This window comes from Carassius auratus, chromosome 1, assembly GCF_003368295.1.
Source record: "Carassius auratus strain Wakin chromosome 1, ASM336829v1, whole genome shotgun sequence".
NCBI classification, from domain to species: Eukaryota; Metazoa; Chordata; class Actinopteri; order Cypriniformes; family Cyprinidae; genus Carassius; species Carassius auratus.
This window is the reverse complement of record NC_039243.1, coordinates 18,152,386-18,275,471: the sequence shown is the minus strand read 5'-3', so window position 1 is coordinate 18,275,471 and position 123,086 is coordinate 18,152,386. Positions and strand designations below refer to the sequence as shown.

Genomic DNA, 123,086 nt, shown 5'->3' with positions numbered 1-123,086 from the left:
TTCAAAAGTTTGTGATTTGTGAATTTTAACATTTTGAATAATTTTATTCAGCAAGGATGCATTAAACTGATTAAAAGTGAACTTGATAACATTACAAAACACTTCAACTTTAAATACATGCTCTTCCTTTTTAACTTTTTATTTGTCAACGAATCCTGGAAAAAGTATCACAGTTTCCACAAAAAATTATTAAGCATCACAACCGTTTTCAATATAATAATAGGTGTTTTATAAGCCTCAAATCATGTAATCATGTGAAACTGAAGACTGGAATAATTATGCAGAAAATTCAGCTTTGGATTGCAATAAATAATTACATTTTAAATATATATTCAAATACAAAAAAAAAAAAAAAAGTTATTTTAAATTGTAATAATATTTCACAATATTATTGTTTTCATTACAGAATAAATAAATAAATAATAAAATCTTGCCAGCCCTAAACTTTTGGATGCCAGTGTACATGCTGGTCACTTGATCTCTCGTTGCCTAATTTAGTGATACTTGGTCAGAAGAAGGTGCAAAGTGGACCAGACATTATGCTGCTGGCTGGGGTATGCAAAACAAGAAAGAAAGCAAGAATTAATCACGATCATCATTTATTTTGAAACAGTTAAGAGCTATGGGAAGAAACAAATACTCCCAATTTGTACTTCAAATTTCCCTGTAGAGGAATGATTTAATGCATCTAGGTAATTATGTATGACATGATTTTCAATAAACATGAAGACCGATGCTCCAAGACTGAAGTCTTTGTGAGGGGGAATCATATCTGGAGCCCACATATGTCTGCGAGGTGGAGTGATTTCTTGCAGGAAGAAACTGAGATCGAGTTATCAGGGTTATGGTTCACCACTGAATTTACCTTCAATCTGAAACAGGCTATAAAAGTGATTTCAACCTTTTCTGTCAGGGCTTCTCATTTGTGGTAACTTTGGCTGAAATGTCTCATGTCCTGCCAGGACCAGGTAGGAGTACGTTTACGGTCAGAAGGATAAAGCCAGAGAGACACGGTCAACCTTTTTAGGGGATGTTTGCGCAAGATTTCTTTTAAACAAAATGAATATGTTTCCATGGAGTCCCTAGACAAACACAATCTTCAGTCTGAAAACTGTTGAGTCACATAGATTGGGCTGAATTCCTGTTCTAATGCCAGATGTTACTGCAATTAGTATATAATGGACAAAAACATCGTCCATATGTCTGAAATACACTATTCTCCCAGGATAATGTTTTACATTGTATTTTTGCAGTATGCATTTTAATGGTTTTTCTTATCTTTTCTTAAAAAAAAAATGAATTAGAGAAATTGCGACACTCAGCACATCGTTTGACAAACAGTTATGGATATTTAGGTCTTTCACCATTAAAGCAGATGGTAAAAAATCTTTACTTGTATCACAGAAAAATAGCATTTCTAGGATGCTTCCAAGTGCACTAATAAACTACATGGAATGTGTGCTGGAGCAGGGCTGGAACTAAACTCTGCAGGGCCGAGGGCCCTCCAGGAACTAAGTTTGACACACCTGTTCTTAACCATATAAAACAACCAACTGTTAAAACATTTGTTAAAAAAAAAGAAAAAAAAAAAAGAAGAAGAACTTAAAGGTCCCGTTCTTCATGATTCCATGTTTTAAACTTTAGTTAGTATGTAATGTTGTTGTTAGAGTATAAATAATATCTGTAAAATTCTAAAGCTCAAAGTTCAATGCCAAGCGAGATATTTTATTTAACAGAATTCGCCTACAAAAAACAACCCTTTTGGACTACAGCCCTCTAGTTCCTGCAGGAATGATGTCACTAAAACAGTTTTTTGACCAACCTCTACCCACATGAATACACAAAAAAGGGGGCATGGTCTTGTTGCGTTCTGACGGAGAAGAGGAAGAGCTGCGTTTGTGTTTGTGCCATGTCGTCGAAACACTGTTATTCTCATCTCGGAGTCCATCTTTGTTTGGGCTTCCCAGGTACTTAGAGATCGATGGTTACATTTTATGTTTAACTCAGTTCCCGAAAATTATAATCCACATGTAAAACTATGTGCAGCACATTTTGCTGAGGACAACTTCCTCAATCTCAATCAGTTTAATGCCGGATTTGCACAAAGATTATTCTTGAAAGATGGAGCAGTTCCCTCTTTGTCTGGAGAAGGCGTTGTTTATGGACCACAACCGGTAAGTGTATTTTATTATTTAAGTTGGTGCGTTTAACAGTTTGTAACTTATTACACAAAGGGCAATGCTGTTTAGCTTTGTTAACTAGATGTTAGGGCTGTGCAAAAAAACGAATGCGATTTTCATGCGCATCTCGTCAGGGATTATAAGTACATCTCCAGCAGTTTTCAAAACAAATCCTGCCCACTTGCTTCTCAAAACTAGTCCAATCGCGTTTCCAGGAGGGCAGCGTGCGCTCAGCTTCTGTCGAATCACAACACAGGAACCGCTGGCACAATCAGAACTTGTTACGTATTTCTGAAGGAGGGACTTTATAGAACAAGGAAGTAATCAGCCCGTTTTTATCACAGTGAAAACAGCAGTATACAGATAGGTGTTTTTTTACACGCGAAACAAGAACACATGTTATATTGCACACTGTAAACACAACCAAAGCTTAAAAAAGCATGGAAAACGGGACCTTTAAAACTAATTAAATTTATTAAGTTAGATTAAAGACATCCACGATGTCCAAAATAAATGCTGGTCTTTTAAAATTTCTATTCAATAAAAAAATCATTGAAAAAAAGAAGCAACACAACTGCTTTCAAACAAGGTAAATTGCTCTAAGAGAATGGCTGCTGATAATGGTTTGATTAAATTTCCTTGTGTAGTCCTTCCTTTCTCCTTCCTATCCGCCACTTATTCTTTCTCTCTTCCTCACTCCTCACCTTCACGTGAAAAGTGTTTCACATTCAAACACAAAATTCCGGTTTCCACATACTAATCTCATAGAACTCCACTTCACCTCATCTACTGTAGCTCATGTTCAGCTGACGAAGCTTTGACAACGTGCTGGATTCCACATAAACATGATGCTCCACTGAAACAGTTCCTGTTTACCGGGACATGTTATCCTCAGGGAAACTCAGTGACTCAGTGCTGCTGCTCAGGTAGACATGCGTGTGTGTTTGTTGACGGTGTGTGAATGGTAATGGTTGTCACTCATCAGTGTCTGTGACGTGCCTTCAGACTGTGCTTGTGTCTGGGGATTGTTGGTTCATTAATTTATCTTGGTTTCCATGTTATGATGTCTGGGAGAAATAATGAAGGCTTTCATAGGGGTCACTCAAGTCATCTGTAATGTCAACAATAAATCAAATAGCAGTCAAGTAACAATACCAAAAAACTTAAATGATACAAAGAAAATATTTATTTGTATGATTGTTCTTTAAAAGTCATGCAGGACTCCCAAACATGTCAACATATGCCAATGAAATAGTGCATGACCTGAAAATAGACTCATTTAACATTATTCCAGTGATGATTTTTTTTTTAAATGGGCAAAATTCCTTAGATGCAATATAAGTCATCACGAAAAATAGAAAAAAAAAGTAGTAAAGATCAACCATGGTTCTGCTCATTATACTATGGTTTTCGTTGAATCATAACATATACCATGGTATATGAATGTGGTAATCCACTGTTCTGCATTTACCCTTTCATTAGCATGTTTTTTTGTCCATCTGTTACAATCCATGAATACACCATGGTACCACCTCCACCTTGGGTTTTCACGGAGGGGCAATCAACACGAAGCTCATCCGACACTCAAGAACCCACTTCTTGTCTTTTACATGAACAGTTTGGAATGAGAAAAAAAGAAACAAAGCTGCATGTCACATAAAAGAAAATAGAGAGATTTCCACAAAATAAGACTAACACAAGTGAATAGTTTGTAACAACTGCAAATTTACAAACGATTGTGGAAAACCACAAGTGTAATAATTTCATGCAATATCTTAAATAACCAAATAACTCAGTTGTTCCTGTCTAGACTGTGGGCCGGGGGTCTGCTAGTCACACAGAGACAGACTCAACTATCAGCATGAAGTCTGTTTACTTTTGTAGCTTATTCTACACCAGCAAGACTGTTTGCCTAACATGTTAAAGTGACCAACCACATTTTTATATGCTATGTCTGTTCAGGTGTATGAAACAGGTTATGTTCAGTGGAAATCGTATAAAACAAAAAAGTCTACACAAACGCATCATAAATTGGTGTAGATCTATATTATCTGCATATGCAAAAGTAATAAGTACTGATTACTCCTCAGAAAGTCCGAGAAGACTTATACTAAAGCCATGAATCACTTTATCAACTATGCACACTGATATACTGTTGCTGGAACTAGGGGCAAAAAAATATTGCAAAATGTCAATTTCCATTCTAAGGTTTGTGCAAGAACTTTTTACCCAGCTCACTTTGGAAACTGGCAAAGCAGGGTGTTACTTGAACAAACAAACACACACACACACACACACACACACACACACACACACTCACACACACTACAGGTAGAGGGTGAGAGAGGTAGTGAAACAGGTGCTTCTACAAGACCCAAGAGGTGCTGTTTGCTAAGGTGTCTGACTGGTTTCTTTTTTACATCTCATGCGTCCACTAAAATGTCTGAATGACACTGTGGTTCTACAGTAGTTTTGTTCTCTACTGAACCCAGAGTAGTGAAATACTCTTTATATTTGCACAAAAATGCAATATCTTAACCAAACATATAAGCAAAAATGCTACTTGTAGCGGGTGGGATGGGATCACAGATAGCAGAGATAATCTAAATGTAGGATATGATATACTATAACATCAAATTTTTTAAAAGGTAGGAGGGTATGTTTCCCTTATCTACTGCTGTTGATGTCAAATGTTGTCATTTCAAATAAAAGTTTATCATCTGTACTGAGACATCTTATAGAATTATGCTAATGCTAATATGGCATGACACAGGTCTGTGCCTAATATGTGTTTTATGAGGTAGATGGGCCAAAACATAAAAAAATCAAGACAATTAGAAAATAAACATTCAATAAGTTTGCATATTCAAAACCCTAAAACTATGCAGTTCAGGGTTATATATTTTAGTGTTTGATTTGAAAGACATTTTTGTTTGCTTTCCTGTGATACCACTAGCTGAGAACAGAATTCTTTATATATACAGTATTTCTATAGTATTTATATATACAGTACACTCTGCTGTAAATTCAGAAATACTACTTTCTACTCGCCTTCTATATAATAGGGAAGTATACCATTTCAGATGCAGCCTTTGAGACCACTGGTTTAAATGTAATTTCAATAATGATTCAGAAAAATGAAGATAGTAAAGAGAAAGACATAATTTGTCTACAAAAACCGCTAACTGATGCAATAACTTTGGTTTCTACATGTGTTTCATGTGTCGAAATACTTTTCAGGGCCTATTTATTGTTTTTATATATATATATATATATATATATATATATATATATATATATATATATATATATATATATATATATATATATATATATATATATAGACAAAGTAATTAACTATACTGTATATAGTCATTTTCTGGGGCGTAGCAACCATTATAACTTTTAAAAATGTTTGTTCCCTCACGTTTTGAGTCAAGCATTCGAGTCCTCTCACACACATTTTTAGTTCATACACCCTCATTTTAATTTGCAATAGGAAATGAATTCCAGTGCAACATGAATTTCATCATTACAGTTCATCTTCTGGTTATCACAATGATAGTTGTTATGGTAAAAATTCATACCATAGGTGATGAGGCCTATTTTTCAAACAATTTTTATTAGTGACACAGTCTATCCTTGTTGTGCTTCCTGGTGACTGTGGTCTCTCTATTTGGCAATGGCCAGACATCCAGGTCCTTTTGCCCGAACTAGGCCACAGTTTCATGCCCAGTTGATGTTGATTTAGTGGGTGATGATAGTATGACCTGACCATCCGCTGGTAGTAATAGACTTCTCTGTTCTCCAAATGTACAGACAAACACACACAGGTTGGGTTAAAAGGCGCATGCCTAAAATAGGAAAAGCTGTCTGTGTTTTCTCTGCTAGCCAAGAGCAAAAATGTACCAAAAATCACCACATCCAACCAAAGGCAAGTTAATAAATGCTCTGTCTTTCTGCTAATGTTTTCTTACTTTATAATAATCCTTGTCATCTCAGGTAACCTGTTTTAGACAAAGTGTTTTGTATGTTCTAATACACAAAACATGTTTTAAGCTTAAATATTACAAATAAAAACATATTAGGGTTGTCAGAAAAGATTACAAGCTTTATGGCGAGATACAGTAAGATTACGATTATCCAGAAGTCTTACCTCATTAACTAGAAATGATAAGATCCAAAGAGCCACATCAAATGAGCCCGAGGAGATTGTTTTACAGCTGAGTAAGCTCAGCATTTCATCATTTATCTTCAGGACAATTACTTTCAAATGCAATTTCTATCTGAAGGTGACGTAACCCAACAGCTGTACATTTGTGTTGTCGACAACCTAGCACTTCAGCTCCCAGACTACGGATGAGATAACCAGCTTGATCCTAATCATAAGAACTTCAGTATGTTTATCTGCAGAACAAAGTTTAAAGGATAGTCATTTATTTAGACCTAATGCAGGAGCACTGAATCAGTCCAAGACTCATGAAACACTTTCTTCTTGTACTAAAACTTCAAAAAGCTCGTGTTCTCTGATAAATAGCCAGTCTTCATACAAGCCTAATTTGAAATAAGCAAATGTTAACTTATGGACCACACAAAATGCTTGAAAGTAAGGTTTAGACATCCAAATTTCTTCAAGCCAAAAACAAGAAACAATCTGTGCCAAGCACATGCTCGGCTGTGATTCATCTAAAAGTGGAAACAAGTACTTAGGGCAAATCAAGTAAAAGGACAGTCTCCTGGCATAAAGCTCATTTCTTAAGGGATCAGTGGCTCACTTTGCAACTCTTTAAATCACAGGTCACTCACAGCTCTAATCTTTGTGCTAACAACTCAAAACTTTTAACTCTTGAGCAAACAGCACCTAAACATGATTACATATGTGGGCCCTGTTTCGAGTTTATGCTTCTTCACAATAATCAAATGGCTACAACTGTCCTTTGAATATTACTTTGTCTATAAATTAATAACAAAACAGCCGAGCCTCTGCTAAATTACAGCTAACTGATGTTAAATAAGTTCCATTCAAGTGCTGTGTTTCAAATGTAAAACAAAACAAGAAAAACAGGCACTTGCAAATATATCGAGCAACTGTTTTCAACGTTGATATTAATAATAAATCTTCGTTGAGTTAGAGACTGGAGCAATGATTCAGTTTTGAATCATAAGAAACAAATTACAAACTATTATGAATCTTTTATTTATTTAAAACAAAATAGAAAACAGTTATATTAAATTATAACAATATTTGACAATATTATGTTTTTTTTTAAAATCAAAAATATATATGTTTATGTCAACATGTTTAACATTCATTTTAAAGGCAATTTATTTATTTATTGCAAACTAGAGATAAGAACATGGGACATTCTGGAACATTTATTGGTATACATTTATTACAAGTGAAGACAAAACATGCACAGTATTTTAGATCCTTGCAGTTGTTGTTATCCTCACATTCTAAGTCTTAATAAAATTCCCTTACAAATGAAGCAATCTCTGGGCATTATCAAAATTCTTTTTATTTTTTATTTTTTTTTTATTGTGAAATACCTTAGCCTTTATGGAGTGGAACAAATATTGCTAAAAACGTTGGGCCAGTAGTAGATGGTATCAGATAGTTTTACTTAAGTACCATATACATGCATCTACATGGTATTCAATCGTACATGTTTATGTGGAAAACCATGATGTTACCATCCTATATGTCATCTATAAGAAATTTATTACAATAGTATTAATTATACAATGCACTTTTTCTTACAGAACCTTGACTTGAATATTCTGTCTGGCACTGGTTTCTGGAGAATGTCAAATGTACATTCCATTGCGATTGCCCCATTATATTTTCACAGGTCACACTTAGTCTAGTGCATGCCTTGGAATTGCAATGTAGGCTGTTGTTGCAGAGCATATTTGTATTGAATGATAACTGCATCGCATGAGGGGCTCAGGCATGTTGAAAACAAAGCTTTTTACACAGGACACAGTATTTAACAATGGCCTGTCTTCTGGGTTCTGCTGGGTCCAGGATCTCACCATAGATTTGTCACAGTATTTTAGGAATCTAAACTGTCCAGATGTCTCACATTCAAACACTTCCAAAGTGAAGACAGTTATTGACCGCACCCTGGACTCTCCTTTTAACACAGGAACTCCAGAAGGACTAAAAAGGTGGAGTGCAAACATCAGTAAGCATGCTGGCTTTTGTTGAACTCTTAACTGAGGGGTAAAACTTTCTTTCATTTGGAATGGAGTCATTTCTGATGTGCTCTGCATGACTCACACTCAGTCTGTCTGTCGGAGGCGAGGACTTGGTGCTAATTGAGGTATTTCCCAGCAACCATAACTTCTGTTTTGGGCGGAAATAACTGCAGGGACTTGTTTGGCATTTTGCGTGAATACACTGCCAGAAAATGTATTTTACTGGAAATAACATAATTAAAACTGTTCAAAATCTCTGTGAGGTGCTTTAGAAAACTCACTGATGATAAATGTTATGGAAAAACAAGGCTGCCTGCGCTAGTTGTGAATATTCAGTTGGGAATTTTTCAAAAGCAGGCCAATTTCACAGATTGGTCAGGCTCATTCCCCATCCAATCACAGCACACCCCATCTCCAGAGTATTAATGCCGGCACCTGATCGTAATTCACTCACCCATCAGCCACCATACACAAGCACACACCTCAGTTTCTTTCACCGTCTGATCTTGTAACTAAACAATGGAAGCTACCTCTGGTCTAGTTAGTAGCACCGATTGTATTGACTTAACTGTCTATTTACCTACTCTCCCCTTCTCCAGCTAATATCTCCTCTGAAGTCATTCCAAGGAATGCTCCAGCATCTTCACTGAGCTGTTTGCCCCATTGTTTTACCAGTCATCCTTCCTATACTCCTGAGAGAGAGAAGAGATTGTCAATCACCCATTCCACCTCTGAGTTACTATAACATTTATGGATCTGCTCACCTGTTGACCTCCCCATTCTTCTCTGAGCTCACCTGTTTCAATAAACCATTTCAGTTCATACTGACCTTCTGTCTCCGAGTCTACTTGTTACAGCCAACTGGCTGTTATTAGAGTATTAGCAGATCTTCCACACTTTATTCTCTATGAGAAACTTTGTAATTGTCAACTTATTCTAATAACCATAATTTAACAGTCCTCTTTGAGAGTTAGTTGACATGTAGTTGAAAATTACTTGGTGTTAGTAGAATGTCTACAGTGGACTATCAAAATAAAGTGTAACAAAAAAAAGTCAAATGAATGTTTAAAAAATAAATAATTTGGAACACAACATTTCACTTACTCTTTCAACAAGTACAGGTGATTCGCAATGAATTAGAATGTCGTGAAAAAGTTCATTTCAGTAATTCAACTCAAATTGTGAAACTAATGTATTAATTTCAATGCAGACAGACTGAAGTAGTTTAAGTATATGGTTATTTTCATTGTGATGATTTAGGCTCACATTTAACAAAAACCCACCAAATCACAATCTCAACAAATTAGAATACTTCATAAGACCAAAAAAAAAAAAAAGTATTTAGTGAATTGTTGGCCTTCTGGACAGAATGTTAATTTACTGTAAATGTACTCAATACTTTGTAGGGGCTCCTTTTGCTTTAATTACTGCCTCAATTCAGCGTGGCATGGAGGTGATCAGTTTGTAGCACTGCTGAGGTGGCATGAAAGCCCAGGTTTCTTTGACAGTGACCTTCAGCTCATCTGCATTGTTTTGTCTCTTGTTTCTCATTTTCCTCTTGACAATATCCCATAGATTCTCTATGGGGTTCAGGTCCGGGGAGTTTGCTGACCAGTCAAGCACACCAACACCATGGTCACTTAACCAACTTTTGATGCTTTTGGCAGTGTGGGCAGGTGCCAAACACGGCTGAAAAATGAAATCAGCATCTTCAGAAAGCTGGTCAAAAGAAGGAAGCATGAAGTACTCCAAAATTTCTTGGTAAATGGGTGCAGTGACTTTGGTTTCCAAAAAACCGCCCCAAAAAATAAACACAATGGACCAACACCAGCAGATGTTATTGTACCCCTAATCATCATAGACTGTGGAAACTTAACACTGGACTTCAACTCTCTTAGTTGGTTGTGCATCTTTTTTTCTCCACACTTTTTCCTTCTACTCGACTTTCTGTTAACATGCTTGGATACAGCACTCGGTGAACAGCCAGCTTCTTTGGCAATGAATGTTTGTGGTTCCTTGTGAATAATGTCAATGATGGTCTTCTGGACAACTGTCAGATCAGCAGTCTTCCCCATGATGTAACCTAGTGAACCAAACTGAGAGACCATTTTGAAGGCTCAGGAAACCTTTGCAGATATTTTGAATTGATTAGTTGATTGGCATGTCTCCATATTCTAATTAGTTGAGATAGTAAATTGGTGGGTTTTTTGTTAAATGTGAGCCAAATCATCACAATTAAAAGAACCAAAGACTTAAATTCCTTCAGTATGTGTGCATTTATTTATTTAATACCCGAGTTTCACAATTTGAGTTTTCCACAACATTCTAATTAATTGAGAAGCACCTGTACATTAATAGGTGGTGACAAATGGCTGTCTTCTTAAGTGAGTAATGAATTCATCAATCTTCTGATTTCTTTCAAAAACACATTTATTTAGGAATTAATCCTTTGTGAGTGAGTCATTGAATCATTCATTTAACTGGTCCATTCAAAAACTCTGATTCCCTCAGGAACAATTCGACAAGTCTGTCTTTATGAGTGATTCATTTAATCATTCATTCATCTGATTTCATTCATCTCAACTTAGATTTGTTTATATATTTTTAAAAAAACAAGTCACTGTCTTGAGTGAGTGATTCATCAAATCATTCATTCAACCAATTTGCGCAGAATAAAACCCCCGAATTAATTCAAAAACAAAACAAATTACTGTCTTCATTTGGAACTACATTTCTTGAAGAAGCAAACATACACAAATTAACTAACAATATTGTCTCTTAAACATAAGTTAATCAATAATCTTTATTATTAAAATATGTAAAAAACAATATCAGACTCACAGTTGTTTTAGAATGGCTGCAATTAAGGTAATTGTTTATGATTACTCCCTATAATATAGAGCCCACAGGTGAGGTGTTGTGTGTATCACTCCCGCTTTCTAAAGGAATTGAGTCTTTACATAACCTAATAAGCAGACTAAGGGCAAACAAGTCTGGATTTGTTAGATGAAAGCCAAGAAAGAAAATAAATTTTTTCCGTCTCTTCATGGTTCAATATGTGTGCATACAGTGAGCGATGGTCAAACCTCAGACTGCGACAACATTGGGTAAGACTGTAAACCGGCAGGACAAGGCCGAACAAATAAGCCTGCCATTTAATGTGGTCATATGAAGCACAGTTTGTTTCCCCAAGCCAAACATGGAGCCAGAGATGAGACATGGGAAGTGCCACGAGACTTTCAGAAGGTGTGATCATTTCGGGTATGTTCAGTCAAATTACCCAGCAGAACATTTAACCATTGAATCTCATTTGTGACTATTTTTTCTTCCCCAAATGATTTCAGGGAAAACATCTGAGACCAATTCAATGCTAAATATTAATTTTTAATTCGAACACTTGTTTTTAAAGGAACACTCCACTATTTTTGAGAATATGCTCATTTCCCAACTCCCCTAGAGTTGAATAGTTGAGTTTTATAGTTTTCGAATCCATTCAGCCAATCTCCAAATCTGGCGGTAGCACTTTTAGCTTAGCTTAGATAATTGAATCTCATTAGATCAATAGCATCTCGCTCAAAAATGACAAAAGAGTTTCTATATTTTTCCTATTTAAAATTTAAACTAAATTTAAAATCACAACTAAAAAGGAACTTTGCTTTTTGATTATTACGCTGGAATGAGAGTATAGTTCCTAGCCTTATCAGCCAAAAAATCTAAACTTTTCATTTTCCATTTGTCTTAGTGCAGGATGTAACTACTAACGTTTTAAATAGGAAAAATATCTAAACGCTTTGGTCATTTTTGAGCGAGATGCTAATGGTTGGATCAGATTCAGTGATCTATGATAAGCTAAGCTAAAAGTGCTACCACCAGACCCGGAGATGTGCTGAATGGATTCTAAAAAGGGAATCCATAGGGAGATGGAAAATGAACCTATTTTCAAAAATAGTGGATTGTTCCTTTAAGGGAATATTCAAGAGAATTACACAGTTACATTACAAAACAGACTTTGAGGTGAGTGATTGGATACTAACAGAAAGGCTGTAGACTTAACATCAAATGCCATGTAAAGGTTTGTGCATGTAATGCATTGATTAAACCGCTTGCCACAATTCTAATCTATAAACAGTAACAGTGTTTTATTTACAAGCCATATTTCTCCCATGTTGAGCAAGTAGCTATTAGCAGCTCTATATTAATATTACAACAGAACTCTATTTTATATCCCCTTACCCTAACCTACCTCTAAAACTTTCTGCATTTTTAGATTTATAACCTTGTTTCCTCATGGAGACCATAGGGAATATCAGATAAACACACAAGCACACACATTGCAAATAAAACACTTTCTTTCAATGTGATATTGAATGGCCACAAGGATCCGTCCTAGGTCCCCTTCTATTTTCAATATATATGTTGCCCCTTGGTAATATTATTAGAAAATACGGAATTAGCTTCCACTGTTATGCTGATGATACTCAGCTATATATCTCAACGAGACCAGATGAAACTTCCCAATTATCTAAGCTAACAGAGTGTGTTAAAAATGTAAAAGATTGGATGACAAATAATTTTCTCCAATTAAATTCGGATAAGACAGAGATACTAATTATTGGACCAAAAAACACTACACAGAATCTTGTAGATTACAATCTGCAACTAGATGGATGTACAGTTACTTCCTCTACAGTCAGAAATCTGGGTGTTATATTAGACAGCAATTTGTCTTTTGAAAATCATATTTCCAATGTTACAAAAACTGCATTCTTCCATCTTAGAAACATTGCCAAGCTACGAAACATGTTATCTGTTTCTGATGCAGAAAAGCTAGTTCATGCATTCATGACCTCTAGACTGGACTATTGTAATGCACTTCTAGGTGGTTGTCCTGCTTCTTCAATAAACAAGCTACAGGTAGTCCAAAATGCAGCAGCTAGAGTCCTTACGAGGTCAAGAAAATATGATCATATTACCCCAATTTTACAGTCTCTGCACTGGCTACCTATTAAGTTCCGTATCAGTTACAAATTATCATTACTTACCTATAAGGCCCTAAATGGTTTAGCTCCAGCGTACCTAACTAGCCTTCTACCACGTTACAACCCATCACGAACCCTAAGGTCACAAAACGCTGGACTTTTGGTAGTTCCTAGTATAGCAAAGTCCACTAAAGGAGGTAGAGCTTTCTCACATTTGGCTCCCAAACTCTGGAATAGCCTTCCTGATAATGTTCGGGGTTCAGACACACTCTCTCTGTTTAAATCTAGATTAAAAACACATCTCTTTCGCCAAGCATTCGAATAATGTATCTTTTTAATTGTGAGTGTAGTTGCATCTGTTCAAAGTTGCATTTTTATTCATTAGCTTGGGTTAAACTAATTTTACTTTGTTGGATCAGCAGCTATGCTAATGATGTCTGTATTTTGTTTCTATGTTTCGCCACAGGATTTACATCCCGTGGTAACTAGGATTTAAACAAGCTCCAGTCTGGATCCAGAACACCTGAGAAGAGATGATGCTGACCCTCAGAGGACCTCATATGATGCTAACCTTGAATCAACAAACAGAACTAACAATTATTGCTAAATGTGTGACTGAATCATATAATAACTTAATTAATAATATTGATAGTTCATCGTCTAGCTGACTACGTCTTGTATTATTATTATTCTAATTATTTTTCTAAAATCCTGTCTAATGTGCACAAACTACTAGCTACTACTAAATATTGTAGAAACATAATTTTCTGTAAAGTTGCTTTGTAACGATTTATTTTGTAAAAAGCGCTATACAAATAAACTTGAATTGAATTTAATTGAATTGATATTGAATGGCCATATAAATGTATCATTGGGACATTTGTCCGAGTTATCTCAATGCCAAAAGTGTGCCGATTAATCTGATTTCAACCTTATATTTATGATACTTCTTTTTTATTATTACTTCAAGTACTTTTTTGGCTGTTATGTCTTGAAGAACAAAAAAATAAAAAATAAATAATTGAAATTGTATGTTTATTCGGTCCCTTCCTTCATGGTTAATTTCCTCTATGACAAAATCTATGATGTAGTCATACTAATTCCAAGTATGGGTCATCATACTTGGCCACGTCACTTCACTTCACTTAGTCAGGAAACATACTGAGGCAAAGATAGAACATCCATCAATTGTCCAATGGAATTGTCGCTTTTGGACAAAATATCTATAGTCCATAATCCATAATAACACTTTCTCTAGTGAAAAAGTTGTCTCATCTTAATTAGAAGAGAAATATGCACAGATCAAGCACCTTTTACAAGCGGAAACAATCAATACAAATATATTAATACATTGATGATTTATACACTTTTATGTGAGGACATAGGGGAGGAAACTTTCCACTGGTGGAAGCATTATTATGGATTACGGACTCATGTTTTGACCAGAAATGACTGTTTAAAATTAAAAATCCTTAATTATACATTTGTTCCATACAAGCACTAATGCTAATCCTAAAATGCTAACTGATGGACTGGAGTCATGCAGATTATTTGTGGATTATTGTGACGTTTTTATTAGATGTTTGGATGTGAAAGGGCAACAGGGGATGTAGTTTTACATAATGAACTTACATTATGTCCAGAAGAAAAAGTTTAAAGGTAAAATGCCTTACTGATTTTTTATCTTGCAAACATAGCATTTTACTTCACAAGATACTTGTGGATTATTGTGATTTATCCATTTTTATCAGTTGTTTGGACTCTCATTCTGATGGCACCCATTCACTGCAGAGGATCCATTGGTGAGCTAGTGAAGTGATTCTAAATTTCTCCAAATCCTTGACATTACATTTTCAGCATATATTGATTTTTGGGTGAACTATTCCTTTAATTCACAAAGAAACAAAGAAACCTTTGTTGAAGACTGTGGAATGCTCTTCCCCCTAATATAAGATCTGCACCGTCAGTTGATGTTTTTAAAACTCGTGTGAAAACGTATTTGTATTCTGTTTCTTTTAATTATTCATTATTAATTATTGTCATTTCATATTTTGTTTTTTGTTTTTGTTTTGATGTTTCCTTGCTTTTAGATGTACAGTCCTTTGGTCTACGTTGTAGTAGAAAGGGCTATATAAATAAACGAGATTGAACAAATGAACAAAGAAACCAAATATTAAAACCAAATTCAGTCATACTTTATGTGGCACCGAAACACATAAAACTCTTATATTAAAAATAATAACTATTATCATCTGATAATAAACTGCCATTTATGGTTTTTACCAAGACACTTCCTGTGAGGTCCCAAAGAGTCAGTAATTTTTTCCTCTGCATTTAACAAAATAACAACTTATGACAATGCATGCCAAGATATCCACCGGAACACGTGTTCGCACTGCGTATTTAGCCTTTATCTTTTCTATATTTATGTTTACAACAGTAGTATATTACTCATCCTACGCAACAGCATCATGATTAAACTGCAGCACAGGGCCTAAAACGTGCAACTCCGAGACAAAATTTGTACTTTGGTAAAAGGAATTTATGAGTGTTAATTATGGCGCCAAACTGCACAAAACTAATGTTAATTGCCAATACTAGCAGACACATCTTTCTCCACTTTGGGTCAAGTGATCTGTAATGATGGGATCCTGACATCCCTATTAGTCTTGTATGTTGTATTTTCTGTTTGAGCATATGGCTGATTTAAATTTGTTGCCATGTGCCCTTCTGTCTTGTTTTTTGTGAGCACATGGCTCCTGTCATGTTTGTTTTTGTTCGTTTGTGTATCATGTGCTCTTTTGTCAGCCTCGCATTCTGGCCCCGCCCCTTGTAGTATTGCCAGGGTCGACGTTTATTACAATTTGTATATTTTGAAAATGCAGTTGCAGGAGCATTACAGAGCCGGGGTTGTGTTTTTTGGTCGCAGTTTACTTTTATCTGTAGAAATTGGGATAATTTTCATTCCTTTTGAGTGGATTTTAAGTAGCCTTTGGAGTCCGTTTTGGGCTGAACATTTTTCTGGGACCTGGCAACCCCACACCCTTATTACCTCATTATTAGTTCATTTGCCCCACCAATTCTCCCTCCTTACCCGTCTTATTTCCTTTCCTATTTATCCTCCCTGTGTGTTCTGTCCTGTGCCAGTTCCTTGTTGGTGTTTCTCCCTCTTAGTTGTTTGCCTGTTCCAGTAGTGTTGGGAGAAACAAAACTTTTTGATTCAAAATGATTCATTTTTCCGAAGCGCTCGAAAGACCACGCACTGATGACACCTATCGGTCAAACCTGTGTAAATGCAACTAAAACCCAGCTCATCCCTGCATAAAAACACCTTTAACAAGCCAATTGCAGATGTTTCATTAAAAGTGTAACATATTTAATACAATTAACAAATCAAAATCTTTTATTTGTTTTGTAGACCGCTTGGGTAATCATAAGAGAATATTAACTAAATTCCTTTCTTTTACTTTCTTTAACAGATGTCATGTCTACATATGTTTACAACTGATTCGACATCAGGTAAAAACCACAAACACATTGAAAAAAATAAAGGCACAGAAGGAACACTTTTGTATACCTTAAGTGACCAACCTTTAAGGTACCAATATGGACATTTTCGATAAAAAGGTGTGACTTAAAAGGTACTGCCCCAGTTAACGCTTTTGTATCTTTGTTTGAAAGTGTATAATAAATGGAAAGTCGAAATGGAAATACAATAATTATATAAAAAGTCATAAATGCAACACTCATGACCTTTGGACTATTGGACTGCTTCAGTCTGGAATCAGGATGTCATAAAAAATGGCAATAAATCATCATAAAATCACAAAATCTTCAAAGAATTGCCCAGCCCAAAGGAACTATTCATTATTGTTAATAAGTGATTACTAGATATATGTGATGATGATGATTAATAGCTCAGATATCACTACTGATGACGTGAGCTGATGTCTTGCAGTTATAGTGCACAGTTTAAACTTGTCGCACACAACAAAACTTCGGAAATATCTAAGCATTCGATAAAGTATGAGTTGACGGTACAGTATACTATATATAAAATGTTCCCATCTTAACTAAACATTGTAAGGTGGCTGGGTAACAGATTTGTTTAAGTTTAATTAACTCATCTTATTTATTTAAAATAAATAGTTTTCTTGTTGGCATGGCTTTACCTGTTAAAACAAGACAACATCAGTTGACTGGACTACAAAATAAAACTTAAGTCATCCATTACTTTGACTTCTTTTTAAACGTTGACTCTTTATTTATTATGTCAAGTTAACAAATTTTAAGGCAAATATGTTTACTGAACAAATAAGGCTAATTCATGGATACTTTAATATTGGTTGCACTTTATTTTTCAGTATGTGTAATTACATGTACTTATAGTGTACTTACAGTGTATTTATCTAAGAAAGTTCTGGTAACACAAGGTAACTACATGGGGTAGGGGTAGGTTTAGGGTAGGTTCAGGGTTAGTACCTAGTTGTTACATAGTTATTGTAATTACTATAATAAGTAAATAGTATGTATATGGGGAACAGGACTGTAAAATAAAGTGCTACCTTAATATTTATTGACAATGCCCTGATTACAGCAAGTTGCGCTTTGTTAACAGCTCATTTTGTTGGAACAGATTTATGATAAGTTAGATGCTGAATAAATGTCTTTGGTTTAAATATTAACATCGGTTGAGGTGGTATCTCTGTCAGTTAGAAATCACTTTATAAGTCACTGTCAGGCTGCACTAGGTTCATGCTGCCAGGTTCAGCAAGCTTGGATAAGAAACCAACCATGAAGGGCTCAATAATGTGGGTTTTGTTGGTCTTGGCTCTGGTGGTCCAGGACAGGTAAGATGTCAGGGTTCTGACATTAACTTAATGGTCTCCTGAGTTTGAAAAACAAGTTTTGTTTTCTTGTTTTTCCATTAGATTCAATAAAGTATCTTAATTCATTACAGACTAGCTGGTGGATTGGAACACAAATCATATGACTACACAAAGTACCACACCATGGATGAGGTGAGATTATCCTGTACAAGCATACCACATTGATTGATTTATTGATTTGTTTGTTAATTTATTGACCTGATAAATCTCTCCATACAGATTTCAGCATGGATGAATCAGATTGAAAGGGAAAACCCGGATGTTGTTTCCAGTATGATATATGGGCAAACGTATGAAAACAGGAACATTTCATTACTAAAGGTACTGGTGTGTAGTGCCAAACTCCATTTGTTATCATAAACAATCTTCTCATTAAAAAAAAGGAAAATTTAAACACACAGCTGTCCATTAAGGAAATGCAGGAAGTTGCAAATGCTACAGTAAATTATTGCTAAATGCTAAATTAAATTGGAAAAGCAAAACAATAAATAAAATATAAATAAAATAATAATAATAATAAGAAGAAGAAGAAGAAGAAAAGTTAAGTCAAATGTATTTGTATAGTGCTTTTCACAACTTAGCTTTAAAGAAAATCATGATGTGAACGTTTATATATCATAGTTTTATTCATTTTTATTTACTATAGTTCACTTTTTTATTTTCAATTCAAGTAACCGAAATGGTTACTTATGGTTGTGGAATTGTAGTTTTAGTTAACTATAAACCCTGTTTTAAAAACTGTTCATATACACAAAAAGGAGCCATTAAATATAGCTTTTAATCATTGCATTAAACAAGATCAAATAAAACCACACAACCTATTTTCGATTACGTTTGCGCACCTTAATAAAATTTCTGAAGTGGTACAATGGGACAGTGATGGTGTCGAGTGTTAATATTAAAAGGTGCTTGAAATAATGCCATGGTATTACCATAGTACTTTCTTGGTCATTTGTTTGCATCTGACATGTAGATCGGCTTGAACAGCACCACAACCAAGAAAGCTGTTTGGATGGACTGTGGGATTCATGCCAGAGAATGGATCGCTCCAGCTTTCTGCCAGTATTTCGTTAAAGAGGTGAGTCTCTGCCACAGTAAAGTTATTATGAAGCATTTACTCATGATGACATACATCTTCAGTGTTATTCCCAGAAATATCACATCCATTATATATTACATGACAGGCCATTGTTTAGAATGTCCTGATCTGTAAATGCAATGCAGGAATCAGGAACTATTTATTTTCCTAAAAATGCTGTGTTATTTTCTCATACTCATGAATAGATAATAATGCTTTTGTATACAGGTGTAGGTGTATATAAGTTTCAACAAATATAAAGTTTAGATTTATATTTAAATTAAATACATTTGATCTAAAAAAATAAATAATAATAATAATAATTATGTAACTGCTTTTTATGCTCAAAAAAGATCCTGGGCTCCTACGAAAAAGACTCAAAGGTAAACGCATTGCTTAAAAACCTGGACTTTTACATCACCCCGGTGCTGAATATGGATGGATATATTTATTCCTGGATTGATGACACAGTGAGTTTCATCCTTTTGAATACTTCTATATGACACACATTCGATGAAGATAAAATATCTGCACAGTTTATATGTTTAGCATAGAAAATATATGTTGTATCTTTTAAAGACTCGACTTTGGAGGAAGTCCAGATCACCAGGCACTGGAAACTGTACATGTTTTGGCACAGACCTTAACCGCAACTTTTATGCTAACTGGGGCAGTAAGTATATTTTTTATTTCCATATATATACTGTATACACTGAACAAAATTATAACATAACACTTTTGTTTTTGCCCACATTTTTCATGAGCTGAACTCAAAGATCTAAGACTTTTTCTATGTACACAAAGGCCAATTTCTTTCAAATATTGTTCACAAATCTGTCTAAATCAGTGTTAGTGAGCACTTCTCCTTTGCCGAGATAATCCATTCACCTCACAAGAGTGGCATATAAAGATGCTGATTAGACAGCATAATTATTGACCGTGTGATATTTCAGTTTTTCTTTTTTTTCTTTTTTAAATGTGTAAAAATGTCAACAATTCTGTGTTTTCTGTCAATATGGGGTGCTGTGTGCACATTAATGAGGAAATGGCTGCAATATAACAAAGACTGAAAAATTTAAGGGGGTCTGAATACTTTCCACACCCACTGTATATATATATATATATATATATATGCAAAACAAACAATAAATATATACGAGCAAATAAACAAATAAAAATCCTGCAACTCAAAAATATAATATTTTATATTGACACTACCACCTTTAATATGCCACTAAATATTTGTAGATGCTATTTTTACATTTGTAAATGATTACAATTGCACTTCTTGTGCCAAGTGTTTAGCATCTGAGCAATTTAAATAAATTAGTTAAAATAACTAAGTTCTAATGAGAGATAAGGATTATAAACATGATTTAACAGATGACTTAGCAGCACTCAATGTACTATTTTAATCGTGACTTTCCCACAGTCCTACCCTTAAATTGGTCTTAAATTGCAGGCGTGCTTAAGCTGGCAGAGATGAACCTAATATTGTAGTGGTAACCAAATAAAAAGTTACAATGATACACATTTGCTGTGCTTTTGCAGAGTCAAGCATGATGTAGCAGTAATCATGAGTAGACATGCAATCAAGCAAAAGGAGCTAATAAAATAGGATTTTACAGTCCTCACATGATCATTTAATCCATCTGTCTTCTTTCACTAGTGGTCGGGATTTCCAGGGACTGCTGTTCAGAAATCTATAATGGTCCGAGTCCTCTGTCTGAATCAGAGGCCAAAGCCGTCACTGACTTTTTGGGAATGCATCAAAACCAACTGCTCTGTTATCTCACCATCCACTCGTATGGTCAGCTGATCCTTGTCCCCTATGGACACCCGAACATCTCAGCACCCAATTACGATGAACTGGTAAGTAGCAGAACCAATGCTTTTAGGATCTTTTAGGATTGGGACAAATGTGCACGTCTATCAATGTATTTGCAGATGGAAGTAGGTCTTGCTGCAGCTAAAGCCATCAAATCAGTTCACGGGAAGAGCTACAAAGTGGGCAGTTCCCCTGATGTGTTGTGTGAGTATGTTTATAACAGTATATACTCGCCTAATATGAAGACAGTCATTCTTAAGGCCTAGAAGGTTTTATTAATACAGTCGTCTCCACTCATGGTGGCTGCCATTTTTGCAATGCCATTGGTAAGCAAAACTTAATTTGTGTAATACTATATTTATGTCAATCTGCATCAGTATCAAGTAGAGATGCAAAATATGTTTATATTAGTTATTGCCTGATAATGGAGATTTTTCATTTATAAGCATTAGTCGATATTATATATTTAATTGTGCAAGATCATTTCTTTTTGTTTTTACATTTAGATTACTGTATTTTAGTGCAAACTCAAAGTTAATGATAAAAAAAATATATGTAAACACTGTTATAAAACTTGATTTTAGTTTTTAGTGTGTTATGTTAATTTAGAAAGGAAAAAAAAACTAGATTTTTAATATAGAGCACGTATTGGTTCATCACAACAGTATAATATTATGAAAATAGTTTATAGTTATAGTTATAGTATATATATATATATATATATATATATATATATATATATATATATATATATATATATATATATATATATATATATATATATATATATATATATATATACATATATATATATAAAACGTATATTAATGCAAGTTTATCACTTATGACAACACATTAATATACTTCACACTGTTCACAGATGCCAATTCTGGCTCATCTCGTGATTTTGCCAGACTCATAGGGATCCCATACTCCTTTACCTTTGAGTTACGAGATGAAGGGCAGCACGGCTTCCTTCTACCCGAAGATCAAATCCAGCCCACATGTGAAGAGGCTTATCAGGGTGCGATGTCCATCATAAACTACGTCCATGATAAGAATTTCAAAAGTGCAGCTATTACTGTTACAGCCACATTGTGGACAACACTGACAGCCTTATGGATCTCAAGCACTAATGTGATTTAGATCACTATATCTAAATGGATCTTTCTGTTCTGCCTAAACAAGAACAATGTAACGAAAACCGAATGGTTTGATATTTCACTGTCTAATGCATTCAAATTCAGACATTTGTACTGTAAGTGTCAACTATTATTATGTTTATTATTATTAAGGTTTATTGAATTTCATTGAAAATCATTTAACTATAATTGTTTAATTATTGAATAATTTTAATAAAAAAAATATTATATTAGTAAGAATCATGTTTCATGCATTTTCTGCATTTTGTAATATTGATTGCACTGTTCCATTTTGCCAGCTGGTGGCGGTATACACACAGATATCACTGAAGATGGTTGCATGCTTGTATAAACTGCTGTCAACATTAGCAACCTCAGATAACAAGATAAAACAATAAAGGTAGAACTAAAGAAAAGGGGACGTAGAACAGGGCTCCCAGGGAAGATCAGGCAACCCTTCCGCTAATGCACAGAAGCTAAACATTTCAGAGACATGAGGGATAAGATCTCCCGCTTAACGTCCTGAGGGGGCGTACACACCAAGACCTGTTCCAAGACTCACCGAAGCCCTCCTCTGTTTATCACTGACTGACTGGATGACAAAGAGAACAGAGATATGCCCTGTTTGTGATATTAACAATTCCCAGAGAGATCAAGATGATGGATACTGAGTACATACCTTTCTACTGAATTCATCCAAGGACTGAACCAGAGGTCAGGGGTCAACTTTATATATATATATCTCCTATGTGTATGTAACTTTTACCCTTAACAACTGAATCATGGTCCCACTATACCCTCATGTACTAGAACTCCCAGAGTTCTTCTAGTCATGCCATTGGTCCATCATGACAAAACAGTCCCTCTCGATCTCCATTCCTGCTCTACGGTGGCCCTATATGAGAAAGACAATCTCTGTTTGAAGGAGCAGTGCTGGCGAATAATGTTGTATGGAGCTTTACAGTACCAACAACGGCCATCCATCATAGCTGTGTGTTGTGACATGAAGGTAATATGATCGCCTACTGGGCTCCAGCCAAATCTGTGAAGAGGACGTTTGGAGTGGTGAAAATAGAAGTCAGACTTGACGTCTCGTGATAGACGAAAAGCTGGGCTTGAGGTTTTACTTCACTGATTGTTCGAGGGCTTTAGAAAGCATTGGACTGTTTTTGAAAATGACACTGGGGTTTATTTGCCCTTGGTCGGGTTTGTGCTGTAGATTAATGTTCAACATTAAGACGAAGTGTCAAAACATTCAGTACATGTCATTTGTCATGATGCATCTACAGGTCATGAGATTTCAATTTTGGGATCCTCTGAAACTAAACCTATTTATTACCTCATATGAGACCATCTTCTTTAAATCACCCCCTCAGGAACATATTATTACTCACAAGTTTCTCTTATCTCAGGAGATTTTACTTTTGTATCTACAATAATTTATCTGGAACTTAAAAAATGCCCAAAGTGTTGTTTGCTCTTAATTTAATCTCATTACTGTCTATGAGGAACACGTGAGAGTTTTTCTCCATTGTCCTTTCTGCTTTTGTCTTTGTGTAGCTCCTTCCACCTCTCAGTTTTTCCTGCCTCCTACAGTACAATATATTTATAAAATGTCATCTTCCCTACCAAATATCATCCCTCTTTGATAAATGTGCTTAATTTTTCTGATCAACGTATCATACAAGAAGTGCAAAGACATTTTGATGTTGGACTTCTTGCTTTTTTATGAAACCTTTGTGAGATGCTAATATGGGAAATCATACAGTAGATGATGCCTTATTATTGCAGTGCAACAGTTCGGAGCTGCCCACGTGCCATATACTCATCACCGCGACTAATGGGACAGTGACAGCCCTACCGCCCACCTCTGTTTCCATGACAACTGCCACCAGGACTGCTTTAACCAGATCTGAGGCGTGCTTCTGCCACTCTGAAACATTCTGCTTTCTGTCATGTTCTCCCGAAGATACTTTTGACTAGCCACTTTGTCAGATGATGGGGTCTATGATCACCCACCAGCTTATTCAGTTTGACTCTGCAAAATTCCTGTTAGCAGCTGATACAATAGCGGTAGCGCTGTATGGCAGACTGTAGGAAGCCACGTGCCCACCACGAAGAAAGAGAAACAACCAAATTAAACGGAAATCAAACAGAGATGGTCAGCTGTCAAATTAAAATTGAGCCTGATTTTTAGATATTACACACACACACACATATATATATATTATAATAGTAAATATCTTTCTCCAGGTATTCTTTTGTGTTTTAATATAGTATTTCAGAAGTAGGAGAGCAAAAGGATGTTTACTATCTCATTTTTTTTCAGCGGATGTTTGTTTGAGTCCCTGTGGCATCCAACAGATGACACATGACAACACCCCCCTAAAAAAAAAAAATGGATATTGAGAATATTTGTATAGTGGATTGTGCTTTTTATTGTTGGAGATGGCTGTTGTGTGTATTCCTGGCTCAGGGTGTGTGGGTTGTACAGAAAGGAATTGCATATGTGCAGTTTGCCTATCCTCTGAAAGATAAGGTTTTTAGGGAGACCAGAATTTGAATTTTACCACATTGTTGAATATCAGAATCAGAATGAGCATTTATTCGCCAAGTGTGCACAAACACACAAGAAATGTGTCTTCCATTGCTTGATTTATTACTAGATTTCACCCTGTGAAGCATGACAGATTTTCTGACTGTTTCCATCTTTTTGTTGTTGTTGTTGTTGCTCAGTTGTACTGTTCTAGATCTCCTTTGATCAACAGATATCTTGAGTCTTTAGTCTGTTTTGTGTGGATAGATTTACTTAACAAAAGCCTTTATCGCTTGGTCTTGATTCATAGGCAGCAGGAAGACTCTGAAAAATCTAATCTCCCTGAGCACATCCTGAGATTTCCATCTCACAACATCCCACACTTCAATACAGTATGTGCAGAGCCCGCAGTTTTCACTACCTGCTTTTTCATTCAGTCCACATGATGATGGATCTCCATGAAGGCAACTTCCTTGACTTTACAAACATGTAACACCAGTCAAAAGTTTTTCTAATGACACTATTTCTCACATTATCGCGTAATAGACTAGTCATTGTCAATGAAATTTCAAAGTATGTAATAATTTGGTTTGATTTTAAAAATAGATCAACATCTCCTTTATGAGCTGGAACTAAACTAAAATGCTATTTTGCTTCTTTTTTTTATTTATTCATATTTCTACTAGATGGTAAATCAATATATCAATCAATCTTCAAAGCTTCTGATTCAAATCCATATGACCACCAAATAAGATATTTCAAAAATTTCAACATTAACAAAAACAACAGAATAGCACCATAAAATTAGCCCATATAATATGTGTACTACCGTATTTTTCGGACTATAAGTCGCACCTGAGTATAAGTCGCATCAGTCCAAAAATAGGTCATGATGAGGAAAAAACATTTAGTTCGAACCAAGAACCAAAAAAAACATTACCGTCTTTAGCCGCGAGAGGGCGCTTTATGCTGCTCAGTGGTAGACTACAGGAGCAATGAGCAGCATAGAGCGCCCTCTCGCGGCTAAAGACGGTAATGTTTTTTTTTGGGTCTTGGTTTGAACTAAATGTTTTTCTTTTAATTTTTTTTAAAACATATTTTGATTTACTAATTGCATTTTCCTCTTCTTATTTTCATTTAAAAAAGTTGAATACCACATGCATTTTATTGCAAAAAAGGAACAGACCACAACATGTTACAATAGTACAGGCTTTATTTCAGCATTAAACTTCCTTTGCCAATCATTTTTTCTTTTTTTTCTTTTTTTATAATAAATTGTTGATGAAAACAGTTTTGACCTCATTTAGGCCCCCTACGTTGACTGCAACCTAACTGAAACAGACCCTTTCAAATTACTACAACCCCAATTCCAGAAAAGTTGAGATGCTTTGTAAAATGCAATAAAACCATGAATCTATGATTTGTTAATTCTCTTTAACTTTATTTAGTTGACAAAAATACAAAGAAAAGACCTCCAATGTTTTCCCTGACCAACTTCAATGTATTTTGTAAATATAAACAGATTTTGATTTTGATGGCTGCAACACACTGCAGAAAAGTTGGGACAGAGGCAAAATGAAAGTGAAAAGAGATAGAAAGAGACAGAATATCCAAGTTAAACTGTTTAAACAGTTCACAGTAAGCAGGTGGATTGGTAATAGGTGAGGGTGTCATGTTTGTCTATAGAAGGAGCATCTCAGTCTTTGCATGGCTCATCATTTTGGGCCAAATTTCATGAAAAGTGTCAAACAAATAAAAAATATTTTCTCAAAGCACAATCACAAAGAATTTAGGTCTTTTACTAACTACCATACAATAATATTCTGAAAAGAATCAGGAAGTATACGTGCATCAGTGCAAACGGCACGGGTGACATGCATATGTGTGAAGGTACCATTGACATGGAGACATATAATGGAATTGTACAGAGCACATCTTTCATGGGAAGTCCAAGACAATGCCAGGTCTCATTCTGCATGTGCTACAACAGCGTTCCTTACACACATGTGGATGTGACTGACTGTCCAGCGGATCTGTCACCTGTTGTATTCTCTCCTATTTAATGAGCTTGTCAAAATATCAATAGAACAAATAAAAACATAGTTATATTATGAAAATAATTATAAACTAAAATATGATTGTATACATAAAAAACATTATATATAAATATGTTATGATTTTATATTTTCATATATATTTGGGGTAAAATATTTCATTTAAAACTGTATTATGGGTCATTTTAGTATTACGATACCTTTTCAAGTATTTATAATAACCATTACTCTTGTTCTTGCATCTTGGAATTGTAGGACTTATTATTTGCTGAAAAAATCTCACTCTACATATATAACCATTTACCTCATAGCTAATCATTAACTACCCATGAAATAAAATCGTATTGTTTGTTTCGCAAACTTTATATCAAGCTTCTTCTTTTTTTTTTTTAAACAGTGCTTAGACTGAGATTTAAAGAGGGTTGCTGAGACGACCCCCTCTCCCCCCAAAATAATAATAAAAAAAATGTATAAATAAATAAATAAATCACTTTTTGATAAAATTTCCTCAGACCTCAGGTGCATGGAAATAATTCCATCCTTTGGATGTACAAGGACAGAGCAGAGGAAGTTCTGCTGGTGTGAATACCAGTAGAGCATGATGTGTTGTTACTGACACTCATTTGTTCAATATGCTGTTTTTCAAATATAAAAACCATGAACTGTTGATCTTAAATGTTTCAGTATCTGTTCTGATACACAACCAACCAGACCGAGGAGGTCTTTGGAGTGACCTTGCTAAGAAATAGCATCTGTTAAAATTAATATTTTGCAACTTGAAAGCCCTCCCTTACATCAGACACTGACATTAGACTTAATAACCATCTGGGAATGGAGGAGTACACTTGCATGCATATACTTCTCCATCATTTGTCAGGTTCTTCTCTCTGGAGATAAACTAGCTGTGTTCTCTTTGTATTTCTTAGTGCAGCCTCTTCAAACGCTGATCACCTATAAGCTTCAAGCATACAGGGCTGGGCTTTGATGGAAAGTCCGGCTTACTGAGAAAGAGTGAGAGCTCTGTGATCTTTCTCAGCAAGGCCCCATTGGAGAATTAGATTTCAGTCTGACAGGGAGGGAAAACAACATTTACGAAACAAAAGTTTAGAATAATTAGGGTGGAAAAGCAGAGCCTGTCAGCCGGTTTCCTGGTTCTCCACCACTCAGTCCAGCCTGCCGATCAAAGCCACACATCCAGATGCCCCTTGTGGAGTTTAAAGACAGATCTTCATTAATCAAGAATCAGCCAATAAAAGATTTTAGAATATTTGGGCAATTACTTAATTCCTGTCAAGAAAATCACTGATTTGTTATTTCTTTAAAATGGCTTTTAGAGACTCTACATTAGAAATGACTAATGTGCTAGTTAGAATTGTGATCTTGAGAGCAGTAAGAAACATGAGAAGGGCAAATTATATTTCTCTAGATCATGGTCTAAGCTTGACTGTACAGTATTTGAAGTGTACAGGCCATGTTCAGAGTCTGATGATGTCCATAAGGGCGACCCTGTTTCTTTGAAGTTCCAATGTCCTACATTTTATGCCGCTGTCCATTTAATACATTAATTTACAGTAATTAATTATAATAAAATGATTTTAAAAATGTTGTTTTATGTGTGTGTGTGTGTGTGTGTGTGTTTTCTTATTTATTAAGGTATAGATTTATTGAGCTCTTAAGTGAAGGCTGATTCTGTCTTTTACTGTTCCCAACGTGAACAGTGAAACATCCATTCAGAGTGGCAAAGGCAAATGCGACACACTATGAAGAAGACAGGAAATTGAGGTAGAGAAATAGTTGCAATTAAATGCAAAATATAACAAATAAATGCATGGATGCAATTGGGTGGTTGTATGAGTTGGAGGGGTTAAAGGGAACTTTAGGGGGTGGAACAGTATGACACTTCAAAGCTTTGATGTTATGAGCCCCTAAATGATGGCAACTGAAGTTCTGTGCTAATGGGAACCCATGTGGAGATGAGAGAAACTGTTACAGACATAGCTGAAGAGAGAGAGAGAGAGAGAGAGAGAGAGAGAGAGAGAGAGAGTTTGTATGCTTTGTATAGCTGAATGTGTTGATATTTATTGGAGTCAAAGGTTCTATTGATGGACTTATCTTGTTGTCAGTGGAGGTACATTATGTACTGGTCTGGTATTATACTGTAACTGCATGCATGTGAGTCTGTTGAGCAGTGCTAAAGTACTATCATTTATCAATCCTACATGCCCCTGCTCTTGTAACCTTAAAACTCGATACTCATCATAAAACATCAAACTCAGTCACCTTGAAATGTTCCTCATGGAGCCACCTGTGAATGTTCAACACCACATCAACACAATATGTTAACAATCCTTTATTAAATAATCATAATAACAATAATCATTGTCATAAAAAGCACATTTTCTGTACAAAGTGTCCAAAGAGAGACTGGAATTCTACCCAGTGCTGTGATTCTCAAGTATTTTGAGTGTTTAAGACAGAAGAACGCTCCAAAGCAGTCTTTTTCAGGTTCATAGCGAGGCTGGAACAGAATGACTCCAAGGCACTTGCAAAAGTCCAGGGGTCCAGTAGCAAGAGTCTTCAAGAAGATAAGTATCATATCCTCAAAACTCCATATCAAAGATCCCAGACTCTAATAACGTGTCGTCTTCAGCAAAGGCGTAGTGTGCTTTGGGTGCATTTATTTCCACCAACTCCAACAATGCATTTTTAAGCAGGTATGGAGAGTGGGGAATCCCATCTGAGCAAATAGGTAAAGATTTACAGTATCTGTATTCCACCTTTTTCCAGTCTTTGAAAACCACAGGGGAGCAGTTTTATAACCAAACCTGTCTCCTGTTAACATAAAGTCTAATCATGGAAACAAACTGAGTAAAAGACTGGGAATGAAACAGAGGATATAACTTCTGTATGGTGTACATGAATCCACTGGAGATCCTCAAGGCTCTGTGCTAAGCACTTACTGGTTTGCACATAACCTAAATGATCAATAAATGTTGATTTATTTTTTTATGGTGAGTAAATGTAACCCACTGAGTAAACCACTGACCACTGGTTTTGTAACACTCATCTATGCCTCTAAAAATTGATCTAAAGAAAATATATTAAATATGTCTGTATATGTTTTTTTTAATTGATCCCAATCTAAACTATTTTATCTCTCACGGACCTTTAAACATTCATTTTGATGTGTAAAACCCAAGAGCCAAGATAAACTGAAGATGATTCTGCAGGTGTCGATTTGAGTCTATTTTCGAAAATGATCTTTCATTTTTCAAAATACAAGCAGTGGACCTGAAGTTCTCTGAGCTAATAACTGTTGCATTCTTTAATGCCCAGAGTAAAAAAAAAAATAAAATAATAAAAATGTAAATTAATAAATAAAAATAACAGAAACTGTATTTCAAACCTATACCTTCATCTGTCAGCCTTTCAACCCATTTCACATTATTTAATACCTGTTTGCTAGCTCAAATCCCACACAATAGCTTGGCAGTCTTTGTCTCCCACTTACAGCAATCCATAGGTTGCACTGACAAAATCCTCAGTCGTTTCAAACAAGTGTTCCTTTTCTTTTTCTTTTTTTTTTTTAACAATCCACAAAACACACTGTGCCAAAAACTAAATCTAAGAACCCTTAATCTGTCTTACTTTTCCATTTCCAAGCTGTCAAGACTGACAATAGAAACAAACGGTTGGCTGAAAGCAATGGGTTGTAAACACTCAATAAGAATGACATATAATCTGGGCACCCTGGGCTACTAAACGTCTCTTTGAGGGAAAACAATTAAGCAAGATTAAACCCAAAGCCTTTAAAAACAATGCACAACAATCTAGGCCACAAAATGTACTTTTGGGAATAATGGGGGACAGAAGTTTGTGGCTTGAAAGTCCAGCAACAAATCATCCATTTTAAAAACTAGACTTCTTAGAAATCTAAGATGATATACTCTCCTCTTTTTGGAATAGCAGAACATTGATATGTATCAACATTTGTTTTGAGGCTGATCCCTGGAAAAGGTTTCGATCCTTGTGGCACAAAACTCTCCACTTTTGATGTAATCCAGTGAAAGACAAGGAAGTCCTTGGCAGCAGCATTAGAGCTGAATAAGCACAACTGCTTGGAAAATAAGCTCCAGGAAAAGTTCAGCCCAGGAGCTTTCCAGCTGAGGTGGACATGCATTCCAGGAATACTAAGAGATGAGGCTCGTCTCTTCAAAGAGTCAAATCGGGTTATTTAGAGGTCATTTTAGGATACTTGATACCTCCCCGTCTGTTTTACTCAAGCCTCGGAGCAGCAGCGCTGTTGGTTAAGCTTCACTTTGTGCTTAATCCCATCATACAGCTCGAAGTTGTAGTTCTCCAAAGTGTTAGACGAACGTGACGTCAAGCCTCCATATGAGCAGGTACAGTAAAGAAGGAGGCCGGCACACACAGCACCTAGAAGAACGCCCAGGGAGCTCATGACAATAATGGTCAGGAGGATGGGGTCCAGAGAGTACAGCCATGTGTTGTCCTTATCGTCTACGTGTGTCACCGGAGGTTCTGATGGCGTTTCGGCTGTGCTCCACTCTGGAAACTGGTAACCTACAACAACAAGAAAAAGGGAAAGCACATAAAGATGTGTATTAACAATCTCATGAACATACACTTTTGTTTTTAGACATGATGCCACGTTTATACAACAGTATTTTTGAAGGAGTGTGATCTAACTCCAAAAAAAGTGACGGTATCAGATGGTAGACTTACAAAAGGTACTGTGGTGATACCATGGTAATGTGGTGGCATTAGATGGTAATACCATAGTACTATGACATTTATTTTGCTTCTGAAATTCATGTACCATGTTTTTTTTTTTTTTATGGCGATCAGTGGTACTATTAAGGATGGGGTATATGTCAAATGTCACCTAACCAAATCCAGAATTCAGATCTCATCACATTCGATTGTCAGAAATTGTTAACAGCAGTATGATCTGATAGCGATATCTATGGTAATCAGCTAAACTAGCTAGCTGTTATTGTTGCCATTTTATTCAATTTTAATATCCTAAGTTTAGTGAAAAAAAAAAAAAAAAACACAGGATATTAAAACTAAGATCTCAATCCACTTATGTAACAGAAATCAGTTATGCTCATTTTCGATAAACACTCTGAAGGCATCTTGAGTAAAACAGCTCCATATTTAATGAAGCACATACAAAAGACCTGTTTTACAGAATACTGAAGTCTGTTGCACGTAAACCTCCATACCACAGTATTTACACGGCAAACGTTAAAATCACCATGGTAGGACCAACAAAAAGTACAATGGTATTATGAAGCCTTTATACAATGGTATTTTTTTTTTTTGGAGATAATACCATGGTACTTCAAAGTACTTTAAAGATCATGGTATACCATATATCTTGGTAACTTAATATAGTAATCAGTGGCATTACAGTATGTATTTGTAAGCATGTTTTGTTCAACACTACAGCCTTTGGAGGCTAAACAGAAGTTTGTGTGTTTGTTTTCCCACAGTATCCAATGGAGGAAGCCACATCTAACCAACTAATGGTCTGAGGGAGAACAGTGTCGGCTGTTTTCAGCTGACAAAACTAAGTCGTAAACACTTTTGTGGCACCCTGTGCCTTTGCTAGCGGTTGCATTAGGCTTAATTAGGCTGCTTCTGACAGCGAGATGATATCAAAATTCGCACCAGCTGAGCGGCCTTTGCACTTTGACTGATATCTGTTGCATTTTATTAAAGTTTTGCCCTTTTAGTTCCAACAAATGGCTTGGTGAGGTGATTGACAGCTTGTGTAGAGTGTGAGCTAAACACAGACTTCATTACATTGTATTAAGAGTAGAGGGAAAATGAGAAAAAGATGGAAGACATTGATAAAGGAAGTTGGGAGAATGAAAGAAAGACAGACGGAGGGGGCTGACAGTTTGTAAGGATGAACAGATTTCAGTTGGTAATTAACTCATCCTTGTCTTTTTTATTTATTCATTTAAGAGGCAAAACAAAGACATCTTTAAAAGTTAGATGGATTCCAACTGTGTGATAGCAGGAAAGGAAGAGCGGAAAGTCTGATAACTGTAGATGTTTTTTTGATTAGTTTTTTCCTGCAGAAATGCGGGGTGAGGGCGATGTGAATGTGAACAAACACGTACATACCAACACAAGCATGTCAGCTCTATCCATACAAACATTTGCACAGATGCACTGTGGAGCTCCACAGTTTGTGAAAAAAAAAGACTTGGAAGCGGCATTTGCAACACATTTAATTACATAATGTGACGTATTTTCAAATACACAGTATATCCAAAGAGAAAAAAAGATTGGAAATTGAATGGACTGATAATTTGCACGGACAAAGCATTCACAATTAGACCAGAAACATGCAATGTGTAAGTAATTAGGGTGTATTCTGATTTCATGTTCACTTTAAATATGTCCAAACCATCTATTTTTGACTAATCTGAAAACCTAGAAGAAAAAATGGGAACTAACCTGCATTTATGTGGTCCTTCCCATTGAAGAGACGCCCATTTCCGACCGCTGGTTTTTTAACTGTGGATAGAAATGTAGACATTGTATTAAAATCAATAAGATGACTCAAAATGATGTATTTTGTGCTTAAAAAGTGCTCAAAATTATTATTAATGAATATATATATGAATGAAAATATAGCATGCATTCTTGAATTAACAAACTTTAGTACAAAATAGGGTGATAGTCACCTTCAAATCATAAGAACATTAGATTACTCAGAATTCAGATAACTAGCTATAAACGTGTCAAGACTTTACAGCTAACTAACTTGATAATTTACACTAACTCTTGCTATAGTGACAACTCTGAGAACACAATGACTTGTGAAAGTTTGTTCAACTCGAAGTGTTTGCATTCACATACTTGTGTGAAATCTAGTATAGAGTATAAAGAGTATAATCTAGTATAAGTATATTTTGAGACTTAAAGTTAAATCATAAATTTTTAAAGGGACACAAGATATGTAACATAATCACAGAGTACAGAGAATAGTATTGTGTGACCTACATAATTACTAATTGAAGCACTCCAGCATTTACAGATTAAAGGAACACAAATATGGCAGCAAAAATAGGCAAGTATCTTTTGTTTCTACAATAGACATAAAAGTATGATATAAATAGATATAAAAAGAAATGACGATTAGAAAAATAATATTTTATTGTCATATTTTAAAAGCAGGTTTTTCAGGACACAAATTCTTCAAGCAAAAATATTCTGTTCACATTCGCATTTTAAACAATTTACTAATTTCAAAGTTTGAGGTATAGGCTGACCACAGTTAGAAGGTACTTTTATAAAGCAAAGTGCATCATCATTATCATTATAATTAAATTCATAGTTTGTATCAGAAAAATCACCACCACCTCCACCACCTAAGTAAGCTTTGCAGTACAATAAAAGGCCCATAACTTTCAAATAGCTTTATGAATCAGGTCGTTTTGTTCCAAATATGTCCAAGTCGGAGCCCGCTGTGTCTAAAAGCAGAGAAATCAATGTGAGAGCTCACGCCTCACAGATGTGAAGATGGTAGCCTGACTAGATCCATTGTGAGCAATCTCTTCCACCCATCTATCCCATCTTAGAGGAAAAACTCTGTAGACTGTTCGACAACCCCTGAGATGACATCATCATTACCTAAATCCTCTGGTCTATGAAAAATAGGCTGTTTTGCTTTATCAGAAGCTTCTCGGTTCAGTATATGTGATGCATTTAAGAGCCCAAGAAGAATGGCTATTTGGCCGTGTCGACGAGAGACACGGGGCAGGAGACAGAACACCTATAGCAGCTTTAATAAATGGTATCTGGTCCATTAACTAATTAAAAAATATTAAGAGTGAATAAAGAAGGGGGGACACGGTTTAGGAAAGAAAAGAGTGATAAAGTGCTTGCTTTAAAAGCACGTTGCATGACGGTGCCAAAAACATCCCTTACCACCTCACAGCAGGAAATGGCATTAAAGTAGTTCCATTTTGAAAAGCTCTATACTTCTTAAAGCTTTTAGTCCTTATTCTAGATCTGCTGGATGTCCTTAAAGACACAGTTCAGAAGAGAATGATAATTCTGTCATTATTTACTCATCCTAAAGTCATGCCAAACCTGTGCGTTTAACTTTATTCTGACTCACACAAAATGAATGACTTCAGATGATTTCTATTCATACAAACTACTTTTATGATCTACGTTGAGATTTTGTTTTGCCACTACCACTTCCATAATAGAAGCGGCATGAACGTTCTTCAGAACATTTCCTTTTGTGTTCCACAGAAGTATGAACATCATGTAAGTCTGGAATAACATGACAGTGAGTTTTCATTTGGGGGTGACCTATTCCTTTAATACTGCTTTGTACTACTGTAATACCTTGGAGTACTGTTTAAATACTACAGCATGTGCATGTGATAATCAAATGGTACTGCCACAGTATGTTTGTGGTGCTCACCTAATACAGAACTGATTATTATAACCTATAAAATTGAATGACAGCTCAATTCAGTGAATGATTCAACATGGTTATGAAAAAGCATATGCCAGTCTTGGACTGCATTTACTGCTAATCATTCTTGAAGCATCATGATGCTTCAATGAACTAAAATTGCTTCCAGGTGTTGATATCTGCACAAGTTCTCTCCCACCCCAGTGCTCAGTGCTTCCTCAACGCATGGAGATGGAAAAAGGAAATTGCTGTCTTTTTTTATGGGACTTGTTTTTGGAGCCTCCACACCAGCAAGAATTTGCTCAGAATTACCCACGCCAACACAGTTTTGGGGCATCTTTGGGAAAAAATGTGGGAAATGCAAGATAGAAAGGAATAGCCAAGATACTGACACAGAGAGCACAGAAGCAAACACAAAACATGATTCTCTTATCTCATTGGTGGCGCCATCCCTTCATTTAAGTTAAGCACACTGATTTGAAACCATGCCTTTAAAGTCAACATGAAAGAACATTTGCTATGCCTTTTAGTTTCATGATGTATTTCCAAAAAAGAAAATAGAAAAAAAAAAAGATGCTTTTTAATTGGGAATCCCAATGTCTACATTTACTGGTCAAATCTATTTTTGTTTGGAAATACTAAAGCACTCTTTATTACGTTAATGACAACTGACATTAATCCATTGATATGGTTTTAGGAAGGCTGTATTACTTACAAGTGCAGCCTAAAACAAGTGTAACCAATAGTATTAACCAATAATTGGCATGATCTAAGCAACAACAGAGGAAAAAGGAAACTCATTACACAAACATTTTTTCTCTTTATAATAACAATGCACTGATCAGTCATTCACAATAAGACCAAGAAGTTGTGTGAAGAAACTCAATTTTGATTTCAGGTTGACTTTAAAGTCACTGTTCAATCACGACAGCGTATATGTTTATATCATCTTTGGTAGACTCTCAGTTTATCAGAATTAACTCAAGATGTTTACATGCAGAATCCTTTTATGCAGTACTTCACCTTCCCTTATTGCTAATTATATCATGCTTGCGTTGTATTCAAAAAGTGCCATGAAGCACATTCTCAGTAATGGAGCCTCCGTCTGTATGCTTTCATTTATCTGAAAGCTTCATGTTCTCTCTTTCACCAAAAGTCTGTTCCCATGTTCTGCTATAATAAGGTAAAGTACTCGTAATCAATCTCAGGGACTAGTCAAAGTGCAAACATTGTGGCATGTCCACAACAGCTCTAAACTCCCCAATGTTCTGACCTTGTCCAATCACATTGATTTAACATAAGTATAGTAACACTGGATCAAAGTCAGTCCAGGATCAGTGATTTAGGTCAGTGGATAACACTTCCTCTTGGCTTGGCGTCCATCATTAGGCTGGATACAAATTCGCCTTTGAAGAAGGTCCCTCCAGATGAGTATGAGCTGGCTAGATGTGGTAAACAAGCTGAGCACACTAAGACAGGGTTGTCAGTATCAAAGAAAGAAAGGAACAGGAACAGAACGAGGAAGCAGAAAAATTGAAGTGTTGGGTTCATCTGGATGCATCCGAATCCAAGCATCTGGGAGTGTTCTTTGAGGTTCTCCTCCAAGTCTGAAATCTGCTTTCATCGAGGACTTCCATCATGAAGTCGCCATTTGCAGGCAAACTTTCAAACTTTTAGTCCTGGTGTCTCACCAGTAGGAATTCCCATCGCCCTTCTCAACCCATACAGTCAACTTGGGTGTCACCCCTGCCCTTTGCACGCCGCCGTTCGGGTAATGTGCACTGTGGGGGCTGTAGTAGGCCATTGTGGGTTGGTTCCTCCTGGCTGTAAGATGGCGACAGCTAACGGCCATGACAATGACAATGACCAGGAACAAGATGGCTCCTCCACCAGCCATTATGTAATACCAGTTGGGCAAAACAGGTGGTACTGACAGCGTATCTATTGTTGGCTCACTCTTGCCAGGTAGGGCTCCCCCTGGTGGAGAGATATACAAACTGTGAAACACACCACACTACTGCTAGATTTAAATGCAAACATACTAATGCCATAAAATATGCTGTATTGACTGTTTTGGCATTCAATCATGAAGAGCAAAAGCTTCATGCTCCATGTTTCACTGTTCGAAATCACCATGAAATAATCTCTTTTGAGTTGAGAATACTTGCTGCGGGATCTACGTTTGGCTGCATAGCATAATGTACAGTGAAACAATGGCAGTGCTTAAAAAAATGCAGTGCTGTTATGTAACGTGCTTTCAAACAGTCAACCCGAGTCAGACTCCAAGTATGTTGCAAATAAAGACTGCCCCGCTCTAGTCCTGGGGAGTGGGAATTCCGTACTATAAATCAGACTGGATTTTTTTTTGCATTGGGACAAGTGGCTCTCCAGGAATACTTAAAGTGCAGGTGGCAACATGACAACAAGTGTTGGTAGTTCTCAAAACCGTTATGTCTTAGGGGTACATTGGGGCCGCATTCAAAACAAGAAGCTGTTTTGCCAAGCAGAGGCACATGCATTCTGTTCTCCCTCAGTTTGGCCTTCTGGTTCTTGAAGAATGCTGAAATAATTGATCACTGCAGGAGTTTGTGATTGCTTTATCACTGCATTGTGATGCATAACTATATATATCATCAATGGATTGAAAGTGAGATTGAGAGAGACCCAATGTGATATTGACAATTTGTAATTTTCTTTCTTTTTTGTTTTTTGTTTTTGCACGGTCTTGCTCCAATTTTGACAAGTACACCAATTATTATTACATTATGAAATTGATTTATGTTTCTGTCCATCTAACTTTCAACAATCTGCTATGCCTATTCAGGTTTTCCTTATCAGTAATTACATTTAGAGTGGCTAAAAAATGCAACTTGTAACTAGTTGCACCACTTTTATTTATATTAGGGCCGGGACTTTAATGTGTTAATTGAGATTAATTAATTACACAAAAAATAAGCGTTAACTAAGATTAATTAATTACAGAAAAAAATCCCGCATTTTTAATAACTTTTTTTTGCACCGCGGAACGTTTCTCACTGGATGAGTTTCGGCGGACCGATTATACTGGTTCGCATATCACCGCAGCACATCGAGCCTCAAGTATCACCTCAACGCAAAACATATAGCAGCTAGCGTGGACTTTACACTTTATGTTGAACTATGTATTATTTTTATTTATTATTATAGTTTATGTTGAACTCTTTAATGTTTTGGCCAAGGTTATTGAGAGTTGGACTATGTTATGGCCTCTGAAGCAACAGAGAGATGTTTTCTAATAGTCAGTGTTTCCAATGTTCTGAATGTAATTGACAGTATTGTATTTTACTTAAAAAAACACTTTACAGAAGGTTCCAGCACCTATAAGCTTCCTGAATTTCTGAAATGTACTATTTCTAAATTGTTTCTAAATATGCTATTGCTACACTTCATGGCAAAAATTGCACTGGTCTGCTAGACTTGGTTGAACAAAAATAAACAATATTTTGTTGCTTAAGCTTATGTATTCAGTCATTATTCAATGGTATACTATAAATCCATGTGAAAAAAAATTACTTCTCACTGTTCTCAGGTCAAATATTTATATGCGATTAAAATGCAATTAATTTCGATTAATTAATTACAAAGCCTCTAATTAATTAGATTAATTTTTTTAATCGAGTCCCGGCCCTAATTTATATATATATATATATATATATATATATATATATATATGGTTGAATTTTTTTTTGTAACGCCTAATTTGATGATCACTAATTATCATTAACTGAACTATAAGAAATTATATTAATGCACACATAACTAACTGAATAAATAAATAAATACATACATAAAGTTAAAAGGTTAATAAATATATAAACAGAAAAAGAAAAAAAAAGAAAAAAAAATGTTTATGTATGGAACTACAGTACATATGTAATATCTTGAAAAAATAAAATCACTATATATTTGACTTGATCTGCATACATTCAGTTTGCCAGTTCAATAACTGAAAAACCACCTAGTTTAACAATCCAAGAGTTGTGATATGCTCATTTTCACACCAACCATAAAGATACTGGATGACTTTAGTGGCTCTAGAAAGCCAACGTGATGCCATGTTGACAAAAAATTGTGCAAACTTTAAGCAATGTCTGACAGACAAAAAACAAAACAAAAACAATCCTAAATCTCCACGAAAACAACCAAAATAGTAACAAATATTACAATCACACAAGTCGAAGCAGAGATTTTTGTCAGCTCTGCTTTGTCTATCTCACAGATTAGTAAGCACCGTGTGAAAAGCGAACATTTGAGAAAAACAAAAAACAAAACAAAAAAAAACGGTTCCCCAGGGATTTCTACAAGACATATCCTGAGTCTCTGATGCAATGCTGCCATCTGAGCAGAACCCAGCACAGGCAGACATCTTGTTATGCTATATTCAGCTGCGGAACATGACTGAGTCACTCATTAGGGAGAGCAACTTGGCTCTGCCTGTCTTTTATTGACACTCATTTCATGGAAGAAAGTGGAGGAACTAATATGCTGGAAGCTTGTTTGGGTATTCTTGCCGATGCAAATTTATAAAAAAAAATATACATTTCTAAAATAATGAAATGGAGCCCCAAATATAAAACAAAAACCATCTTACTATTTCAGTGTCCATTGCTGGACTGGAGTCCATGTCTGTATACACTGACAAATACTCTGTTCTTGAGGGATCCTACACTTTTCTGACAATTCCCATGACTTTTCTGGTTGTTTGTGATTAAATATAAGGATTTTTTATTATTACATTTTTTGAACCGAATGTTCTTTTTTATGTCTGGTACCAACTTTTGAAATAAATGCAAGATCATGACTATGATATTGCTTTTATTCAACAGTTCTATAAAGAGGCAATTTATAGCTGTCCACGTTATGCCTATAATGTATTTTAGACACAATAAAAGCAATTTTGTTCTGATACTGCAAACAGGTCTAGATGAAGTTAATGCATGACCAACCATTCATAAACAAATCTATACATTTTAGAGATCAAATGTCTTATTCAAATACCCTTTAAGAGCGACCAATTTGGTGAAACGAGTCATTAGTAATTTGAATCCCAATTCGGCTCGGCCTGTCGCGAACAACTTGACCCACCCTCAAACACGCCATTTTACTGACAACTGCTTCTCTAATCTCGGGGAGTTCAACACAGGATTTACAAAACACTTCCCAGCAGGCACACAACGTCATAAGACATTGATATTTGGTTAATTTTCAGTTGCGACGTCCGGTGACCAAAATTTACTGAAAATGTTTCTAATGTCAATGTTAAATTGATGTTCAATACCGACTTCAGCTGACATTGATATTTTGTTGTTTTTAGGTTGTGTAACCAAATCGTAACCAACGTTAAATCTGTTCAAATACTGACGTCAACGCGATTTTCATTTTCAACCAAAATACAACGTCTGCCCGACGTCATACCCAACGTCAATCTAATGATATATAAATGTCCAGTGCCTGCTGGGTTGCTCTTGAAAGATGGATCTGTTTATTTGAACGAACTGGCTCCATTGAATCAGAGCCTGTAAATATTATAAATAATATTTTTTTTTATATTTTCTATCCAGTGTTCAAAATATGGAACTATGGAATTGGGTTTATCGTTTCCGACACATGCTATACGTTGAAGACAGGGACATCTGATCAATTAAAGCAGAGTAAGCTCAGGGAAAAGGGGGTTTAAGAGAGACTGAATCTTAGAATTGCTTTTAATGCATCATCTGAGAATCGTTGGAAAATGATGTAATATTAAATGCACATATAAAGTGTCTAACAACATTAGAAACCTTATAATTGGCATAATAGGGGCACTTTAAGAATGTTTAAACACTAAAGTATTTCCATGACTATAGGATTGCATAAATGTTAGCATGGCTGAAAGGAGAAAGATGCCTCAAAAATAGACTGACAGGATGCCCATCTAGTTAGGAGTCATACAAATAGTCAATGATATCAAATTATAAAATATTGAAAAAACCTGAATGAGATTTGAAAGCTGTGACAGAAGGGACATGAATAATGACTGAAATATTTCTCGCAAGAAGCAAGTCATATAATTTTGAAGTGACATGTAGGTGAAATGTTTTTTTCTTGAACATCAAAGTACGTAACCTTGTAAACAGCCTCACAAGTTTAGCAGCCTGACCATGTTTGAGCATCTTTCCCAATTGGGATCTTAACCACACTGTAAAAATAAATAAAAACAAAATAAAATGTGAGAAATGGATTGGTCACCTCAAATAACCGACCCAAACCCAGGCTCCTCAAATCACTGCATAAATACTACATGCTAAGAAGTAAAACGAACCCTAAACCATCCCTGTAAACTGCTGAGCAGGGCAGAGAGCAGGAAGTGCAAACATTCACACCAAAGGCAGAGAGTTTAAACTCACCGGTCATGTCTGGAGGGAACGCGACAAAAGGCTCTAGATGAGGAAGAGAAGGATGAGGAGAGGAAGATAAAGAGAGAAAGACAAATAGAGCAAAATGTTAATATGTAATGTAAGGTTAACCATAGGGTACATACATGCCTTACTGTATCAGATGCTGATGACTCTGAAAACATGCACCGAACTTCATAACATAATGAATAACCTGCATAAAAGACCACAAAAGGAACAAACTAAGATGGTTCCTGAAATACTTCACCCTTAAATCAAAAGAAATAAGAACCATGAAGATTTTGTGATAATTAAGCACATTTACATAAAAAATATCATTACTGTAATCCGACTGAAAGTATACTTGAGTTTTTTGCAATTCACTATTCTCAATTGTGTAAAAAATAGTTTGTATAATAATAATAGCCCCATTATTATCAATTATTAATACTTTTACCATCATCAATTATTATTATTATCATGCAAAACAAACCTAGTATCAAGTTTTGTTGCATATACATGTTGTAAAATATAAGGACAAATACTACCATGATGTACAAAAGACTTAACTTTTTCCAGGAAATGATATTTTTAAATCAAACATTCCAGATTGTAACATTTATAGATTAATACATATGGGAAAGTGTTGTTGAAATTTTTTTTTCTTAAAGTATAAATATTCCATGAGGTTATAAATGGTCATAAAAATAATGTGGCAATGCAAAAGATGTTCAGAGTCCTTGCTTTTTTGTAGTTATGACCTGGACCTGTTTTGAGTGCTGTTACCAAATGCTATTGTTTAAAAGCATTTTTCCTTCAGCTAAATTATTTGTCCCATCCCCTATACAGTTTTCAGAATAGGCATTATGGTTCTTAATTTTTTGGCACAGAAGTGTGCTTTCAGGTTTTAACTACTTTTCATGTTGTGAAGGTTTTGTTTTGAGGAGCAAACATGGAAGGATGGAGAAGATTGCCTGAATTCTTGAAATGCAAAGAATTAGAAAAAGATGAGAAAGTATCGTGGGGGCCAGCGGCGCGGGGATCTCTTTTTGGAGGGAACTGCAAGTCCAACTGCACGGCTCGATAAGAACTCTCCCAGCATGCTTTGGGAAGAATCACAGCAGGCACATGGTGGAACACGAGCTCAGGAGGCTTCCAATTTTTGGATTCGAAATGAACCACCAAGTCCTGTAGCCTCAGAGCGAGCCAAGCGGCAATGCTGCGAGCCAAAAATGACTAAATCAGGGTTTCCAGTTATGGATTGGGAATCATAGATGCGGCGAGCACATGGTCACATTTCGATGTCTTTCAGACCTTAAATCACAAAACTTCTGTGCAAGATCCATCCTTTAAAAAGCCTGGGCTATCAACTAATAATTCCGTTAAAAAATCTCTGTTTACAAACATGGAAGGAAAAGCGCAAAGGAAATAATGAAACATAGATTAGCATTGGGGCCCATGGGTATTTGTGGCCTAGATTTGATTCTACATTTTGCGTTTGATGTCAAACAACGAGCCGCACTATTTTTTGTGTGTGTGTCCTCCTTTCATGTTAATAAATTCTATTTTAAGAAGCTCTTTGAGATAGTAGCTGTGATGCCTAGGTTTGATCACAGCAAATGGGGAGGTTTATGGAGCTGGAGCGAGAATTTCAACAAATTATGGTGAAATGGTGGATCTGGAATATGTGCCATCTGTAATGAATAGATAAAGTGACCTAACAGGAAACCAGAAAGAGCGCAGCAGGGGACAAACATCTGGTAGAGATAATGCAAGGGTTTGGATTGAATTGTTGCTATGAACAACAAAAAGTATAAAAGGATAAAACTAAGATGAAACATATACACTTACGAGTACACTCTTCCAGTGGTGTGTTAACACTCATGTGGATGTTATCGATCCAGATGTGGCCGTTGGTCCCCTCAAAGAATCCTTCAATTACCACCTGTGTGATGAAATATGAGCACACAGAAAAATGTCACCACAATATCGGCCAGGCTACCAAAACTCAACTAATACATAAACCTTTATGTATTAATTGAGTTTTGGTAGCGTTACTGAAATCATGGTGAAATTTTTATTTCACTATTTATTATGTTTAATCTGCTTACCTGAAATTCATTTGGCGATCGAGGTATGATGGTCCGTCCTTCTTTCCAAATGGGCTCCTGGTCTCCACGGAGGGACCAGAGGAGGGTTTCTTCTTGGTCTTTATTCTGCAGCAGGACCCTCAGTGTTCCCTGATTCTCCAACTGATAGGAGAACATCAGGCAGAGAGGTCCGGTGTCGGGATCCACACTGGGACTGAACAGCCGGGCTTTCTGGCCCACCGTCTCGGGACTGGCCTCAATGTACAGGTAGTTTCCCAAACCTGTGAGAGAACAGACACAGCAAAGCTTATCTCACAGTCTGCCCAATTTGACTAGCTTCTACCGAGTGACAGATGAAAACAGTGCAGCCTTTTGGGTAGTTGCATGTAATCTTATTTATTCCGTGCTGGGCAGAAAGTCCCATTCAGCACATGACATTTTAACAGACTGGTTTGTGTCACTGTGGGCCTGACTTATCAAACAGCAAGCGAGCACTTCCTGAACCCAAACTGTGTTTCCAAGCAACATGTTTCTCTTGTCCCACCCATCTAAACATCATGCTGTGTGATTATACGGAAAAGTCAAGGGTGTCATTGAGGGAAAAGTCAAGCACCTCATCATAAGTATTAGTGTCATTCGTGAACGATGGCCGCCCACTAGGCTCTACTGTAGGCACTTTAGGTGATGGCAGGTGTCTGTTTGCTTAGCCGAGAGTGAAAGAGCGTTAAGTGGGAGCAAGGCACGACCCCCACGGTGAAGAAAGAGCGGAGAGACAGGTGCGCACTCTTTTATATCTCTATACATTTGTGAATAATCTTTCCAGACGTTTCAAGGTCAAAAGGATCTTGAAAAAAGCTCATGTGGTGGCGGCCGGCATATCTCTGAACGATCCGATTGGACGAGGAAGTGACATCTGACCTATTGGAGCCTTAAACATTTTGAGAAGTGTCAGAAAGCGCCTATAACACCCTTGCAGCTGTCGGCACGGCTTGTTAAATCTTTCAGAGAAAGCATTTAAAATATTCCAAGGCAATGAATTTAAAATAGGTTTAGGATAACAATCCCCTTAACTTCACTGTGAAAGCATTTATGAGGAGATGTGAGGGGGGGGGGGGTGAATATCTTTAATTTATGTGAAAAAAAAATCCCCCTTTTGAACGTAAGTACTACATTTATAGGGGGAAACGAATAATGATCTCTTGAAAGTGGTTTTAAGTACATGGAAGTCTGTGCAGAAATCCACCTGAAGGCAGGTGAAAAACTGGAATAGAGGGTTGGAAATGCACTTTTCTATGAGAATGTGCACCACTGAAGTCAATTAAAGATACTCAGATTCAACCCTTTGCCACACGACTGAAATAAGGAGGTTTTGAACTTCCTGAAAGGAGGCCTGGGAATGTGAATGCTTCGTACACTTTTAAATGGTTTTGGAACAAAATAAATGATTAAACAATATTGCTTAGCACCGTCTACATCACATTAAATATAATCATCCAGCATCTTTCATTCAGGAAGGATGCATTTAATTGATGACAGGTGATAGTAATGACAATTGCTTTACAAAAGCTTTCTCAAATAAATGCTGTTCTTTTGTCCACCAAACGTTAAGCAGCACAACTGTTTTCAAAATTGATAATAGCAAATGTTTCTTGAACACCTTGTTTTCTGAAAGATCATGTGACAACAAAATATCTTAAAATATAAACAAGTTTTTAAAATTGCATTAAAAAAAAAAAACAATCACTGAGTTGGAAAAAAAGATCACCCCCTCTTAAAAATCACTTAACTCAGTTAGGTGTAGCACCTTCTCAATGACACACAAAGCCATTTGACTTTCAACTGTGATCCGCTGTGGTCATTTTGATATGCTCAGCACGAAAAGAGCTTTCCTAGAGAATTTCAATCCTTGGTAGTGCAACTGAAGCAAACAATTAACTATGCTTGGCAAGCTATTGTCAAAAGACCTCTGGGATAAAGTTGTGTGCAGGCACAAGTCAGGAGATGGATAAAAAATAATTATAATTAAAAGGCTTTATCAATGCCTAGAAGCACAGTGAATTCTAATATTAAGAAGTTGAAGGTTGGTTCAACACAGAACCTCCCTGGATCGGGACATCGCTCCAAACTGGATGAAAGAACCAGCAGGAAACTGTTCATCAACTCTGAAGCAGCTGCAGGAATTCATGACAAATAGAGTTCATTGTGTGCACGCAACAACATCACAAATTCTCCACAAATGTGGCTTGTATGGGAGGGTTGCAAGAAAAACCCACTCCTTAAGAAAAGCCACATGCAGTCATGGTTGAACTTTGCCAAAACACACCTTGAAGATTCTGAGGCAGATGAGACAAAAATGTAATTATTTGGTCTCAACAACAAATGATATGTCTTGTGGAAATCCAATACAGCTAACCATCCAAATAACAGCATTCCTACAGTAAAGCATGGAGGTGGTACTGTAATATCCTGTTTTGAGGTATTTCTCTAGAGATCTTGTCAGCATAGGAGGAAAAATTGATGGGCTTCATGATGCAGAGCACATAAAACCTGAGGAACTTAGAATATGCTTTGATACAGTACAAAAATAAAAAAATAATAATTGTCTGAAACTATTTTTTATAAACACAACAAATAAATTCAAGTTTATATACATTTTCTGAAGAATGAAGCAACCACTCAGAGCACTAGAAATCCTTGAGAGATTTGTTTATCCACAAATGCATACTAAGTAACACAGTGTGGGAAGGTATATGTTTGCATAAAAAAACAACAGCTGTTCATGAACATGTATAACATATGAGTGTGTGCATGTGTGTGGGAAAGAGAACATGGGAAAGTGTCTCTGATGAGAAACAGAAAGAGGAGGAGAAGTGAGAAGAACAGGACCAAAAGAAAAACATTTACACAACAAGAGCACTCATTAAAAATAAATGGTGAAGAGAAAGAGAGACTGATTCAAAAACAAGAAAGTTATAAAACAAGAGAGTGGAATTTAGATTAGAGGTTGTGCAAGTTTCTGTATGTGCACAGAGCTATCTGTGATCTGTCTCTCTCTCTCTCTCTCTCTCTCTCTCTCTCTCTCTGTGCATGTGTGTGTTTCTGTGCATCAGTTAAAGCAGTGCATTAATATAGAATGGAGATTAAACTGACCTGAAATTACCTGTGGATTAAATGCATACCTGCCAAGTCAATCAGAATTGAGTATTCCATGGTATGAATGGCTTTAGTGGAATAAAGCCAAACTTGAAAACTACAATGGTTTGCATTACATCATGTCTTTCTTTCAAAGGCATTCACAAGAACACCAGAAAGGTGTACTAGGAAAGTAAATATTGTAAATCTTGCTTTTATATTGACAGATATGTAGTAATATGCAGCCCACTGGTTCCCAACTTGCAGTCAAACAATGATTATTTTGGCATTCCTAGATAATTTCTGTCTTCGCTGACATGTTTGTTCCTGGTGTATACTCCTAATTGCGATGTGGCATGGGATAGAAATAGAGGGAGTGTGACAGTGTTCGGGAGGGAGAATGTAGGACAGAAAGCATGCCGAGCATTCATCCTGTTTTCCTCTTCTAGATCTCATGGCAATGGCTGACATGTGGAAAGCAGACTGCAGGTCACAGGAGGTTATGAGAACACACAATGAAGTTAGGTAGGGAAAAGTCTGTTCTTGGAATAGTAAAGGTACAAGAGTTTTACGGGAAACTGATATGGAATTAAGTCATATTACACAGGACAAAACCCTGCTGCGTTTACACTGGCATCAGTTTTTATTTGGGTCCAGGTTGGTTTATGCTGATAACTACTGGTTTGGTGTCAAGATGTTCACTGCCAAAGCTTTGCCAACATTAACTTTTATGCCAATTAAAATGTACATATATATATATATATATATATATATATATATATATATATATATATATATATATATATATATATATATATATATATATATAATTCTATAGTATATACAAATGAAAAATACAAACAAAAATAAGATAAATTAAAATAATTATAATTTCTTTACATTTTATAGTACATTATGTATTTTTGTTTAATGGCAGTAGTACAGACAGTAGTAGTACTGGCCCATAATATAATTCATTATTAATATTTATAATATAATATAATATAATATAATATAATATAATATAATATAATATAATATAATATAATATAATATAATATAATATAATATAATATTTTTATGTGAAAGATCTTTTTTTTTTTTTTTTTTGGTAAATGATTTGTGTTTCCAAGCATGAACACAGACAAGAGCCTACAGGCATGACAACCTCTCTATGCATGTGAATGTGTGTGTGTGTGTGTGTGTGTAATACTCACTGTTTGAGCCCATGGAGAGATCTTGACTCTGACCCAAGGCAGTGCTTTTGCTAGAGCTGTGTAGCGCCCAGCTGAGGTCAGAATCCGGGTCAAGGGTCCAACCACACAATCCTTGCTCAAAATCACATAGTCCTTTCTGGGACGGCAGGGCAGCGCTAGTAACTGACGGAGAGAATAGATCAATACATTCACATTAATATTCATCAAACCTGGCAAAACATTGGAAAGCTAACGGCACTTTAAGCTAAACTGAGCTCTGACTTTTGACTTCAGCTGCATCAATGTGCAAAAATATAAAAATCACAATAACTCTGCCAAACAAACCACTGAAAAACCTGATAGTGTCATTTACTTTATGTTAAAGAGATATGGATATTTACTGAATACAAAAAGTGGCATAACTAAAGAAACATTTCTCTTGTGAAAACACAATTGTGCATTCTGCTTAGTTCCCGTTTTACATAACAACAACCCAAATGTGGCTGATTTCTCGAGGTTTAGGGTGTGAAATATATTCAAGATTATATCATGTATTGTTAAAGATAAAAAAAAAAAAAAAAAAACATTATTCATACATTCTGTGCTTAGATCTGAACCAACCTGGACTGGGTTTCTGCGTTGTGGTGGTTTCTACAGACGATGGTTCAGTTGGTTTGGATGTCTCTACAGCTGGTGTGGAGGTTTCTGTGGAGGAAACACATAATTAACTATGTTAATGTTAACCCAGACCAAAATGAATTTACATTCAAACAAATCTCTTTTTCTTTCCATTTCAAATGAGATTCCCTTTCATTTTAATTATGCAGCCAGCCATGAGTCAGACACTCTTAAATTAAATCATAAAGCTCCAATATCTGAATTTATGCCAGCACAGAGGCAGACATAAACTATGTACACAGTATGCTGAGTATGCTGAGCAAAACAATAATTTTGTCCCTGTATCGCCTGCAGGTCTTTGCATCTGTCTTAAATGATGACATCAGACTGACGGATGGCGTTGCTTAAGGTAGAAAAACCAGACAAGTTGTGGGGTGTTCAATGAAAACAACACATACATGCATATTAATATATAGGACCTTCAATGCAAAAAAATAAAAATAAAAATATGAGCCAATCTGACCATGAACTGAAAATGCTTTCAATAATGCCAGAAACTTTTTCTTTCATATGCCTCCACACCTGCAGTCTCTGTCCATTTTTTGCTTTGTTTTCTGATTCAATTAGTACAGGGATGACAGATAAATAGCATCACCTGTGCAGGACTACTCTTATGCATTCATACCCACATGTGCAAACACTCTCCACACCTTGAAGATGCTCTGTCAGTATTTAAGTTTGCTGCGTGTCACTGTGTAATGATTCTGACCTTTCGGAGATGCCACAGTTGTGTCAGCACAACAGACAAGACAAACATAGGGATTGCTGTCACAAACCGATGTACTTCTACCATCACACTACAAAGCTGTTCTAAAAGGTAGAAAGCATAATTATGCACCCTTATATGCCAACAACAGCTTTGCATATACCTATCAAAGCAATTCCAGAATTCTGAGCCCAAGATGATAATTTTTTTTATGATTTTATGCAAAGAGTTAAATGTGCATGAAGTGTTGTTTTAGTATTATATCCTATTATACATATATTATAGTATTTATTAGAGTTGTTCCGATTCTGGCATCGGCGAGTACATGAACCCATATACCGATCCGATACCATTTTCTTAAACAAGACCTAGTTATGGTCCAGTCTGAAATACTGCTAATCTTTAGCAGTATTTCAGACTGGACCAACCAGACAGTAAAACAGCGACTAGGGATGCCACAAGTACTGGCACTTCACTACCAAGCCGGTGCTGAAAAATTTTAAAATGTGATGATACCAGCGTCTCTGTAGTAACGGTAGTAAGTTACCGACTCCCGAGTATATTCGGTTCCCCGCAGCTGCATTCAGTCGCTTCCGTGTTAGTCTAAGCGCAGGGCTCCAGACTGTAGCTGAATATATACTAGTGTCTGTGTATATTAAACTGCAAAATACTATTTAAAAATTACTCCTGCAAATTCTACATCTCTGTGGGTGACGGGTGCAGATGCGCGGGAGCTCGCTGTTTTGTAATCTCTAATGTCAATATATGGGGACATGAACTCATAAACCGTCACTTCATGATAATTTACCATTTCATTTGAGAAAACTGTCATATCATAAACACAGAAACTCAAAGATCTTAATGGCATCCCATCAAAATAAATGTTCGGTTTAATGTGAGTAAATTGACAATATATTAAGCTACTGTTGTAGCCTACAGTAGATTTAGCTATGTCTCTATGTAGTAATAATAATACGTCTCTATTAATAATAATAGTTAGCCTATGCCTGGACGGTTGCTTGTTTTTTTTACTTGTTTTGTTGTAAAGAGATTATCTGATTAATATATAATTTTTTTATATTCCTTATATTCCTTATTTGTTGCAGTTTTTTATACAATTATATTGTAAAACTAAAATACCTTTTTTAGTTTGCTGTGCAAAATTTTTGGCTCTATTTGAATTTTTTTTTTTTTTTTTTTTTTTTTTTTGCTTAAGAAAATAAATAATATTACTGTCAAATTCGTGTCAGATAATAAAATTACTGTAATAAAAACAGTAGTTCACCATGTATTTGTTCATGTTTTATTAAGGGATACGTCTTAAGCACACGATAATTTTTTTTTAGCAATTTACGCAGGGCTAGTTGTATATACAGCTGTATATACAGATACACACCAAGGTATTGGATCAGTACTCGGTATCGGCCGATACCCTAAGCCCAGGTATCAGAATCGGTGTCGGTAGGAGAAAAAGGGTATCGGAACATCTCTAGTATTTATTAACAATTTGAGGTAGATTTTTCATTTTAGTTTAAGTTTTAGTAATTTTGTCATTTTGTCATTTTAATAGTTTGACATATTTTACTTAGCTTAAATTATTTTTATTTCAGTTTTATCTTTGGTAATTTTAGCACTTCAACTTCAGCATTTATTGATTGCTTGCTTGCATGCTGCAGAAAAACAGGAAAGGTGCTAGTAATTTCCTGCCAGGTCTTTTTCTTCATATTAACAGTATATTTGGCATTCTTTTTATAGACGTTTCCTACAGTGAAGGTTATTGCTATTTCAAAATGGCTTTGTACGTCATCTGTCTCTTTAAACCATACATGTAACTGTACACCTCAACGCAGGCTGCAATTGCTTTAATGTGATTAAGACTAGCGGGAAGATCATAGCCTCCAGTGTGTATACCGTATGTGTGTGTGTTTGTCTGAGAGTGTTGGAAGTAATGGTAAGTAAGGCAAAGAAATGAAAGGATATTATTGATAGCTGTAATCTGTCTACCATCCATTCCAGATTGCTCCCCCTTTCTCAGATCAAATCCCATAATTCTGTTCTCTCTCTCTCGACTCTTGTCCTGTCATTTCTGCTTTCATCATATTCTCACCCTTCCTACTGGAAAGGCTGAGTTCTCCAAAGACCCTGATTCAGCAAGAAAAAAAAAAAAAAAAAAAAAAAAGATCTATAATAAAAAACAGATATATACATATGTAAATAAAAAAATAACAGTCAATTATGCATAAAGCTTTCCTGCATATTTTATCCTGCCAATCTCAACTTGGCAAGCCTGTAGAGAGCAGCAGTGCATGCTGGGAAAACAAAGAGCTGCCTTTAGGGCCCCATAATTCACCTGCGCCTCATGCAATGTTCTATATATTATATGTGTTTGATCGCTTCATAATGCAGAGCACATATTACCTGAAGAACTCCAGAATATGCTCTGATACAGTACAAAAATAAAACAGAAACTATTTTTTATAAACACAAGAAATTAATTCAAGTTTACATCGATTTTATGAAGAATGAAGCAACCACTCAGAGCACTAGAAATCCTTGAGAGATTTGTTTATCCACAAATGCATACTAAGTAACACAGTGTGGGAAGGTATATGTTTGCATAAAAAACAACAGCTGTTCCGTGGGATGAACATGTATAACATATGAGTGTGTGCATGTGTGTGGGAAAGAGAACATGGGAAAGTGTCTCTGATGAGAAACAGAAAGAGGAGGAGAAGTGAGAAGAACAGGACCAAAAGAAAAACATTTACACAACAAGAGCACTCATTAAAAAATAAATGGTGAAGAGAAAGAGAGACTTATTCAAAAACAAGAAAGTTAGAAAACAAAAGAGGTTGTACTTCTTAAAAGGTTTTTGCCAAAGTTTGCCAAAAATGCTATTTCTGTAATCATTTATTTACCTTAATATGAAAAAAAAAACAGACCTGAACACACTTCCATACCTTGCAAACAACACACACACACAAAGTGGTATAGGATTTACTTTGAAACAATGGACTATACAAATGCTGTATTTATCTGATACCATCCCTGAACCGCCACAGTACATTTTGTAATTGTGAGGGTTTCTACATTTGCCACGTGGATCAAAAAAATTCAGATGAAAGTTTCTAGAACTTTGAGCATTTGGTTTTCACACCTAAAAGGGGAGCATGCTGTACATTTGCATATACACACACTCAATCAGATGTACCTATCTCCAGCAGCTCTATGATACATTATACAACAGAGGATAATTGGCACAGAGGGTTGCCGTCTGATTATAGCAGTGCTGCATATTATAGAGTGTGCAAGTGCGGCGTTCAAGTTTATATTATTGTAGATGTGGGAATGTATTAATCCAGTAAGTCTGGTCAGAGAGAGACAAACAATCCATAATAAATGATTATAATAACAAACATGCAGTTGCTCTAACAGAAAAAAAAAAATTATTGCAATCTCTTCATTTGAGCCTATTTTTATTTCTTCAAAGAAATTTTAGGAGATATGAGACAATGATAGTTAAATAGAGTAAGTGAGAATGCCCCACACATTCACTACCGTTAAAAATGTTGGGGTAAGTAAAAAAAGTACTTGTATTCTGCAAGGAAGTTTTATATTTGTTAAACATGACGGTAAATATATTTAAATATTAGAATGATTTCTTAAGAATCATGTGACACTGACGACTGGAGAAATGTCAAAATGAAGAAGAGAATTTGGCTTTTCCATCACAGAAATAAATTAATATTTTAGAGTAGAAAACAAGTATTTTAAATTGTAACAAAATTTCTCAATATTATTGTATATACAGTATTAAAATTAATGAATAAAAATAAATACAAAATCTTACCAACCCAAAACTTTTGAACAGCAGCACACACACAACTTAGACGTACTGTAACAATAAAGCTTCTGCCATACAAAATTCATCCAGCCTCCACCAATATTGAATGGTTGTTTTCTCACATTCACTTTGCTTTGAGACAATCCGTTTCCATGTTTCTATGTTCTCTTCACATCAGTCTATCCATTTTCTTTTACATCTCTCCACCAAAAATATAAAAAATAAAACACACACACACACACACTGAACAAGCTGCGTTAGCTTTCAGCTGATGGTGCGTTTCTGGGCAGCTGCTCACCAGTTGTAGAGACTGAGAATAAATTTCGCCCTACAACTGGAACTGCCCAATCATCAACAAGTAATTTAGCTTATGATTTCACAATAGTGGTGTATCTGAGGGCCATGTCCTACCTGGCAGATTGCAACCCAGGATTTCCATTCTCATTCCGATCCCTGCCGGAGACCAGCGCTCTGGATAGATGCGGATAAACTGTGCCGCCAGTTCCTCAAAACGTCTCAGCTCTGGGGTGTCATAGTGTGTATTCCCCTCAAAAAGCTGAGGAAAGAAAAGAGGTTACACACACTTAGTGAATTTAGACACCTGAACAGATATCACTTGTGTGAAAGATTTAGGATAATAGGATTGTAGGGTTCGTTGGAAACTCTTTAGTTAGCATACTTTCCGAATTCCACTTTGGTTGATTTGCTATTGGAAAATCCTAGAAAATGTTTTTTAAGGTTCTTAGCTGGTCATTTATGCTGATTCACTCAACCAAGCTGGTCTAGACGATTGATCGATTAGACTTCCATCTGGTGAACTTGGTTTTTGAACTTGCAAAATCAAGATGGTAAATAAATCAGAAATGTCAACCACACTGGTGAGGGTGCTTAGAGCAGCTCATGGAACAGCTACAAACTACTTACACTACCGTTCAAAACCTTTGGGTTAGTAAGATTTCTTACTGTTTTTGGAAATAAGGCTCTTATGCTCACCAATGATGCATTTATTTGATCAAAATATAGTAAATTGTGTAATATTGTGAAACATTGTTCCAATTTTAAAAAAAATAAAATGTTACACTACCATTTTAAAGGTTTGGGGGTATGTTTATAATAAACATTTTGCATATGTTTATTTTATGCTCTGGACAAATTAACTACCTTGGGCATGCTAGTCTTGCTATCCATTACAAAGTTCCAGTCTTTTCCATTCAGGCTGTGTGCTAGACGATACTTCCGAATGAAAGCCCGGTTCTCTGAGCTGGTTCCTCCTTCCCCACTCCTTGCTCCTTGAGTTATCACTCCACGCACAGTCTTGGGTGTCCCAAGGTCCACCTGAAGCCATTCTTCTCCTGCTATAGGTTGGGCAGGGCCGGGAAACCATCCTGATCTACTGGCCACCAGACGTGCTACTCCAGGGGTCCAGTGAAGGTCCCTCACCGAGGAGGCTGAGATCTGGGAATCAGGGAGGATGCCGGACAGCATTCCCTGGAGCTCTGAACAAGGAGCATCTAAGAAAAAAGAGAATGAGAGAGATGTACATTCAGCCCATGTCCAAATTGCTCTTTCCACCTTGAGATAAGCTCCATAATCTTTTGCTATATGAACCATAAAATCCTGGTGTATCAAATAAAATACACAAAATCATACACCCTTTTTTGGAATTAATACCGTGTCTAAAGGTAAAAAAAAAAACAATAAGAATAATAAAAATAAATAAAAGTGCATATATCTGACTTTAAATGGATAATTTTAATGTCATTGCCATTAAACGGTGATGTGTCTTGCTGCTTTTATAACAGAATGTGCACAAACACAAATTAGATTTTCTATAACAGAGAAGAAAAATTTTAGGTAAAGACCTCATAAAGATGCTTTTTATGATAAGATGAAAACAAACCATGCATTTACAAAAACTCACCTGTAATTTGGCAGCCATAAAGCTCAAAGCGGAGCGCAATGCCATTATTCCATGTCTGTGGTCGAATACGAACAAAGCGGGCCAGAACAGGCTGAGGAATACGATTCAAAACCACCTCAGATGGGTCAGTGTTTGCATGGAAAAACTGCAAAAGAGAGAAAACACACAGCGCTGATTATAGTTGCTGCAATGCATCAACCCACACACAAAGAGAGATAGATGGATGGATGGATGGATAGATTAATAAGATTAATAGATTAAACTTTTGTGTGCAACTTTTTTGTGCTCTAAACATAAATGAAATTTGAAGTTTTGTGTTCTGGAGAGGAAAGATTTTCAGTGATCATTCTTGACAAAATCATAGACATACATTAAGTTAGGGACCCAAGCCATTTCCAACAACTAGAAAACACTGGCAATGTCTTAACAACCAGTAGTTGTATTTTCTCTTTGCTTTTATTCCTTTTTTCCTTTGAGACATCCTTTCAAACACGTTATAAATCAAAGGTGGGGACAATATAAACTGGTGCGATTAAACACTTTCATCCACATACCTCACAACCACTTGAGATCCTACAGTTTCTATGTAAAGTGTGAATAGCGTGACCCTCAAATGCAAGCCCTTCAATAACTCAATTCATGCATTTAGTTCCTGAATGTTTTTTAACTAACAGGATAAGCAACGTATTCAATATTTTAATAACTCATGCATAAAGATGATTCCTTTGAACTAATGAAATGAGTGAATGATTCATACACTCACTTATAATATTTAGGCACTTAATTCAGTCCTACATGAATCAGTGTTTTTTAATAAATTGGTTGGATGAATGATTCAGTGACTTCATAAGGCTATCAAAAGACAAGTAACTTGAAAGGGTGACAACATTTTTAAGACCAGCCAAGTCTGTTTTATTCATGGATGCATAACTTACTCACAAAGGGCCCCTTGTTTTACATTTAAAAATTAAAAAAAAAAAGTATGCATTTAGCAGACGCTTTTATCCAAAGCGACTTATAGTGCATTCAGGCTATCAATTTTTACCTATTTGTTTCATTGTTAAACAGTAGTTTGAACTAATTGCATGAATGCGTTATTTAAAGATTCACTCGTACGTATAATTACAATCAGTTGAATGAATGAGCAAGTAAATGTGTTCTGGAAAAAGGAATAAATGTGTTCTGATCATGAATGATACAATGTAAATGATTTAATTACTAATTTATATATACACACTTATATAAGACACTTATATCCATACCCACATGATTTAAATACACAGGAGATTGGAGCTTATTACTGTTAAAACGCATGACCTCGCACACACACATCCGCGTTCTTCCATCCATGTGAAAAGTTGAGCGCTGGATGAGTCTTAGTCAACCGAAAACATTCCTCATCTGAGATTAAGTGTAACAGAGGCCAAGATGGGCTGTAAGGGCCTTGAGAAGTGAACACACACGTAGACACACACAAGTGTCCTGGATTACTTACAAAGCTGTGATTATGACCAACACCAGTGAGGCTGTGAAACGGGTTGATTAATTAAATCAAGTTGCACTAGAAAAACTAGTAGATAAGACGAAGATAAACAAAGAGTCTATTGAGCTCATTTTCATAACCATTCAATTTTCCCTCATTCCCTTTTTCCTCAAGGCCTAAACCTCATTCATCCCCATTGTTCACCTCATCCAGTGGCCACAAGTCATGTCCCATGGAGAGTTACAGGCTCCGGGTGGAACAATCAATACGGAAGAATCCCTTTTCTGTGCTATACGCTCAAGGTTATAAATACTCTGTCAAGTCTGTGTTAGTGTGTATATGCATGTGTGTGCATTCCCAGTAGGGGAATTCGACACACTCACAAAGAACCACACTCATAATGCTTCAGTGATGCAGTAACGGAAGGGTTGAGATGTGGGGGAAGGTTTTCATGAACCCCTTTTTTAAAATGCTGATCTCGAGTGTGTTGTGGCTGGTGAAGCCAGATAGACAGACAGTTGACTAGACGGATGACCCCTTTCCAGACGCTGCATTGAGAAGCAGTCAGCTGTCCAACTCTGTGGAAAAATATTGTGGCAGCTCTGCAGAGTTCATGGATAATGATGGAAGAGAAGACAGAGGTTAAACGAACGAGACGGGGAGGAGGAGTGCAGGGTCTGAGAGATGATAACAGACCAATCAACAAGACTGGAAAATCAAAGGGGGAAAATATCAGAAATACAAGAGGAACTGGAAAAAAAGAGAAACAAACCCAATAGTCAGAGTAAACAGTATATTTAATTTGACAGCAATGAGCCCAAGGCTGAGCAGAATGCAAGTAGAGTCCATTCAGTGGGACTCCATTCATTTCTGTGAATTATGAGAGGATTATGAAGGTAATGATTTACTTTAAAACAATTTCCACTCAGAACTTGTTAATTCATTTCAGAAATAATTACAAAGAAACATGAATTGGTTGGTAGAAAAACTAAAAGACTAACTTAAAAATCACAGTGAATTCTTGTGTAGATGTGAGATCATTTCAATTTTCATTTTGTGCAAATAATTAGTGAAACAAATTTCAGAGTAAATTATTTGTAAAAAAAAATTTTTAATACCATTCCACATTTATTTGTAAATCATTCATGAGTTTACGTCAAAACATATGTAAATTATTTGTAACATCTGTGCATCTATGTGACAAATGTTACTGTAAGTTGCTTGCAAACTCATATTTGAATGTATGTATATGTATGTATGTATGTATGTATATGAAAATGTATATATATATATATATATATATATATATATATATATATATACTCTATATATACTGTATATATATAATATTTTTACATAATTTCTGTAATTTTTGTGTATATCATTTGTAACAATTTTTACACAAAAAATAGCACATTAACACAAACTGTTGGCAATACCATTGTTACGTAATTATTCTTCAATTAATTTCTGTATAAATTATGCATAAAACCGTTCTAACAATAATTAAATGCGTAAAAAAAATTCAGTACAACCATTTATGCAAATTACATGAATGAAAAATAACTTAATTTTATGTACCTGGTTATCTTTCACTCTTGTTTAAGCACTGAAATATTGTATCGGCACAATTTTCCTTGCAAAAAAAAAAAAAAGAAAACCCTGAGCAGTCAGATTAATATTTCAAACCACATATGTATCTTGAAATGGATTCGTAAAAATTAAGTCATTCAATGTCATAAACAAGACAAAAATCTGCCTGACAACAAGAGAGTTGGCGGCGAGGCAACTTATGGTGGGATGGTCCCACCCATCCTGCTGAAGTAGAGAACACTAGCCAGGGTAACTAAATAATTAAACCTGCCAAGTTGTGTGTCTATGAGTGAAAGATCATGAAATTATAAAGACCCTTTCAGCTTTCACTCCAGTCCTAGGAATTGAAACCTTGCATGTGTCCATCTCCACCCCTGGGTCGGTCAGAACAGACATCCTATGCAAACTGCTAGGGACAAAGGTCTCGAGGGGTTGATGAAAAGTTGTGAAAGAGCATGTCTAATAAGAGAAATTAAGTTGAGAAGAGAGTAAATGTTTCTTTCACTATAAAATTCTCAGCTTCTGATGTCTGGTGCTTAAAACAGGGCTCTCTGAGTACCTTCTATTGAAGGCTATGAAACTAGATATCTGAATATTAATATATTCCTATAGTAATATAGGATATAACTACTGTTTATTAACATTCATGTAGGCCTATATTAATTCAAATATTCCTTTATATATATATACACACACACACACACACACACACACACACACACACACACACACACACACACACACAAATACATATACATACAGTATATATATACATACATATGTGTGTCTGTGTGTCAAATGTTTAATAATAAAAAACTAAAAATAATTGTATATATATTTTCTTATACTCAACTGGTTTTCTTAAACAGATAAACCAGCAATACCAGAAACATCCAGCTGCACCACCAACCTGGAAGAACCAAAATGTAAATTCATGCTAATATGTTCATTAAATTTCATGCTTTTCAGCTGTCTTTCCTCAAATCAAATATTTCTTTCTTCTCTTTGTTCACTTGTTTTCCCTCACTCATCTCTAGATGAAGATGTAGACAGTTGAAGCTGGTTCCGGTTGGTGGCTCACCAGCCTTAAGCAACATCTTGAAGAGAAGGAAAGCAGACAATGTGTGTGTGTGTGTGTGTGTGTGTGAGAGAGCGAGAGAGAGAGAGAGAGAGAGAGAGAGAGAGAGAGAGAGAGTGAATGAACACTGAAGTGTTCACTACTTAACAATACCTGCTCCCCCTCTAGAGAGCTTTCTCTTAGTGGGGGGAAGAAATTACAAAACACCCCCCTTAATCCCAATTTCTTCTCGTCTTTCTCATTTTCCATCTACCTGCAACTTTGCGTCTCTTTGTTCATCCTTTTTACCTCTCCCAGGCATCACTTTTCTGTCACAGGCAGCAAACGCAAAGGCTAAATGGCTTTATATGCTATACTCATCATGTATCAAGTGAGTAACAGATTTATTACTTGCTGTCAACGAAGGATTCATATGAATTTTAATATTAACAGGATATGTTGCAATTTTTCACACTTATTGGACCTTTTTGTCATTAAGTGAGGATATATATGTGTGTGTGCAGTAATGCTGAGTAGTATTAAATATTCATGATATATATGTGATGAGTTTACTGTATATGTAAAATTAAGCAACACGTTTTATACTGAGATATTTTTAAGCACTTTAATACTCAAAATAATCGTTCAGTGTCCTGTGACTGGCAAGCATAAATAATGTAAGATGTTCAAATAAAACAGCTCATCCATGTGTGCCCATATGTCACTCCACGGAAGTAACTATATGAGTAGTTCTTATGCTTTAGCCCTTTTAAATAATAAAGGCTTTTCAAATTTGCATCCTACTGAGTGCCTGGACCTGGACTTTTTTCCAAATTCTTTTTCATTAACAGTTTACCCTTCCATGAGCACCAGAGGATACAAGGGATACCAGCAGCGCTCCAGTTCCCTTTTGTTTAACTACATGAGTACTTCAGATTTGACGTAATTAATCATTGTTTAATTAATTAAGTGGTTATGCTATGAACAGATGGCCGAAAGGAACTGAAAAAAGTAAAATTGCCAACAATTTTCTTATAATTGGAAAAGAAATATTGATCAATAGAAATATTGAATATGTCTGATATCTGATATATTCACAATGATTTTGTAATGAAATTACTATCTATTCATCTTTTCGATTTATCTATTCATCTATATTATTTACAGATATTATTTGTATATATATATATCTCGTCATTACTCAGAAATTGATCTTTTCCTACCATGTTCAAAATTAACAATAATAAACAATTCAGCAGTTTAACCTAATTTAGCTAGAATAAAACTGTCAAACCAGTTCAACAATTTACATCCCAAACTATCATAAAAGTGTTTTTTAGACCAGGATTATGTACGGAGCATTAATCCCAGTCACGTCTGCAGGTCAATATTACTTTCATGTGCGACTTATTCCCAAAACAGAAGACTAATCTTTTAATCAAAAGCAGATCCACTAAACAGATGAGCAAAAGGTTAATCCTAGAACTGTTAAAACATCGTGTCCCTTGGCGTAGCATAGAGTTAAAATGCATAAGCATCTTTTTGAGGCTGTGATTAAACTGTGGCCAATGTGGTTATAGTTGAATTAGTTGTCACGAATTGTGAAAGATTAACTTTTAATCGACGGACAACATCAAAACAAATAGAGATTAGCATGTCATTGGACAGGCAGTGTCAATGAAGCAAATGCAGTTGATTGATGCTTTAATTACTACCCACGCTAATACTAGCCAAACAAAAGCTTTTCTGATGGGTTTGCTTAGTTGTGTCCTCATCATAATTTGACTTTGCCTAAATATTCTTCAAAAAACAAAAGATCTATATCCTTCTTAGATGTTTTTTTGATGGAGTTACTGAAGCTTGTATGAAGCTTCATGACAGAACTTGGAAAATTCCTGCCTTCCTCAAAACACAATTCATATTAGTCTTGAAATTAGTCTTAAATTATCTAGAAAAGAAAAAAGCAGTCTTTTCTGGTCTTCGAATGGGTCAAAACCCTGAATTCCGGTATTGTACAAACACGTATCAGCATATCCCTCGCTGGTCCAGGTGTGACCGGTCACGCAGGTGTGTTTACAGCAAGTAGCTCACAGGCATTAGTAACGGCCACAGAGATAAGGGTACAAAAAGGGCCTCATTGTTCTCCACCTCTAGATAACCATCTCTCAACCTGTTCCCATGTCACTTTTTCTGTTCAGACCAGCAAAATTCACCTAGAACTTGAGTTCCTTCTTCCTCCAGATGCTCAACTCAACATATTTGTGCTAAAATGGATTGCTTATTTATAGCACATTTAAATATAGAAAAGCAATCCAAAGTGCTGAACAATGTAAAATAAAATTGAAAGAGAAAAGGAAACACAAAAAAGAAGCAAACAATACAGACAATAAAATAACAATGAAGTGAAATTAAAATGTTAAGGAGAAAAGACAGTTTTTCAACCTTGATTTAAAAATAGCAATGGAAGGTGCAAGGCGGCAGTCTAGAGGCAATTGGTTCCACAGACGGGAGGCAGTTACTGAAAAGGCACTGTCACCCTTAGTTTTCAAACAGGAACGAGGGACAGATAAAAGAGCCCTGTAAGCAGATCTTAAAAGTGGCAAAGGGATAATGAGATATTTAATATAAGATGCAGCTTGACAGAAAATAGCTTTAAAAACAAACAAAATAATCTTAAACGTAACTCTAAAATGGACCGGAAGCCATTGTGGTGAAGCTGAAATTGGAGTAACATGGTCATATTTCTTTGGCCAAGTCAGCAGCCTTCCAGCTGCATTTTGTATCAACTAGAGGTGAGAAAGCAATGACTGAGGAAGACCTGAGTACAGTGAATTACAGTAATCTACTGTAAATGTGAGGTAATAAAAGCATGAATAACCTTCTCCAAATCCTGAAAAGACAAAAACTGTTCCCAACGACAGAATTAATTTGTTTGGACCAACATAATTCTGAATCTATGATAAAGCCCAGGTTTCTAACCTGTGAGGAAATGGAGGGGAAATGATTGGGGACCAAAAACAATTACAATACAGCAATGGTTGAATGGAATCACCAGCTTTTAGGGGGAGGTACAACTGTGTATCATCAGCATATAAATGAAAAGAAACATTGTGCTTCCTGATAATATCCCCCAGAGGGCGCACTGTTGAAAAGGAGTGGTCCCAGAATAGAGCCCTGAGGTACTTCACTAATAATTGGGGCAGATAATAATGATGATGATGATGATAGTGAAGTTTAGTGAAAACAAAGGTCTAATGATTAAGCTATTATTAGTATAGTACGTAGTTCTTCATTGTCCATAAATACACAAACCTAAACAATGCTCATACTTACTATAGTTATAGCTCATAATTTTATAAACACATGGATACATCACGGATACATACATCATAAAGATTTGCCAGTGCATTGAATTTGTTGTATTAAACAAGGGAACTTCAAGATTAGGCTATTTTCTTTGCACAGTAGGCTAAGGTCTTTGCACACTGAGTTCGAAATTATCATCCAAAATGTTTGCATGTTAAAAAATAAATATGACCTAATGTTGTGTCAAATCACGTTTACACACTGGCTTGCGAAACTTTCATCTGTCATAAAAAAAAAAAAATCTGGTGTTTTGACAATCCAGAGCCACCATACAAGAAAACCAGAATGGTGAACCAGAAATGCAGAATGGCATGTGACAAGTTGATCCACTCGCAGCACTGTATGACAAAGTGCGGAATACAAAGAGATGGAATATAAAGACAGATTGTAGCAGATGATTGATTGTATTCACAGATTGGGGCAGATGATTTGTGGAACATCTTGGAAAACAGTTGTTGGAAACTGGTGTTTTTTTTTTGTTTTTTTTATGTGGCTCCAATATCACTAGCAAAGCATCAAACTGAGCCAGTGACTTCCCAAAGTAAACTTTGTTCACGATAATCCTGCAGCGAACTCTCCTTCCTCTCTATGCAATCTCAAGATTGGACGTAAACTATTTTTCCTTTTTATTGTTTTATGTTTAAAAAGAGAGAGGGCAACAAAATCATTCTCACTGCAACAGGTTAATGAAAATGTATCGGACTCATTGTGCAAGGTTTCTGTGTGTGATGAATATTTAAGATGACGAATAACAAACAAAGCATATGTGTCTGACTCAGTGTCCAAAGACCTTAAGACTAATGTTAAGCTGTTCTTAAGAAAATAATGAAATGCAATCCAAAGCAATAAAGAAAAACATTGATAAATTGATAAATAAAAAGAATATTCAAGAACAAATCTTGAGTATTCTTCCAGACTTCTCATAATTTATCCAAATTGATTAGGATATGCTAATATATATAATTTATCCTAATATATTATATTTTTTGTATTTATTTATTTATTTATGAATGAATGAATGAATGAATGAATCATTAATTATTTTTGTGAATCCAGTCTCTTGTTACTATAAATTAATTATTTTATTGTAGCTATAGTGTTATAGTATAGTTGTAGTGGTCTTTTTGACAATTGTAATAACATAGTGAACACAAAATCATTACATGGTTCTTGCCTTATGGTTTTTGCCGTGCCGATAGATCATCCAGTCCTCTCCATTAGTGCTAACTTCTAGTTTGAAGGTGGTGATATAGTAGGACTTCTGGGTCTCCTTGGAAATGGCTCCTTGGGTAGCAATCCCGGTCAGAACCTTGAGGAAATGAAGATCCACCTGGAAAAAGACAGTGAGTGATTAAAGTGGGAAACAGTAAGCTATAACAATGCTGACTGAGCTGACCAAATTTCATCTGACAGCGATCAATGAGCATTTCTGATATGAGAAAAGAACAGATCCTTCGCAGTTTATAAATCTATTTTGGACAGGTGTATAGAAAACAAGTTTACCCTCCTAGTATCTGTGATACTATCCATGACTGAAAAAACAAGGGTACCATTTTAAAATGAAAACTTCCTGACCTCTACACATGCTCATCTGTCAAATATAAGAAGGAAAGGCACCCAGACCCTCATGATATCTGGATTCCATGCGTTTGGTTGCAGGCGAGGGGTGTGGGGAGGGATGCTACGTTCTCAAGAATCAATAGCACTGGAGAAGGTTGCTAACTACGGATTTTTCTAGACAGTCCTCATCCATCATAGAGCAGTTAGCATCACAGAGGCCTTCCGTGCATCAACGGTCTGCACCAACACAACAAAAGCAGCACTCAAGCTAAGGGGCGTATGCTGACGGGAAAGATGGAGTGCTCTATTGAGGGTGTAGAAAGTTCTGGAAATGTAGTGGTGTGTAGAAATATACCAAACGCATATGTGTGAGAGAGATTCAAAATCCCAGTGGATTAAAGGGAACAAATCAAGGACAGGGTAAATAGCATATATAATGTGAAGCATATGAAAATGAGATTGTGAGGGACAAATCGCTATAGAGTAAGGTTACATCTTAAAGTCAACAGAAAACATATTTGCAACCCATTTTTCATTTATAATATCACATATTTACAGGTGAAATTATGCTAACATTTTTAAGAAACTAATACTTTTATTCAGCAAGGATGCATTAGATTGAAAAGTGACAGTGATTTTGATACAAAATATTTATAATTAAAATAAATGCTCTTCTTTTGAACTTTCTATTTATCAAAGAAAGCCGTGATGAACAAAAGACTTTAAAAAAAAAATGATTATGTTTTTTTTTTGTTTGTTTGTATTTTTCATTTTGAGTCCATGCTGACTTTTAGGTCCTACATAATGTATTTTATTTGGAAAGGCATATGTGTAATATTTCGTCCACTGAATGACACTCTGGTATACAATGGTACAAACAATGGTACAACATATTGGGCCTCATTGTTTAAACACAAACAGAACAACTATCTGTGTACAGTAAATCATTTGAAAACCAATTCAGGTCAGTCTAACACCTTATATAAAAATGGTTTCTGAACAATTCATAAAGATATTGTTGCTAATATTTTGTGAATAATAGCAATTCCATCACTACACATCCTTTTTTTTCTAATGAAATGTTGACTGTATGTCAAATGTACCAATAAGTTCTAGTGTGTGATTAGCTTACCTGTATGTATTCCTTGTTGCTGTCCTCGCTGGGCGTCCAGGCATTGTCCTCGTTGTTCAGACGAGCCTGACGGGGCTGCCAGCGACCATCATAAAATGAGGTGGAGGCCGAAATCTGATCATCAGATATCTTCCCAGACTCCATTCCAAATGCATTGCTACAGTGAAATGCTGAGTGAGAGAGAACAAAATTCAATAATTAAATAATTCAAAGTAATTCAATAATTCAAATATTTTTTTATTTTTTAAATATATTTATTTGATATCTTTTTCAAATGATTTAATTTACATTTTTAAATAAATAAATACAATTATTTATATTTATATATTTAACTTACAAACAAACCACAACGTTTGATGAATGTAGTTAAAGTTGGGCTCAAACAAACAAAACAGTGATTTGTGTTTACTTTAAGGTGCTGGGTTACACAAAGAATATGATCAGAAAATGATATACTTACTGTCACTAATTTCCTTGTGAGTCATGTTAAAGCGGGCAGAGAAACCATCTTTGGCCACAGCCATGTCAGTGTGGAAGGAAAGCGACAGAAGACCTGTGGAAGACTGGATCTCTGGAGGGATCTTCGTCCCACAGTATCGTCCGATCAGGGGTCCCACTGAACACAAGAGAGGGGGAACAAACTGATTTGAGATCATAGAGAGAGAATAGAAGCATATCTTAGAGTGAAGTGGATCTGCTGAGGCATCTCGTGCCTTAAATTCCCTCAGCTCCATGGATTATGAGCTTTCCTCATAGTATTCCTCTGATTTCTCTCCTACTTATCCCTGATTTACTGTCCCTCTCCCTTGCTCCTGTGATCCCTGGATGTCAGCAAGACCAGAGCTGAGTTTGATCCCAGACTGATTGTGAGTGTGGTGTGAAGTGATGAAATGTGGGTTACTGTGTGAGTAGTTGAGATGTTTACAGTACTATGAACACCCTCTTCTACACACTATTTGTGCGATTGATAAAAGATATGATAGGAAAAATGTAAACATTCAAAAGTCTTAGGTCGCTAAGATCTAAAAAATGTTTTTGAAAGAAGTCTCTCACCAAGAATGCATTTCATATATTGAAAAATACAGTAAAATCAGTCAAATAAATTGTGAAATATTACTACAGTTTAAAATACCTGTTTTCTAATTGATTATATTTTAAAAAGTTATTTATTCCTGTGATGCAAAGCTGAATTTTCTGCATCATCACTCTAGTTTTCAATGTCACATGATCCTTCAGAAATCATTCTAGTATGCAGATTCACTGCTCAAGAAGCACTCCTTTTTATCAATGTTGAAAACAGCTGGGCTGCTTCATATGTTGGAAACCATTGACACATTTTTTAGGATACATTTATAATTCTTTTGTATTATAAATGTCTTTACTGTCACTTTTGATAATGTGTTCATTCTGAAAGACATATATATATATAGGTCCATACAGTATATATGAATAAAATACCAACACTAACCTTGTGGAAGGCCATCCCAAACTTCCAGCCAGTCATACTTGCATTCTCCTTCCCCCAACAGCAAAGGGTCATTTTCCAGGTCAAAGGTCTGGAAGGTGAGTGTGACCTCCGTCTGAGGAGGAGGGATGATGATGAAGGAGCACTCCAAATTATGAGGGTACTTGTCAGGGAAACCAGGAGACTCGATCACTCCGGTTGGAGCGCTGAAATTACGGAAACAGTGCTCGGCTCCTGCAGAACAAACAGAAACACAAAAGAGAAATGTGGATTAAGATAACATGACAGACTGCAATTAATTATCGGCACTTACATCATAGCGACAAGATTTGGATGGGAAGACAGACCCATTTTCTTTCATATTTAATTAAATAATTTCATTATTTATAATAAAAAAGGGAAAAAAATAATATATGGGAAACTAGTGATTATATTTTTCAATATATGTATGTAACACGAATTGCTATATATTGATACATATGAACATATGATGAGGCAACACGGTGGGTGGAAAATGATATTTGATATGTATAACGTTATGGCTCGAGTGCTCAGATCACAAAATATATCTGTCTCATATCATTCAAAGTAGCAATTCCTCAGTATTGTTCTATAAATTGTAATGTATTATACACTATATACTATTTTGTATATTTTCAAAAGACATTAAACAGTTTAATATATAAGCAAATATGTTTTCTTTGTGTAAGGGACCTTCAGCTTAGAATTAGTGAATAAATTCAGTTTGATAAATGAACATATTTGTTGTAAACGTGTGTGTTTTTGTCAAAGAGACACATTTCTCTAAGTAAGCAATTCCTCATCCACTCGTAAACCTTCCGGGGTGTTCTGGTGAACGTGGATTCTCTTGTTCAGCGGTGTGATATGGTGCTGTATTCTGTGCATGTGTTTACCAGACACACTCGAGCGAGAGAATGTCATGAAATGAAAGCCTGTTTACTGATTCCTGGCCACGGAGAGCTCTCACACGCCCCTTTCCCTCTCTAATTCACATTTCAAACTGCTGTTCACCTTCTCCATGCCCCTGCTCGCGATGCCAATGTGCCTGGCACACCGTCTGAATGCAGAGCGGAAGAAATGCAGCAAAAACAAGTGTAAATATGAGGCGGAGGGGAGCGAAAGAGACAGAGAGATTAAACAAAACAAACAAGACTAAGTGGATGGCAAAAGATGGACGCAGTTTGTAAAGTATACAGATTATGCACAGTGCTCACTTTGAGCAAATGTGCCGCATATCATGCCTTGCTCTCAAATGTGGTGGAGACAAACCTATACAAGGTGCTAACAGCATAAATGGGTAAAAGATCAAGGAGGGACCAGAGCCATATTTATGGACTAGAATTCCCTACACACAATGCTTTAATTTATGGGGTAAATAAAATATAAATATAATATATAAATATATAAAAATTATTATTTGTTCTACTTCTCCAGATACAAGCAGACCCTATTCCAGAATCAAATCACTAAGGGTAATCTAGTTTTAATGGTGGCCTACATCTATTTAGATTTTTTTTTTTTTGCCCTGTCCATTGATAGCGCCATCCACATTTAAATGCCGCAGTCACTGGTCCTCTTAGCATCATGAAAGATAAAACGTATTCAAATTCTGAATGGATTAGCCAAGAAAGCCTGCAAAGAGAACTCCTTTATTAATAAGTAAAAAGCTGTCACTCATTTCAGCTTATCGCGATCTCACAAAGTTCTGTTATAATCGATGAAGCTCCACACTGCACAATGAATCTCTTATTCATGAAATCAACAGAAAATGTTGGTGATTGGCTGCATTGATTAGAGCTACAAAAACACGCTGAAAATTGAGACTGTTGAAGCTCTCCAGAGTTCAAACGCAAATAGACACTGGAGCGTTTGTAAAACATGTTTTGCGACTTTCCTATTTCTACAGCTTCAACTGATGTTCTCTTGCTTATTTTTATTTTTTATTTTTTGCTTTCTCTCTAGTACTCCTGTAGATCTGGCCATGAAACAGTTAATTGTTTAAATGTTGTTTTTAGGCGTGAAAAATGATCATAATCATAAAAATATTAAAGCTAAAGGTTTTTATAAAGCAATAGAGGGTGTTCATTCTCAAGCTAAAAATTTAAATACATTAAAAAATGACTTCCCCAAAGTCGTGGCCTAATGGTTAGAGAGTCGGACTTCCAATCAAAAGGTTGTGAGTTCGAGTCCCGGGCCGGCAGGAATTGTGGGTGGGGGGAGTGCATGTATAGTTCTCTCTCCACCTTCAATTCCATGACTTAGGTGCCCTTGAGCAAGGCATCGAACCCCCAACTGCTCCCCTGGTGCCTCAGCATAAATGGCTGCCCACTGCTCCGGGTGTGTTTTCACAGTGTGTGTGTGTGTGTGTATGTTCACTGCTCTGTGTGTGTGTGCATTTCGGATGGGTTAAATGCAGAGCACAAATTCTGAGTATGGGTCACGATACTTGGCTGAATGTCACGTCACTTTCAAAACAAATTTATACTATTTTTAATTAAAATTTTTCGAATTTTGAGTAATGATAATAAGTGTTTGTCTGCTTATTCTATTCATCAGTGTTTGAACCATTAAAAGAAAAAAGAATTCATTTCTGGGTTTAAAAATAAAAAAATGTATGGATGCAAAGGTACATGAAGCATCCTCTCTAGCATGTCAGTTCATGATGTACAGAGGGAAGAAAGTCCTGCAGATTTGGAATTACATGAGGATGACATCATTTTTGAGCTGACTCAGTCACTACAATCAGATAAAACCATGTCAGAATTACTTGTGGTCTCTGTGGTTTCTCACACCAGTGACACCATTTAACCAACACTGTTTCCTGTGTGGAGGGCAGCAAATTGCCCAGGATTCTATAGAAAGAAGAGACAGACCTTATAGAAACTTGTGGTGGCTGTCAAGAGGTCAGTGTCTCGATGTGCCTAATGATTAGCAGCGGACCTGTGTAGCTCCAGGCCAAATGAACAGCAGGTTCCAGTATGTGTGCAACACTCAACACACTTGTGGGTGACGGCTGGTACCGCGGTTAATGTATGTGTTGGATACACAGGCTCACTTGAGCACAGAAAAAAACCCAAGGAAGCCACACAAGGAGAAGGAAAGAAAGCAAAAATGAGATGAAGCGCAGTGTGGTGCGCACACACACACACACAAGCCTTCCTGCTTTTCAAACACTACCTTCGCTCTCCCACACACAGTGATGTAAATAGCACAGCTTCTGCTTGTGTGGAGGACGGTAACACCACAGCTATGTATTACACAAAGAAAGCTCTTCAATTGAGAAATTTGCTGAAAATACAACGCAAAATGATGAAAAGAAGAGCATAGGGGAGAATGGGCTGAGGTAAAGCCATGTTTTGTCCTTCAGGCCACAAGGTTAAACAAAATAGGACATTGGTTTTTAATGACTGACATCAAGTTCAGGGTGAATCATGGGCAATGCTGATACAAAATGAAATGAGACTAATACATTTTCTTTAAATACAAACACTTTACTAAAAAAATTAAAAAATATCTGCAAAAGAATAGGAAAAATATTGTAGTTAATTTCTAATCTTAATGCAAAACATTTTGATCAGACTCATCTTAGAGCTGAAGATCTTTGCCCGAACCCGATGGGACCCGTCGGGACCCGATGGGTTCATTTGGGTTCGGGCTTAATTTCTATCATCTTAAGCGGGCTCGGGCTTGCGCTCCGGTTTGCGAGGTAAACGCGCGGCCATGTGATGTGTTTCGATTAGCGCGAGAAAGATGCGAAAATGAATCCTGAGCAGGTGTAACGGAGGCTTGCCTCTGGTGTTTACGTTTTGGTTGCACCAGCAACTAAAGCAAACTCTGAGGTGTGGAAAAGTTTTGACCGTGTTTATAATGCCCTTGCTGGATCCTCTTCAGTTTGCATACAGAGCAAACAGGTCTGTGGACGATGCAGAAAACATTGGACTGCATTATGTTCTGCAACACCTAGACAGACCGGGGACTTATGTGAGGATCCTGTTTGTGGACTTCAGCTCGGCCTTCAACACGATCATCCCAAACCTCCTCCTGCCCAAACTAAATCAGCTCTCCGTGCCCACCTCCGTCTGTCAGTGGATCAACAGCTTCCTGACAGACAGGCAGCAGCTAGTGAGGCTGGGAAAATACACATCCAGCACCCGTACAATCAGCACCGGAGCTCCCCAGGGCTGTGTTCTCTCCCCACTGCTCTTCTCCCTGTACACCAACGATTGCACATCTAAGGACCCCTCTGTCAAGCTCCTGAAGTTTGCAGACGACACCACACTCATCGGCCTCATTCAGGACAGTGACGAGTCTGCTTACAGACAGGAGGTAAAAGAGCTGGCTGTCTGGTGCACTCTCAACAACCTGGAGCTGAACACCCTCAAAATAGTGGAGATGATCGTGGACTTTAGGAGAAACCCCCCTGCACTCCCCCCACTCACCATCATGAACAGCACTGTGACTACAGTGGAGTCATTCAGGTTCCTGGGAACCACCATCTCTCAGGACCTGAAGTGGGACATTCACATTGACTCCATCGTAAAAAAGGCCCAGCAGAGGTTGTACTTCCTTCGTCAGCTGAGGAAGTTTAACCTGCCACAGGAGCTGCTGAAACAGTTCTACTCCACCATCATCGAATCCATCCTCTGCACTTCAGTAACTGTCTGGTTCAGCTCAGCTTCTAAATCTGACCTCAGAAGACTACAGAGAGTAGTCCGGACTGCTGAGCGAATCATCGGTTCAACTCTCCCATCTATTCAAGAACTGTACTTATCCAGAGTGACCCCTCACATCCAGCACACTCCCTCTTTGAACTGTTGCCATCTGGTCGACGCTACAGAGCACTGAGCACTAGAACGACCAGACACAGGACCAGTTTCTTCCCTCAGGCAATCCATCTTATGAACAGCTGACAATAATGGCGAACACACTACACTTTATATGTATATACACATACACTTTATTTATCTAACACACATACTTAGTATACACTTAAATTTTGCACACAATATATATGTACATACATAACTTCACTTTGTAATATACCTGCCTACAATTGTCATTTGTATATTGTCATTCACTGTCTACATATTTGTATTTTTTATTCTTTTATTATGTGTTTTATGTTCTGTCGCTGTCATTCTGTTGTACTGCGGAGCTTCTGTCACGAAAACAAATTCCTCGTATGTGTAAACATACCTGGCAATAAAGCTCATTCTGATTCTGATTCTGATTCTGATGAGAATAATGAGTGAATAATGATGCACCATCAGTGAGTGCAGGAACGCGCTGAAGACATCTACAGTGGATTCAATCATTTTCCTCCACAAAAACATGTAGGCCTAGCCTAATCTCTGTCAGTAAAGGTTTTTCAAATGATAACTAAATATTCATTGAGTCTTAAATGCATAATGTTGACAGAGTATTTACGCTAATGTTGGCATTATTCTTTTATTAAATAAAGCAAATCCGGCGGAGCCTTTATCTTAATTTCGTTATTGCCAAATACCCATCCTAATTTAAAATTTATCTTAATTTTCTTTTTTTAAATGACTCGTTTTTATTGGTGCGTTGGCCTATTTATAGGTTAAATGAGCCTGTCTAGAATGCTGAGATGTTACGATGTCACAGAGGACTTATTTTATTTCTTTATTCCAACTTCCAAGTGGTCTAGTCTACGTTAGTTATGAGTAAATTATGTTAAAACATGAATAAATTACTCATTGTTGACAAAAGGCAAAAGAGCTGTGTGCGTGCGCACATTTGAATAATGTCGGGCTGTAAACGGGTTCGGGCTTTAAAAAAGCTGTCAATAAAAATGTACTTGTCTAGTAAATGTTCTTTGACTTATATGAAAAATCATAATTATGTATATAATTCTCATATGTATATCATATATATTTACAATACAAACTGTATACATTTTTTTTCATATTATCAATATATATATTGAAATAAATATGTATATTTTAAATATATTCAAATACTTTTTTATTATATATGTATATACTACATAAAAACAACTAACTAAAAATAAGTAAGTAAAACAAAGTCTAGCTGCCAAGGCAAAATTTATCATTCCATTTAGATTAAATTTATATACTAAAATAATTAAAACTGAAATAAGAATTAATAAGGCCAAATTAAGCTTATAATTCAAAATATTGATTTAAAAAGCTATAATAGTATGTTTAAACTAATCCTTGTAAATGAAGAATTTATTATCTTTATATACATGGGACGGGTAGGTCGACGGAGTCTTCCATGTAGTTCTGCCATCTTGCAAAACTATAATAGCAGAGAGGGACAAAAAGTACTAAGCCAACGCGTTTCCACAGCGCGTTTTCGGTCAGAGCCAGAAACGCAGGTGCAGAGCAGTGAGAGGCGCTTGAAACTGCACCGGCAAGTTTAAAAGTCTGGATTGCATACATATGCCGCGCCACAGGGGAAGAAAACATCGTCGCCAAAACAGTCAAAAATAGAACGTAAAAGGAAACGTGACCGTAGATTACAGAAAACAAGAGTTAATGTCGGGGAAGCTTTTTCTAGGTGGAAAGAGCTAATGCTGGATAAAGATTTCAAAAGAGACGCTGAAGTGGCCAGTTTTCTTCTCGCCAGGTAAGTCAGTGTTACAATCTATATTACAATATTTTTTTTATATCTAACAATGCACATTATTCAGAAAATATAACGAATAAAGAAGACATAACTACTAATTACAATATTTCATGTTTTCCACAGTCATTAATTCATGCTGTAACATTCGTTTGTTTATGGTCATGTTGCTGTTTGTTTGAAATAACACACCTGTTCACCTGAAGGAAAACTCTACGAAGTGCTATTAGAAGACATCCCGTCAAAGCTTTTTGGTACATATCGCCTACCGTAGATGCAACGCGCATTTGAAAAAGCAAGGTGCTGGAGAGCAAAATTAGTTTGAATGCAAAATACAATTTCACCACTAGATGGGAGTAATTCCTACTTAGTGTCCCTTTAAACAGTTTCCTCAGATAATGATCATGCACTTTGGAGCAGTGTTTAAATAGCATGATGAACCTTCTTATTTAACCAATTTATTTTCTTTATGAAATAAAAAACGGACAAAAAAGACACAAATATTGAGGACTGGATTGTGTAAAGAGAACAGGCATAACCCACTCCACCATTGTGTTTGGTAGAGGATTGTGTTAGTGTCTGTTCTAAATAAAGATCTTCACATAGTGGTTTTTAGTTTCCTCTAGCAGTGGGTCGTCCCGTCAAAGTCCGCTTCTATTACACTTCCACTTGGCCGGCTGCCCCGCACACTGAACCCTGCCATGCATACCGCCACTGCATGAGTGTGTGTGTGTGTTTGTGTGTGTGTGTGTGCGTGTGTGTGTGTGTGTGTGTGTGTGTGTAAAACACAGTGACGAGGAGCATGCATGCATGAGTGCCCACCCTTACTTCTTATTAGTTCATGCTTATGATCAAACCAAAGCAGTCTCTTCCTCCACCTCGGGACATGCCTCCCGCTGCGGTACAGTGTCTGTGGCCTGCCTGTCACTACAGTTGACCGTACGGTAATGGAGGAGGCGTGGCAACTAAAGGGTTAGTTGCTGGGTAGAAACTCAGGTGGCGTGAGTGCTCATGCTCAAATGTGCGAGGGATTTCTCCCTTCTGCTGCCTCCTTCTTTTAACTCCCTCTATCTGACTTCTCATGGGACAACAAAGTCTGTTTTCACTCACTGCATTATTCACTCACTTCCCCCAGTCAGTTGAGATCAACTTGCCGTCAACAAAACTCTGATGACACTGCTTTCTGTCTTTCATCCACGCCCAGGACTTAAATTCACAATAAAAATTAGAGGTGCTCCGATCACGATCGGCCGATCGTTATGCGCATCTCATCAGTAAAGCCGGTTTTCTAATCAGCGGTTAATTCCATCAGGTGCGTGATTTCACATAGAGCAGCTGTTACTACACAGAGCCGTTGTTAATAGAGAAGATGCGCAAATCACGTTAATTTTCAGCGTTTATTGGCCCATCTTCTCAGTTAACAACGGCTCTGTGTAGTAACAGCAGCTCTATGTGAAATCACGCACCTGATGGAATTAACCGCTGATTAGAAAACCGGCTTTACTGAGGAGATACGCATTAACGATCGGCCGATCGTGATCGGAGCACCCCTAATAAAAATAAAACTCATCTAACTTGAAAATTGAACAAAGAAATAGAAAAAAAATTCAATTATTCTATTTGGAGTGAATGGCTGTGATTTTTAAACAAATGACAATTGAAAAAATCTTCCCAGAAGATTAGTTATGGTTTATTATGGTCTGCTGTAGAGTTTTGTAGGATTGAACGATTTTATTAACAGATTATCTGTATTTAGAATTTAAAAAACGCTGCTCAGGGACTCTTATTAAGCTAGTTTAAGACTCAAATCTGCTTTTGGGATCTACGTTTGAGATGGAAGTAATATTGAGAATAGCACTTGCTTCAGTAGAGAACGTCAAACATAGTTGAAGATGATGTTTTACAACTGCCACCAGTTCATTATAAGGATCTGACACAATATCTGACTACCAATCAAAAGTTTAGGGTCAGGGATTAGAGTCTCTAAAATTATGAAAAAGACAACACATACACAAATTTTTTAATAAAAATGTGAATAAAAAGTACAAATTGTGACATAATTCAGACATAAAACATCAAAATTAGAATTAAGACATAATTGTGAGATCAAAGTTTAAATTGTGAGACACTAAATCATAATCGGATAAGAAGTCAAAATTGGGATAAAAGGCCATAATGAAATAAAACGTTGAAAATATAAGCTACTAAGCCATAATTATCAGATAAAGTTTTAAATACATAAAAAGTCTGAATTATTAGATAAAGAAAAAACATATTTATGACCTAAAAAGCATAATGAGATAAAAAGTTAAAAAAATATTAGATACTAAGTCATAAATGTGAGATACAATTTTTTAATTATGACATACTAAAAGATATATTTTGAGATAAAAAGTCAAAATTGGGATATTTCTTCAAGGTATATAGATGTGTGCAATATTTAAGCAAATTCGTTGCATTATTGAGATTTCAAAAACAACATCCATCCATTTGCTATCTATTTCATCTCAATGCTAGCTAGAAGAAAGCTATTTCCTTCCTTTTTTGTTTTGCCGCTTTAAGAAGAGGTAGTTAGAGCTGAAGACTTTAAATGGGATGTTTTATAGGAGAAGAGGAAGTGAGACTGCGAGACAGACGGCATCTGACCAGATTCAAAGCAACTGTTAAAGTGGCAGTAAATTCCACTGGATGACCAGGATGGCCTCTAGACCACTTCTCCACCTCAGGTGGGGGGCAGCACTGATGTTACCCAGAGTAAAAGAGAACTATGGACCTAATCGGTTCTTCTAGCACTTTCTTTAGAGTGTGCACTTGGAAGACGGCAGCAGTGGTGAGCCTGAAGGCTGCTCAGCAGGAAGTCTTCCGCAGTAACCCTGGCAACAGCATCACAGTCATGTGACTGGGGCAGGAGGGGTTGTTATGTTGCATATGCCACTGAGGGTAACAGTCTGGAAACACTAAACTGGGGCAGAGAAACGGGGCAGCAAAAGGGAAGGGGAGCAGAAGAACAGGGGGTTTAGGGGATTGATGGGTTTTGACAGACCCATTAGGTCATACACGTCCATTCAAGGGTGAAAGGTTAAAACAACAAACTTTCAAACTTGAGCTGTATACATAAAGGGGAAATTCGCTGTAAAATTTTAATTCTGTCCTCATTTACTCACCCATGTTTTCAATGCCTGTGTCAATTTTAGTACTTACAATTACTGAGTACTTAGTAATTAAAGTTAAGTTTATTTATTTAGTGCATTTTTTTATTTTTTCAGCAAAAAAAAAATATATATTTTATTTTAGCTTTAATTAGCTTTAATAATTATTTATTATTATTATAGCAGCTTTAGTTAGCAATACATTTTTATTGTCAATTCAATGAACGTTTTTTTTTTTTGTTAATGTTTATTTTATTATATTTTATTTTTGTTTATTATTATCATCATTATTATTATCATTATTATCTGTATTTTTTTTTATAATAACAACGTTGTTTTGTCAATGGGTTCAGATTCAGAGTTATTTTGGACCTCACTGACTTCCATTATATTGACAAAACCAGGTGACAAATTCTACGTAATATATATTTTGTGTTTGTATTTAGAAAGCCATACAGGTTTGCAGCACAATGAGGGTGAGTGAGTGATGCAAAAATATTTATTTTTGGATCAACTATCCCTTTAATTGCTTCTACACATGCTGAATTCAGAAAATGCTGCGAATCAAATCATATCAATGTGTCCGGAGAACCACAAAGGCTTATTCTCAGTCCATTTATATTCCAACCTGATTCTCAGCTCCTTCCATAACGTGGTTTACTCGTTCCTATCTCGCAAAAACTCCTTTGAAGTGTGTGACCACTAATCGTTACAGTTGAGAAAACTACAGTCGTACTAGAGCATTAACAAATTACACCAATGCGCAGAGCATGAGCTGAATTTTTTGAATGACAGGTGCTGAGATTTTGCAGATGTCTGTGGAGATTCTATCCATGACCAAGCAAAGCATGAGCTAATCTACTCGGAACTGCATTTTGTAAACTTTCTGAATGTGCCTTATCACCACTGTTAAATTTTAAAGGTTTCAAACATGTTGTTGCTCTAAGCCAAACAAACAGAAAAAATTCCAAAAAAAAAAAAAAAAAAAAAGATTTAAGGAGCGTTATTCAGCCATAATGGCCTTAAGAGATCATCTACATAACAGATTCGATGTTACCCGAGGGTCAGCCAGAGACCAGTGTGGGATCTCTGCATGAATATAAATTAGGTTTGATGTTCTCGCTCCCAGTGCTGGCTAAGAGAACATACATCGGAGGAAAGTGTTCACCAAAGATCATTATCTCTGCGACGCATCTCTATATAAACAGACATAAACGCTTAGACTCACCCACGCTAACACTTTCCCACAATTCAAGTGGTTGGAGCAGTTTTTCTAAACAACAGGTCCCTCAAAAATAGAAGCTGATTTTTGTTTTTTTCTTATACCTCCTTTTTGGCAGTCTTTATAACTTTCAAAACCAGTAAAGACAGACTTTCTGAACTACTCTGCCTCAATAAACAGCCATTATTCTGTGGCACAGGAAATCGCAACAGTTCTTCATTTGTCTTTATCGTGGAAAGAAGTGTTTGGAAAACATGAGGATCTTACGCACTAATGCTGTCTTCATGTCCTCCTCCTGGGATGTTCCTAATGAGTTTGAAAATCATAATTATGACATTATGTGTGCTCAAGTGATTTTGGTCAGAATAAAATGGACATATTTCCTAGTTCTTCTCTTTTCACTCCCCTGACACACAGGAGCTTTTTAGCACTAGACCAACTAAATATCAAAGGATGTGCGTTAGGTTTGTATTTAATGCATTATCTATGTATTTTATCATTGTTGTGATGCAACAGAGATTTATGGGAACATACAATTATTATATATTTATACATAAATGTAAATTACTTTATGTATATTTGTTTTATATTTTAAAAATATATGATGTTCTTGGGCTGTCTCTGGTTAGTGTAAAATTAGATTGTGGGCTTGTTATGTGAGTAATGCTACTAGAGTTAGCAACAATATCTGTGGGAACAGTACCTGAGGGCAATGGTGATGATTTCAGCTATTACTGAGGTGAGGTGAAGGCTTAGAGACAGAATAACTCTGCTGTTTTCCCCATCAGCCATAATGAAGCCAGGGTGCTTATGTTACCAGTCTAATCATCACTGTAGCAAAACAACATCAACATCATAATCGCTGCACTCCCACGAGTGTACGGCCAGTGCAACGTTCTTGAAGTTCTTAAATATACATCCATATATAAGCTAATTCAATAATAATAATAATAACAATAATAGAAATTTGATCTATTTAACTTAAACCTCTAAATAATAATAATAATAATAATAAAATTTTATTAAAAATACCTAGCAACTAGTCAGAACACCTTTAAATCCACATAAAAACTCTCTGGTAACCACCCAGAACAACTTTTCATGAACAAACAGGCCTAATATTTTCAAAAACAGAGTTTTCTGATGTCTTGCAAGCATGAACTGTACTAGTACAGTGAAATCCCTACAGATGGCTCTAAATGGCTTCAAAGTCCATGCACAAATTGCCAAAGCACTCCAAACTCTAATTCCCCCAAGACGAGAGATCAGAGTCCAATTAAGAGGTCATTCCCGGCATGCTCGTGGAGGGATGAAAAGAGTTCCCCGCCTTTCCTCTAAACTCAGTTTATTTTATTTTTTTCTCTCCCTTGATGTTTAATTGGTCTGGGAGCGCTTCGGAAACTTTGAGGGAACATTTAAGAATCAGCGTGTCTGACGGCCTTGCAGCAGGACGGAGGAGCCGTGGCCTTCTGGAACCACGGGTTAAAGGTTGCAGGAGGTCATTCCACTAACGAGATTAACAGTGTAACAAGAGCGCCTCCAAAATCAACCTGAGCCACTCGTGACCCTCAAAAACCAGCCTGCTCCAATCAGCCATCAATCAAAACAGAGACTGAGTGAGAGTTCACACATAAACACCCCAACCACTGAGTGACAAGAGAAAACAGCTGAAGAAAATGGGCTACTTGTGTCCACATCTGGAGAAACAATGACCAAAAAAAACAAAAACAAAAAACAGCTTATGTGAAGTGTTTCTTAAGAAATATTGCCATGCTGAATAAATAAACAGATTTTTTTTTTCTTTTTTTTGTGGGGGGGGGGGGGGGGGGTGCAGAATCCTAATATTGGCATACATCTTTTCAGCAGGACCCTTAAAAAGGACATAAAAAAATGAGCTGTAAATCTGACATCAAACTTCAGAAATGATGTGAATGATAAAATGCTAAAATGCTATTACAATATAGAATAATGGTTCCTATTTTAATATCCTTTAAAATATAATTTATTTTTGTATAGCAAAGCTGAATTTTCATCAGCAATTACTCCAGTCTGAAGTGTCACATGATTCTTAAGAAATCATTCTAATATGCTGATTTATTATTAGAATTATCAATGTTGGCAATATTTGTGCTGCCAAATATTTTTTTGAAAACTGCAATATATTTTTTTAAGGATTCTTTGATGAATAAAAAGTAAAAAAGAACAGCAATTATTCAAAATATAAATCTATTCTAACAATATAAATATTTGCTATCACTTCTTATCAAATTTACACATCCTTGCTGATTAAAAGTTTTAATTAACTGCAAAAAAAGAAAGAATAAAAATTTACTCACCCCAAACTTTTGAACGGTAGTGTATATTGTTAGAAAAGATTTCGATTTTAAATAAATGCTCTTATTTTTTTACTTTACATTCATCAAAGGATCCTGAAAAAAGTATCACAGATTCCAAAAATTATTAAGCAGGACAACAGTTTCAAACGCTGATAATAAATCAGCATATTAGAATGATTTCTGAAGGATCATGTGACACTGAAGACTGGAGTAATGATGCTGAAAATTCTGCTTTGTGTCACAGGAATAAATTAGATCTTTACATAAATCTAAAAGTTTATTTTACATCGTAATAATATTTTGCAATATAATTTTTTTCCTGTTTTTCGCTCTGATTCCAAACTTTTGAGCGGTAGTGTGTAAATATACATGTTAATTTAAAAATACTTTCTATATTGTGTAAAATAAATGTACAGTGTATATAAATATATAAATGAAATAAAATGAGGTTTTATATATATATATATTAAATAATTAAAAATAATTTAAAGCAAAAGACAAACACATGAAAAGTGGCTGATGTTGCAGTGCAACACAACTAAATTTAAAATGGTTGTCTGTGAAGTAAATGTGAATCCTACACTCTCCAATGATTATAACAGCAGCAATCTCGTGAACTGACTTATAGGATGAGAATGCTTGAGCTGTTCATTGTCAGGAATAAAATTTTGTTCCTCAAAAAAAAAAAAGTGTTCCTCAAAATGTCTGTTTCCTTAACCGCATGGCAGTAGTGGGATTGAGCTCGCTCACCAGTTTTGTAGATCTCATAGCGCAGGGAGAAACCGGCACCCTGGTGTGCATAATCAGACACAAACTTGATGTGGATGACTGGACCCGAGGAAATTATGGCAGGAGGTGCAATATTACTGCAGTGCCTTCCCAACAGGTCCGCGGACTCAGAATTCCCATCTCGAATCTCTATGAAGTCATACCTTAAACAAAAAACAGTACATGCTTAAATGCTATTTTTGGATTTGATTCTCTGGTATACATGCAAAATGCCAAAGTCTGCAAAAGGGTTATTATAGTATAGTTATTAAAATCAAAATTAAAATCAAAAAAACATTTTCTTAGCTTGGAATTAAATAAGCATTAATCGATATAAAATAAAAATGCTGCCGCATTTAACCCCTAAACAAGAAAAAGATATATATATATATATATATATATATACAAGTGCTCACCCCTAAACAGGTGTCTTCTTCTTGCTCTATGGCGGATCGCAGACTTATAAGTGTATTACCGCCACCTATCTCTCAAGTGGACCATTGTCACTCCTAATTGAGATTGTAGATAGAATGTCAATGGTCAATTTGAGAGATAGGTGGTGGTAATACTCTTGTAAGTCTGCGATCCGCCGTTAAAGCAAGAAGAAGAAGACGCCTCAAGAGCAGGCTGTTTTGAGGAGGTGATCACACAGTTCAGATGTTGCAGTGCATCAGAGGTAAAATATGATATAAATATTCTTCAGTTTCTTGCACAGACCGATCGTTTTGTGTCTTTACACATCAATGTATCATCACAAGCCACAGGGCCAAAGGCATAATAAGACCAACAGAGTGTGAAGGAACTGCTAGGAGCTATTTTAAGTTGAGGTGGGGATGACCTTTGACCCTGCGTGGACTGCTGCCTTATCACAACAAACACACGTTTTTCCATGTCACTTCAGAGACAATGACCACCTGTCCGGCCAAAATAATCCCTTAATGTGTGTTGCCCCTCTTTTGCCAAAACACTTCACACACAATGTCTAAATGGTGCAAAAGACTCCCAAAAATCCATCAAACTGTCTGCATGTGTGCTTCCTTCTAATAAACTTGGCCATAGAAATGCATGAGTCAGACTTCTTTTCACACCTCTGGAATGCTTGCCGCATTTAACCCCTAAACAAGAAAAAGATTCCTGTAAACACATGCCATCATTCCCAACTAAACTATTCCAGAGCACAACATGGTGACCAGACTTCCTCCGAACTATGGAAATGAATCTATGCAGATTTAAAACCAACTTAGGGCCCTATAAAACACCCGGCGCAATGCGACACAAGGCGCAGCGCAAGTGTGTTTGCTAGTTTCAGTCCACTGCCATTCGCATTTTCCCGTTCAGCGCCTTGTCGTTTAATTAGCAAATTCATTTGCGCTCATTTTTGCACCCATGGGTGTGCTGGTCTAAAAAAGAGGTGTGTTCAGGCGCATTGCTATTTTAAGGAGCTGAAAATAGACTGCGTCATAGACCAGCTCAAACCGTTTTTCCAATCGTTAAAATAGCAAAAGTGGATTTGGACACGCCCTGAGTGCACCTGCGCTGTGCGCTTTACACTTTGCATTTAGATAATTAAAATAGGGCCCTTAGTATTTGAAGAAGGAAAACGAGCGGCTTCAAAATGCTGCAAGTTTAGTTTTAACTTAGTATTGCATTCTTTACAAATAAAAATAAAAACAATCTACAATATGTAGATGTTGTAAAGCATGATGCCAGCAATTCTATAAAATGATTCAGTTTAATGGATTCACAAAGAATTTGTACAGCTAAACTGTAAGCAATGACTTTAAACAAAGCTGCACTGGGACTTATTTATATTATATTTAGGGCTGTCAAATGATTAAAATTTTTAATCAAATTAATCAGAATTTTCAGTGGATTAATCATGATTAATCACTATTTGCCACTACACCTGAATCCTAACCATTTTTTTTCTGAAATGCATACCAAAAGATAAATAACAGGACACAGATACATAATTTTCATGTATTGTTTCATCATGTGGTTCTTTTTTTCTGAATTTCAAAAGTTTAACATTTACTTAGATCAAATTTACCTGAGCACTATATCAAACCATGCCATTTAACTACAGATAGTGTAAGAGTTTTAGGTGAACCAGTGGTTAAATATAGCCACATATCTATGAAATTATGGATAGAGAAACTCGAAAGAATGAACTCAGAAACAAAAACATGTGCCACAATCACATAAGCAGCACTCTGGGCACTCTTTTTTTTGGGAGGTGTTCATTTGCTCTGCCACAATACTTTAGGATCGATATTTTCACATTCTGAAGGCTTCAAGTGCCAGTAAAACCAAGTAAAAATGCATATGCTTTCCCAAACAGCTGTAATTTTCGCTGCATTGCATGTAGGTGTTTTGCGCATGCGCAGTGTGAAACACAGGACGCTATAACACAGTGATCCTCAAATCTGGCTCGCGAGATCCACTTTCCTACGAAGTTTAGCTCTAACCCTAATCAAACACGCATGAGTTTGCTAATCAGTGTCTTTAGGATCATTAGTAAATCACAGGCAGGTGTGTTTAATTGGAGTCTGCGCTAAACTCTGCAGGAAACTCGCGAGCCAGATTTGAGGATCACTGCTATAACAGGAAGAAGAAGCTCCAGCGTATCAACTACCAAAGTCATCTCTGTTTATCGAGCTTGGCATGAATGTATTTGAGAGTAACTGGGGTAAAACCTTAAGCTTCTTCGGTGTTTTTCGTCGCAGCGCTCGCCGCTGTTTTTTACTATCTTGAGAATTCAGAGATCGACGAGACTTTCCTAACCTGAATAATTTGTCACACTGCGCATGCGTGAAATGTGTTAAAAAATTTGACGTAATTAACGACAAACAACTAATTAACGCCGTTAACGCGCAATTTTTGACAGCCCTAATTATATTATATTATATTATATTATATTATATTATATTATATTATATTATATATTTTTTAATTTTGTTTGGGTTTAATCTGTGAAAAGATGGACAGGAAAAGTTGCTGAAGTTGCCCAGCATAGCGTCAAAGATTAAAAATCTATTGTTTCTGTCATTTGAGGATGGAACTTCACAGAACTGAACTATGCTGAATGAACTGATTAAGTAAATTAATAGACTTCAAAATGTTGCTTGTAATTATTTAGTTCTTCAAAAATCCACCATTGCAATAGTGCTTTAAAGTTGTCAAAAACTAAAACATTGCTATGAAAAACCTGGAAACCCAATAACTTTTGGAGTCTCCAAAGAACTGTGCAGAAACTCAAAAACATGTTGATGTCAATGAATGTGTTTGGGCTTTCCCTACAAAACCAGCATAGAATGAAGACAAGACGTCAGGCACTTTTAAACTTTTCCTTCCCGGTTGGCACTGAATGATCCCTGGTTGAGCCACATTACTGCTGGCTCCACGTCACTCAGGGAGTGTGTACATGTTTTTCTATCCCGATGGGGACTTAAACCTAAATGCACACCGACTCATGGGAACTCGTGTCACCGTTGGGACCTAAACTGAGGTAATCTAAAAATGCAGAAAGTTTCCTGTGGGTGTAATGGTTAGGTGTAGGGTTGGTGTAGGGCCATAGAATATACAGTTTGTACAGTATAAAATCATTACGCCTATGGAGAGTCCCCACAAGGATAGTGAACCAGACATGATTTTGTGTGTGTGTGTGTGTGTGTGTGTGTGTGCTCTTGTTTTTGTGACATATCAGGACACAACTCTGTATAATGACATGGGTATGACACAGGTATTACAAGGAGGGGGTGACTTATGAGGACATAACCCATGTCCCCATTTTTCATACAGAATGAGTTTTTATTTTTATTTTTATTTTTTATTTTTTTGAGAAAGTAAAAATGTACAAAGTTTCCTGTGAGGGTTAGGGTTTGGTGTAGGGTCAAAGAATATACAGTTTGTACAGTATAAAAACCTTTACGCCTATGGGATGTCCTCACTTTCCACAAAAACAAACGTGTGTGTGTGTGTGTGTTTGTGTGTGTGTGTGTTTGTGTGTGTGTGTGTGCGTGTGTGTGTGTGTGCGTGTGTGTGTGTGTGCGTGTGTGTGTGTGTGTGTGTGTGTGTGTGTGTGTGTGTGCGTGTGTGTGTGTGTGTGCGTGTGTGTGTAAGCCTGACACGGCCCCGGGCCCCCTCAGAATGACATAAAGAGGCAGGTGTCTCTGAGTCTTCATTGCTCTGGACCCCCCTGGCCGACCGCACACTTGCAGACTTCAGGTACAGCAGTGTATATTTAGACCCGAGACATCTCAGCTACATACACATTCACAAACATACGTGCATATCCATGTACAGCATCTGAAATCCTAATGCAAAACAAATGTACAATAGTTTTACAATCTATACATCTCATAGACAATGGTCTGAACAATACATCAAAATACAAATGAAACTTAACTGTATCAAAAGCTTTTTTTTCAGTGCCACACACATACATGAGGACATATATCTATAATTACAACTAATAACAACTAACTCTAATCTTACCCCTATACCTTAAACAAAGGCATTATTTGGTATTATTAGATGGAAAAATAAGTTACTCAACACTTTTTAGCCTTTTGATGATATTTTGATGATATATGTTTTACACATTGTTTTTCACTAAATTAACACAAGCAAGAATATTTCACTATTAACATTTTAATGCACCAATATATAGTAAAATATTAACAGCAATAAAATCAACATGCTGTATTTTTACAAAATTGTTTTAATATAAATATATTTAGTAACTAATCAGAGTTTTAAATCAATCATGAATTCATTGAAACTGAACTGATAATTGAACATTTGCTACTGAAGTTTTGATCACAGACATTAGTCAAGGGGGGAAAAAGGGGATCATCACTGTATTCACAATGTTTTAAATATATTGTGAATATGCAATATACTTTTGAGGACAATTTTATTCCCAAAGTATAGCAACTATATGAACTGTACTGTAGGTAAAACCACACCCATGCACAAACTCTCACTCGTTTTGTGTCCATAGATAGAAAAGCTGGGATGAAGGCTTGTAAACTGTGTGCAAGTGTAATTAGGTTGTGATTGATTTTGTAGGAGCTCTTGGCTCCTGGATTAGCAGTGACAAGTGAGTGTGTCAAATATGGATATTGAGCGTCTCTAGACGCCTCCACATGGCTCCGGTGCATTTCGAGCTGCGCTTGAGAGTGGAAACAAACCAGGATGCCCATTGATCAACAGCCGGATCACTTATTTACCTCACAAAAAAAAGTTTGTATCAATTTCACAGCCCTTGTGTCTAAATGCAAGATTTTTCTCATTATCACAGTAATATAATGTTTTATAGGCATAACGCTCAAATTGTTTACTGTGGTGATATAGAGCTGCGATTATGCATGCTAATTATGCACAATTCAGTGGTTATTCAGGTGCTACAGGCAGTAATGAAAACTCCCCAGACAGTGGAATGTTTGTAAATGTGCTTGACACGAGGAGGGCAAAGGCCCCATGTCCCTGTCTCATGTTCAGACATGTCTTCCTCTCCAATCTCACTTTCTGTCTCCTCTCCCCTCCAGCATCTTCACTGCTAATTGCTTTTCACACCTACAGTGTTTTTCAAGCATTTTTATTTTTTTTCAGGTCTACACAGTTCCCCAAGGTGTCACTAGCTGCCCTAAAGAGCAGTTTGTCTGGAGAAAGAGACCGACAGACAGATACACTGGGATACGGATGCTACTATCCTTGTTTGTCTTGTGCATATACAGTATAGTAATACTTCGTGTTTGTTTCTTGCCTGTGTTCAAATGAAAAGAGATGTGTTGTGGTGACACTGGGTGTAACATAGGCCTGGACCCCATTAATCTTTGAACTGCCTTAAACCAACACAATAAACAACACTGCAGCATGTGTTTTTTTGTTTTGTTTTGTTTTTTATCATAAGACCCTCTAGCTCGCTAGACATCACTGTTGAAACCTATATTTGGCTCACATCCACATAAATGATAATGGATGCATATAAATATATAATTTCAGGAATTTCATGCATTTCAGGCATTGACACTACTATAATAATGTATTCTTCTATTAACCTTATAGCACCACATAGGTAACTAATGGTACCCTGGTGCTGTATATAAAAGGAAATTAAAGACAGGGTAGTACATATATTAAAGTACCACAGTACTACCATTTTATGCCATCAATGATTCATGATACTGCTATAGTACTTCATCAAGTGTCATATATCATATAATATAATCAAGCATGCCACTTAAAAATCATAGTAATCAAAGGATTGCATGTGATACAGCACAGACCAAAAGTTTGGACACACCTTCTCACTCAAAGAGTTTTCTTTATTTTCATGACTATGAAAATTGTAGATTCACACTGAAGGCATCAAAACTATGAATTAACACATGTGTTGTTATTATTATATATGGAATTATATACATAACAAAAAAGTGTGAAACAACTGAAAATATGTCATATTCTAGGCTCTTCAAAGTAGCCACCTTTTGCTTTGATTACTGCTTTGCACTCTTGGCATTCTCTTGATGAGCTTCAAGAGGTAGTCACCCGAAATGATCTTCCAACAGTCTTGAAGGAGTTCCCCGAGAGATGCTTAGCACTTGTTGGCCCTTTTGCCTTCTGTCTGCGGTCCAGCTCACCCCTAAACCATCTCGACTGGGTTTAGGTCCGGTGACTGTGGAGGCCAGGTCATCTGGCGCAGCACCCCATCACTCTCCTTCTTGGTCAAATAGCCCTTGATGCCTTCAGTGTGACTCTACAATTTTCATAATCATGAAGATAAAGAAAACTCTTTGAATGAGAAGGTGTGTCCAAACTTTTGGTCTGTACTGTATATGTACTGTATGTGCTATAATATTACCTTTAACAAAAAAAATAAAAATAAATACATCTGATTCAAACCTTCAGCTCATTAGTAGAGTCTGCAAGATGGATACATACAAAATCTGGAATGGTTGGGAGTCCTCGGGACAGGTTTCAGAAGCACTTCCTTACACTACCATTTAAGTAAAGAGTAAACCAATCAATCAATCACTTTATAATAACATCAATAAAATTTTCTTTAAAGAAAAACAAAACATAACATCTGCTTCTGGCTAGCAATAGCAAGTAGAAAATTGTCTGTAGCTCATACAGTATAACATCACAGTGCTAGCAATACCAGCGTAATTGTTTTAATTCCCAGAGAAAGCAAGAATTGATTACTGTTTTAAAAAGAAATACGTCAATACAGGAAATAAAACTGCTCTTGACAAGTCATTTCACATCTGACCAAGGTGTAGCTTCCTTGCTGAATCCTGGAAACAAAACTTAGCTGAAATCAAACAACTATTATGATAGGCTGTGTGACATATCTTTATTATCCTATGAAGATGTCCTGTAGCTTTCTCAAACTCATCTCAATGGCTTTTTCAGAATATAATTCAGTCTGACACACAATCACATTGACTTTTCGATATCAAATCACACAATGGCTGCTCATTTGAATTCTGCTATGCTTTTAGGCCAGCAGCCGCAGGATATGCTCCAGGACGGCTCGTCAGTCGGCCAAGACACTAAAATTGAAATTAAATAATGTTGAGAGTCTGCATGGAAAGCCGCACGCTCGGCCCCTGGGGGGGGCAGCCTAATAAGCTATAAGTGCCTGTGAAATATTAAATAGATGCCGGGGAGGGTTCCCAAGGGGAAGGGAGGGTTGCCATATTCAATCCGGTTCTGAAACAAATAGCATTGCTGTCCGATACAGCGCTGACATTTGCAGATGACTGGGGAAGACCACAGGAGCCCGAGGCTTTTTTATAAACAACACAAAACTGGCTTTAAAGCAGCATTGTTTTTTTTTTGTTTTTTGTGTTTTTTTTAACTCACACCTTTAGGAAAGAGTATTTTCTAGCCTTCCGAAATTCAGCTTGTTCCCATTAAAACGTGCCATCTCCCAATTCCCATTATGTTGCCATTGAAAGCCTTAGGCCTCATCAGAATGCATTAGGTCCTATTTTCCATCAAGGATATTCAAACTTTTTTCTGGGAAAATTGGTTTCTCGGGGTAAAGAGAGACTTTTTAAAATCGTTGAATTCCCAAATGTGTCACTTTATACTACACCAGACTGATTTGATTTTTTTTTTTTTTTGAGCTATCAATATCTTGATACACTCTGGGGTAGTTGATATATTTCCAATGCCCTAAAAACATCACTGAAATTGCTGTGTCCTAAAAAAAAAACATTATTGTCCTATTTGAATAATTATCAAGCATGTGAAATCATCAACCATTTATAATCATCGACCACTAATTGAACTGTGGTCAGTTAGTAAACAGTTAGTAAAAAACTGAACTGATATGCGGTCTCAGGTTTATGTACATTAGTCATTTTATGACTCCAACTGTGCTGAATATCACCCAGTCAGACTGTAGGAGCTGGAAGTAATTCATAAGGTTTGTTGAGCTATTATTGATCTAAGAATAACTAATATTATAACTGTTCAATGTAACTGTGGTATTTTTTATTTATGTGATGCTCATTTTGTACACATGACCCCTGTGGCCTTTGGTCCGCTGGTCTGTGCCCTTCTTGACCATGACCTCACTCTTTTGAATGTGCTGGGTCCATTGATTCTTCATTAAGGGCAAAGGACATACATTGATCTTTGTCCCAGAGGAAAAGTGGAAATAGGGTGATATCATGCTTGCAGTTCTGAAACGCTGATGCTGCTCAATAGCTTAGCACCTCAACATCTGCAGATAGCACTGCATATAAACGTGAGAACTTTCATCACTTGAGTAGAGCGCAGGCTTAATTTATTGAGTGATGCAGACTTCATAGCACACATATGTCTCATTGCTACCAGTAATTCTTCTAGATTCCCTCCTCAGCCCAAACAACTGTCTCTCTGTCAATATTTTATGAGAGGTAATTCTCATTCAGATCTGGTTTCGACTTAAGCCCTTCCACTGTAGTACAACATTTAAATCCAATTCTACAACAAATTTACTTCTTTCTCTGTATGCATTATGTGAACTCAGAGTTAAGCACTAGAACTTGCTGTTTGCATATAGAGTAATGAGTTAGGGCGAGAAAATATAATGGGGTCTATTTGGAGAATGATAATGAGGGAAACTTGGTAGACACCTAAAGGAATTAAATGAAAAATAAAAAATTGCTTCAGAGGAGAGAGGGACGGACGGACAGACAGATCGAGAGTGCAAAAGAGAGTGATTTCTTCTCACCTCACCACCCCTTTTCTTTCTTTCATCTCAAAGGAGAAGATTATCACATTAAAGATATGGCCAGATATTTCATTTTGCCATTTTTATTGCATCTATCTCAGATCAAGCTGCTCACAGCCCTCCAGGTAAAAGCCATCTGGCTTTGCTGCTGGAATAAAAATTCCCTGCTAATAAAAAATCCCGGTCATTGATACCACACCTACTGTGTGAGCCACAAGATGCTTTGTAGAAGCACTTCAGTTAGTATGGTTAAGGGCACAAGAAGCTGCTTTGACCTTGTCTAGAGTAAATTGTGCAAGCTAAGCGAAGCAGATCCTCCGAGTAACAGAGACTCTCAGCCAGCACTCATAAGCACAAGGTAAATTTAAATGTGGTTGCTAGTGTGTGTGTAAGTGTTTGCTGTCTAAAAGACGGAGCCAGGGCCTTTCAATCATACCTTGCTTTAATGCTCTGACGATGACTCATTGTATATATAGTAAAAAATAGATGGAGGAGATGAACACTTGAAGTGGACCATTAGAAAGAGGCCAGTTTATGAAGAACAGTACCATAAAGCATTTGACGCCTCTTCAGAATTTTTCCTCACACATTTCTTTCCACTTTTCTTTCACTCATTCAGACTGAGACGGAGTAAGAATGATTAAAGGTATAGTTCACACAAAAATGTTTTTCTGCTTACCCCCAGGGCATCCAAGATGTACAGTAGGTGACCTCGTTCATTCGGTAGAACACAAACCAAGATTTTTAGCTCAAACCGTTGCAGTCTATCAGTCCTATAATGTAAGTAGATGGGAATCACGGCTAAAACATACAATAAAACTAAAAAAATAAAACAATAAATAATGTGGCCCATGGTGATGTATTTATATGTAAAGACACAAAAACGATGGGTCTGTGCAAGAAACTGAACAGTATTTATATCATTTTTTACTTCTGATTCACACAATGTCCGAACTGTTAGAACTGTTGCATCCTCTGTGCGAGTTCTCAAGCAGGCGCGTGAGGAGACTTCTTCTCCTTCTTGCTTTATGGCGGACCATTGACACTCTATCTACAATCTTAATTAGGAGTGTCAATGGTCCACTTGAGAGATGGTGGTGGCAATCAGTTATAAGTCTGTGATCTGCCATAAAGCAAGAAGAAGTAGGAGCCTCCTCATGCGCTTCCTTGAAAATACAAACAAGAGTACGTGCTAATGAGAGTTCTAACAGTCTGGACAATACATGATTCATAGGTAAAAAAAAATAATAATATAAATACTGTTCATTTTCTTGCAGAGACAAATTATTTTGTGTCTTTACACATCAATCTATCATCATGAGCCGCAGGGTTTAATTTGGTTTTGTTTGTGTATGTTTTCTGTTGTTGTTGTTTTATTGTTTGTTTTAGCTGAGATTCCCATCCACTTACATTAAACATATTGGTTTGTGTACTACTGAAGAAACAAAGTCACCAACCTGGATACCCTGGGGGTAAGCAGATACAAATTTTTGGGTTAACTTTTCCTTTAAGAATGAGCATGGTACATGGACAGCATGTGTTTTGTCTATTATAATGAGTCTATTATAATCTTGCAAACCACACCTACAGAGAATCTTACAGTTCAATTTCAGCCCACTACCGAACTGAGGGCATATAAACAGCAACACTAATATTGAATATCAGCCTCAGATGGACTCTACTTTTTGCACATTGTTTCAGATTTGTTTTGGCAAACAAAAACAGTCAAGAGCTTTCCAAAAATTTCCAAAAACTCTAATCTGATGGGCTAGTTTTACTCAGTATCCGCTTTGGCAGGGTGCATAGGTTTATATCAGTTTGTCAGGAAACCAGATCGTTACAATGAGACTTCCAAAGAACTATGTGCTTAACTTGGCAAGGTTTGGTACGTTCTTGGCATTGAATCTTTGAAATATGTTCAAGAGTTTTGTTTCAGACACTTGCAAGTAACAAAGATATCCCTGAGCACATATGTTCATTGTCATTACTTAGTACAAACTACTAAGGTCTAACGGGGCATTCATACTGACAGCGATTAAAATGCTAAAGGCTGTCAAGTAGCTGTACTGTTGGTTGTCATATCATCAACAGTCTCTGTCGCTCATGTCACTTCCAACTGGCCATTCTGAAATGGCTAAATACTTCTACTCCAGCGATGTCCATTCTTGCTTACAGAGGGCCACCTGCCCAAAGAGTTTAGCTCAGACACTAATTAAACACACCTGAATTGACTAATCGATGCCTTCAGGAACCTTCCAGGCAGGTGTGTTGAAGTTAAACTCTGAAGGAAAGTGGTCCTCCAAGAGCAGGACTGGACACCTCTGTTTTACTGTAAACTATGCAAGCCCATATCAGTACTAACTAGGGCTGTCACTTTTGTGAAAAAATCATTTTCGATTTTTAAGACATAAGTGTTCATTGAATCAATTGTAAAATCGATTTTCCATGTCTAAAAAAAAGTTTCCTTTTTCAACGTCAAATAACGGACGAACGTAAAGAGAGCGCTGGAAACGCACAAGTCAGCAATATTTCTTATTTATTGGCATGGAGTTTCGTGCAGAATAATAAACAGCAACAGGAGTGAAACTTTCTCGAAAAAATATATATGTAGAGGGGATGTCTGCCATAACAAAAGAAAAACATCACTGAAGGCTTCAAACCGGCTGCATTTATGATTTAGGCAATTCAAAAATCTCCAAGATTATTTTTAATAATGATCCAATCCATTTCAAACAACTGTTCAAAAAAATAAAACTTTAAATGGACTTGAGAACAGACCATGTGTGTTTTTTTTATTGAACGTAACCGACAGTTAGGCTAGGCGGCACTAGGCAGGCAAAATTAAAGGCTAGGACCATTACAAATATATTGGACAGGAAAACAAGTCGATCAACATTCCCGGGGTCCAGAGCAGAGCGTTTTTTATTCACTATATGTCCAGCTGTTGAGAAGACGCGCTCCGACCGCACTGATGTCCCAGGGACACTCAGGTACAGCTGCACAAGATGGGGGTACTGCCAATTTTCCACCACAAAAGCCGGTCGCTGTCAGCTTGCAAAGGTCCTTTTCATAACTCAGAATCCTCTGTAACTAGATGCACAAATGAGGCGAATTCGCGTCTACCATGCCCGAGACCTCCAGACGCGCATAAACGCGACTTTACATTGACTTAACATTGAAATAATTTGCGCCAGATGCTCTATTCGCGTTTGGTCTGAACGCAGCATAAGAGGTCGCTTTCGACGTCACGGCGTAAAATTGCTGGTATTTTCTGTCTAGCTTTCGCAAGGTTTACTGCACTTTCGGAATTCTTTATTTTCTTTTTCTGCTTGTGAGTTTTGTTACATCTATATTTTTAATTGTTTATTTTAAAATTAATAGTGTACATATTTGGTTAAAATAGATTCCCTATTTTAATTTTCAAAACTTTTTTTGGTTGGTCTGATCGATTGTGCAATCGATTTTCGATCTAAAAGTGACAGCCCTAGTACTAACTATTCATTTGCACACTCTCAAGCAACCACCTTTACATTTCCTCCTGAACTAAGATACCTCACATGTTCACCTGTTTTTGGAGCCCAATTGGAAATGTCTTTCAAGGTAATACCTCTCTTAAACCTCTGTACCATCTTTCTCATTTAGGAAACCTAATCTGAAGAACAAATACAGCCAGAGTGGAGCTGTCCAACCTGATGAAGCCACCCGAGCAGGAAAAAAGATTGAACATTTGTACACAGCAAATCCAGAATGTTAATTTGGGGTTGAGGGGGCATTAACCTGAGCTGTATCAGCAGAACAGATCAGCCACTGAGGTGTGTATTTTTTGTTTCTGTCCTTCTCTCTTTATCTCTACCACTTTCTCCCAAAGTCTATTCTTTGACTGTTTGGATGAAACCCCCAACTGTACCACACAGCATAAAGCAATGAATGTCTTACTTGCTTACACAAACATAAACATATATGAAGATGTGGCCTAATTTAAATTTGTACCTGTGTATTTACTTTTTTTTTTCTTTAAGGAATCATACAGATCTAACTGAGATTTAGCCTCCCCCATTGCTGCCATGCACATGGGCGTCCTATTGGGAAGCCACAGTGGGTTTAAACCACTCATAAAAGATAGCGCTTAAAAACAAGATACATTTTACACCAGCAGGGACAATAAAAATAAAAAGTAATTTCAGACAGAATATTCCCAGACACTTATTCTAACTAATGAATCCAAAGTAAAAGACCATTGCCACTAGTCTTCAGTCTAGAGAGTCTTAATGGAATAAACCAAACATTTAAATTCAGTCATGATTTTCTCATTCTCATGTTATATTATATCTGAGGGTGAGTATCCTGTTTTTGAATCTCAGAAGAAAGAAAGTCCCACAGGTCTGGAATGGTATGAAGGTGAGTAAACAATAGCAAAATTTTCAGTTTTGGGTGAACTATCTCTTTAACATTGTACATCTTGTACAGATTTGCCATACATAAGGGGGATTGAATCCATTCTCTACTCAACTTTGTTCATTTAAAGATGTTACTGCTCCTATTGAAAGTGTGAATGGCCCTTTAGAGAACCTAAATTCACTTTGAAAATTCCTTAACAAACAGAATGTTTTTTTTCCAACAATAAAATGTATTAAACAAATAACTTGTAGGACAAGGGTGTTTAATCCTGCTCCTGAAAGGCCAATGTCCTGTAGAGTTTAACTCCAACCTTACTCAACACACTTTCCTGGAAGAGTCTAGACTTGAACATCTTGATTGGCTGTGTGTTTTATTAGAATTTGACCTAAAGCCCTCCATGACTCTCATAGCTATATGGGACAAGGAGCAACTTCAGTGCTGGAGGGCCGAAGTTTGATTAGGGATTGAGCTAATCTATTCAGTATTGTTCCCTCAAGGAATAATTATTAAAACCTCCAGGACTGGAGTTGCATATTCATTAAGTATAAGGTAAAAGAGTGACATTAGTAGAACCGATTTACTGGTTATTGTAATGTAAGTCAGACTCTGAAAAGTGAAAGCCTATGGATGAATATAATTAATTTTACAGCTGAGGGGAAACAGTTCTATAAAAAGCCTTCTAGACTGCCCCTTTTCCCAGTGACAGCTACACTGCAACCCTGCGTAAGCCCTTTAGGCTGGCTTTAAACTATATAATATCTCTCTTAACTTCACCCTAAACATCATTCCTCTCTTCACATAGTTCCAAATCTCCAAGTCACCTTTTTTCTTTAAAAAACCCTCATTACCACATACTACAGTATATCTCTTTCTCACACATCCTCTTTTCCCCTTCCCCCAACTCACATTTTTCCCTCTCATCCAATAAATTAAGACCATTCAACATCTACGGTACCTCTTTCACATCCTCCTTTCCCCTTATCTTCCACTTTCGCCTCATCAACAATTCCACACAAAGGGCAGGTTCTGGAAATGCTCCACTGGATAATTGCACGCACATCTTTATCGTTCGTCATTCCATAGGACAAGTGCTAATTTTGCCCCTTTTTTCCAGCCAATTTCCTTTATCCCAGACTTTCCTCTCACCTGCAATCCAGACGTTCCAGCTCAAAGTGGGGGTTGAAGTTAAGCACAATGCGCTGCAAGGGTTCGGGTGCGCTGATCACCCACTGGCAGCTCTGATGGGGCGGGTATTCCAGAGGGTATCCTGGAGATGTGATGTAACCCGCGTTACTGGCATCCAGCTGGCCTCCGCATGTCTCAACTAAAACAAATGGGAGAAAGACAAATAGAAAGGAAGTGAGGTGAGGGAGAGTTTTTGATTAGATTTAGTACCTTACACATACTAAACGCTCATTTGACCAAGCAGAGTGGCGTAAACTCAAGGCAAATTAAATACATAAATCACTGTGCTACCAAATCCCAGAGCAAGCACTGCATGGCTACCAGGAATATTTATCATGTTGTCAAAACACACAAGGGAAAAAAAATATTTATGAAGTTAAAACCATCATTAAATCAACATTAGCCCTTTTGTGATCATTAATTCAAGTTCCTGCAAATAATTGGTGCATTTTGATGATACTGGATGATGTCACAGAGGCCTCTTGAAAATACATCACATTATTGAAGTTGGTTGGGCAACAAATTGTTGGAAATGCTGAATTAAAATTAAAATAATATTTTCCTAATATCATTGCTATGTGGATACTTTTTTTCTACAGTAAATAAATCTTTAATTTTGTGACATTACAACAACATTTTCAATTACCTTATGTTATTTTAAGCTTCCTCACAATGTTATTGTAAAAGTCTGGAAGCATTCAATACATTTCTTATGCTTTGTACAAGATATAATAATCTACCATAGCCAATCCTTAGACAGCAAGTGACATGCAAGCCTCTTCTTTGGAGGTTCAAGGGGTCTCTTCTGCCACCTCACCTAAAGTCTAGTTTCTCTGTTATCTTCACCAAACAGTCCTTCCACATGCAAGCATTCGTGCTAATATGCACAACAGCCCTTTTTCATGCCACCCTCACACATAGAGGATATCACTCTGGTCATTATTATTCATTATAAGAAGCTAAGATTAGGAGACAGAAATACTTACTGGTCTTTCACCATGACAACCGTACAGTGAGGGGTTTTAACCACATACTACCAGTAAAACATCAACTTAGCAGATGGGTCATACCTACTATGCAGCACATTTTCATATCACCTTCATAGACAATTTAACTCACTATTTGTATAAATGTTTTTTTTTATTATTATTAACATAACAATTATATTAATTTTAAATTATTTCACTATTTAAGTTTGAATTGATGATGCTATTCTTGGCATGTGTGCTGCTCTCTTCAAAATAGAAAGAGCAATATATTAAATAATACTCAGCACGTCTATTGGAAATACTGTTTCAATTGGTCATCATTTCATAGATAATATCAACATTTAAAAAGGTATTAAAAAGATATATGAAAATAAGCTTTGGCTTCCTCAAGTAAGCTAACCGTCATTACTTCATGATTAAGAAGTGACTAATTTTAGCTATTCATTTCAGTCCTGTTCATTTTGTGCAAATAAATAAGATAAAATAAATAAAGCTTGACCTGTGCATAGAAGCATATACATTTTTAAAGGTTACAGAGTTAATTAAAAGGGTACTGCGTAAAATGAATTACTTAGACATTCAGAACATGGTTACCCATGATTATTGCCATCAACCTTATGAGAAGACAAGCCTGAAGGTTACATTTTCTGTATGATTAAAATGTACACCACTGCAAAAGGTGAGTGGAACCAGCTAACATGCTTATGTTTAGTAGGAAACATCACAGCACACACTGGAAAGGGAAAGAGTGTGGTTTGATTGACAGTTCTTGGTCTGACGTTGGTTTCTGCTAATACATAGATGAACACAGTCGGAAAATTCCTCCTGTCTCAGACAGAAGTTTATGACTACTCCCATATCTGCTAAAATCTCCTGGAATATAGAATAATCTATACCAGTGGGCACATTTCTAACATTGTACGAGTTATATGTTCACAACCCAGATGAGAATGGATGGAGTCTCTAATATTAAAGCAACACAAAAATATGCTAAAAGTGATGCAGCTGGAGAGAATTCAATGAGACACGGTAAAAATGACACAAAGAGACTCGTAAACCCCAAATGCACAACCCCAGAACCTTCTATATCTAGGAATGTTGACATTTCCACTGCTGTTATGTCTTTTTAAAAGGTACTGTACGCTTAAAATGAGGTGGCATTTAAGGCAACAACCGAATCCTGCTAACACTTTTCAGCTCCATTCTCTTAAGGGGAAAATCTTGCTAGTAACACTTGAGACACACAAACGTGCACACACACACACACACACACACACATTTATTTATATATATATATATATATATATATATATATATATATATATATATATATATATATATATATATATATATATATATATATATATATATATATATATATATATATATATATATATATATATATATTGGTCAATAAGTAAAATGCTAATATGGTGTTAAATAACCATTTAAATAACACTCTTATTATTCTGGGAGTTTGACGTTATACTATAGTTACCATGAAAATAACGTCACAATGGAAATAAAATAATACAAAAAAAGGTCCTAAAAATAGGATTCCATTTCTTTTCTTATTTTCTTCTCTTGTTTTGTGCTGAAGATGACTTGACAGTTCCCTTGCAACCCTCCTTCCATGAATTCCTCAGCTCATCTCAGTATTATTACCCAATATATTACAGGAACACAAAAGGACAGACAGATAGCAATCATTCTAGCATTTTCATTCTGTCTGCCCATATTCTCTGGCTGTGTCTATCGCTCTGTTGTGGGTTTTCAGGGGAGAGGGTCTTGAGGATAAATCCATGAGGGGGGATTTCGCCTTCTCTGCACTTTTTAGACAGATCTGTCCTTTCATGTAGAGAGACAGAAGGGGAGAGGGGCTACAGACAGCCTCAAGAAGAGATTTCAGACCTGGCTGCTGGAATGAACAAAGAATAAAAATAAGGTTTGTGTAACTTTAAATGTCTTGTTCATTTCTAAATAAAAAATTCACTCACCATAATATCCACAAATCCACTACTTTCTTTTTTTCTCACAAAAGCAGATGTTGAAAAAGGAGTGATGACAAACATGGCCAAAAATCTCTATAAAAGCTACATGGTCCATATGTGCACTGGCTTTTTTTGTGAGGAACAGGCTGAAAGTCACTCTGACTGGATCACTGGTTCAGTGAGTCGGTGTAAACGAATCAAATTTAAACCAGTTTGTGAACGAATCATTGATCGATTTAAAAGATCTGATCCCTGACTGAATAATGTGTTCATAACTGCATAATCACCAGTTTAATCTTGACATCCCTGGCTCGTCTTGGTATGTTCATGAGAGCAGTAGCCATGATTCATGCAAACAAATCATTCTTTTGAGTCAGATCTATAATTAATCCAGTTGACAAAGCCAATCCAAAAAAATCGTTGACAGATCTGATACGGTTCACTTTCTCAGGTCGACTCAAAGACCCGGATGCAGTCGTTAGAGATCACTGGAGATTACCAAGTAAACAATGACTCATATTTCAGTCTAAAAGTCAAATATGTTTAGAACAATATTAAAGGTCAAGAAATAATAATATCCATTTTCAGTTTTTAGTCTAATCCTTAATTCCAATGAGGTTCTAGTTGAAGACTAAAATGCCAAATAAAACAGCAAGGGATCTAAAATGTACAGCTCTCTAAATACAAATCACTCTGTCTGTGTATGTGTTGAGTGTGCATCCAGATGTTTTGTTTTCCTCTCTGCTGGTATTAATTTCTATTAATGGAATTATCGCTGTGCTGAGCTGTCACCGTGGCGATAAGTTGCATCCATGTAGAGAGGCCATGATATATCTCCATCTCTCTCACCCGTTCTTTTTCTCTGTTTCTCTCTCCATCCTTCCATTTGCACCTTAATTAAAAAGTGCTGTCACCCACAGTGAGGAAATCAGCACTGATCCATTCATCCTTACCAAAGCTTTCTCGCTCACTCTTTCACATTCTCTTTCTCACGAATCTCACTACCATCTAAGCACTCACCAAAAGAGTCCAATACATATTGAATTTCATTTTATTCCTCTCACAAAGCTTTCACAGGGCTTTGTAAGACATGAAATATAGCACATAAGTCATACTGACCACTTTTATCATATTTTATGGTCTTCTTTCTCCATATAGCCAATATAAAGACATGAGGGTCAGTAAATAATAACAGAATGTTCTTTTTTTGGGTGACTATCCTTTTAAAAAACGTTGAATTTTTCATTTTCATAGCTGAAACCAACATTACATTTCACTTGATTTCACTTTTTGGAACAGGTTCCATGTCCTCTACATTGCTCTAAACCTTTTATATTCTTAAGAAGAACTACTAAGCTTCACAAACAACACTGCATTGTGAACAATAAACCAAGATGAGCAAATGGACCAGAACTAACTGGCATAAACATTAATAATATGTTAATAATTACATTAGCCTACTTAATAATACTCCCATTAAACTTGTAGTTAATTCAACCAACTCGGCTGTTTCCAAGAAACAATGAACTGATGATTGCTAAATTAACATTGAATTCAAATGCTTTACAGTCAAACGTGTCCATGCATCAGCTATTTCACATAGACTTCTAAACAGTTCAGCTAATCAGATTTTAGAGATTTTATATTGCACTTCATTCACCAATTCCCAGTGTACATCTGATCGTGCATCATGAATTTTACAGTTGTCGCTCACCGAAACTTCTGCTGTGCCCTAATTCACAAACATCAATGTGTCACGTTGTCTGTCTTCTTTCACACCAACACTCATGCTCCACTAAAAACTCAAAATGAATCTAACTATAGAAGGGGCTGCTTCAATTATTTATGCTATATTTTTAATTCCTCCTCAATTCCATCAATCCAGGGAGTTCTCAGAAACCACTGCCTCTGCGGGGATTGATCTGGTCGTGGTTTCCTGGCCCCAAATGCAAATTTCTGACCTTCTTTTCGAAGCAGCTGCATAGATTAGTACTTCTCCAATTCACGAAACCCACAAAAATAGGATGAAAGGGCATACACAACCACTCTGGTGTTGTAGATGAAAAGAAGATGTGTGTATGTGAGTCTTTTTGTCTATTTGAAGGAATCCTAGGGAGAACTAAGTGCTTTGTTCACATAAAGTATTTATTCACGTCTCTTTATCCTTTAATCAGGTGTGGCAAGCTAAACAGTGGACACACAAAAAAGCTCTCCTGAAGGTACAGTAAAGGAAAGCTGCCAGCATAAACGAACGTCACCAGGCACGTGCACAGGTAGGGCTCAACCTGTGCAGAGCACATGCCCTTTTTGCCCTTACACTCCGAAGTGCCCTTTTTTTGGTAGTGGTTTTTTTTTTATTTATTTTTTTTATCAATGCTATTGGTCACCCTTTACGTCTGTCTGTCTGTTTTACAAATATTTAGCAAATGAAAGTTCTTAAAACGAGCTTGTGTAAATCTCATTCGATCCTCAAGTTGTCAGTAAGCTGATAACTCCGCCCCCTCTATATTCATTGAATCAACTGAAGTTCCACAGCAGCCGCACAGTAGACACCAGCTGAGCTGAACAAAGTTTTGCGAAGGGTAAAAAAATATCTTGTTGTTTGAATAAGTACTACTAAACACTACGTCTATAAAGGCTCATATTTTATTTATTTGATGTCTGACTGACTCACTGACTGAGACATGTGGGACGTCGCCTGAGAGAGAGAGAGAGAGAGAGAGAGAGAGAGGGCTAGCATTTTGCCATCTAGTCATAGCCATAGCCAACATTTAAATAGCCTGTGCAGATAGTAGCATTTCATCTTTTATAAAATGCGATTTAGGCCAAATGCATTTTACCACAGGAAAAACTGAGCGCTCCGTCTATATAGCTAACGTTACAAAAACTAGTTTGTAACCTGTAGATGAAAATGTAATGTGATGCCGGTGTTCTGTCGATTTATCATACGCTGTCAGATTTTCGGTGTAGTAGCAGTCGATTCTGTTCCCCCCGGAATGTCTGTTCCCCTTAACGCAAACATACTACAATTGTTGCGTAGTTGCCGAGTTACTATACGTACGATCAGAACTAGCGTGCGCAAGAAGCGTGACTGGATGTACGGCAAGTCAAATAGTTCAAAATACCGTCCTAAATCTTAAACTTGAAAATAAATTTAGGACGAGAGGTTTTTCAACTTGAAATGTAAAAATATAAGACAAAAATAACGGAACAACTGCAAGATGAATAATAATAAAAAAGAACATAAACGGGAGTGTGAGAATCATTTTACTATGCTGCAGTGTAGCAAGAAATTTGTCCTTTTTTGCATTCCTTAAATCCAGGTGTGTTTGGTGTATTTGCATGTGGGAATGTTGCCAAATCCGCGGAATTTAGGCTACTTTGGGAAAATGTTTGATTAACTATTTGGTTGGGTTTATTACACGGACCTGGCAACCCGTGGGGAAACAGACATTCCGAGGGGAACAGAATCGACTGCTGCAGCGGCAGGCGCCGTCGCCGTTTTATTGACGGGCAAAAAAAATTCACATTTGCACACATTCACTGGTCAAAAACTATATATTGATAAGTAATACAACACCATATAATTTGTTTTTACTATTGAAAAATCATAACAGGTGCGCCCCCGCGCTGTTTCGTACCTCGTCACCTTGATAACATATATTTCTAAGAAATTTTCTTCTTTGATTTATGATTGCTGATACACTTAATTTATTAACATTTAGGCTAATCATGTTATGGTATACTCTCCGCTCGTCCTGACATGTATAAAATGTAGTAAAACATGGTTTACGACAGTAATGTAGTAGTAACTAAAAAAAAATTACAGAAGATCTCTGTGAAATCTTTATATTTTATCATGCAGAATGTAATTCATGATTCATTCCAAAGCTTAATTTATTTGATCCAAAATACAGCAAAAACAGTAATATTGTGTAATATTTTTTACAATTTTAAATAACTGTTTTCTATTTGAATATATTTTCAAATGTAATTTATTTTTCTGATCAAAGCTGAATTTTCAGCATGATTACTCCAGTTCAGTACTCTTCAGTGTCACGTGATCCTTCAGAAATGTTTTTCACTGCAACTGTACTTTTCACACTATTTTTATTTATTTTTTCATTGCTGACTTATTTTAGGGAAAGTGTAGTTAATAAGAGACCTTCAAGAGACCAACATCCCTGGTCCACCAAAGTATCAAATTTTTGCCAGGTAGGCTGATACATGTTGGATATGTTATAGTAACGGTATGGCTATAGTTTCTTATAATCTGGAATTGAGTTGTACCGTAGTGTTGGACATAATTACTTAAATTATATTTCAAAAAAGTTTGTCAAAAATACTTGACTCATTGCTCACCTTCCCCTCTTCTCAATGTCATTCATAATCATGTTAACCAAATAATACAAATTAGCTTATAAAACCAAACAGAATAGCTAAAAAAGAGAATATATATATATAATTGATATAAAAAAAGGGAGGGTGTGCCCTTTTTCGGTTTCAGCACATGCCCCTCAAAAGGTCTGTGCACGGCCCTGAACGTCACTATCACTAATGTTCACACTAGTGATTTGAGCTAACTTTGGCTAAACTTGCACTGTTTGTACAACATACATGAATGATACCTTAAACTGTGTAGCTTGAAGATGAAATCTATTATTTTTCTAAGCAATTAGACTTGGGATTTATACCTGGCGGGCGATAAAATGGACTAAAACATCTCATAGAAGAACCAGAAAATCAAAAACATCCTAGAAGAAGCACAGCAACACTATAAACCAACCAGAACCCCCCTGAAACCTCACAGAAACACATTGACACGCATTACACCCTATCATTAATGGCATGTTTGTTTTGCATGTACCAAAACCACTCAAAAAGAGTAAAAAATGCAGTTTAATGTGCATTCTGTCACTTTTTTTCCCCACAACCAAGGTTAAATATACTAGATTTCTGCCTCTAAATAAGTTGCAGGTTCCTTAAACATAAAATACACAGAAAAAAACGTAATTGCAAACATGTTAAAATGCATCAATGCATTGATCTTAAACTTTTAAACAGGAGAAAACACCCTGCAAGGACTCGCTGAGAAGGTTCCAGATTTGAGGGCAGTGTTTGACAAGATGTGAATAAGAGGTTTGAGTAGGAGGCAGGTGCAAATAGTGTTTTTGTGTATAAAAGACTGTCTGGACAGCCTGATATCATTTTATGTGGGTCAACATGTCACTTTTTGGCCAGGACGAAACAAAAAAACTGAGAAGGGCCCCTAAAGGCATGGATCTCACACAAGAGATGCTGTGTCTTTGTTGTCCATAATTCAGCTCATTGTGTTGTGCTTGTTGCAGTAGATGCCGCTCTGGGGAAAGGGGCGTTACAGAAGTACCTTTGAGAATAGGCCTACTGCATGTGTGCAGTTTCAGGTTGCGGTCCAAATGGGTTTTTAAACACCCAACCTAAAAATAATGCATAATCGTCTGCAACAAGATATGGGCTCACAAATCAAAACTGTTTACATAAATTACCCCCACGAGTAAATGCGAAAACAATTGTCAAACTGTAACTGCAGGCGTTGCTAATGATCAGAGAAAATAAACAGCCATGTAAAATGTCCATTAATCTGTTGAACTCTGCACTTCAAACTGTTTAGCCATATTTCTAAAGCTGCTTCAGTTTAGCCACTTTAAAATGGTTATTTATTTGCAGAAATATAATTTGCAATGCCACCATGCCCGTAAGCCAGCTGCTCCAGGGATGAAAGTTTGTAGCTTTTATGTCAAGAGCAATAATGTAACAATGGCAGAGAGCCTAAGTCAAGCCACAATGTCATCCATAAGCGAGTAGGGTTCATTCATTCGCAGCTGTAACTTTCCATTATTTGAAGACCTTTCACCACTAATTGTAGCTGCGTCATCATTTTTTTCTCAACCTGTTGGCCTAAAACTGCAGGTGCTGCTGCACTGTAAATATTTTTTTATTTTTTTTTTGAGAGGATTAGGGCATAGATATGGCTATAAATTGCACAAAACAACACCATTAAGAGGTATATTATTACAATAACTCCGTAATTATGAGGTTTTGAGTCAAAAGACTAATTACACAAATGCTTTCCCTTAATAGATTTTCACGTTCAAATTAACGATGCATTGTTGACGGTATCTATGAAAAAAATCTCCCGTGAAACCAAAACGGCATTGTTGTTACATTATCACTTCTGATTATTTGACAGCTACTAATGAAGCACTGTTTTTCTATTACGGAAAAAAAGTAGACGAAACACGTAGCAATTAACAAAAACGCCATATACCTACGTACGCGTGAAGAGGCGGGCTGAAAGTTGCGCGCTCTGGAGTCCGCTCGTGCCGTGACTCCGTTTTTCCGTGAAAGACCAACAATGACTGAGAACAAGCACGTTTCAAAACGCGGTCAACGATTGTTTAGGCTACTATTAAACGGTATATAAGGACCATATAAGGACTCCTTGGTCGGTTTTTTAGAGAAATGCCTGGTTGTCAATAAATTTCATCCGCCGACGTTATTCTCGTGTATATTGTAGATATTTTAAAGAAGACTAACTCGGAATATAACAAATATCATACATGCATAATAGTTCATTTGCATACTATAGGCTACTATAGCTTATATATCTTTTTCCTATAGATATCATATCATTCATGAAATCAAAAAAGCACAAGAAACTTCACAGGCTAACGATTAATTCAGATGATTCTTGTAGTTTGGAACGCCAAATCATGTTCTTGTAACGCGAAGTCATGGTATTTTCTGGGAAGGTTGCAGGCTTGATTCCAGGTTCGGACTTTTGCTGTTCTTTCTTAAAAAATGGTTCTCTGTGTGATTCACATAAAGACTCATTTGCTGTGTCTACATGTTTTTTTTTTTTTTTTTTTTTTTTTTAATAGAAAAGTTTATTGATGTTTACATTATGGTACATCTACATTATGATTTTTTTTAAATAACTTTTTTTGTTCCTTGACAGCAGCCTCGTAAAGCCTGTGGTTGTAATCGGAACGTTTTTGTGAAAGTTTGTTAATTTTTATTATTAGCCTACTACATACAGCCCAGGTTGTCCAGTTAAAGTTGTCCAGAAATTATCTAAAAAGATGTCTCAGCAAACACCAACAATGCTCAAAGAAAGTGCTTCCCATTTATTTGTGTGGCTGCGCCTTATTAAATATAAATCTGTTATTTTTTTGTCAATTAAATAAAACCAGGAGCTCTTCTTTTCTCAGCATGGTTTGCGTGGACAGCAGAAACACACGTCGCCTCTCCAGGAGAGAAATCTGTTTGCCATTTGCGGATAGCCTCACTAGATGGGAATTTAGACACATATACCGCACCGTTATGAAAGTTAAAGAGGAAAAACAGACAAACTTACGTTCTTTTGCGCTGACTCTCAGAACGAAGCAAAAAATAAATGCAATCCCATGGTGAAATATCCAGAAATCCATCTTTTCAAAAATGCGCTGTCCTGAAGAAGTGACCCGTGTTCAACTAGTGATCTTCTTCAAAGAACAAACGGCGTTAACACAGACTGAGAAAATAAAAAAAATAAGCCTTTTGTCTTTGTAGTGCTCAGAATTTCATATTCAAATGCAGTTCTGTTGAGCCAATTGCGCACAGCAAATACAAACTGTGCCTGACATGATCTTTTTCATGTATTCATAAAGTCATACTTTGTCATGAAACAGCCTTTTTTCCCCCAAATAAGACTAAATTAGAGGTCTTCACTTGTATTCCGTTATAACGCCGTCACGGATTTGCATGCGTTATTGCGCTCCATTGCCTTATCGGTCTTCGATGGTTTGATAGCCTAGAGGTTTCAGCAGGGCTCTCTCCCTTAACCGTCCGCTTAAAACACGCTGCCCACCGAGTTTAAATGTTCTGCTATCTTCTTACTCTAGTAAGTAATTCAGTCATACTCGGGAGGCACCAAGTTTTGTCCAAACTGCCGGACAGGAGTGGAACTGGTGTAGCGCACAGAAGCGTGTTGATGCGCACTGCTGTGCTCGCGCTGATCTGTGGCAGCGCGTGTGGATGTATCCGAGAGCGCGAGTGAGTGAGTGAGTCAGTATGTGTGTGATAGCATTTCTGAGCGGCCCAGCTATCGCATTACACTGAGCTTTCTTGTCCCGCCTCCCCTCAGTCACCGATTAGAAAACGTCTCTCTCTCTCTCTCTCTCTCTCTCTCTCTCTCTCTCTCTCTCTCTCTCTCTCTCTCTCTCTCACTCTCTCACTCTAAGCGCTGAAAAGTCCGGTTCATTTTAGCGAATCGGTTCGTTCAATGAACGGATCCATAGATTCGGTAATCGCTCTAAAGTTGAGGTTCCCTCCCGGCTCGTATTTTTATTTTTTTATTTTTTTATTTTTTGTTGTTGTTTACGGAGCCCTTAACGCTAAGAGTCAGATTCATTTTAGCGAATCGGGTCTGTTTCATTCATTGAATCGGTCATTGCTCAAAAGTTGCCAAAGAAATTCCAGTACGAAATTTTATGCAACACAGCTTATTGTTTTTGTTTGTTGTTGCTGCTGCTGCTGCGGCGAAATAAATACAAACATTCATGGTTTGGTCGGAAGTGTGCCCTCATGTGATAATCATGCGCTCCTCCATATATTAAGCGAAATAATTTCTGACAGTTAACATAATTTTAGTACTGATCGATCATCAAACTGATAAAAATAATATTAGTGTAAAATAAAATTTACATAAACGAAAAATAATATTTGATAAAATGCCACGTTGGACTTATTTAAGCACTTTCTGCCTCATGACAAATACATCATCATAACGTATTAATTATGCATGATCCACGCAGTTAAAATAGTTTTGCCATTTATTTGCTCTTAAAGTATAATTTCTACAAAAAAAAAAAAAAAAAAAATGAATGAAAAAATAAAATTATCAGGGGCACAATGCAGGAAGCATCGCAAAAAAGAGGAGCAGAAAAATATAAATATAGAGGTAAAAATCACAAGTCAATGGCTGTGAATTAGCCCGTGATGTTTACGTAGTATTTTGAAATAGCCTTTTTAGAACTTCTTAGCTGGCAACACTGTTGCTTGAGTTAACTGCTTATTTAATTTTACTTTATTTTCTTTACAATAAATTTAAGCTTAATGTTGTTTTAATATCCGATTGCTTTAAGGGACTGCTTTTTAGGACTATAATCCAGCATTCATAAAATGAAATAATTAAGTTTAAGTCATTTTCGACTGCATGCACAACATTTAAATAAAAGGTATTGGTATTCTTATTATACTAACTAGCTTGCTAGCCGGCTAACATCTACAGATAAATTACAAAATGTAGCCTTTATTTTGTTGCCTTTGTTGTCTGTTAGACTGGAAGTGGGGTGCATTTGTGAATCAAACATCAGCTCTCTCTCTTTCTTTCACTCACTCTCTCAAACACTTGTGTTCCTCATCAGTTGCCGTAACTCACGTGCAAACACACACACACACACACACACACACACACACACACAAAGCTACAGTGCATGTTATTTGTCTTCCTCTCTAGCAATAATACACAGCCTGAAATGCAATTAACTTTCAAGATATCACATGACATGATGAAACCATGATAAACTGTACACATTCAATTCACCTTTCTAAGAAGGGGACTTGCATGCAATACAAATGCGAAGTTCACAGCCTTGCCGACGTAATGGTCATCGTGATATGAGGCAATGTGTGCAATGCACAATTACATGAGGCAACGTGTGGCAATGTTTGTTTCATGTAGGCTACTGCCATAGCTCAGAAATCTCAAATCAATGCGTGATTAGGCCTGCAGGGGGACAGACCTGACCACAAGACCTGGACAACATGGGTCAGCAGGGGCAGAGCAGGAGCATAGCCAGAGCTGTCGACCTTCACAGCAGCTGGACTAGATTAATATCTAATGCATAGCCATTCCTTCCTGATGAACTAACATTTCACAGTTTCTCATTTCAAAATATCATCTGTTTAGACAAGGATACACTGAGGATTTAGTTTTTCTTTGACATTACCCGTGCATAATAAGTTCATAACCGCATACTTACTATTGTGAATTATTGTTACAACTTGCCATTTTTTTTATTATTTTGACTGATAGAAAAGATAATTTAGTAACTGAAAGATAATTTAGATGATAACTAGATGACTATAATTCAGTGAATTATTCAGTGCCATAATGTTTCACACTAGAGCCACAGGATTCATGACTTTTGTGCAGACTGCACATTTAAAGGATTTAATGTGTGTTTCTCAGCCCGTTGGCACAGGCTACATGAGAACTGTAATCTTAGGCTGAAATGTCATGTTTCTGGACCGACGGTCACAGTACAGAACCACCGCACCCAAGCCAAGTTGCTCTACAATCATAAGATCTAACTACAGACACAGAGGTTTTTTAATGACACAGCAGAGCTATGCCATCCCAAAAATACTTCACCAAAAACTGCTTTTGGGAAAACCTTCACACCAGGAATTTACAGTAGTCAATCGGAACGACAGATTTTCATGCAACACAGCAGTGTCTTCAGTTCAGTTCAGTTTGACTAAAAGAGGCGCTGGACTTTGTTAGTTCTGCAGTTCTGCTAACTTTAAGCAGACAAAGTCAGGGTTCTTTTCCTGCCACAGTTTAAAAATCTAAAATAATGATTAAGACTTGCTAATGATCAGTTCAGATATTCCTGCCATACATGCAGAGCCAGTCCATCAAGAAACTTTTCTGATAATAATGCATGGGGTCATTCTTTTGTTTTGTGATCTCAGTTTTAAATGGATAACTTTACCTTCACATCTAATATCACCTCTTTCATATCACCTTCACATCTAATATAATGCTGCCTGCAAATTTCGTGGAAAAGATTCCCTTTGAAGCTGATTTTCTGCATTTTGAATGTCTGTGTTGTATATGTGCATGTGTGACCTTAACACAAAGAGAAAGAGAGAGAGAGAGAGACATTTACATGATAGATTCTGAGAAAGTGTAAATGATACAACAATATATTAATTTTTAGATACAGAATAACTTTTAGATTGAATTTAATAGCAAAAAAAAAAAAAAAAAAAAAAAAACCACTTAAAAGTAACATTTGAATAAAATATATACAAACACAGTCATACAAGGTGGACTTTTATTTAATGAACATGATGTGAAGGACTGGATGCATGTTGTTTAATCTGCAAGATAATCTTATAGCACACTTAACAGTTCTTTAGCACGTTAACTAGATTTTATTGAATTTATTTACTTAATCCGTAAATGTATTTGATAAAGTTCTCATAGTTTGGAATCAGGACACATAAACAGGAGTATTCCTTCATGCTTGAATTGACTACAAATGTAACCTTTGCTTGACATTTTAAGCCAAGCTTTAAGTAATCTATTCAGTGAAAGTGCTTTCTGTCATATTTTCTTCACCACAAAATGATTTTGTGTCAGGAACAGAGAACTATGTGTACAATCGGCCATCAGGTCTGTCTCACTCAACACCCCTCTCTTCACAGGAGCAATGGCAGGGCTTCAAAGACCATGAGGTCACATCCTGTTTCACCCCATAAGCTTCCGTCACCTCTGTTTGTTTTATCCACCAAAAATACATATTTGTTTTAAATTAAGTTTGACACTTACATATTTCTTACTATACTACACTAAGGGGCCATTCACAAAAGAACATTTTCAAATGTCATCAAGTCCTCATTGAATTCATAACTAAAACTAAAAAATTAGTTTAAAAATTAGTAGATCTAACTCGTACAGAACACTGTTAGAAAATTGCCAAGACGGAATGTAAGATGCATGCTCTGTGTATTTATGTCTGAAGTACGTTTAATTGAATATGCGTTTCTTTATTTTCCTGGTGTTTCCTTGTGAACTTCCTTTCCTTGTGTTTCATGACTGCATAAATACACATACACAGTGGGTGTTTATTTCTCGTAGCATTGTAAGAACTCAGGAGAACGTCGGTATTTACACAATCACATGAGTCATAGCTGCTCTGTAACACTCAACTCATCCCCTTCGTACAGCCCTCTGCTACATTATTACCCATCCACACGTCATGAACTGCACCGTTGTTTGTGACAGAGGTAGCTGCAGGTCAGAGTAATGGGCTCCAGCTTGCAGTTATTCCTACTTGAGATGTTTTGAAGCGCTGCTCACTTCATTTAGAAACTGGACAATGATGCAGCCGTTGTGATTAAGTCTCACAGTCTCATTGCAACCAAGCCATTAGAATATGCCTGCTCTGGAAACTCATGAAGAGAAACATCTGAGAATAGAATTCACTCTCCATTTAACCTCACTGCTTTTGATGGAAAACAGTTGAGACATACAAGAGATTTCACCTCTGATTCAACTGATTTCTATAGGATGACATGGGTCTATATGAAAAACATCAGTAGGAAGTAGTGTAAGTTGGCTTTTCATTCAAATAGCACAAACTGAGAATGTGGTGGGGTGGCAGCTATGGGACTGGGTCACTTTCATGGGGATAATTGAAAAGCGATGAGGAAAAGATGTGTGCTAAAGGCCTGGTTGGTGGTGGTGCTGTCACATTAGGAATACAAATGAAAGAGTCTGTAATCTTTATTGGAAATTAGCAGCAAAAAACCCTAATCATCACTCTTTCTAGGTTGGACTAGTTTTAAATGTCAATTCTATCAGGATTCAGATCTTGGAAAAATCTGTCTCAACAAATATATATACACACAATGTCCCAAAGACAATAGAAAACACACATGTAACCTGGTGTCTCCAAACAAAAAAATTATCCTCTGGTGACTTTTCTGACCACTATTCAAAATAGCTCTGACCACACTGGGGAATCAGGCCTAAGACCATTTCATTAAGAATTACAGCTACCCGACACCTAAGAGAGTCTCACTCTGAGTCGGACAATGTCTCGCCCCCCATGAGCACGATCTCTTGGGACTAAGATTTGTAGTGTTCCACCACACCAGAAAAAAGACAGACTCCAAGACAGTGCCTATGAAAATGCTTTAATCACAGCTGGAAGAACCTCAATCCGATCACAGAGAATCCTCCCAATGAAAATAATACAACACTTTATATAGCACAGGAGCATAGGAAAGATGACATGATTCATTATATATAATGTAATCTAATATAATTGGTTCTTCTTATGTGCAATTTAGAAAACCTCCTCTCTGTTACTGCCAAAACTTTTTTGATTCTCAAAGCTTGATACTCAAGTCATGGGTTGTTATGGTTATTATTTTTATATTCAGAAGGACATCTGGTCGTCTTGTCCATATGCATCTGTTATTGCATCACACTAACTGAAATGTTGGTAAATTTTATGTTCCAAAAAAAAAAAAAAATTAATTAACAGATTAATAGAAACTCATTTGAAATCATAAAGCTGAAAAAAAGTAAATATTAAATGAAAAACGTAAACCTAAAAGATTTTAAGTAGCACAAGTTTAAGCAGAAACAATTATTTTACAAAAAGTAAAAATGAAACAAATGACGATTGATGAAAGCACATGAAAACCATATTTAAAAATGAAAGGTCCATTGAAGAAATTAATAAAGACTATAAAAGTATATAAATAATATTCAAATATTGTTTCTTTCCAACTAATCATCTTCATGCTGATACTCAAAAGTCAAGCAATGCAATAGTTTAGATAAACGCTCATTTGTGAACATGTTCACCCCTATAAATTCCTTTCTAAGGTCTTTTTTTTGGAGACAAAGAAAAAAGACCATGACGTCTGACCATCCATGGCACACAAGCATAAAATATGCCCCTGTGCTGCCATAAATAAACAGCATGGTTTATTATTCATGAGAACTCCTCTAAGAAAGTTTAGGAACTGTATACAATAATTTGTCTTCCACAAGTGGCATGACACAGCAGAGCATCGACTGAAGCCTGTCTTTCCTCTAAACATATTCAGTTCATTTCAGAGTGTCTCAGCCCACCCACTGCTCTTCCATCACACTGTAATTTATGCATGTATCCTTTAATCTCCTGGAGACCCACCCTTACAGTGCACCACACACAGTTGCTCGATGGAGTTTATATCACACCTGATATTTTCTGCAGCAGGAAAACGCTACAATAAACACAAATGCCGTCAAATTAGCAATAACATCTTCACGGCCAGACATTCAGACTCACATGCAGCTGGACAATTTAAAAATTAAATGACACCACAGAGAAAAGGAAAAAATTTTTTTGCCAATATTTCAGTTTAAGTCACATTAACTTACTGCACCCTACAAAAGCAAAGTGCAGTAACCATGCAAAGTTTTTACTCCATCCATTCAAACATGTTGCTGGTTATTAGTGCTAATGCATTAAAGGGGGATGAAATGCTATTTCATGCATACTGAGTTTTTTACACTGTTAAAGAGTTGGATTCCCATGCTAAACATGGACAAAGTTTCAAAAATTAAGTTGTACGTTTGAAGGAGTATTTTTGTTCCAAAAAAACTTCTTCCGGTTTGTCACAAGTTTCGGAAAGAGTTATGTAAATTTCTGCAGGACACAAATTAAACTGCCCAGTTCTGTTACACTTACTGATTATGCAATAAAATCTATGATCATAAAAGCAGTTGTATCCAGCTTTTTCTTGGGTTGCCAATTTAAAGCTGACTTATTCTATTTCAATTCTTTCTCAATCATGTGATCTAACATGGTTTGTAAATTGCGGATAGCAAATACAGGTAGATTGACAGCTGTTTCAAAACTACTTCTGTTACAATAAGTAATACAAACTACTTCCATGAAACTTAAGATAGCACAGGCTGATCGTTTCTAACACAATCTGATATAATTACATTATTCCCACGGCACATCTGATTGGTATCTCTTCAGCCAATGAGCTTGCTGCTCGCCATTCAGATATTTGCTTGATATAGCAGTTGCAAAGCTCTTAAGAAGGCCTCCCCCTTCACCAGCTCCACCTGTATAGATTTGCTGTGGTATAGTTCCAAGTATAATGGGGTTATTTCATGTTATATGTGCAGCAGCAGTATTTTTTACTTGCCTGTGGATGTATTGGCAGTAGCAAGTCTCAGTACTTGCTCAGCCACAGCAGCAAACACATTAAAATTGCCATGTTTATTATTATATTACAGAACTAAAATGACTAAAACTAAAATAAAAATAAATTAAAGAGACATTTATAAATGATAGGAAAATGACAAAAGCACACAGCAAATTATTATAACTTAAACTAAAATTAAAAGGAAAAGCGTATATAAAAATATAAAAAGCTAATTCAAATATTAACAAATACGCATATCTAAATAACACTAAAATAACAGTTTGGCCTATGGCATGTTTGCAACATCAAAACTTTTTAACTGTAAAAAGTGATTTTTGAAGTTAAAGTATAAAACAAAGCTTATTGGAATATGTTTAACAAGACACAACTATTTCAGTTTTTCTACTTCAAAAGTTCATATTTTCGTTGCGTTACTTGTCGTTCTTTGTAATTTGTTTGTGAAATTCACTAGCAGTTAAAATTATTAAAAAGTTTTTTTTCTTTTTTTTCAGTGTATGAGATTTCAATTTTAGAATGTTAGCATTTTAGCAGCTAATGCTGACAGCGAGATAGCGTACTAGGGTTTGGAAGAGAGCCTAGTAGCTAGCATACGGGCCATATAAGGAAAGAGTATTTAGTATTTAGATTAATTAGAAGATTTATTTAGTAATGGCTGCCAGAGAAAGTGTCAAGAGATGACATTATACTTCATTTCTCGATTATATTTACTTTGTTTGAGAGCAAAAGGTAGTTGTCAAAAAAAAAAAAAAAGAAAAAAAAAAAAAAAAAAAGAAAACTCCACATAGTGCCATATGGTTTTATAATGTTTACTATGGTTGCAAAACACTGCTTTTTGTTGTGTTGTAAATGTTTCTTCAATCTTCACACAGATATAAACACGCTAAGAAGAGACACATATGAGCAGCTGGACAGGCACAGACAGACATACTTCTAGCCTGAAGGCAGACCAGAGACCTCTCAGCCAATCACAGCGCCCCGTCACCCACCTTTCCTCAGGCTATTGGCTGGAGAGATATGATGATGGACGTGCTTTTTGCTGTTGACATGACAGCATTCTCATCAGACACCAGCTGATTATATAAGATGTGAAGGTAAAGCTGTGCCCACACTGAGGGTTGAGGCCAGAAAACAAACATGAGTGACCCCATATGAAGGGCATTCTAATCTAAACAAAACGCTTCTCAGATGCATCATGGGACATAGCTAACAGCGTAAATACTCTGAACACACAAATCTTACTGAAAACACATTTGAATGGTTCATTTGGAATAAAAGAGCAAAGAACAATTCAGTTTACTACCCTATGCCACCTTTTGAAAGTCCAAATTTAACCAGAAAAGTTCTGGAGCTGCTTTTTAGTCAGAACATCCAGCCATTCCACAGCTACTTTCACCAACAAACAATGTGGTCCTCTTGAAACACTCATCAAGGTCTCCTTCAGCTCTCCATCCGTCTCTGCCACAGGAAGCTGCCATTCTCCCTGTCAGACAGAGACGTTTACCGAGCCATCTAAACACTGATTAACACACTCTCATTGGCTGCTGTTATCAGTGAAGAGTTCCTCAAGGAGGTGTTAACAATGGGTGTTAAGAGACAATTCACGACTAACTGTTAGCAAAATAAGACTTTAGAAAACACACATAGATCACAAATAGTGTTCAAATGGAATATATTACAAACAAGTTTCAAAAACATGATTAATTAGAAATAGGAATAAGGTATTTTTGAATAAGTCTATCCGTTAAAACTGTTTTTTTTTTTTTTTTTTACTTCCTAATGTGCCTTGGGAAGCGGCCTGAAGATCCACTGTAAAATAAATAAATAATAAAAATAAATAAAACTTTGTTAGTTAGTAGCCACCTACCTACATCTTAAGGCCTGTTCACACCAAGAACAATAACTATAAAGATAACGATAAAGATATCATTTTAAAAATCGTTCTCAATATTAAAGAATAGCAGAGTCCACACTACTATAACGATAACGATAAAGGCACAGAGAAACTATATAGTTGGAATCATTTTCAGAACTATTTTTTCCAGCTGATGAACGATACAAATATTGACAACCAATTGGAATCCATCCTGCTATAACGGGCTCGAGAATTTAAAGCTGCAGACGCACGTGAATAAACACGATATCTTTCGCTGGTGTGGACGCTAATATCGTTATCTTTATAGTTATCTTTATAGTTATCCTTCTTGGTGTGAACGGGGCTTTTCAAACCACTCCAAACAGCCTAGCAACCATCCAGAACATCTTAGAAATCACAAAATAATTACATAGCAACCACATAGTAACGCTATATAGAATCCCTTGTAGCAACCATAGATGTATATGTATGATAATAACTGCCAAGCATACATCGTAACAACCACACAAAACACCCTAGTGACCACCAAGAACATCTTATAAACCACAAAGCAATTACATATCAAAGTAAAAAAAAAAAAACAAGTAGAATGTCTTAGTAACCACCTAGCAACACCTTAACAACCACCCAAAACATAGCATCCACTCAGAACATGCGATAAACAACAAAGCAATTACCAAGCAACCAGAAGGAATCACTTTAAGAAAACATTTAGAATGCCTTTGTTACCATACAGCAACATCCTAACAACCATTCAACACTCCCTAGCAACCACCCTGAACATCTATACCGGGGCCGGTTTCCTAAATTGCCTAGACTGGTCTTAAATAAAGTTTTTCAAGACTGATCATAAAAATCTAAATTCCGCTGTGTAAATAGCAAATCTGTCATGGCACGAGCGCAACTGGCCCTTTAAGGGAATGGAAGATTCTGATTGGTTTATTGCACGTTATGCCCAAAAAACACCCATTACTCCACCTGTAGGACCACCTGTTTAGACCATGCGTCCGGTCGCACCAACCATTTTTCCATCGTTAAAATAGCAAAAGTGGATTTGGACACGCCCTGAGTGCACCAGCGCTGTGCTCTTTACACTTTGCGTTTAGATCGTTAAAATAGGGCCCTCTGTCTTAACATGGTGGCTGTGTCTATGTAACTGGCTCCAGTCCAGAATGTGATAGGTGGTTGCCACTGCATTGTTTTGTGGTTTCTGAGGTGGTGAGGTTTGGAAGGATGATGACTCATAAGTCTGGTTTGCAACACAATCAGTATAGAATATACTGTTGTTAAAGTTGATATAAGGGTTTTGATGTAATTTTTATGGGTGTGAATATGAAATCTGTGAAAGCACTCTGAAAATAGAAGCTATGCAGTTGATTGCTTGTGAGTTTGCGGGGGTTAAATGAGGGATTTTAAGGAGGGGCACATTAGCATGTGCATCACTGATTGGAGTTGCTATGGAAACGAGATTGAGTCTGTGCTCATGTTTTGTCTTCGCCACTTAATGTACACAAATAGCATTTTTATTTGTGCACATCTGCTGTGTGGAAAACCACTCATACATACAAGCATGTAAACACAAACACAAATGAATATTTCATTTGCTCTGTCTATTTGCTATTGGCTATATGGATGGACTATTTTTACAATGTATATTTAAAATAATATCCAACAATAGAATGTTTTAAATATGTGAATTGCTTCACCATTGACATAAATGATAAGCAAATGGAGACTAAATTGCAGAAATCTCCTGCTTCTCGGATAAATCTCTGTTGTCTTAGTTTCTTCTCAGCAATGTGTTAAGAATAGCCTAAACATCAAAGTTTACAATCAACAGTCATAAATCTCAACATAAATTCATATGTCATATAAAAGTCAACTAAGACTATTTTATGCAATCAATAGCTCTATATTAACAATTGCTTTGTCTTATTTTGAGTCTATTTTTGTTTCTTTTAAGGAGTTCTAAGAGGCATATCTGAGAAAAAAAGGTCAATGTACAAATGAAACAGCAACTTCTGAGAAATAGCGTTGTCTTCTGGACTAATATAACAGTTTTATGGATGTTACAGACATGAATTGCTAAAATAGGCATTTTTGATATTGCAAACTTATTTAAACCAATTACATTATTTTAAACCAATTAAAAAAATATTTTAAAAACAATTTTACTCTCACTTTATTCTTCTGCCAATCACATTCCCACAATAATATAGGAATTTTCACATGTGCTATGTTTGCTAACTGCATTGCTCTTTCTTCAGAAATGCAGCAAATTGGGTTTGATAAACCTTTATTTAGTATTAGCGCACACTCATTATCATTATGACCCAATAATCCCACAATAACAAGCAATTACTTTGACAATGGCTGCAAAATGATAAGGAGTTCATTTCGATATTACAGAAAGCTATTGTTCGATGCAGCCTTTTTGTCTCTTTTAAGATTCTTTCTTTGCCTTCACTTTCCTAGAATACCTCTCTCTCTTTCTCTCTTCTTCAACAGTAAATGGATCTTAATTGAAACACAATGTCCTTTGTCTTGTAAAGCAGAAGCTTAGCTTATTTTACAGTGCTACTGTGAGCACACAGCCTGCTATCCACAAATAAATCCAGTGCCTGTGACCATTAATGGGCTCTATTTATCACTTATGTGTGTGTGTGTGTGAGTTTGGATGTGGGCTGGTATAAAAAGAAATGGATGCTGGGCATCATTTAAGATCCATTTGGAGATTGCTTTTGTATGTGTGTGTGTGTGTGCAGCCCATGAGAGTCACTCTTTTAGGGGTCTGATCTCGAATTATTTCTTATCTGCGTCGCACTTCAGGTCAGCACACATTTACTTACTCAAAGTCACGCAATCTGCAAGCGTCTTTTAATAAAGTTGTTGTAGTCTTTGTTAAGGTGCACCTCTGTCTGTATTTGCATGATATGCCTGTTTTCGCATCTATGTTGGTGAGTGAAACCACGAGAGCGTGCGTGTGTGTGCACTTGGGTTAAAGCCAGGCAAATAATTGCAGAGACTCACACTGCCAAACTGGCCATTAGAAGACTCTCTGTGTGTGTGTGTGTGTGTGTGTGTGCGCGTGTGTGTGTGTGTGTGTGTGTGTGTGTGTTTTGTCTAAATGCTAGACTGCAGTCCTTCAAAAGAAAACACTGCACAGTAGGAGTGTGACAACTACAATGACTATACGCTTTTGTCTTAATATATACAAAACAAAACGAGTTTGTCATGAAAAATAAATCTTACATAATCTATAAATCAGAATTTTCTTTAAAAATGTGTTGTTCTTCTGATAAAAAACAGGATACTGACAAAATATGTAGAAAGGGACTTGATTTTATCAGTTGAGAATGAATTTGGATTATGAAAAGTTTGTATTAACACATTGGATGCAAGCTTGCTAAAGCATTGCCTAAGTAGCTATTCAGCTAACATTTTCAAGAAATGACAGATTATAATGACAAACCTTTTTACAAGTGTATGCATGGATTAATCGTGAACATGAATCATTAGATGACCATGCATGCTAAATAAGAAAGTATTTTCATGCTGATTCTAAGACTTGAAATCAACACAGTAATGTGTTATGTTTAAATATAGACCACAGACTAGGTCTATATGAAAAGCATGTCTACAGAGCACAGCGACAGAAGACTAGTCAAAGAGAAAGGCGGGAGAGAGAATGTTAATGAATACCTTTGGCTTGAGGAAGACTGCCACTTTCTGTTGATGTAATGAACAGGTGAACCGGAATAAGACTAACAAAGTGAGAGAGAAAGAGAGAGAGACCTGACTCTCATGTTGAAATGTCATGACAGCATGGGCTCTGAGACAAGTTCTGAACACAGGCCAACTGCATCAGAATTCCCCCAACACTGCAATAGTGCACACGTGCACTAGACTGAATCAAATATGTAAATAAATATATATAAAAATAATAAAAAAATATATAACTTATCAAAATTATTTGATTTTGAACTGAGCTTGAAAACATGAATGGACGTTTACAATTAATTTCTGTCCATAATGTCACAACTATATATATATATATTCATCAGAATTTATTAAATTGTTAAAAGTTGGCACAACATGATTGGGGCCAGATGTGAAAGTGATTTGCCTAAAATAATGCATAAATGACTATTAGTCAACTATTAGATTATCCAATAGTCAACTGAAAAGGATAGGATTCCACCAACAATATTTCACAATTTCATTCAAATAACAATACTACTACTACTAATAATAATAAAAGTCAATAAATGCTATCAATATAACTGTCACTCAATCCGACTACAGACGATAAAGGCCGTTATCGGATATCTTGCCGAATCAAGCAACTGAGGCTCATATAACATTCAGTTCAGAGCATTAGCACCTTTCCTTGGACCAAAATTAGCAATAAGGCTAGCTTACTTTAGCTTGACCCTGTTCAGAGATGCTAAATTGAGATTGCTGAACTAACATCACATTTTATCGAGCCATCAGACACACATAAGAACTGTTTTTTCGGTGCCAAAGCCAGAGTCACAGACTTCTGTCAATATTTCTTGGAGACACACATTCAGTATCACAATGGAAGCACTATGGGGATGGTACAGCAGACAACAATTCACATACTATTTAGTATAAATATGTACTTTGCAGGGTTTGCAAGTCTGGTGTAAGTGGGAACCCCAATAATATCACTGCAAAACTCATATACACCAGTACAACATCAAAAAGTTACTATATATGTATAAATTTAGGATGTACAAAGCAAAATCTTATATTATTTCAGTTTGATTTTGGTCTAGAAATTGAATAAATGCTGAATAAAGTGATACTATTTCTTAGTGCAAGTGGGTTATACTGTATATGCATGCATTGTAACTTTGCAAATCAGTATTTACAGCATACAATTTTCTGTGCACTATAATTTGGAATGCATTAATCTTAATGGCATCTACAGTACAGCTTTAATAATCTTTTTATAATTATTAATTTTTTTAATTTCATTTTAATTTGAGTATTTCTGTTGTGTTTTTGGTATTTGTAGTAGCAGTATTAGTAGCAGTATGTTTCAGTTCAGTTGTTTTAATGCATTAAATTAAAATGAAAATAAGAAATGTGTAACTGTGTAGCTACCACATTTTTTTTTTTTTTTTTTTTATATAAGAACCCTGATCAGATATAGCCATTGTGCCAAATATATCAGTGTGGGGGGATTTCTTTCCCTATTTTTGTCAAAATATTCTTTGATTTATGACCCGAGGTTCCCCTGCTGAAGATTTGAGATGTGGTTCAGTGACCAGAGAGTCACCTCTGACCGCATCCACACACGTCCCACCAATGCACACACAAGTGCACTACAGACCAATTTAGTGTAAGTGAGTGTGCAACCAGTCCTGCCTACACGGACACCCCTCCTCAACTGTGATCCAATGAGAACGAGTGTGATTGTGTGAGTCTGGATGGTTGCTGTAAGCAGACATATATCATCCTTCACTGTATTCCCAGCGCTCACAATCCAATGCCAATGAGCCCTGACCTGAAAAAAACACGGATCCCAGCACACTTCATTTGGCGTGACCCCAGTAGAGCGGGCAGGTTAACCACAGAGCAGCGAGAGCGAGAGGTGTGCCTTGACATGCCTGTCGGGGATGTTTGAGAGAGGAACAAAATCAAGTGTGAATGTTTTAGCTCAGTGAGTGTGGGTGTGTTTTCAACCAGACCCTTGAGTCCAGGCCTCTGTTTGCTCATGTCAACAGTGTTATCGTACACGACTTATCAGTTGCAGCTCAGAAAAAAACAATAGCCCTGCTGTAACCTTGACCTTCACACTTCCTTCAGCTTTGTTAAATGTATTTCAGAGGAACTGATCGCGGTGTAATATTCAGAATCAATATTTACAACACTTTCAAGGTATTGAAAGTCACTGAAAATGATTATTTAATGTCAAAAGTTAAACCATTAGCAGCCCTAGTTCTTAACTTTTGAGAATGAATGTGTTTAATGGTGCGAAATATTTCTAACACGATTAGCACATTTAGATAATTTGATGTTACATTTTAAATCAAAGCTCAAGAATTGCAATTTGTGGAATAGTGTCAGAAAACAACCGCAGAAAACAGTTAACACCTCAGTATGTAAAACACAAACAGAGATTGCAGTAGTGCACTTACTACAAGTCCAAGGGGCAAGAAGAAATTAAATGTTAAATAAAATGGAAAAAGATTCAAAAGCATAACCAAAAATGTTAGTTAATCTTTCAACTCCTGTCATGACCATATACTGTAAAATCTGTAAACCTAGAAATTCTTGCATGATAAACTACCTACATATATATATATATATATATATATATATATATATATATACGTGTGTGTGTGTGTGTGTGTGTGTGTGTGTAGTTTTTACATAAAAAATGACATTTATTCATCAAGGATACATTAAATTGATAAAAAGCAAACACATCTATAATTTTACAAATTATTTCTATTTCAAATGAATTATATTCTTTTATTTATTTATTTATTTATTTTTTTTACTTTCTATTAATCAAGAAATCCTGAACAAAAATATCATGGTTTCATGGAAAATATGAATTCGCATAACAGTTCAACATTGATGAAATGTTTCTTGAGCAGCAAATCAGCATATTAGAATGATTTTTAAAGGATCTTGTGACACAGAAGCCTGGAGTAATGATGCTGAAAATTCTGCATCGCATAACAGGAATAAATTTCATTTTAAAATACATTACACTAGAATATATTATTTCATAATATTGCTGTTTTTGATCAAATAAATGCTGCCTTGGTGAGCAGAAGACACTTCTTTCAAAAACATTTGACCAAATTCAAACTTGATCAGAAATCAAATCCACTTATATTATTTACCAGAAGTTCATCCTAGATAATATATTTGCACCACTAAAAGAGAGATTTACAGCTCAAATAACACATCATTATATTGAAGAATTATTATAAGGGCTTTAACAAAACTTCACGCCGCATGTTGCATGCTACTTTTGGAATACATCCATTTTAAATGCAGAATTGCACAAATATCTATTTATTTATTTATTTATTTTATAAACTGAAGGACACATAATAATGACTGTCTCTGGTAATGTTGGACAAAACAGACAAAGAATTTTAATTGAGCATGAATGGAAAACATGAATGGACAATTACAGCTAAATTCTTTCCTTATAATGTCACAACTACTAAAAGACATTCAATGAGACAAAATGTTTTTAAAAATTTAAAA

General features: G+C 36.3%; 2 protein-coding genes across 3 annotated transcripts; one reads left to right on the top strand and one right to left on the bottom strand.

The window, feature by feature from the left end:
* Nucleotides 1-18,057: 18,057 nt before the first annotated feature.
* On the top strand, nt 18,058-22,445 carry cpo (carboxypeptidase O). The gene is made up of 9 exons (XM_026205738.1): nt 18,058-18,210; nt 18,321-18,381; nt 18,469-18,570; nt 19,223-19,327; nt 19,681-19,797; nt 19,907-20,000; nt 20,997-21,199; nt 21,275-21,359; nt 22,036-22,445. Exons 1-9 carry the CDS (start codon nt 18,116-18,118, stop codon nt 22,299-22,301), a joined length of 1,128 nt encoding a protein of 375 aa, XP_026061523.1. The 5' UTR covers nt 18,058-18,115; the 3' UTR covers nt 22,302-22,445.
* A 6,788-nt stretch (nt 22,446-29,233) lies between these two features.
* LOC113095460 (neuropilin-2-like) lies at nt 29,234-107,160 on the bottom strand. 2 transcript variants are annotated; one of them, XM_026261018.1, is made up of 17 exons: nt 106,299-107,157; nt 95,884-96,061; nt 81,087-81,268; nt 67,000-67,230; nt 65,992-66,147; nt 65,532-65,701; nt 64,014-64,169; nt 55,341-55,485; nt 54,581-54,930; nt 53,831-53,975; nt 48,813-48,896; nt 48,213-48,374; nt 43,885-44,144; nt 43,625-43,718; nt 41,786-41,818; nt 33,383-33,442; nt 29,234-31,471 (listed from the first exon to the last, which is right to left on the bottom strand). In XM_026261018.1, exons 1-17 carry the CDS (start codon nt 106,369-106,371, stop codon nt 31,167-31,169), a joined length of 2,784 nt encoding a protein of 927 aa, XP_026116803.1. In that variant the 5' UTR covers nt 106,372-107,157; the 3' UTR covers nt 29,234-31,166. The 2 variants fall into 2 exon arrangements, with proteins under 2 accessions (XP_026116803.1, XP_026116816.1); XM_026261031.1 differs by lacking the exons at nt 29,234-31,471; nt 33,383-33,442 and adding an exon at nt 33,514-37,337 and having other exon boundaries at nt 106,299-107,160.
* Nucleotides 107,161-123,086: the final 15,926 nt, after the last annotated feature.

Excerpts from the sequence above, each read along its gene's own strand:
- cpo (XM_026205738.1), top strand. The coding sequence starts at position 18,116 with ATGCTGCCAGGTTCAGCAAGCTTGGATAAGAAACCAACCATGAAGGGC. Across the intron at positions 19,798-19,906 it reads ATTCCTGGATTGATGACACA|ACTCGACTTTGGAGGAAGTC; the intron begins GTGAGTTTCATC and ends TATCTTTTAAAG. Across the intron at positions 21,200-21,274 it reads CACCCAATTACGATGAACTG|ATGGAAGTAGGTCTTGCTGC; the intron begins GTAAGTAGCAGA and ends ATGTATTTGCAG.
- LOC113095460 (XM_026261018.1), bottom strand. The coding sequence starts at position 106,371 with ATGGATTTCTGGATATTTCACCATGGGATTGCATTTATTTTTTGCTTC. Across the intron at positions 81,269-95,883 it reads CTGGAACGTCTGGATTGCAG|GTATGACTTCATAGAGATTC; the intron begins GTGAGAGGAAAG and ends TTTTTGTTTAAG. Across the intron at positions 33,443-41,785 it reads GTTCCCTCCAGACATGACCG|TTAAAAAACCAGCGGTCGGA; the intron begins GTGAGTTTAAAC and ends TTCTATCCACAG.